The sequence below is a fragment of the Dermacentor andersoni genome, chromosome 5 (assembly GCF_023375885.2).
Source record: "Dermacentor andersoni chromosome 5, qqDerAnde1_hic_scaffold, whole genome shotgun sequence".
NCBI lineage: Eukaryota > Metazoa > Arthropoda > Arachnida > Ixodida > Ixodidae > Dermacentor > Dermacentor andersoni.
In genome coordinates, this window is record NC_092818.1 from 160,701,055 (window position 1) to 160,845,233 (window position 144,179).

The 144,179-nt window shown below is 44.9% G+C and overlaps 5 protein-coding genes and 1 long non-coding RNA gene across 6 annotated transcripts in view; 3 read left to right on the forward strand and 3 right to left on the reverse strand.

Annotated features, from left to right (window-relative positions):
• Positions 1–7,497: 7,497 nt before the first annotated feature.
• LOC126532162 (cytochrome P450 3A21-like) lies at positions 7,498–44,658 on the reverse strand. Its single transcript, XM_072288379.1, has 25 exons — positions 44,264–44,658; positions 41,548–41,644; positions 39,246–39,298; positions 38,699–38,795; positions 38,071–38,187; positions 36,819–36,907; positions 35,242–35,387; positions 34,241–34,356; positions 34,018–34,162; positions 33,086–33,246; positions 32,241–32,332; positions 31,809–31,952; positions 30,714–30,876; positions 29,333–29,406; positions 20,700–20,796; positions 19,831–19,947; positions 18,699–18,787; positions 17,882–18,027; positions 16,845–16,957; positions 16,625–16,766; positions 14,881–15,041; positions 13,777–13,868; positions 12,486–12,629; positions 9,825–9,987; positions 7,498–8,444 (listed from the first exon to the last, which is right to left on the reverse strand). Exons 1-25 carry the CDS (start codon positions 44,332–44,334, stop codon positions 8,367–8,369), a joined length of 2,907 nt encoding a protein of 968 aa, XP_072144480.1. The 5' UTR covers positions 44,335–44,658; the 3' UTR covers positions 7,498–8,366.
• A 4,625-nt stretch (positions 44,659–49,283) lies between these two features.
• On the reverse strand, positions 49,284–79,725 carry LOC140218621 (uncharacterized). The gene is made up of 3 exons (XR_011894828.1): positions 79,540–79,725; positions 76,905–77,037; positions 49,284–49,544 (listed from the first exon to the last, which is right to left on the reverse strand). It is a non-coding gene; the product is annotated as an uncharacterized lncRNA (long non-coding RNA).
• LOC129385125 (uncharacterized) lies at positions 62,461–65,857 on the forward strand. Its single transcript, XM_055071215.2, has 5 exons — positions 62,461–62,877; positions 62,941–63,049; positions 63,263–63,380; positions 63,744–64,150; positions 64,546–65,857. Exons 1-5 carry the CDS (start codon positions 62,612–62,614, stop codon positions 64,792–64,794), a joined length of 1,149 nt encoding a protein of 382 aa, XP_054927190.1. The 5' UTR covers positions 62,461–62,611; the 3' UTR covers positions 64,795–65,857.
• LOC129385124 (putative nuclease HARBI1) lies at positions 65,853–68,795 on the reverse strand. Its single transcript, XM_055071214.1, has 3 exons — positions 68,023–68,795; positions 67,791–67,932; positions 65,853–67,278 (listed from the first exon to the last, which is right to left on the reverse strand). The coding sequence occupies exons 1-3, from the start codon at positions 68,566–68,568 to the stop codon at positions 66,779–66,781; spliced, it is 1,188 nt and encodes a 395-aa protein (XP_054927189.1). The 5' UTR covers positions 68,569–68,795; the 3' UTR covers positions 65,853–66,778.
• A 2,033-nt stretch (positions 79,726–81,758) lies between the features above and the next one.
• LOC126531503 (apoptosis-inducing factor 1, mitochondrial-like) lies at positions 81,759–84,687 on the forward strand. Its single transcript, XM_050179044.2, has one exon. The coding sequence runs from the start codon at positions 82,013–82,015 to the stop codon at positions 83,849–83,851; it is 1,839 nt and encodes a 612-aa protein (XP_050035001.1). The 5' UTR covers positions 81,759–82,012; the 3' UTR covers positions 83,852–84,687.
• Positions 84,688–99,440: 14,753 nt separating this feature from the next.
• The window catches only part of Rab27 (RAS oncogene family member Rab27), a 140,023-nt gene continuing 95,284 nt past the window's right edge, over positions 99,441–144,179 (forward strand). Inside the window, exon 1 of the mRNA XM_050179054.3 lies at positions 99,441–99,623. The gene's annotated coding sequence lies outside the window, so the exon portion shown is untranslated. The remainder of the gene's footprint in view (positions 99,624–144,179) is intronic.

The window sequence follows — 144,179 nt, forward strand, 5'->3', positions numbered from 1 at the left end:
GCGGCGGTCAGCCACTCGGCAGAAGGGATAGGTGGGAGTTGGGAGTGATGAGGGCAAGGGTGGTATTTTCGGATGGCATTGCCATGCGCGACGGTCATTTGAGGGATCGCCCCTCGTTTGTGCGAAGGCACGAGCAAGAGCGGGCGCGACAGAGAAAATCTGGGTGCTCTTACTTCTTGAATATATGACCCTGCCTAGTCACTACGGAGGAGGTTTCTTAGCGCTTGTTGCATGCGTTCGTCCCTAGTTGTGCCGGCATTGCGGAGTGGGGTCGAGTTTGTTTACGCTCGCACGCTGGCTGCCGGCGAGGTGAAATAGGTGAAGCAGCGGGAACTGGCGCCCCATTTGGCGACCGCTGTGTCGGACAGACTTTTTCGCACCTGCGGCGCTCGTGCTAAGTCAGTCGTGCCGTATCATAGATTTCTCGAGCCTTGCGGCGATGTACCTTGAAAATAACATTACAGATGTTTCCGTGGGAGCAGTAGGGACCGTAGTAGAGGCTGGGTCGCACATATTGAAAATCTAGAAGTCAGAGCGCCTTAGCAACCGCGGCTGAACGCAAGTGGCTGAAAGGCCGCCGGTGACGCTCGACTCCCCTGCAACCGCTATGAGAATACGTCGCGCTACCTTAACGCCTCTTACGCTAACCTAGCTTAGCCCAACGTTAAGCTAACCAAACGTGGTCGAGACGAAAAGACAATAATCCTCACGGTGTAACAGCTGTGAGAATATGCCGCGCCACCCTAACGCATTTTACGCTGACATAACCTAACCTAACGTAACGTTAACCTAACCTAACGTGGCTGAGACACAAAGACAAAACTCACACGCCGTAACCGCTGTGAGAATACGCCACGCAACTCTAACGCGTTTTACGCTAACCTAACCTGACCTAAGGTAACCTAAGCCTAAGCTAACGTGGGCGAAATGCAAAACCAATAATCCTCATGGCATGATATCAGGCAGTGGCCTTCAATCGTGGTTGCTAAAGCGCTGTGCGATAATTTCACTCAAAGACACCCACTCAAAAACGCTCCTGAAAATGCGCGGACAGCAGCATACTAAAAGCCTGCCAAGAGCGAAGATACTGCACCAGGAGAGCAGGCCGGGCCTCTACTGCTCGGCAGGAAAAATCAGGGATGTTATTTTCAAGGTACACCGCCGTAAGGCACGAGAAAGCTATAGTGATCCGGCACGATTGACTTGGCACGAGCTCCGCAGGTGCGAGACTGTCTGTCCGACACAGCAGTCGCCAAATGGGGCGTCAGTACCCGCTGCTTCACCTGTTTAACCGCGCTGGCAGCCAGCGTCCGAGCGTAAACAAACTCGACTCCACTCCGCAATGCCGGTACACCTAGGGATAAACGCATACAACACGCGCTAAGAAACCCCCGTCCGTGGTGCCTATAGGCCGTCATATATTCAAGGAGCAAAAGCCCCCAGATTTCCTCTCTCGCGCCCGCTCTTACTCGCGCCTGTGCACAAACGTCGGGTGATCCCTTAAATGACCGTTTTGTCGTGTGGAACGATCTCCATGATTGCAGTGCGCTCATCGGCGGCTATGCATGCGGTCGCCGGCTCTTCGCGCAGTGACCTATAGAGGACTGTAGCACTTAGCTTCGAACTGGTGTGTCTGCGTGGTCAGTCAGAGACCGTTAAATTGAGAAAGTCGGCGTGTGTGCAGTGTGAGGCACGTAGTGGTACACAGATACCCACAGACTAAATTATTAGGTCAAGAACGGCCCGTTCCTAATAATTACAAACAAGAGACACTGCTAATTCAATACGGTCTAGCCAAATCGCTATAAGAAACAGCAGCTCGAAGGGTCTGCACGTGAGACATTTTTTTCCTGCCAAGCTCAATTCATATTCGGAGTGAGTAGCGCGTTTGATCGTTACAAGAAGTTACGGGGTTTTACGTGCCGAAACCACGATCTCATTGTGAGACACGCTGTAGTGGGGGACTACGGTCGGTAGTCCCTTCACGTGTTCCTAAATGTGAGCACACGGGCGTTCTTGCATTTCGCTCTCATCGAAATGTAAGAACCCCGTATGTAAAAATACTCAAAGATATCTATAGCGACTCCACAGGCACCGTAGTCATCCATAAAGAAAGCAACAAAATCTCAATAAATAAGGGCGTCAGGCAGGGAGATACGATCTCTGCACTGCTATTCACAGCGTGTTTACAGGAGGTATTCAGAGACCTGGATTGGGAAGAATTGGGGATAAGTGTTAATGGAGAATACCTTAGTAACTTGCGATTTGCTGATGATATTGCCTTGCTTAGTAACTCAGGGGACCAATTGCAAGGCATGCTCACTGACCTGGAGAGGAAAAGCAGAAGGGTGGGTCTAAAAATTAATCTGCAGAAAACTAAAGTAATGTTTAACAGTCTCGGAAGAGAACAGCAGTTTACGATAGGTAGCGAGGCACTGGAAGTGGTAAAGGCAATACATCTACTTAGGGCAGGTAGTGACCGCGGATCGGGATCATGAGACTGAAATAATCAGAAGAATAAGAATGGGCTGGGTGCATTGGGCAGACATTCTCAGATCATGAACAGCAGGTTGCCATTATCCCTCAAGAGAAAAGTGTCTAACAGATGTGTCTTACCAGTACTCACGTACGAGGCAGACACCTGGAGGCTTACGAAACGGGTTCTACTTAAATGAGGACGACCCAACGAGCTATGGAATGAAGAATGATGGGTGTAACGTTAAGGAATAAGAAATTAGCCGATTGGGTGAGGGAACAAACGCAAGTTAATGACATCTTAGTTGAAATCAAGAAAAATTAATGGGCATGGGCAGGACAGGTAATGAGGAGGGAAGATAACCGATGGTCATTAAGGGTTACGGACTGGATTCCAAGGAAAGGGAAGCGTAGCAGGGGGCGGCAGGAAGTTAGGTGGGCGGATGAGATTAAGAAGTTTGCAGGGACGGCATGGCCACAATTAGAACATGACCGAGGTAGTTGGAGAAGTATGGGAGAGGCCTTTGCCCTGCAGTGGGCGTAACCAGGCTGATGATGATGATGAAATGCGGCCGCCGTGGCTGGGATTTGATCCCGCGCGACCTTGTGCTCTGCAGCGCAACAGCAATGCCACTAAGCAACCACTGCGGGTCACGTTTGATCGTTTTATAGTCGCATATTTGGCCCTACCAACGCTGTATCGCCTTTTGTGAGTGTCAGAAGAGCGCTTTTAAACAATCCCCTGAAGTAAAAGATCCAGAAGAGTCGCGATGATTGCCTTTTCTAGTGCTTTGACGCCAGCAATAACGTTACGTAAATCATGCGCTTGCATGTGCACATCTTTTGATTACGCCATAGCTCAAATTAATCATATGCTCAATAAACACGCCCTCAAGAAAAGTCATTTTCAATGCGAGGCTTCCAAACATTCCCCATGTCCACGCAAGACTGCGTGATCGACAATTCCGCCTGTATTTTGGGGTGCGAAATACAGCAGTATATTGATTAAACGGCATACAAAATGCACCATTATCAGCGGGCAATTTCGTTTTATCTTTCGATTTTCTGGCAGAGATTGAAAGAGAAGACAAAAAAAAACGAAAAAATAAACCACGACTATCTTACGCTGAGATGTAGTTACGTGTGCGGACAATGTCATCGTCAGCGCGAAAAAGGGTGCGTCGTTCGGTTACTTTGCGTGACACGAGCCACGACGCAATCATCGTTGCAGAACGAGCTCGGCTCGCTCGCCTGTGTTTGCTCTTCCGGCAACGGGACGCACACGCGTTCCCCTCGACCTTCTCCTTACACGCAGGAAAAGTGGGTCCCAGACAAGAGACGGATCTCTGCTTGGAGGATATTTGACCTCGTGGTACGGGGTCTGTCATACTGTCCAAGGGACCTGCGGATGGCGGCGAAAATACGCGGCTAAGCCGCACTTCCTGAGCTTTATCTTCGTGGCCCTCACCTCGAAAGAGTCGTGCGTTGGAGGACACAGGGACCACAATTGAAAAGAATTTCGCAGAAATGGAAGTCAGATTCCGGTGTTTTGCGTGCCAGAACCACGACCTGATTATGAGACGCAGCGTGCGTAGTGGGGGACTCCGGATTGATTTTGTCCACCCAGGCTTAACGTGCACCTAATTGTAAGTACTCGAGCGTTTTCATCCTCTTTTTGTATTTTTCTTCCATAAAACGCATTCGCTACGGCAGGGATTGTACACGCCACCCCGAGTTCGCGGTCTAAAGCGACTCGTAAGAATACACGCTTCTCAATCGCGCTAACAAACATCTTATTTAGAGAGTGCGTGCGATCCGCTGAAAACAGTTCTCACGTATAAAAACATCTTTGGATTAGACCCAAAGGCCAGAATTTGCAAAGCTTTTCCCAAAGTCTGTCATCTAACTGCACATCTCCAGGCCCGCATGGGGCCGTAGCGTGCCACCTCTGGTGAGCACCTGACTAGGAGCCCCATTGATCCTGGTCAAATATTAAAACTTTCCCCTGAGAATCTCCTGAATTTTAGGCACGCTGCCGGCCGACTATGAATTATTTATTTCCTTCCTCTAGGCAACCTTTGCTGCTGGAAATAAGCGAACAATCACTGAGTGGCAGCAACGATGAAGAAGCAAAGTTGTGCGCGATGCCCGCTGCGTGCGCAAAACAAAACAAAAAGGAACAAACAAACAAGCAAAAAGAAACGTGCGACTACAATGCAAATGCGAGCGACGGCGAATTCAGGTCTTTGAAAACGCTGTCTTTTCTTCCTCTTTTTTTTTTTTTTTTTTTCTTTTGCGACTGCCTCAGTTTTACCTATGTTCGCCTTCGGTGACGTCAGTTTCGCTACATATGTGCCACATAAACGCTTCTGTACGATAGTTACTAAAGGAGTGTGAGGAGTAATCTGGGATGTGGGACGCAATTTTCATGGCAGATTTTGGCAAGAAACACGTGGGAAAGTTAGCCTAATTACAATCCTGAAAAGAAATGAATGCTTAGCATGAAGCCAGTCACAAGAAGAAACTGCTAGCATAAGAGCAGCCAACAGGCACATGAGATATGGGGTGTTCGAAGAGAAGCAGAAGGTATCTTTAAGACAACCTTGTGCCAACCTTTTTTTCTTGGGCGCAGCGTGGAAATAAATATCAACTGGTACACAGCTCATACAGTAAGAAGACCTGATTAGCCATTTCGTGTACTTCCAGCGCCTTAAATAAATGGGGGAAAATACTTAAAAGCGCTGGAAATGCATGAAATGTCGGTGTTCAATTTAGCCCAGTTGCCCGCTTTAAGCCTTAAGTAGACTTATTTATTTAATTACCTTAATCATCAAACTCGATTCGAGTGCGATAGTCATATAAGTCAGTGGGCGGCGCACATCAGCATAAAAGAGTAAAAAAATGGAATGTTCAACTGCGTTGAGCTGCGCAGAATGATATCCCGGAATAGAACATGTATGAGAAGTCTATTCCCATACATTGCTTTTTAATTCCCTTCATCCTATTTCAAAGTTCTGTTTCTATCCCCTCCTTCCTAAAGATTAGACATGCATGTCCTTTCGATGGCAATTGGTAGCCTGCTTCCCTCCTTATTTCCCTCTATGTGCATTGTATACATGTTGTCAAACCGAATAGTAACAGCACCTCTTGACATCAACTTAAAGGAGTTGAAAATATTCACAGATGACACCTGACATGGCAGTGCTGGCACTTGGGTAAAACTAAAAAAAAGAACAAAGAAAGGAAACAGTTCCTCATTTTTGTTTTGGTTCGACCTATTGTTTTTGTTTTTGTTTATTGCAGTCACATGTGGAGGATACTTGAAGTATATGGCTGCAAAGACCCGCATCGGCCTTCGCCGCACTTCAGTGAGCCATGACTTTGGCACCAAGCGTGCAGCACTCCTGCAGTAGCGCTGGTTCGTGCGGTTGCGTTAGTCACGTCAGTCACGTCAGTCACGTCCCATAGCGCTGGTCCGTGGCTGTAGCAAGCGAGGAGTGCTACCGGACCGGCACGTAGTCGGGTCATCAGAAATAGCTTACCACAGTTATACAACGAATATGGTCTGCAAGCAAAAAACAAATTAGGGTCTATAAAAAACACAACGTTTCGGTGTCAACTGTGCACCTTCTTCGGGGATAAAACGACGGATCATGCCGGGGTGCAGTTTTGCAGATGTTGATAATAGGTGGCAGAGAGTTTTAGGTAGACTGGTTCTGAAGGTTCCTAGCCGAAGCCTTCTAGTCCTTAAAATAAAGTTTACCTATAGCGCTGCACTCCGGTAATCCATCCATCATTTAATCCGAGCAAGGAGCTCACCCCCGAAACGTCAGATTCGGTTAGCGTCCCATTTTTGGTTGGACACGTTAATCACTCTATTCTTTGAATAAATTATGAGTACAAATTTACTCCTTACATTTTCTTGTTGGGTAATTTGTTCGCTCTGAAATTATAATAAATTATTCTGAAAAGCGTTTACCTCTTCAGCCCCAGACTGACAACTATGACAAAATCTTTAGAGCTAGCAGCTCACTACGGTTGTACGGCTGGGTATCTTCGTGTCCACATTCATACCCACTACGCGTGCTGCCTGATCACTCCAAATAAATATATTTCAGATGTGAAAGCATCCACATATAAAGCCAAGACTCACTCTAAAGAAAAGCCGTTCGTGAAGGGGCTTGAATGGGAAAAAAGCAAGCACCAAGTAGCACACCAGCGAGCAGCACGTGTATATGTCTCATACAGGTGTCACCCGGCGTACCTTTGATCGCGATCAACCAGAACCGGATCGAATTTCTCGGTCGTGATTGGCTGCTTTGCACAATCTGCGCGAGAGAACCAATTGCAGTCGTGAATTTCGATTCAGATCGGGCTTGGTAATCGCAATCAAAAGTGGAGCGGTATTACTCTCGGTCAAAAAAAGAGTTTGTCGCAAAACGCCACGAATTAAGAATATCCTCAAAAGGCGGAGCAGAAGCACACATACAGCTATCCGACTGTGTAGCTGCGCTTCACAGTGAAACCAGTTTTGTGAGCAGCCTTTTCATTCGCAGTGCGTTCTCATTTCTTGTACAGAGAGAAAAAGAGGAAGACTGGAAAGGTAGACAGGTTTACCCTTGAAAAAAAAAAAATTCCGGTTTTCTACCCTGCACAGGGGAATCGGGAAGTGTGATTTAAAGATATAGGGAGGGTGAAATATAAGTAGGGGAACAAGAAACTGCCGTCAGAAATTCTAAAGCGGCACAAGGCACATATAGCTCATTGGCGCGTAGACCGCAGAAAGCAAACACGCTCCACCTGCCTTTAGCGCATACGTCAGTTCTGACCACTGTCCTAATACTGGCCAGCTGTCCAGTGTCTTCGGCGTAGTCAGTCATGAAATCAAGGTCAAAGGCTGGATCAAAACTGGCAGCTTGTACCCTGGCCACAAGACTGACAACTTATAAGATGCTTGTGCGCCCACTATTAGAGTATGTGTGCAACGCTTGGGACACGTATCGCAAAGAATCGGTGTCAAAATGCAGAGAAAGTGCAGACACGCCGTCTGGGCTTTATTTTCTCACAGTATAGGCGGCAAGACGCAGTAACACCGCTCTATGAGAAAGTAAACCTTCCTCTACATGGTGTTCGGAAGAAAGAAAAATGACACCAGCTTTTCTATTCTATCAATAATAACCTAGTCCTAGTCAGCACATAAATCGTAAGTTATGTACATTTTACGTTATATGTACATAAATTGGACAAAGTCCAGAATAGTGCGTAATAAACACAATAGACCCGTTAAGGAAGGCCATTTTTCTAAAGATTGTTACAAATATTCCTTTTTTTTTTCTTTCGACAGCCCGTGATTGGGATTGTCTTCCAACACCCGTTGTAAACGCGAGAACTTTCGAACAGTTTTTGTTCTTCTTTCTGAATATTTGCAACCGTAGGATGCATGATTACATTGCTTCATCTTTTCATTCTTTCTCTTTTATTTCTTCTTATTTTGTTGACTTTGTATTGTATATTTACCGATCGTTATTTTCCCACCCCTCCCTTGGTCCTGATATGGAGTGACAGTATTTGTAAATAAATAAATCAACCAGAAAACGAGGTCGAGACCGATATCGAACTCAATCCCGGAGGTGAAGTCAAAAGCAACGTATGTAGAGGTGCCGTCAAAGAAAGGACTGCATTGTCGTGATTTTAAATCGGTGCTTTTTTTTTCTCTTATTTTCGCACTAGATGCAGTCGTACAGCTCCCCATTCTTGGTTATATTCCATGGCTTAAACATCATGTTGAAAGTCGCGCTAATTGCACATTGCGCGGAGGATCAGCGCTGCATGACGACATCGAGTTGATGTCATGTCCGGTGATGTGAGCGCATTCATGGCGGTCGATCGAGCTAGGGAAGTTTCCTTATGCCCAAAATTATTTCTTTCGCAGTCAAGAGGCCAAAACCGTTCTTGAATTCCAAGGGAACCTGAAAGGAAAGTTACATAGTATCACCGAAGGCGGCGTTTAGGCCGAATCTAGACAACGTTAACTTGTCTCGAAACAACAACTCATGAGGGAGTTTCCCTAAATTATTCGGTCGCTTTTCTTTTTCTCTTCAAAATTTCGCACACATGTTATTTTATTATTGCCATGACGTCGTTGCCAAGGCAGCGCCCTCATCGACACAAACGAGGCCCAAGAGAAATACATCAATTTTCGCAAAATTGTTAATAAAGGCACATCTTGACTTCCAAAAAAAAAAAAACAAGAAAACGTCAGGCATATAGGACCGCAATTGATACAGATGCAGGTATTCGTTTGTTCGTCGACACTGCGCTACAACTTAGCGACACATCAATGAGGCCTGCCAGAGAAATATCGCCGGACAAAGGTGCACCATCGGAAGCGCGGAAGCGGCGCGTGCGTGTGAGCAAGTGCATTATTACACACATCTCTGGGAAATAAACCACGGTCGTAATGAAAATTCGCACAGCGCAATTCGCTTTCAGGGCGTACGTGGGATCCAGTGACAACGTTAAAGTCTTATCCATAGTTATATACCTGCAAGATTATACGAGTAAGTCTAACTCATTTGTTTATCTGTACTAAACCAGAAGCGTACATGTGGAAAGCGAGCGAATTCGACGAAGAAATTCGGTACTTTTGTTTCTGAGCGATGTTACATAAATCCTTTTACAGTCCACAAGTTCCTTCTGAGTACACAGGGCCTCTCAGGATGTATCTGATTGTGTGTTTATAAATTCACGCGCACAAAGTGCTAACGACAACTTGGATTGTCGAGAAACGCATCAAACGCATGAAAAGACCATGCTGTGCAGTTCGTCATGTATGTTTTGTTTTTTTCTGAAAGAAGAATAAAGTGTGCTTGTGTGGGGGGAGGAGAAGGGGAGCGCGTAGTTCCCAACTCCAAATAAATTAGTATTTCACTTATGCGAATGACTACACGATTTGGATGACACTCCTCATTCGTGACTCCTGACTTTATGCACGGAAAGGGGGGGGGGGGGGGGGGGGGGCAGCGCTCCTACTGAGCTAAATCGCCAGCTTTATGGTTGCATGTGGGGTACATAAACAGAATATAGCTTGACTAACGAAATCGGCTTTGTGCAAGGCTCCAGACCCAAATGCCTGCTCTGTGTGCCAACGGTGACTATAGCCTTCAATATCCAAATGATTCTTCACTTAGGAGGCCTGAATTCGCGATTCCTTCAGTCGCTTGAGGCACCACAGTCCAAATCAAAAAACTCCTTCCCAGAATACCCACATTCACCCAAAAAAAGAAAGAAGAAAGAAACAGCTCCACGAAAAGCACATCACCACAAAGAATACATGTTCTCATACTCACTCTGGTTTTATCGGTTCGAATCACCTGGATATTGCGAATGGTGTGAAGCACAGAAAGCTTCACAACTTGGAGGGCAAAGCGCAACGCCAAGCAATTGCGCGGTCCACCACCGAATGGAAGGTACGTGTATGGTTTAATTGAAGCGACGTTCTCGTCGTCGAACCTGAAAGACATAAATCACGCGTATGAAGCGCTCACTCGGGAATGTAAGCCACACAAGGTAAGTGCAACTCCTGACAAAATTCAGCCGTGGATAAATATAACGCCAGTAGAAATGAAAATAAATCACAAGGCAAACGCGGGGAGGCTAGCCAGGCTGATCCCGACTGGCTACCCTGCCATGGGTAAATCTGACTGAGAGATGAGGAAAAAGGAATGGAAGAAAATGCTCACAGCACGCGCGCACGCGCACAGACTGAAGCGTTCATTATTCAGCGTTCATTCTTCAAATATGAACCAACTAGCTCTCATCAAGATCTTACTAATTATTCAGCCATTCACGTGCAGTCACATAGGCTGGTGCCTCATTGAAGCCGCGCTTTTGTGGCTTTGTAGATCGCACACGCACGAGGTCATGCATATGTTTCCAAGACTTGCCTTCTCTAAAGGACACGGCGTCTAATTTCCTTAAAGTGGTCCGAAGAAGAAGTCTTTGAATTGTGTAATCATGGGCAATCACACAACAGGTGATGTAGTTTCGTCTGTGCCACACGTGTAACAACTGGTACTGTCCAATCGCATAGAGATTTAATCTGCTCTCTGTTACAATATTCCGCGTTCTTGTACTTGTTGCCAAAGTGATGGCGTTTACCCACTATTGTGTATTGGCCGATAAACAGGCAGCTTTAAGTACTTTCTTGGCGAATCTTGGTGGTCCGACGCAGCCAGCAGACTTCGAGTGCTTGCACGGGAGATCACGCTCTCTCTATGGTGCACACCAAGCAGCCAGACCAACCGGAGCAATCGTCAACACGACCTGCCCTCCTTGATGCATCTTTGTATGCCAACTGGACTCCGCGGAAGTGAGGCCACCCTGCTTTATCGCTTATGGCTAGGGGTGGCCTTCACGAAATCTTACTCATCTCGTATTGGAATGGCCGACAACGCTCTCTGCAATGCCTGTCTTTGCGAGGAGACGCTGGAACACATTCTGTGCGACTGTCCTGAATATAATGTTCAGCGAAAGTCCCTGGCATCCGTTCTAGCGCACCTTGACACTAGACCATTGTCCCTCGACACGATTTTCACATGCCGCCGACAGAATACATCGCAGGTGAAGGCGACGAAGGGTCTACTTCGGTTTATGAAGGAGACGGGCTTGGACAAGCGGCTGTGACAGTAATGTCACGTACCGCGCAAGAGTGACAGACTGTAACCAACGATGTGTGTGCCGTGTTATGTGCTCTCTATCTCTTCTCCCCGTCTTTCATCCCCCCACCCATCCCGCTCCCATGTGTAGGGTAGCAAACCGGTTAAGCTAAACTGGTTAACCTCCCTGCCTTCCTTCTCCACTTTTTCCTTCCTTCCTTGGTGAATCTCATTTTAGCAAAATTATAGCTTAGAATATTAAACTATTGGTGTGAATGGTTGCAAGTAAGACAATAAGAAATTGCCGACAGGAAAGGAAGTCTAATTGTGTAATTAAATAATCAAAGAATTGTAATAAAGCAAATAACAGAAACGCTTTAATAAATTAACCACGGTAATGGTTCTGGGTCACACCTAAAGTTCTAAATTGCAACACAAGCGATCCTGTGGGCCCAGTAAAGATGCCCAAGAGGTTAGAATGACTGACGAACTCATAGGAAGCCTAAACTATAGAAATTTAATTTTTAAACAACTTCGTCTTGAAAGTGACGGGCAGAATAGAAAGAAAAAAATACTTCTCAGGCTTTAATTCGACGCTTTCTCCTTTTTCTCCATGTTCCATCAGCATGTAACAATATGCTCAAACGATGTGCCACATTGATCGCCCACGGGTGTCCCGCAGTGGTGACGAAAAACGCTGTCTACAGGGCATCGTGCGAAACGGATGATTTTCCGACCTTACTCACTAAGCGCCGAATTCTCAATTCCCGGAAGCCTACGAATAAAAAATTGTGAATTATACTCTGGTGTTTTACGTGCCAAAACCAATATATCTCATTATGAGGCACGCCGGAGTGTGAGACTGCGAATTAATTTTAACCATCTCGCGTTTTTTCATGTGCACCTAATTATACGTAGCCGGGTTTTCCTGCGCTTCGCCCACACCTAAATGCGACCGCCATGGCCGGGATCTAACCTCCGACTTGAGCAACGCAACGCCATATCCAACGGTTTCAAACCGCAGTCGAACGTTCTCTTTCAATCAGCATCAAAATCAAAGACCATTGAAGTCAGCATATCTAATTGGCTTATTTGTGCAAACTCGCGGAAGGGAACCAATGGGGCTCGCGTATTTCAGTGTTATTTTATTTCGACGGTCATTGAAAGCGATCTTGTGACTGCGGTATAACATACAGAACAGCTAAAGTGCACAGAACATCTCTGTACGACACAGCACGCTTCAAAGTGCTTAGTAGAAATTTGGTTCGATATTGAAACAAGCAGCTCGAGTAGAATCAACATTCTGTTTTCTGCGCACTTACAGGGAATTAGTCGGGATACTTTATAATGTACCTTTCCGGCTTGAACGCCCATGGGTCAGGAAAGTACTGCGGGTCGTGGTGCATGGCGTAAACAGGAATTGTGATTAGATCACCTTGCTTCAGTTTCACGCCTTTGTCTCCAAGCGCGTAGTCACAGCAAGGCACTCGCTCAAGTCTGAAAAATAAATGAAGCAGTAATATTCGTGATATGCCCTGTTTTCTTATACGTATAACGGCTATCTTTTTTCTTCATAATTTTCAAGAAAAATAAGAACTCACGATAACAATGCGTCATTGACGGGCGCGTTGTGACCAATTTATGTTTGGTACGCTACTGCAAACACATTACTTGAAAATAATCTATTCGACCTATCACCTAAAAAACACAGGTAAATGCATTGTTAGCTGCAGTTGCCTAGATTTACGCATTTTCATACCTGCATAAAGAATTCCATTAATCTTCAATACAGTTATCATTCCCTTCGAACATCGCTCTGTAGTGGGCTCAGACACTTAGCTAGTTCTCGCTTTCGAATCCAGTGTTTCAGCCCTTTCGCTCATAGTTATATCAGGTAATATAATTTTACAAGCGGACATATAGTTAGAACATCCTTATTATGCGAGTATCGCAGCAATACATGTCTGTTGCACCGTCAAAAACACATCAAAATGACCGCTGAACCAAAGCCAGGAAACCAAAGACTATAATAATGTTAGTGTGAAGACAGGACAAGTTCGAACGTTGGCATACTTTCTCTATACTCACTTTTTTCAAGACCGCCACTACGATTATTTTTCTGATAAGGTTAGCAGTTCACGTGTGTTTGTTCACTTCCCTTACAATTTTTCTCTTGAGACAACTGGTTTCTGATAGGAACATTTTCAACGTTCTTTTGTGGGCATCTAAAAAGGAGCTTGCTGTACTACCCACACAGTGACGGATTTACCTTATCGAGACAAATTAGTTTTCTTGCGGCTTATCCAATTCGAATGGCATTGTTGTTTCTGAAATAAGCATTCCTGAAGTTGAAACAATTGCAAAAGATGAAATGATACCAATGTCCAATTTTTTTTTTTTTTTTGCTCCAGAACAACTTGCCACGTCAAAAAAATGTATGACAAGGTGCCCACACATGGCAATAAAGGCGTCAGCTAAGTAAATGGTGAGAATTGGCCTCCAACAAAACTATTGCAGGCGAACTGAGAAGCTGATGAACAAAAACAACATTGCTGCAAATATATCTTTTCTTCTCTCGTAAATCCATTTGGACGCTTTTTAAAGCAACATCATTTTTTCGTTATGCAATGGAAAGTAACGTAACCTTGAAACTGGTGGGTACATCCGAAGAGACTCTGAGATAACACAGTGCAGATACTTTAGCTTCGTGATAGCTTCCAGGTCAGGATGATCACCCTAGAAAGAAAAATAGATGTGAAATGCGTTCCACATTATTCGTGTTAGTCTTAACTCCAAACACAACTTTCGTGCATTTGTGCCTGTGACGCAGCCACAAATAAATGCTCAAGTGGCTTAGAAAGTAAAGAAAGGTGATACGCGAATAAAACCAGCTGCCAGTTGGTGGGAGTTACGTATTCCAAAGTAAAAAAAAAAGAAAGCATGCTAAAGAAAAAGCTAAATTCAACCCAGTGACACTTTCGTGTTATACCGCAACTTATACTATTTTCGTCTGTTAAACCGTTACTAGACCAAAAACAACGCATATAGGCATAGTTCAGTGCTCCTGACAACTTTTCCATGGTGCTTTTTTTAGGACTATCAAATTTTACATATCACCTGCGGAAGATAGTACAGCACTAGTTTTTGAACTTAGCTACTGGAAGATATGGACATTAACTTGCACGAGAAATCAAAAAAACATAATCGACTAAGGAAATTTCGTAATTAGTTTTATCTAATCAGTTTACGGAATATATGGATATTTACGAACTGGTGCCGACGAGTTCGCAAGGCATATGCACTTAGAATGAATTCTCTGTATGACACCAGGTTCGGGATATCAATTTCCAAAGTGGGCGATGACGCTCCAGTAATTTGTTGTGCTTCAGTCTGTAAAACCGTGTTTTGTTAAAAAACGAACTACCGCGCATTATTACCGCAACGTTGACGACTCATATCTCGAAACAGGTGCCATCCCCATAATTTGTTCCAACTGGGCAGGCCTTGCTAATTGACAGGTTGTAATGCTTAAAGTAACTAGCTAAAAATAATTTGTATTTTTTTTTTCGCCAATTATGCATTTAGAGTTATTGTGCCAGTAATGTCCACCTCTTCGAGAAATCCCGTTCTATAGAATTAGCCTTGTTCTACCTGCCACTTGCAATTCTTTTTTAATTGTCCATAGTAAAAAAAAACATCTGGGATGCTATTTAAAGGCATAGTGAACTAGGGACACATAGCAACGTACATGAGTTGCAAAGCATTCGTTGACTTCCTTCCTCAACTGTGTTTGTACATCTGGATGAATAGCTAGCAAATACAACGTGTAGGCGATCGCTCTTGCAGTAGTTTCTTGGCCAGCAATGAAGAAAAGCAAACACTGGGCCATGGCTTGGTCTTCATTAAGCTCTGCAAGACAAGCCAAAAGTAATAATTATCACATTAGTCTCTTCTGGACTACATGTTAAATCGTGTTTGTTTTTAGCTACGTAAAATAAGTAATTACTCTCGAAACACTTTGAAAGGCTTTGTCTCACTTTTTATGATGTCTGCGAAAAGAACGACGGAAATCGAATTTTGAAGAGTGAACTAAAGTCATAGTATCATATTTTCACCCCTCCAGGACTCTTGGAGCAACGCGAAATGTGTTAAGCTCTGATCATATTCAAAGGTGAAAAGCCGTCTGTAAGACCGCACGTATGCATAAACACAAATAACGTCCCAGATACATGTAATCAACGTGGTAGCGAGTTCACTGCATGTCTTATACTGACGGAACCCATGACGGCGCCCTGCATATCGGTAAATGGAATGCGCATTAGAATGAAAGCTTTTCCACGTGGGCACTAGAGTCCAGTAGCAGATAATGCACCACTGTATTATCAGAGGTGTCACATGAATTTCGGTGACGATAATAGCCGTTCATATAACTGCTGCTCAAGTAATTCTTATTAATAAACCGGAACTTTTGGCAATGACAACAGGAACATGAGGCTTTAAATATCTTGAGTGGAGCTTGCAGTTGAGCTATCTGGTGAACTATTACTTTCAATAAACTTAACGCGGAGCAAACGACTCCACATGAGAACAGACACGGCACAAGCGTTACCAAAATTATATACACTCAAGCTCGCAGTACAAAGCACAGGTCCCTCGGCTTTTGCTGTAAGATTTCTGAGCACTGTTTATGTCGCAGTTAAAATGTCGTGCTTGAGCAGACGCATTACCATGCGATAAAATATAATGAAGCTGAATATTCTTGACACCGTGGTATGCGACTCATCCTCAGTCCGGAAGTTGTTGTGATTCCATACATTTTTGTGAACGCCAAGTCACTTAGCACAGTGAGGTAATTCACAATTCATGCAAATGTAAAAGCCGTAGAGCGTCATGCTAATGCCGTGAAGTGCGACCACGGGCTTTCCAAGCTTGTTTTTCGACCTTGACAAAATAATCAGCTTCACGAACGTGAACCAGGCTTGAGCTATCGTACCTTAGTCTTTTAGGTTGAGCTCGAGAAGGCGAATGATACGCAACGTTACAATGTTGCAGAGAACATACACAAACGAAAAGTTTCTGCATGATGAACTAAATGCAATCTTTACCCCACTTTTTTTTTTTATGGCGACTGAATGCGTGTCTATTGTGGACCGAATAAAGTTGTTTCACTCACTCACTCACTCATGGCGACTGAATGCACAAGAAAAAACGCATTTGCACCCAGTTTATAGAATTGCACAAGCACTTTCTTCAGAGTTTGTGTCCTGATTTAGGTCTCATAATTAAAGAAGGTTAATAAAGAGTGATGAACATTAGTGCGGAGCTCTACACACTAACACCTGTGTTTCCTAGAGACGCTGAATCCCTTCAATCAATCAATAGTCCACCTTAAATTGTGGGAGGAGAAATAACTCTGTTCAATACTACCATTCAAAGTGTCAGCAGCCAGACTTCGCACAAGTGTCTGTTATGCTTGCAAGAAATATCCTTACTTTGAAGAGAGTTTAATGATGTATCTGGCTTCATATCAGAGCCAAGGTTGAACAGCCGCTGGTCTCTCTCAAAGGAAGTATCCTGTGCTTCTTCAGGTTTCTCTTGGGGGTTCAGAAACAAACGAAGAAAGTTCTCATCTTGCTAGGAAAGGAAGGAAGGAGATCACATGTAAGAAACAGGTGCAACTACCTGGTTCTAAGGTTTTCAACGTATTCTTACTGGTTCCTTCTCCGTGTTTTTGATTATATTCTGGCCTATGCTCCTGAAGTAGGCTAATACACTTGGGCTGAGCGGTAGAAGGCCAGTTGCTCTTGCTATGAACGGAAACAGTACTGAAATATGGAAAGGCACACATTAAAGAGCGAGGATGACACGTTTACTTGTTTCTAGGTTAACGCCATTTAGCAAGTACTGTAAGGTCTGAAGAACATTGCACGGTTCGATCCACCTATTAGCGTTTGACGTTCTGCGCCAATTTCGCGACGTTCTAACAAGTAATGTTCGGTGTCACCAAATGCTTGGCAGCAGAGCAAGCCAAGTAACTGCCGACAGCTTTTGCAAGGCTAAGTGCGCCCGCTTCAAGCAACACTCCTCCTCCTCCTCCTCTTACCTACAATTTTAACGCATGTGTTCCAATGAAATGAATGACTCCTGTCCATGAAATGCGCGCTTAAGGAAGAACCACTTTCGATCCAACATACGCTGTGCTTTCGAGCCAGAGAGAGCCTGGGTAGCGGAGTGCACGTTGTCAGCCTCTACGCTGAAGTGTGATTACAGAGGTATCACGCGACAGTTTATACCCTACATGCTTTACTGCACAATTGCCGTTGTTGCTCAGGCTTATTTCACCGAAACACATCAAACACGGAAAAATGTTTTTTTTTTTTTCTTTTTGCAACTGACAATGAAAGCTGAGGAATCAGGTGATCAGTGAAGCGCGGGCCATCGCACTCGCAGGGGCGTTCTTACGCTAGGACGCCTAGTGCGACCTGGAGAGCGAAGCGGCATGGTTAACGAAATTAATGCCGAGGTGTCGCCAGTGACCGAAATAACACACAAAAGAAAAGCTTCGCAAGTCCGCCTGCTGAATGGCATAAGATTTAATTTTCTGCAAATCAAATCATATGTTCTTGTGCCCGCGATCTCAGATGGAACGAACAAGCTTTCCAATCAAGCAAACAGAAACAACGAAGCATAAAGCGCTTTCGGGTGTAGTCACATGACAAAATGAGAAACAAGCACCAGTCCAGACTTACAATGCATCAAGATACGCGGCGTAACGCTCCCTGAAGGAGCCTGCCTCGAGTGCACGACGAAGTCGCTTTTCTTGTCAGACTGAGAGTCTATCCGTTTGGCGAATACGCATCTTGCAACCACGTCCAGGGTGTAGTTCGCAAAGAACCTGAAATGTAAGCATCAGAAGTAAACGGCAGCGGGATAGAACACAAGAAAAGTCAACTCCATATAGGGGTGAAACGCGTAAGCAGATTCAGTGCCCCTTCTTAAGGCGTTATGCTAGGGGTTAAAGCAACGCATAACGTAAAAACAAATACACGAAATGCTGCCCAAGTGCCCGTGATTTTCGAAAGTGCAGCGGCAGCTCTATTCACTTAGTGTGGCGGTTATGTATATATAGAGCTGTTCAAATATAAAATGTCTTCACAAGTAAATGTCACTAAAACAAAAAAAGAACAGAAACCAAGCTCATTTTCTGAGCAAGTAAGCGCCTACAAGCAATAAATGTGTTTTAAAAGAACGGCACGTTGGACAAGTTGGTAATCCATTCTGAAAACTATTGACAACGCGAAACGACACGAACGACACAGAAAAAGTACACAGCGCTTGCCCGTGTATCTTTTCCGTGTCGTTCGTGTCGTTTCGCGCTCTCAATAGTTTTCGGTAAATGTGTATTACTGAAGGAAGCAATAAAATGACTCAAATAATTGTGCAACATAATTGTTATCACGCAACCAAAACACAGTATTTACTTTTCCGCCATCGGCGGTTTCTTGCAAAGAACTGTAAAGGGGCCTCGAAAACAAAAGAGGCGTTCAAGTCAACAAAATCCTCAACTTTTTGATATCGATGTCCTCTTCATTCGACGCCGCTCTCTTCAGGTGATCTGCCGTTACTAACGCACAGTCTTCTATCAAAGAATTCATCTGCATAGGAACATGGTTAAAAAATTTGAGTCGACGATCTGGGAAATAACGCGGCTGCAGGCTCCACACTTTCCAGCATTGCACTTACCCTACGGTCGCGTCGACTGCCGGCAGCGGCATGTCAAAGGACGACAGATTATGTCTCTTTCTCACTTGTGTTTATTTGGGAGTCTAAATGTGGTAACATCATAGCCTAGTCGGGCTTTCCCATGTTGGCCGGGCTTGCGTCACAGAAAAGTGGGCGCAGCCCGAAAACGTTTGATCAATGGCAGAGTGCTATGGCGAAAAAGGTGTCAAATCAGAAATAATTATTTCTCTTTCGTTCTGTCTAATCATGCATAAACAGTGTATACACATCATATCAGATGGGGCGTTTTCGCGGTTTTCGTGACGTCGCGAGAGAGACAGGCGAAGTGGGGGTGGCCCGAAAATTTTTCGACCAATCATGCAGGACTGATTGCAGAATTGGAATAGAAAAGTTTGCAATAGCTTTACGTTATAGCGCCCCTGGTGTGTTCAACGCTTTCTTTTTACAACTCTTAACAAAGATAGCTTCCGCCCAAAACGTAAAGGGAAATGTAATGTCCCAAGCTCCCATGATAAAACTGTCAGCGGGGCAGTTGGTACGCATTCGTTGCTACGAACTGCACCACAGATTCCTTTCTTTGCGTCCCATCTGTTGCGCAGTTCGTGCGAACGTATACACATTTTCCATTTTCCTGAAAGCAGGATTTATAGATTGACATTATGATAGTGTATCCATGCATTCGACTGCTTTTAGATTACCCATGCTGCCCATTTTAGCTCGTTCTGACAGCTATCCGCTGCTTGACCGCAATTTATATGTCCACCTTACATAAAACGGTTTGGTTTAAATAAGTTGCAACTGTACTAAACTGAAATAAGAATAAGGTCAGGTAGGGCTGCAAAATATCCAGCGACTTTCGTTTAGAAACGTACAAGGTAGCTACAGCTCCCTTATCTCGGCGAATTTTCAATTTACATTTGAGAACCTGTAGACGACATTTCAACAAATATGTGACCTTTTTCACGTTTCCAGCGGAGAATGCGTGCGCCACTGGCATGCGAATATCCCTCCATCGTTCAAAGGGCACCATGCTCATCATGTTGTCCAGCACGGGGTGGTTGAACTTTACGGTCTGCAAAAGGGAAATTCCAGTTAGGAAGCAGGCAATAAACTTGAACTAAATAGCTAAAGTGTTCTAAACTAATGAAGTTCTAAGAAAGGGCCAGAGAAAAACATCGAACGAACTATTCTATGAGATGTCGCCAAAGCCTAGTTGCGCGAGAGAGCTGGTTGGCCCAGCGGATAACCACGATTTCTGGTCGAGTGATCCTGCGCGATTATTCATATGTATACGGTGGTGCCGGCTAAGCACTGCGAGAGCTTTCGGAAGACTATCGCTTCCTCGTTTAAGGGTCATGATGAGGGTTACACGGAACGTGCTTTTCCAATGAGTTCCCACAGCACTTCCGGAAGAACACGGGCAGCTTTCAGGACCCATACGTAAGTTTACGAGATGTTAGTGTTCCAGAGCTGCAAGATCAGCTACCAAATGGAGGGTGCGAGACCCTGCAGCATGGATCTGTATTAGAGACACCGTCCACTTTCAAGGTTGGCTCAGTGAACTGTAAAAATTTTGGCAACTTGCTAAAAAACATTCGTCTCTGCGTCTTCTGGCACTGCGACCACAACCGCGTTTACAGTAGGGCAAGGATAAACATCGGTGCACTTTTATTTAGCACGTGTAATGGGCCTAATCAACGGCTTTGTTTCTTCCAATGTGGGAGTGTAGTCAATACAGTTGATTGGCTAAAAAAAACAAATCGGCAGACTGACAGGCTGTGGCAGACTGACAGGCTGTGGCAGCCTGACCACGTTTATACGTACCCTTCGGTTGGGAAGCGATGGAAAATCGTTGACTAGGACCTGCTTGACCAGTTCTGCTTCTCCGACAAACAAAACGGCCTTTCCCATTTCGAAGGTACTGCGGATAACAAGAGGTGTGTCAGTAAACATAATAAAAATACGATCGAAAATTGCATCCACTTTGTTAAAAAACAATCGCCGTCGGCTACTCGCGACATGACTGGGTTCACGTTCCTGCTGAGCCTATAGGCTCTCGGGAGCAGTTTTTGCGTCACCCGTATAAATAAGCACACACAGCACCAAACCATGACGTAATCAAAAAATAATAATAATAATTGGCAAGGTTGCACATTTGGAAGTAAACTCACCCAAAAACCCTTCCATATCGTTGGTATCTTTCAGAATCAAGGTGGCACATGGGCTGAAAGTTTAAACAAGCACACTTGTTTACACTTGCAAGCGCATGCTCGCGACAAATCTTTATCATATATATCCTAAGCCTCTGCCAACTGACTCATTTATGGCGGCCGCCTGACTTCTGTGGTATTTAATCGAACACTAATTGCTGCTTTACTGGAACAGAGCTTAAAAACTACAACAGGTGCCCATTTTTCTGGGTGGGCTTTTTCACCTGCTTTGCTGGAATTACTTTCGCTCCCGCTTGACATAAGCATCAAGCAAACCAATTTAAATCGTTTGTATCATTAAAAAATTGTCTTGTACCCTACAGAAATAAACCTATTGCTTTAAAAGATGTCATTCATTCATACTGGAGATAAAAAAATATTACACACGCGACTGGAGCTGCACTCTCGACAAATCGCGTAGAGACCGTCCCCCCCGGTCCATAAAATATGAGTGAGGCATTGTAGTCTGCTCATATACTATATTGCACACGTACGCATCGGGTACTTATACAGGAAGGCCAATTAACGCCCCATCCATTTTGCATGCCATCAGCACGAGTTGTAGAAAACGATACAGCTATACACACATCTTAAATGTAGTGCAAATGCACTAGTGTTCAGGGGTAAATTTCTACGCGCTAAACTCTTTAAGTGCCATATGCTTACCCTGAGAAACAATTTCAAACTGGCGCCAAACGGAAAGGAAAATGGTTCCGACACGACATTCTGGTTTTTCCAGTAGTTTCGATTCCGTGACACGTACCTGTAAAGTTCAAATACGAGATCAAGGCTACTAACGATTACTCGTTAGTTACTCGAGACAGTGGTCGAGCAGGGAACGTCGCTCGAGCCAGCGTTTACACAAGGCACTTGCCTCCATCAGGCCTTGTCTTCATGGCTCTGACAAAGTCTGCTTGCGGAAACGTTGGCTTCAGCGACATTCCTTGTTCTACCTCTGCTGTTCAGTTCGAACGTACATCTTTTTGTGAACTTCTGTATTGTTTAGACTTCATAACCAAATCCACTAAACGTCGACAAAGGGGTGATCAACCTCGCTTCACGTGTTTAGCAAAGCTGCAGGTATGTTTCCAAACATGCATTTTCATTATATGCAGACGTTATATCATTTGCTTTGCAGAGGAGAGAAGTTTGTTGGGAACATTTAAAAATAAGGTATTGCAAATTTCCTCGTCTGTATATGTTCATGCCAACGCGTGTAAACAAATAAGTGCGTGAAGCAATCTATTCAGCACTTCAAGTAAAGAATGTCTCATTACCAAAGTTAGCAAGGGTTTCGCAAAGTTCAGTTGGTACTTGAGTTGCTCCCAAGTACCAAACGTCACACATATAAGAGGTGGCTGTAAAAATGGGCCACTGCTCCCACGTAAATGTGGATGCTTGAATGACCGCTCTTGTACATATATGGTTATCATGGTATATTTAGGAGTGAAATGAACTCTGAAACATTTATCTTTATAGACGCCAGAGCGAACGAAATCAGGAACGGCAAGTGTTACTTGTAACATTGCTTGAGTAGTCTGAGTTTACATGGAAATACTTTTTACAAAATTCTCATGGTAGATTTACTCAACATTTATATATATATATATATATATATATATATATATATATATATATATATATATATATATATATATATATATATATATATATATATATATATATGATGCATACGCGACGACCGTAAATTGAAAGAAATATACCGCGTTAAGTGATTGAGGTTGAATAAAGTCGTTATTTGTAAACTTCCTTTCTGTCCGGCATTTGGGTGAATTATTTGTTATAACAATCAACCTGTCGGCATAAAGTACATGGACACAGAACACGCCTTTGTGTCGCGCGTTCTTAATGGACGTTCACTGCTGTCCTTTGTCAAGTGTTTCTTCATCCTTCTCTGTCCCATGAGTCTTAAAGAATGACCAAGAAGTGTCACCAGCGTGAAACGAAACAGGGCGAACGGCATTCATTCAGTGGCTGATTACTAGGCAGCCGATTGCACAAGTGGCGCCCTTCGCACCGGGTTCTGCACTGCTCCTCCCACTACTTCATTGCTGTTGCTGTACATGCTCATCACTCAAGCGGCTCACTTAGGCTACCTACAATTGTGCCGTTATCCATGTCTGAATGCTTCCCAATGCTATTCGCAAGCGCAATAAAATAAGACTTGCAAGTTCAACTGATGTTGCTACTAAAAAAGGCATCAGCTAACGAATCCAAGAATTAATAGAGGAATAAAGGAATCCCTGTCGGGATCGATGCCGATCTAACGTGTGCCGCGTGACTGGGGTACATAAGACGACATTCATTTCATAATTTGATGACTTGATCATGTCGCACGCATCGCGGTGACGCGTCACTGGCTCGTCTCAATACAGTGAACAAAAGTCCTCTAGCACACTATACATACCTTAACTCCGTTCAGACAATCTGGAATTCTTGAGTTGATGTTCGCGCGACCGTGCACACGCATACTATAGTATTACTTCATTACCGCATGGAAATAGGGGTGAGAGAGGCAAGTATAAAGATTGAACTGGAGTTTACGAGAATCTAGCTTAAGGTTATCTCTACACCACATGAGATTTACCTATGTAGCACCCTCTGTCCGTCAATTCAGGAGGCGCGCACATTCGCCAGCATTCGAAAACGATTAAAATAATGTTGCGCGATCTTTGACCTGCCCATCAGCACGGTACGGCCGGCAGAACGCTCTCAGGCAACGCTTTACTACCTAAATAACCTTCCTCTTGAAGTAGACAACTATTACAAATATCTGACTGTCCCTATCACCCCAAACCCAGGTCACATCGAGTACGCTATTAACAACGTTAACCGTATGCTAGGGTATCTGTGCTGTAACTTTTATAGAGCTCCATCTTATCTAAAAACCCTATTGCCTAGAACTTTAATACAGCCTAAATTAGAATATGCTGCATCCGTGTGGGATTCCAGACATGATCGTCTAATCAGCTTGATCATCACCTTAGAACTTGTTCCAAATAACACTTTTCGTTTTATCTTTTCTAATTATCATAGAACCGCGAGCATCGCCCCGATGAAATTTAATCTTGACCTTCCTTTTCCGTCTTTTCGCCGCCAGATTGCACAGGTTTTATAATCATTCTACTTTGCATGTACAGCTCTCTACAAGACCACATTATGTATCGCATCGTACTGATTACTGTCATAAAATTAGGACTGATATATGTCACACAAAGCATTTCTTTCTTTTCAGTCTTTTTTGCCTCGCATGTCTATAGATTGAGACCACCTTGCTGCTGATATTGTGACTACCAGTGATAACGCGCTTTTTAGTGAAACTTGCACAAACATCGTATAACTAAGAACGTTTTGCATTTTCTGCTTGTTTTTCATGGCACATGTAATATTGTGTAGTAAGAAACTTTTGTATTTCACATTGTTTTTTTCCTTTGTTCTTTTATTACTGCATTTGTTGTTTACTATGTGCCAAATATTGCACCACTCCCCCTCTATAATGCCTCTGGCACTGAGGGTGTGAATAGTAAACCAATACATAAAAATAAACCAAACGCATTGACGTCTTTTACTGTTGTGCCTTCCTTACACGTATAATGTTTAAGTCGCTTAAAACAAAGAGGTGGTCTGCTAAATTCGCACAAATACCTACCGCTATGTTATAAGTGCTCGTATCAATTTTTGCGCAATAGAGGGCATTTATGAAAAAGATGCAGACTTAAGACGGTGCACTATTCTCGGTATATAGCTTCTCCTCTCGAACTCGCGAATAAAGCGTTTATGTGAAAAATACAAACGCTGCTAACAGTGACAGCTGCCTTAATCTCCCCTGAATTAGGTTATGCCGAGCTCATCCCCGGCCGTCTGAGTGCATTCGTAGAGCTCCAACTGTTCTTAACACTTAGGCAAACAAAGGTGTGTACTCACAGGTAAATCAGAACACAAACTGTCCCCGCTAGGACCGCCCATTCCGTCAGTCCGAGGAACAACTCCATACGGCAACCGCTGATATACTTGAGCTTCAACAGTGGGCCTGTAGGCGGGTTGACAAGGCTTCTCGCGGCAGTGGGTGCCTCTTCCTCTCGGTCGAAGGGCACTAACGTCTGCACTCAGCAGCGGTGCATCCACATAGCTTCAGGAGCAACGTTTCTTTATCACTCCGTTGCCGCACACGCTATACAAATCTACTACGTATCCATTCTGCACCACCCACGTCGCAACTGAGTTGTACGGCCAAACTCCTTTCTGAAATGAACGACGCGGGCTGTTGCTATCTACAACGAGCAAAAAAAAAAGAAGAGAGAAGAGAGAGGATGGCAAGGGAGACGACACTCGGCCGGCCTCGTCCTCGTTTCATGGCCGCGAGGCAGCTAGGTTGCGTCGTTTCGATGCCATTATATACGCCGGAGTGACGGCGCATTAACCGACACATATCAAACATTGCGGATCGAGCACTGATACTGTTTCGGACACCGTGACAATCTTGCGGCACCGGAATAATGCGCCAACGCAGCATTAGTGTACTTATATAAGCGGACTTAAATTTTTCGCTGTTTTAGTGACAGGTTTTGTGAGCTGCCTTTAGTGTATTTTTGTCATTCCATATTTTAGTTTGAGCGTGTCTGACCTAATTATGTGGGTTAACACCGAACTTTTAGTGTGTTTTCTTCAACTTTGTTCCCGTTGCATTCTATTATAGGCAGTTCCATTAGAAAAGGAGTGACAAGCCTACTTCAGGGCGCCAACATCTCCTAAGTACCACATAATAGGAAAGGAACTTCTCAGATATATAAATACTGTAGTGCACTAAACTAATGGAGTAATCATGCCCTATGACACCTGTCTAAAAAGGAGATGAAAAAGTTGTAGCGCTACAACGCGATGCGAAAGGCGTGCAGAGAGCGACGCAAAAGCTACATTATTTCAAAGCAAGAAAACAGGTGACTGAAATACGCGTTAGGAACTGCACAAAGCCGACATTGTGCATACATCCTGCATCGATATAAGGCGCAGTTGTAGCCACCTGAGAACTGGCTACTGCCGCTCCATGACGGCCAAGGACATATAGAACCGGTTGTGCGGCCCTCGGCTGCCCTTCCATTAGAAGCAAACAGCGATCTGGCAAAAAAAAAAAAAAAGAAATGATGAGGAGATGGGAGTTCTGCGGGCAGCAAAGATGCCTAATGTAAGTAACGGAAGCGCAGACAGAGAAGAGGGAGAGAGGGCAGAGGAAGAGCAAACGACTGCTAAACACTCGCCCTTGAGCTAGCTGCTCATTGCCCGCACGCGAACACGTTGCTCAAGTGGGCGTGCTTGTTGACGAGCGGCCGTTATGGGCTCACGTCGCTCTCTGGCGTCGAAGTGACCAACACAATTTTTTTTGTCAAGCATCAGCTTCTTTCGAACGCAAAATCCAACGTCGCACATGGTAGCATCGGTATGTTGTCAGGTAGATCATAAGCTGGCGCTTACACGAACCTGACAAGATCGGGTCGAGTTGGCGTGTCGGGCCGAAAAGCGGTCGCTGATACCATGTAAGCGTTCGCAGGTTGGGCCGAGCTATCATCGATGCTAGTTCCGCCAACCCGCCTGTAAAGGATAGGTTGACAAGATGCACGTAAACGTGGTCACGTCGGGCTGGGTCAGGTCGAACTTCTGATTCGACTCGTTCTCGTTTATTTCTTATAAACGAAACAATGAAAGCCGCTGCCGCAGAGTTTCCCGAAAGGTTCATATCTTCAGAGGCTAATACCGCACTCTCACGACATGAAACATTTATGTGTATGCAAACGAAGAACGCGGAGTAGCGGTGATAAAGAAAGGTGCATGCACCACATACGATTCCATGTTTTCGAAAGCACCACCCTCTCCCCCCCCTCCATCGCCCAGAGAAAGAAAAAGAAAGAGAAGCACGGAGAAATATGTGTCGACTTCATTCACGGAAGTTCAGTTTAGCCAAGCATGATCAATGCTGTAACATAATCTAGCAAAGGATAAAACTACGTGGCAGAGAAATACGCTCGGGGATATTGTAATCCTAGACTGTTACAGCGTCCTAGCAGTACATATCAGGTGTAGGGCTATAACGCATCTATATGAGCAAAGTAGAAGAAATGTATTTCTGCTCATTAAGTTGATTGCGGTAAAATGTGAGCATTATGAGGATCACTGGTTTCTCGGGCTACGACTACTTCATATAATGTGATGTAGACAGTGAGGGCGCCTTTTTCAACCTACTGTTTGTGAATGCTTTTAGTTTCCTGATACGATAACACATTATGAAATAGTTTTATTGTACTCGACCGCTCACTGACTATATACTTGTTGCGGTTCGAGAGCTTCTCATGCTTTAATTATATTTCAAATAAGAGTGCACTTGAAGTGAATTGAAATTAGTGCATAAAATTCGGACAATACGAGTCGTTATAATTGTATACGCATTTTGTGCATTGGATGTTTGTTTCTCAAGGCGCATATTCGACACGTTACCCGGTTACCTTCCCATCATCTTGTCTCTTTACCAGCAGAAAGACCACAGGCGAGTTTCAGTATGGTATAACTGCTCGCAATTGCCTTCAAACTACGTAGATGCCGGCAGCAAGACCGTCCTCGCCTTTATGGCGTCTGCGCCGAGCTGAAGTGCAGCGCACTATACCGAGAGCCACGAAGAAAACTAAGATGGTCATCGGTTGCCCTCAAATAGGTCATAGTGCCACTATCATATAAGGTTCACAATGGCTGCCTACATGTTTGCACAGATGGCTCAGTCACGACTACGAGTTCGGCTGCCGCGGTGGAGGTTTCCGACAAGATGTGTGAAAATACAGCTCAGAACGTCTCACCTAACATCAACAACACCTGTTGAACTGGTAGCCCTCCATGCAGTTCTTTATATCATTATTGAGTAGCCACCCCATCCGTGGTTAATCTTAATTCTGTTATTCCAAAGCAGCCCTCCAGGTTTTACCCTAGCTCTACGTCACGGATCACATGAGCAGCTCGTCGTCGACATCCGTCAAGTCCACCATCGAGCAATTGACAAAGAACAACAGATAATATTTCGGTGTTTGCCTAGTCACTGCGGCATCCATGTAAATGATCAAGCGGACGCATCTGCTCGATCTGTCGCTCTATTTAACAGGCGCGAAAACGGCGCACATATAGATCGACACATGCAAAGCACTTAGACTGTGTCGTCATTGTCGCGCCTATTACGTAGATATACAATACCAACATGCCCAAATTTCCATCCCAATGTCCGATCTTCCCATAAAGGCGTTAGCTGTTTCCATTGAGATGCACACAGCAAAAAAAAAATGTTCGCGTGCTGGCACGTCACTTAACATTGGACCAGTGGACTTATCCGAATCTACAAGCACACGTCTTCATACTTTGGACCCTAAGTTACAACTTCGTATTCTGTCCGACCTCCCACGACGTGGTTCCAACCTTTTAGCCCGTCTATGGCTTGGAGTAGCATGTTCAAAAGCATATTCTTTTCGCATTCCGATTGTCAATAGCCCATTTTTTGAATTTTGCGGCAGCAGTGAAGCGTTCGCGTACCTTCTCGGCGAGTGGCCTAGCTTCAACCAGCAAGGAGCGACACTCTCACAGCACTGTCAGCAAGCGCCCACTCACAGAAAATAAAAATTCTTGAACACTGACTGACCCACCCGGACGGCAGCGCGAGTCGCTTACGCTGCTGTGTTTCCTAGAAACATCGGGTTGTGCGACAAATTGTGGCTGTACACTGTGGGATGCTTTATTTCTCAGTGGGACATGTACATACACTGCGTATGACTGTGTGACAGCGCCCACACATACAGTTCTGCATTGTTGATTTCTTTCCTTCGCTTGCTTCCTTTTCTCTGTTCTTTCTTTCTTACATGCCCCCATTCCCCTTCCCCAGTAGAGTAGCAAACCAATGATATCCGCGGGTTAACGTCTTTCATTTTCCACTGATTTTACTCGCTCTCTCTCTTGCGTGTAGGCCTTTACACGATCAGACAGCTCGCTGATACATCTGAATGCTTTATTTTCACAACGACGGAATGGAGTATGCACGGTCGCACGTTTCACAAGAGAGTGCGATAACATAAAGCACCATAAATGTAAGGGAAAACACATTATTCGCAAGCAGTCGAACCATCTACAGCGATGCTCTTTTGATTGCCCTTGTTTCCACTGAGATGAAGACGAGACGAACAAAACACCAGCCTGTCTCGCTACACACGTTTCCTGATTCCCAGCGTGACATCCTCAGCCGTCAGAGGCCTGAACCCATTTTGGAACACCAGAGGAACCTGAAAACAAGAACAGTCTTTCATTTAAAACAAAATCATTGCTTCTGATTACTAAACTGCAACCTTTGTAAAAGGCAAATATATCTAAGTCCTCGTCAATACCTATGCTTATGGAGCACGCTCACAATAATTGTGAAGCCATGTCTCATAATCGCAACATAATAATTACGGGGGTGATAGCGAAATGTGATGACAAAACAGCTGAAAAACTACAATACATTAGGGGGTTATTAAAATATCAGCTCAAATGCGACATGGAAGAGAGAATAAAACTGAACAAGCACTTATTTGAAACGTTGTTACTTTCTAAAATTATGGCTCGAATTACGCTCAGCAGACAATAATAAAACAAGTATGGGTACTTTTCAGATTAATATAGACCAGATTATTACGAAACCTATAGCAGAGCACCTATATACATTGTAAATAAACTGCATCTTAGAGTAGATTTTACTCATTGTGCTGTTAAGCAATAAGAAATTCGATCACGCAGTGTTATATCATAAGTCTACTTAACAATGCTCTAAAAAAATACTTTTCTTTAGTCTTACTATTATGAGACAGGATGCAGTACAAAAAAGAAGAAAAAGAAGCTTCTTTCAAAACTGCTCAGATTTTCACTTTTCACGCCAACTCATATTTAGAGCTGAAAGACACACAAGAAAACAAAATAAGGAAAGCTTCATGCTTCATGCTAGCCGGAATTACGATGCGTTAAAGATAAATCCCGTTGAGAGAGAGAGATAGCTCTGTTAAGAAAACTGGAGTGGTTTCTTTGGTGGTACATCTATAACGTGCAGGATATTCCAGATGGATGTGATGATAAATGAAGAGATAAAATCACGTTGAAGAAATTCCGGCATATGTGGCCGTTAGTGCGGCCGTTAGGGTCGTATATACGGACAGCATCACCGACTGATTTCTCTGACAGAACGTGACAGAGTTGGGTGTCACCGAATCACGCGGCGCATATTGGCGCCGTAGATGGAGTTTTCGACACGCGATTAGTTGCAACTGGCAAACCTCATGCATTCTTGGCTTGCACAATAAGTCGGCGATTTGGTCTACCGTGTATGAACCCACCTACATGCAAGCTGCATACATGTAAGGTGCTCAAGTTGTTGTTATGCTTGCGTGAGGCATATCAACAAAAAAAAGCAGCATATAAATATCGGGAATGTTTCACAGTGTTTCACTATGTCGTGCTGGCGGTCCAGAATTCTCAACGAAAGACAATAATGAAATTTTACGGCGCTGTTATTCCAGCAGGTAGTTTCTAATTAAAGAAACAAAGAGGTGGCGCTTACTTTGGTCTTTTCAGTCCGCACCACTTGCACATTGCGAATTGTGTGAAAGATGGACAGCTTCATCGCATGCAGGGTGAAGCTTATGCCAATACAATTTCGTGGTCCAGCACCGAAGGGCAAGTAAGTGTACGGCTGGATCGAACCCACGTTCTCGTCGTTGAACCTGCAACAACACCCACATAGAAGCTCTATGCGACGACTGGCCGTGCATGATTATGACTGTTAAATATTTCAACTGTTAAAAATCAAGTGCAGGAAGCGAAAATTTGTTTCTTTCTTAATTATTCCGAGCGACGTTTATTGCAGCGTGCAGCCTTCGACTAAGAACAACACACAAAAGAAGTGAGACCACCTAACGCTGTGTGCTCCCCTCCAATTGCGCACTCTTTTGCTCATAGTCTTTGACTGAAAAATGCAATAGTCATGCGTATTAAGTTATATGCGCGTACAGCTTTATGTGCTCAGCTCACGGCAAAAATAAAGCAACTTTTACCAGAACCAGACACAAGATTTACCTCCAAAAAAGGTACCGTCATCGGGAAATAGCGTTACAAGTAATGATTCTGACCAGCGTGTAGCGTAGACGACCGTCACACCGTCATGACGTCACGAAAGACTGATGCCAGATAGTCTAGGCACATACTCATATTCAGAAGTCTGCTTCTTGTAACGCATCCTTCACTTCAGAGAGCACGAATTGATGCTTTATCCCCCCACTCCCTGTCCCTCTTTACAGCCAAAGCCTCTTCTCTCATTAAAATATCTCCCGAATCAATGAGGAAGGCTTTCTTCACCTTCAAGCATTAACCGACGTACAACAGTTACTACGAGATCAACGTACTTCTTCGCAGCGGTGGCGATACACACAACCGGAACCCACAGCTGCGGCTGGAGATATCAGCACCGTGCCTGGCCCTCTACAGGCAAGACATGAGACTATGGCTGAGAGCAGAAACACAAAAAAGTTTCGCAGTGCAGACGGAAGAAACATTTACAACAGCTTGTGCTCCTTCGTGACCTCTGCTCACCAAATGGCACAATCACACGAGTGGTAAGTTTAGAGGCGACTCTGAATATGCAAAAGTGTCTCTTAACCTTTCTGGGTCAAAGGTGAATGGCTCGGGAAAGTACTGCGGGTCGTGCTGCATGGCATAGACGGGAACTGCGACGATGTCACTTTTTGTCACCTTCACTCCGGTGTCTCCGATAATGTAGTCTTCACAAGGCGATCGCTCCAGTCTGAAATGAAGAAGAAACCATATCGGAGTCTGCTCGTCAATGACAGTGCTTTGAGTCGCCACCGAACCCTTTTTCTTTGTTTGCTCCTTTGTTTGTTTCTTTTTGTATTTAAGGAATGTGGGCATATAGTATAACATATCTAAATAGTGATACAGATACTATCTTCATTTTTCTTTCGTTCTGAAAAGAGGCGTGATCTCAACTATGCATGATCACTTCTAGTAAGACTTCCTCAGAATAGATTGAGTCAAGCAGATATCAGAGTTAAATAATAGACAGCGATATTACCGCGATACCGGCGGGTGCAAGCGCAGAGTCTCCGAGACAACGCAGTGAAGATACTTCAGCTTCGTGATCGCATCCAGGCTAGGGCGATCCCCCTGGGAAGCAGTAATACAGGGCACATATTTGAAAAAACACACTAAAAGCAACAGGTTTGTATGCATTCCTGAAGCACAAATATTTTTTTTATCATGATTCCTGTGAGTGCGACGAACGTCTGTCTAGATGATAAGGGTTGGTCACAGGCGTCATTCCCGATTTCTGGACGTAATGGTTTACGATCCAAACCTGCGACGTGCTATCATAGTTACCAAGTGTCGCTTCACTATAACCCGCTGTTGCGGGGTTCTTACATTACTGTTACGTTTTATAACGCATTATTTATGTTGTAAACGTACTACATAGTATCACATTACTATTTATGCTTGCGGGCAAACGTCCCGGGTGGCCCGTACATAATCGGTCTGTTACACCCTCCAGTCTTAATGGTTTTTGTTTGATTGTCACGCACAGTTGTAGACATTAATGTACGTTTTAAATGCAGATTTTCTGCAGAACTGGCTTAATGAGTGCGTTCATTCTATAAGAAAAACACGCCTGTGTGTGTGTTTTCTTTTCTACGTCTTCGTGTTTTTTGCGCTACAAGAAAAACTTCAAAACGTAGAAAGTCGTGTCAAGGCCATCCTTGAATAATATAGAGAGCATAAACCTCAATATGTCGTGCTATTTAACCGATTATCACTTGCAGTAACGTTTTGACCACAACATTTTGAGTATACAATGCTTTCTGGCACACACATCTAACCACGCTTACGGCAATAACGAAATCAATGTCAAACTGCTTCACATACATGGACCATACAACATTCATCGACTTCTTTCCTCAGCCTATCTTGTACTTCCGGATGAATGGCCAGCAGGTAAAGGGCACAGGCTATTGCGGTCGAAGCCTTCTGTTGACCGGCCAGAAAGAACAGTATACATTGCGCCATGGCTTCGTCTTCCGTTAACTCTGCAAGAACAAGGTAGCCTTTTATACATACGTGCATCCAATATACACAGTTGGTGCCAAGGTTTCGCTACTCATAGAACACTGCAAGCTTGCATACACATTTATCTAGCGAGCATTTTCTTGTGATATTGTTTTGAAACATCCCTACGAAGATCAAGTAAGGGTACAATATTTGAATCTTTGGTTAACACTGTAAAGACGTCTTTCGTGACCTAACATTATAGCGCAAAAACACAAAAGAAAGAAAGAAAGAAAGAAAGAAAGAAAGAAAGAAAGAAAGAAAGAAAGAAAGAAAGAAAGAAAGAAAGAAAGAAAGAAAGAAAGAAAAAAAAACGAAGCGCCAAGGAAACAGTGCTTATAATATCTGTGCTTACCATGAGAAATGTACGCATACGGAACAAGTAGTACCACCTAAATCTATAATCGTCATATACACGTGAACTCTTGACCAAACATCGCATTTCTCACTATGACTAAGCTTTAACGGGTCTTTCATCCTCTGTAAGTGATTTTCTCATGAATTATTTTATGAATTATAGTTACCCTAGCTAAGTGTAGACAAGGGTTTCAATGAATTATTGTTACCATACCTAACCGTAATTAAGAGTTAACAAATATTTCAACAATCAGCACATAAATTTTCACTGCCATTTGCGGAGATTGCCCCTTGCGGAGTAAATGTGAACGAATAACTTTGACAGACTATTGTCATTAGAAATGCAAGTCAGCAGAATAAGGTGCAGCTAAACAAATAATAAGAAATTCCCATACTTATTTCCAAGGATGATGGAGCATCTGCCTTGATATCAGAACTGATGTCGAACAGCCGATGATCCCTTTCAAAAGCTTTTTCTTGATCCGCGTGAAGGTGTCCTGTCTTTCCGTCAATCAGCAATTGCAGAAAGTTTTCATGGTCCTGAACATAGAATACACAAGAATAGACAAAATGAAGATAATCAATTCCAGTTAAAGATGCGCGTTAAAGCGTTCTCACCATTTTGGCGTCTCTATTGGCTTTCATTGTGTTCTGGCAAAGATTTCTGAAGAAAGCGATAACGTCTGGCTTCATTGGCCCGATGCGAAACCTTTTTGCCATGGCTGGAAAAACAACTGGATAACAAGAAGAGAAAAATTTTGGTTAATTCACCTGTAGAATAAATTTGCCTAAGCATGATTCTGGTATGTACATTCTGTAGAACAACTATCGAACTGGTTATACTTTCTCCGTCAGGACTGCCTAGGGCGTTATAATACTGTGCTGTGCACAACAGGAAGCGCAATGTCATAGTGATCCTTAGATTCAAGATACGGTAGTCAAGAGTCTGCGGTTGTAGATTCGTGTACCTTCCCTGGAACAATATAACGTCCACGCCACTCACGGATCAAGTTGGGGGGGGGGGGGTAGGTGGGGGGGGAGGCACTTGGAGCAGTTTGAACTTTTACTGATAAGTGCGCTTCAAAATTTAATCCTACTGTGCGCTGTAGCACAATACTCTGTTTTTCGCTAAACACAAAAATTCTTGATTGATATCTACACAAAAGGCTACAACGTTAAAAATATCTGAGAACTGTGAAAGGCAACAACTTTAGAAAATAAAATTACTTTTCTGAACGCGGCGATAACTCAAGCCAAGAGAAAATGGAGATGTGCGCGACCAACAGTGTGTGCGTGTGCGTGTGCGTGTGCGTGTGTGTGTGTGTGTGTGTGTGTGTGTGTGTGTGTGTGTGTGTGTGTGTGTGTGTGTGTGTGTGTGTGTGTGTGTGTGTGTGTGTGTGTGAAGACAAAAACTAGGTGTGTGTGCGTTCCGGATACCCTCCCTGCATTTCTGCAGGGCCTGTTGGAGGAAGGGAGAGCGGCGATGGAGGTTTCAGTTCCGGGCCGTCAGCACGTCGGACAGTATCGGTGCCGAATAAGTCATTAAAGCAGCTGTTCGCTGTATGGCACAGAATTCTTATTTTTTTTTTTTTTGAAAAAAAGGCCAAGTACCGACTCACTCATCACAAACAAGCGTGGGGTGAAGCGTTGAGAAAGGACTTGCTTTGACTGCGTGACAAACTCGTTTGTTGGGTCCGTATGAGAATCCAGCTTCATGCCGAAGGCGCACTTCGCGATCAGATCCAACGCGTAGTCCCAGAAGAGCCTGCATTTGATATGTCAAAATTAAATATAATATTGAGTAACTTGAGAAAATGGACTAAGGAAGCCGCGCATGCATGGCATCTAACTCTGTGCAACACTTTGATTAACCCTCTTTTAATATATAGTAGAGTACATTTGCAGCTCTAGTGAAGATGCACTCACGGCACACCCAGTAAGCGAATGCAACCATCTCACACAAAAAAAAACTGATATTTCACTGCAGATATCACATTAGCTAATTTCAGAAAATTCTTCAGTGTAGTCATTAGGAATTCCGTATTTACTCTTTTCGTGAAACATTTACTCGGGCTTAACGCAGATGCCCCAAAGAAGAGTAAAGGCAGAACGCAGCTCTGGCTCCTATATCGAACCGATTGAGCGAAGCGTGACGGTGCACCCTCTTGGCTCAATCACGCGGACGCAGAAGCTTCATGCTGCCGCGCATTAGCCATCGATACCCGGACAGCACGGCGGCGGCGGTGGCGGCGCCAAAGCGCCTAGAGCGTCCATATAACTGCTGTCGCAGTAAAACCAGGTAATTTAAGAGAATAGAGACTTTTAGAATAGGGGCCCCAATAGTTTGGGGCCCCAAAGAGCTTTGCGGGTGTTAGCGTTGGGGCACGTAGGAGTGAAGAGATTTAGAATAGGGTTTTACGTTTGCGGAAAGCGTCTTGCGCTGACAGCGCCACTACGGCGTCAAAGAAAATCTATTAGAAATAATTAAGTAAAATATACCATTTTATGATGGGAATAACAATATTAACTTTCGTGTATTCGCATTTAACTACAATTTAAAGGTTATTCTGTAAGCAGCAAACAATTAGTTGCGCTTAGTTTTGAGCAAACCAACTTTACTAGCCTTCACCAGCCAAGCTTAGCCGTGTTAGGCCTACGAGCCATAAAAACCACAATCGAATTCAAAATCAGCGGCGTCTAATGAGCCAATCTTCATAACACACGCTAGTTGAGAGAAAGCGATAACCGCAGTCACTTCTCCTAGCTTGCGAACTTCACGCGTTACCGCTAATCGAACCCAGTTTGGTGCTAGGTTAGAGCCGTCGCTTCGATGGGTGCAGCCATGTTTGCCGACACAAAACTTTTGGGGCCGCTATTTGGGCTCCCGCTAAATCGGTGAAATAGCGTTCCCAACGCAAAACCCAAAGACAGTTTGCGTCTTGCGCATGCGCAGTGGCTTCGACGCTATTTCTTTGGGGCCCCAAAACGTTTGGGGCCCCTATTCTAAAACTCTCTAATAAATAATCGTCGGAAAGAAACGTCTAAACACGATTTTCTCTCGGTTATAAGCCGACAGCATGTTAGGAAGAAATGACTTGTCGATTCAGAATCGTTACAGTTAGGGCATCAGACCACAGAAGACGGCAGCACACCGCCATGGTTCGTTCGCAAATAGCAGGATAGCAGGGACCCTTACTGTTTCACATCGATGTCATCTTCTTTAGACGCTGCTTTCTTAAGGTGCTCCGTTGTCGTTAAAGCGCAGTCCTCAATCATATCATTCATCTGTATGTATTGAAGGGCAAAAATGGAACAAAATAAAGACCTAGACGTTTACCACGCCTGCTTGAAACTTATACACATATATGTTACTTAAACGTAAATAAGATTGGGCAGAGGTGATTGCATCGCATTTGAAAACCCCGAAATAATCACCCTAAGGAGTTTCTGACGGTTTCCTTCCTGTATTTTTTTTTTCACATAGAACAAGCCAAATACGCTGACAACGTTTATTTTCGTAATGTCAGAGCTTTGTCATCAGCACCGTAGTTACGGAAAAGGGAAATTCTATAAGCTTCCCTGTTCTCCAATGACAATCAGCAGTTTCATACACATAAGCGACGCAAATAGAGCTCCGAAAAAAATCTACCCGGCTAAACGGAAAAATCTTTTTTCCCAGCAACCACTGCGTCGATTATGATAAGGCTTGTCGCATTCAAAATAAGTTAAAATCTGGTAATGGTGGCAAACACATTTGCAATTTACTTCATACATATTTTTTTTAACTTTTGAAAGTTTCAAAATTTCATAACACTCATCTCCAGTTTACAAATCTGTAACTTAACAATAAAAAACTATATCGCAGTTCTGTAAACTGCACATGATAACACATCCAGCGCGAACGAAATCGGTACAATTACGTCTGTCTGACATATACCACTATTTTGTGAGGCAATCTATTGCAAACATCTCGTGAATGTTGTAAGAATCTCACGAAAGCTGCGAGTTCATACATCCCATTTGTCTGCTTGAGATGCTCTAACAGATAGAGCTTACAGAACTGCGGTATCTGTGCAGCTGTAAACGCCGTCCGTCTTTCTTTATATGTAAATCTCTCTCTCTCTCTCTCTCTCTCTCTATATATATATATATATATATATATATATATATATATATATATAAAGTAGTGATTTGTGCTTATTCTTGTGAAACAAATTTCGAAATTCTAAATCAACATACCGTTCCTTAGAGTTGGTACATTAAACTTTTTCTCTCAAATTCAATACATTTCATTCAAATCGATCCAGCGGTCGTCTAAAAAAAACTTCTTTTGCGTTTATTTTCTTGTGTTTGAATAGAGAAACGGAGTTGGCCTCTAGCTAAAGCTTCATCTTAAGAACATCCGCCTAAATTGCGAACATTAAAGTGCAAAAATCGAAATATCTCACTTTTCGCAGCACTTTAGTAGAGAACGCCGGCGCCGAACCCAAGCGAACTTTTCGCCACACATCCACTGGGGCCATGCTCATCATATTGTCCAGGAGCGGTTCATTGATACTCAGCGTCTGTAACAAGACATAATTGAAAGAGGCAGGGCAAAAGCTCAGAAAATAGACATTCACTAAATAACTGTAAGTACGACCGTATACGATTCTCGCTATCTTAGCTGTACTTCTTTTCTTTATTATAGTTCGCGCGAGACGTGCGTGCTGCAATAATTGGACGCGCCAGTAAAAGCAATTCAGCAGAAAAATAGACTCGTGAAAATAACTTCGCTGCGTTTACTCTCGCGTCGATTGCAACGTAATCATTCGACAAAATAGGCGGCCGAAGCACGAAGTGAACGAGCGTCACCGTTTCTGTGAGTGTAGTTGAGTGCAGTTGAGTACACAGATATGTCAAGGCTGCTAAAGAAATGCGTGAAGTTGAAGCAATATGAAAACATTACCTCGGATCTGAAACCCTGCATGATACTTTAAACTCGATCGAGGCACGTCGTGCAGCCCAGATTTTGAAGATGAGTTTGAATCTTTTGTATAGCAAACATTCGCGCAAGCATTCTCGATGTTTACGTACCCTTCGGTTAGGCAGGGACGAGAAGTCGTCGACTAGCACCTGCTTCACCAGCTTTGGGTCCGCTACGAACAGGATGGGCTTCCCCATTTCGAAAGCACTGGGCATTATGAAATAATTTGCGAAGAAAAAGCATTGCCGTCAGTGTACGCATCACTGAAATTAGAACATGCATTGCAACTTATCGCCTCCTATTATTTAGATTTTTTTTTATCTATTCGTTCGGGTTACGCCATGATACTTCATATTTTGCTATTAACTTCAACCGCTTACGCGTGACACTGCAACCCCTTACGGCACCGTGAAATTCGGAGTAATTTCGTTCATGGCAAGAGAGAATGTATAATAATACAACATCTTCTTGGGCAAGTTGGTGCGATTTGGAAACCCATGATTTCAGGGCGCTAAAAAGACACACGCAAGGGAGAGACACAGATACACTGGCGCACTGTGTGTCTGTGTGTCTCTCCCTTTAGAATATATAAGCTTTTCGCGCCATATTCTGTCTTATGTAAAGGCAACCATCATGCGAAACAGAAAACACACTTACCCAAAAAGGTTTCCGTACTTTTTGTACCTAGCAAGGTCGAGCTCGTGCACTGGCTGCAAAATAAGGGAAATTTAGAGCGCAAATGCACTGGTGCAGTCCAGCTCGGCACTCTTCCCTAACTCAATAAATACATGAACGTGTCAAGGGAAATAACAGAGGACTTGCGAAAATCCTATCTACGCATTCTTTTTAATATCCTATCTGAAAGCACATTCACCGTGCACTTATTCACGGCCTCATGGTTACTGCAGGCAAAGCACAACTATCAAGCGTTGCAACGGAACCTTGTCGTGTCACATTGCACTAACATCTCTATTCTCTCTGTCCGATCGTTTCATCATAAAGTAATGTCCCTATGCTTTGGCAGCGGGCTCGCATAATTGCTATGACGGCCTCTTTCATGCTGAGATTCAATTGTGAATGGGCTGTGCGAACATGAAGGTGCATATATTCCCATCCTACTGCCTATCCTCATCGGCAATCATCATACCCCTCTTTTTCTACCCTCCTCTGCCCTTTGAGCAAAGCATAGCAAGCTGCAGGTCTCTCTCTCTCTCTCTCTCTCTCTCTCTCTGTGTGTGTGTGTGTGTGTGTGTGTGTGTGTGTGTGTGTGTGTGTGTGTGTGTGTGTGTGTGTGTGTGTGTGTGTGTGTGTGTGTGTGTGTGTGTGTGTGTGTGTGTGTGTGTGTGTGTGTGTGTGTGTGTGTGTGTGTGTGTGTGTGTGTGTGTGTGTGTGTGTGTGTGTGTGTGTGTGTGTGTGTGTGTGTGTGTGTGTGTGTGTGTGTGTGTGTGTGTGTGTGTGTGTGTGTGTGTGTGTGTGTGTGTGTGTGTGTGTGTGTGTGTGTGTGTGTGTGTGTGTGTGTGTGTGTGTGTGTGTGTGTGTGTGTGTGTGTGTGTGTGTGTGTGTGTGTGTGTGTGTGTGTGTGTGTGTGTGTGTGTGTGTGTGTGTGTGTGTGTGTGTGTGTGTGTGTGTGTGTGTGTGTGTGTGTGTGTGTGTGTGTGTGTGTGTGTGTGTGTGTGTGTGTGTGTGTGTGTGTGTGTGTGTGTGTGTGTGTGTGTGTGTGTGTGTGTGTGTGTGTGTGTGTGTGTGTGTGTGTGTGTGTGTGTGTGTGTGTGTGTGTGTGTGTGTGTGTGTGTGTGTGTGTGTGTGTGTGTGTGTGTGTGTGTGTGTGTGTGTGTGTGTGTGTGTGTGTGTGTGTGTGTGTGTGTGTGTGTGTGTGTGTGTGTGTGTGTGTGTGTGTGTGTGTGTGTGTGTGTGTGTGTGTGTGTGTGTGTGTGTGTGTGTGTGTGTGTGTGTGTGTGTGTGTGTGTGTGTGTGTGTGTGTGTGTGTGTGTGTGTGTGTGTGTGTGTGTGTGTGTGTGTGTGTGTGTGTGTGTGTGTGTGTGTGTGTGTGTGTGTGTGTGTGTGTGTGTGTGTGTGTGTGTGTGTGTGTGTGTGTGTGTGTGTGTGTGTGTGTGTGTGTGTGTGTGTGTGTGTGTGTGTGTGTGTGTGTGTGTGTGTGTGTGTGTGTGTGTGTGTGTGTGTGTGTGTGTGTGTGTGTGTGTGTGTGTGTGTGTGTGTGTGTGTGTGTGTGTGTGTGTGTGTGTGTGTGTGTGTGTGTGTGTGTGTGTGTGTGTGTGTGTGTGTGTGTGTGTGTGTGTGTGTGTGTGTGTGTGTGTGTGTGTGTGTGTGTGTGTGTGTGTGTGTGTGTGTGTGTGTGTGTGTGTGTGTGTGTGTGTGTGTGTGTGTGTGTGTGTGTGTGTGTGTGTGTGTGTGTGTGTGTGTGTGTGTGTGTGTGTGTGTGTGTGTGTGTGTGTGTGTGTGTGTGTGTGTGTGTGTGTGTGTGTGTGTGTGTGTGTGTGTGTGTGTGTGTGTGTGTGTGTGTGTGTGTGTGTGTGTGTGTGTGTGATCTTAAACAGACTGTTCTGTAGGTCCGTTATGCACGCATATTAGGAAGGAGCACACTTACGAAAAATGCATGTTTAAATAAACATGCATTTCTCGTATGTGTGTTAATTTTTTTCTAAACTACATACGGCGTTACTAAACTACATGCTACGTGCACGTCAAACCCCCGCTGGTCAAAATTAATCCGGAGTCCCTCAGTACGGTGTGCCTCATAAATCGTGGTTTTGGCACGTTAAATCCCGTAATGTTATCTTATTTTTATTAATTGGGTGCATACCGTACCTACAGTACACGTTGTTTGAAATTATATACATAAATAAATGCTTCTGCCTGGTATGCTCACAGGATCTGTTATAATTGGGTCCGTTATGTTGCTACATTTATATTTTTTTCATACCCTTAGGTCTTTACTCACGTTCGTAAAAAGCTTTAACGTGGCACCGAATATGAGCGAGAATGGCTCCGATGGCACGTTTTGGTTCTTCCAGTAGTTCCGATTCCGTGTAACATATCTGCAACGATTGAATTGACAATAAGAAGAGTGAACAAAAAATTGTCAGGAGTGCTCGCACATGATTTTTCTATGTGACCAACAAATAGAGGTTTGCCGCGTAGGGAAAGAAAACGAAATCGCTTTTGCCAATGGACGCTGAGTAAACGTGCGGGGGGAAAAAAGGCGAGCAAATCTTCCGCGTCAAGCATTGAAGGCTATTATTATTATTATTATTATTATTATTATTATTATTATTATTATTATTATTATTATTATTATTATTATTATTATTATTATTGATGTTAATGACCAAGTCACGGCATTCACGAATATTATTCACGATGGCATGAAGAACTTCATATCACTAAAAGGTGCTAAACGCTCTAAATATCACCGCTGGTTTTCTTTTGAACTGAAAACAACTTTGAAGCTAAAAGACCGTGCTCACAGAAAGGCACGGCGTACAAACCGGGAACACTGGCATATAGATTTTAAATTGTACAGGGCACTCTCTAAACGTCTTCACAAGCGTGATAATTTCATCTATACTGCACATGTGAAGCTAGTACTTCTAAAAATTCAAAGTTTTTTGGAGACACGTTCGTGAACAGTCATCCAACAATAAGAAACAAGTCGCCACTAAGTTTCCCCTTCGCCCTACACTTCCGGTCTGTATACATTGAAGGGTACAGTGAGGGACCTCAGTAAAGGAATTTATGTAGTTTGTCATGATTGCCTTATTACAAAGCTCACACAAACGGACATACCTTCTTCCATCACTGTCCTGGTATCAAATTACCGAAGCCATAGATCGTGCTTCGTTGGCATTAACGGACAGAGTTCTTTCGGCTGTGAGGTCACTATCGGAGTTCCACAAGGATCTGTTCTTGGCCCTCTCCTATTCCTACTGTTCCTTAATGACATTGCGTCAGCAGTTCAACACCCTTCATTCTATCTATACGCTAACGACTTAAAGCTATTTAAGACTGTCAACAGTGTTCGCGACTACATTAACCTCCAAAAAAGGCCTTTTCTCACTCTCGAACTGGTTGCTCTTAAATGCTTCCAAAAACCATAGTATTAATTTATACGCGAAAAACGCACGATGTGCAATTTCCTCACACCCATTGGGACGCCCCACTGCCCAGGGTCGATGAAAGGAAGGATCGTGGTGAGTACTACGACATTCGACAAGGCGTTATAAAGTTCTCCTTACACGCTAAATGTATGAAAGAACGTGCCTTTCGCGCTCTTTGTATTGTTTGACGCATATATCGCATGACTTAAACTCCCCTGTTGACTTTCTGAAATTGTATTCTACTGTGTGCCTTCCACTATATTAGAGTATGCCTGTGTAGTTTGGGACGGAACGCGCAAATCTAATTCTGGCATAATTGAACGCGTCCAAAATAAATTTATATCTGTTTTCAAGCACCGCTGTTGCCGTTCTGGCGGCGACAGTACGGCCCACTCAATTATACCTCAACTCACACCTCCAATATCAAGACGTACTAAATCAGACTTTTTGCACCTCTATAAGGTGGTTACTGGCATTATACATTGCCCAAAGCTTCTTAATCATGTATACGTGACAACATTCCGCATTTTCTGCCCTCCCTTGTTGCATGAAAGACTGTCCCATGACTAGACTCCAAAAAACATGTCATATATCTTCTGCCTGTATTAATTGACATACTTCAGAGCTTATCTCCTGTGTTCTATCTAGTTGTAGATAATCGCGTTGTATGATTAACTCCCTTTTACGCCCGCCTCCTCGTTTTCTGTTTCCCTTTTTGTTTCTTAATCTCACATTGTTCTACCTACCCCATTTCTCTTCTCTGTACTTCTTGTCTCACGTATTTTAAGTGCACCGCTACGAAGGCTCCGTAGCTGTTCTTGGGCACTATAAGAAACATATCGATTCATTGACTGAGTCATTGATTATTATTATTATTATTATTATTATTATTATTATTATTATTATTATTATTATTATTATTATTATTATTATTATTATTGCAGTAGGTTAAGTAATAAGTGTTATTCAGTCAACTTCAGCATGCAGAAATCACACCTTACATTATCAGTCAGGAAAACTCGAGATAAGGAATAGATGCAGTCTCCATAAGACGTTGCTTTCCAAAGCGAGATCCCCCTTACTTACTGTATTTTGTCAATGACATGCCCCGATGGAAGCAACGCGTCATATACCACTTGAAAGAATGATACTGCACAATGTTACCACCCACGCAAGCAAAACACCTATATATAAGAAAGTTGATATATAAAGAAAGTTGATTCACTCACTCCCAGCTTAAACATCGCAGCCCAGAAGCGAAAAACTAACGCGGGGTATCTTAGCACCGGCCTGTGCTCAACAAAAAAAAAATACACTTACGCCAGAATGGTTCGTAAGAGAAAATTATGGCCGGTACTTGCACTGGATATTTCATTAACGAAGGCGGCTGGCCTATGGCAAAGAGTATTTACGAACTAGAAGCTTTGTCAATACAGGCCCTGAAGCGGCAGCAGCCACGAAACACCACGCAAATTCAATATTATGAAGCTTATAAACTTCTGTCTGTGTGCTCTAAAGGTTCCTCATTCAACAAGTATCAAAGCGTACACGGGTACTCACAGGTAAAGCAGAACAGTGGTCGTCGCCGCCAGGATAACCCATTCCGGCGACAAAGCATTCAGCAGGACCATGCCTGACCCAGAAATGGTTGACACTCCGTGGCGGCAGCTGTCGTGACAGTGGGCGCGGCCCGCCGCGCGGTTTCTCTCGGCAAAGGAGGAGGCGCGTCACAGCGGAGACCTCGGCAACGGCGAGTTTCGATCGCTCTAAATATAGCTGTTTCAGCGCTCAACGACTAACGTCGCAAATTCACGCGCCGATTTGGCCGACGCCTTTTGACAAAACGGAATCGCGGAATGCCAAATCAGTCGCGACCTATAGCTTGCACGTGAGCTGATGTTTACAAACACTCCTCGCCGGGACTGGAGGCGCAGGCCGAGCGAGCGAGCGGAGACGTTTCTACGCGAGCGCGAGAAAGAGGGTGAGAGAGAAAAAAAAAGCGTCGGAAACCCTCGTCCTCAGTTCACGGGCACTCCGGCGCTCGTGCTGCGCCACGCTATTTATAGATATATATACAGAAGCAGACGGAGCAGACGTATGTCGTCCGGCGCATTATGCATAGCTGGCGACTTTATATCCTTCCTTGAATGAATGAAAAACCTCTTATTTAAAAAAGGGATGGCTTTTCAACCTTGCAAAGTGTCCGTGGTTCAGGGAAGGCATCAGATTGCGGCGATCGGTGCCCGAAGTTTGAACATTCATTCTGAATAGTTGTAGCCGACAATTTCACAAATGCGTGGGCACTTGCACGTTTTCAGTGGTGAAGGCCCGCGCCCACCGAGATACGCAACTTCATTCACCGTTCAAAGCGTGCCGTGTTCATCATGTTGTTCAACAAGGGATCTTTGCAGGTTAGAGTCTGACGAATGTGAAATTCCAGTCTCTGAGGTGTTTTAAGGATGACAGAGAGAAAAAGAGAGTTGCCTATTCCGAGACATGTCGGAAAGCCAACGTGTACGAGAGAGACATGTCGAAAATTTTAGCCCATAAGCGTACAAAGACATAAGAAACAGAACACAGCACGAGCGCTGGGTTGTGTTCTCTTCCCTGCGCCTTTGTCTGTTTATGCGCTAAATTTTTCAGCATGAAATTGACAAACTTGCTCAGTTCACTCTCATTACGTAAGAGAGATGTATGGTTGGTCCACTGGTCGTCCGCGATCCCTCAAGACGATAAATTCCAGTAATCCGAAGAAAAACTGATATACTTGACGCTTTACGGTGGACAAGTAGGCGTCTCGTTCATGCTTCCAATCGCCTCTGGGCATCTCTTCCCTTGGGACGAAGGCCACCAACGTCTGCACTAAGCAGCACGGTCTCCTACTGTCTCAAGACGAATGTCTGTTATCGCTCTTTATCACACACCTGTCTCCATTCTGCGCCATGAACTTCTCAGTTTATCTGTACGGGTAACTTCTTCCTGCAATGAACGGTGCGGGCTGATAACCTCTCTAGCGAACAGTAATCTACGGAATAGATAAGACTGAAACACAAATGACTCTCAGTGGGTGTGACCCTCGTTCCAAGGCAGCGCGTTTGAGTTCTACCGGCTGTTCTTTCTTTTTTAGATTATACAGAATTTTTTAAATTGTGGCAGATAACATAATTTTAATCGTTGAATTCGATTACGCGAAGAGGGAAAAGGAAAGTTTCGCTTCAAAACCATGAAGTAATCATGCAATGCAAAACCTGTCTAAAAGGTGAAGCACGATGCGACGAGAAAATCCTGCTGTCAGAGGGACACCATGGCTACATTATTTAGAAGCAAGAAGACGGGAAACTGGAACAGACGTCGAAAAGTGTAATGTGCCCCGCAGACGGTGGACTTTATGGGGACATTGAGTCTCAATATATTGTGCACGGTGCACCACCTGCGAACTGGCAACTGCCACTCCACGACGGTCAAGGACGGACAGCACCTGTTGCGCAGTGCTCGACGCCCGTCCATAAGAAGCCGAGAGCAAGGAGAATAGCAAAGCAGAGACAAAAAAGGAAAAAAAGGCAGGCGGTTGGAAGCGATGACAAACCAGCTCGATGAATGTAGGCATGAAAGAAAGAGCCTCAGAAATGGCGGGGAATTTGCTCTTAGAAACACTACGGTCGTGGAGTCAGGCAGCTAGCCTCTGCAAGCTGGATGAATGGATGCATGTTATGAGCGTGCCCTTTGGAACGGGGTGGTGGGTTGCACCACCAAACTCTTGCTATTATACTGCCTAATGTCCTACCTAGGTTAAACAATAAAAAAAGAAAAAAATAAACACTGAACTCCCACAACCAAATTTTCTGATCCCCTATTGCGAACTGTGCTTTTGTACGTCTCTGTTTTTTGTCGTTTCCTACTTTTATTCCACCAATCCTCCAATCGCATCTAACTAATCCCTCGTGCGGAAAGCTAACCTTCTCTGGCAGCGCCCCCTCATTTCCGTCGCGGTTGACCCTCGCGTTGACTCTCGGGAAGTTGGCCCTTCATGGTTGCCGGAGCTTTTACGGCATTGTTTCGTCCGTGGCAGCTATTAGTGATGCGCTCTTGCGGATCGGCTCTCACCGGTCGCTCTTCTCCGCCCTATACTGTCCCCAATACTCCGCGAGCAAGGCCTTTGCCTATCACGTAGCGAAGGCCTTTTTCCCTTGAGTCCTTATTCCTTTATACTTTTTCACACTGGCTTTCAATATTGTCAGGCAACGCTCACTTCTAGTCCTCTTCCTTCTTCCAAGAACGTAACTTAAGCGAGTAGAAAAGGGAGAGAGAGCATACGTTGCGCAACTGAACGTGTTGCTTGACGAGCGATCATTAGTACTATGATGTTCTGTGGAGTTCCAAGCGACGACAACGATTCTTTGTTTGTTTCGTTAAACAACACTTTTTCTCACATGGAGAGCACATCGCCGCGGTTGATCACACGGCAGTGTTTGGGCGATGGTTCGAGATAGTTACATCGATCATAGCACCACCACCGAGCTGTCCCCGAGGGATCACATCTTCCGTGACTCAGGCCGAAATCTGATGTCACGGGACAGTGATGTGTGTGCAAACATAGGCGTCGAATTCACCTCGTGCACAACCGTTGAGTGACACCTCAACGTTACTGGCTGCGCTCTTCCACACGCGAGCGTTGACAGACTGCTGTTGATAACAGCAGTTTTCCCTCGGGTGCTGAGTCGGGCCAACATGTCATCCCGCGTGTCGTTAGAACACTGGCCAACGAGTTCGAGTGCTCCGCGAAACATTGCCTTCGCTATAAGCAGCGCTGCCCATCTTTATTATACAAACATACATTAAGGAAGTAGTTCTCGCATCCGCTGTTTAATAAACTGAAAGTGGAGGCGCACGTAGAAAAGCAAAAACAAACATTTAATTTCGATGTTTCGATCGGGGTCCTGGTCTTCATCAAGAGTGCGATAGCAAGCATCCAGAGCTCCCTTTGTACATTTTCTCTGTAAGGGTGAAGCGTATTTAAAGAAAAAGAGAGAGAAACGTGGGGCGTACATTCACGAGATAGATAGATAGATAGATAGATAGATAGATAGATAGATAGATAGATAGATAGATAGATAGATAGATAGATAGATAGATAGATAGATAGATAGATAGATAGATAGATAGATAGATAGATAGATAGATAGATAGATAGATAGATAGATAGATAGATAGATAGATAGATAGATAGATAGATAGATAGATAGATAGATAGATAGATAGATAGATAGATAGATAGATAGATAGATAGATAGATAGATAGATAGATAGATAGATAGATAGATAGATAGATAGATAGATAGATAGATAGATAGATAGATAGATAGATAGATAGATAGATAGATAGATAGATAGATAGATAGATAGATAGATAGATAGATAGATAGATAGATAGATAGATAGATAGATAGATAGATAGATAGATAGATAGATAGATAGATAGATAGATAGATAGATAGATAGATAGATAGATAGATAGATAGATAGATAGATAGATAGATAGATAGATAGATAGATAGATAGATAGATAGATAGATAGATAGATAGATAGATAGATAGATAGATAGATAGATAGATAGATAGATAGATAGATAGATAGATAGATAGATAGATAGATAGATAGATAGATAGATAGATAGATAGATAGATAGATAGATAGATAGATAGATAGATAGATAGATAGATAGATAGATAGATAGATAGATAGATAGATAGATAGATAGATTAGATAGATAGATTAGATAGATAGATAGATAGATAGATAGATAGATAGATAGATAGATAGATAGATAGATAGATAGATAGATAGATAGATAGATAGATAGATAGATAGATAGATAGATAGATAGATAGATAGATAGATAGATAGATAGATAGATAGATAGATAGATAGATATTATGGTTTTCTTAATATTAGCACTGGGAGGCAAGCGAAGACCACCTGCGCAAATAAGCTAATAAGCTATGTGGCCCGGGGGACACAAAGTGATATCATAATCATCGCTGTCAGCAGCCAAATTGAGTAAAATTGAATAAACTTTTATTGACTGCAGTAAGTGTGTAAGTTTGTATTCAAAAGTTAGAGGCAGTCGTGTTTATATATATATATATATATATATATATATATATATATATATTCGCTCTTTGAAGAGGCAGGACATGTGTCGAGAGTGAGCCCCTGCACACTGCTTTGCAATGTGGTGAATGCGGTTTAAATCACAGATCCGAGACCTCAAAGAGGTGCGACGTAATGCTAACGCATTTCTATCGCATTTATCGCTAAATCGTTACTGAATTTTTAATCTTTTTTCCCCTAGTCGGCCAGTACGTTCAGAGGCAAGTTCGTCACATTAGACCAACAACTGACCATATAGTCAATGTGGCACAATATTTTTTTTTCGCTTTAACGATGTCCAAATTTTGAACACACTTGAAATCACTTGAACTGTGCGTAGTGCGGACAAGATGGGTCGCTACAATTACATACAAGTTTTGTATAGCAGTGATGTTTGTGTGCTTACGTTATAATCATAAAGCTTCCTGAGACGTTTGTATACTTTATTTTTACAATCACAGAATAGTGTGTGCAAGATGCGACATTTCAAAGGACAAACCGATCATTTAAAGCGCCAGCAACGAGACCATTGGCGTCAGCGCTCTTTTCATATGAACCGGTTCCCCTTGCACTGAGGTGAAGGCGAGACTAAGAAATCTCCAGGCTGTCTCACCATACACGTTTCCTGATTCCAATCGTGACATCCTTAACAGTGATAAGGTTAAACAAATTTTGGAACTCCAAGGTAACCTGAAAACAAAAACAGCGTTTCATTTTGTAGAATAAGAAGGACGTTGCCTTGGATACCTAAACCATAACCGCTGTACAATATGAATATATCTGTGCCATCATCAATTTATATTCCTGCGGCGCGCCGGGAACAATAAATGGGAAGGCACTACCCATAATCAGAAATATGTATTCTCGGAGCGCAATTCGTACATAAATGTAATGGAAATTTGTAATCTCGTAGTCATAAAGTAAACGTAATGCAAGGAGAATGACAAAGTACAATACTTTACGAGCGATTAAACATTAGTCCAAATACGGCATGCAAAAGAGAACACAGCCGAACAAACGTCAATTCCTAATGCCTTGTTTATTTCTACAGTGTGACACGTGCTCGACCGACACGAATGAGAAAAAAAAAGGCATGGGTACTTCAGTGAATAATAGACTACCAATATTTGCGAAAACTATATGTGCATGGGCGAACTGTAAATTAGGCCTCTTAAAGTGAATTTTACTCATAACGCCACCTAAAAGATGTTCAGAATACGGCAAATCAGTTTTGCGGATGCCCGCAAGGTGGAGGAAAGTTTATGAAAGCGGAAAATTGACATGAACCCGTCTTGTAGCATGAAGTTACAAAAGGAAACCCATACGGATTTCTCGGAAAGCTTGGCAGTTTGAGAAAATTCGTCCAGGTCCGGAATGGGCGAATGTCAATTTGTTCCTTTCATAAAGAGTTGAGAAGTTCGACCATCACTATATACCCGTTGCTGTCATTAGCACTAGATGGTTTTAATATTTTGAACCTTAAGAGAGCAGCACAGGACGAAAAGAAAGAAAGGAAAACGTGCCGCTCAAGAATGCTCAGGCATGTGACTCTCAATGACATTCCATACCGCGAAACGGAAGAGCATACATTGCACAAATAAAGACATGAAAACAGTTTCACTTTAGCATTTTGGGCCTCAAAGAAGATTCACTGCACGTAAAGCATGCTAAAATATTTGGCATATGCGGCCGTTACTGCGGCAGTTGGGGTCCGACGGAGAGGATCACCGATTGATTTCGCGAGCCGAACGACATCTGTTTCAGCGTCAACGATTCACGCAGCGCATAGAAGCCGCGAAGATACAATTCTCGACACGGGATTCCATTACGGCTGGTCAACGTCCCATTCGGTCCCCAAAACAAATCGGCGATTCAGACCACCGTATGAATCCTACCAAACATAAGTTGCATAGAGGTAACGTACGCAGGTGAATCATCTAACGCTTGCGAGAGGCACCTCAACAGAAAACAACCTACGAGGATCGGCCATGTGCAACCCTGTTTCACTGCGCATATGGTGCTCCAGCTAAATTTAGCCACGATTTTCAACGAAAAGAAAAGGCACTGAAACATATTGGTGCAAGATACGATTTTAAGGCATAAGGTATTTTATCGCCAGACCTCTGACGACAGAACACCGCAGGCTCTATAATTGCATCCTGCACCGTGTTCTAAATGCGCAAGCATTTCTATGCTTACCCAACGAGAATCCTGTTCGTACGTCCCGTGAGACGAATGCAAGGGCTCATACGCCCCTAAAGAATGGCTCATAACCCCGCAAGCAAGCAAAAAATGCAATGGCTCATACCCACATAACGCAGAGGCTACAACCTCTCAGCATAGTGAAGTGAACAGTGCATACATTCATTGAAATTATCCACACAACACACAGAACAGCATACGTTTCAATAAAGAACAAGCTCAAAACAAGCATTCGAACCATCGATAGAACATTGCATACCCCCCTCAGTAATTGTAGTGGTGCTTTTGCAATAGCTTCTCTGGACATACAGGTTGATAAAGACGTATGAGAGTTTATGAGGGTCGGATCATGTTCGATAAGGTTGATAACGACCTATAAGGGTTGATAAGGATTTATACTTGTCGTATCAAGTTCCATAACATTGATCATGGCACCAGGCTTCGTGGAGATGAGCAAGTGGTCCAATACTTACGCATACATAGACAACTACCAAAGGATTTTTTCTGTTGTGCTCTCTAACAGGATGTACCCTTACAGTCTTGTGCTATGGGACCCCCCCCTCTTTTATACTCACATATCCACGCATGTATTGGGACACACTGTTTGAATAAAGGAAAAAAAGTCACGTTAACGAGAGTGTGCCCTATTGGGGTGGGGAACTTGTCACACGTGCATTTGCATATGTGTGGAAATACGAATATGTCCCGTGATAACATTTCGTTACATATGTTCGCTGTTTTAAATATTCTTTTTTTTTTTCGTAAAACAGCTTGGCCAGTGTTAGCTGGGACACGCGGTACACTGTGTCGGCAGTCAGAATTAGGAACAATAGACAATAATGCGCTTTCACAACTCTAAAAAAATTATGGGGTTTTACGGGCCAAAACCACTTTCTGATTATGAGGCACGCCGTGGGGGACTCCGGAAACTTGGACCAGCAGAAAACATAATTCTGTTGCGCGGAAACTCAAACACAAACCCTTTTTCCAGAGTTTCTACCATTCAAAGAGTGGCGCGGCCCGCTCGGTTCCTTGTAACAGCGCCATCCAGATGGCACTCGCCTCCGCACATCCTCTCCGCTCATCCATCAGGGAGCCAAATAGAAAAGAGGAAATTTAAAATGTCAAGAGTATCTTTGGCTATCAGGTACAATGCGTGGGAAGAAAACTTGGCAGGGCGTTACGTATTTGTGGACCAGGAATAATTGCACAGAGAAGAATAAAGAGTTAGTGGAATGCATTAGCTCTGATATTAATGGTTTCGGGAATGGTGCTGAAATTGTCCTATTAGGTGAAATGAATGTCCACATACAGGATTTAGATGGCTATACCGACAACAACGGGAAGTCAATGCTAGACCTTTGTGAGCAACATAACCTCGTAATCGCGAATACAAGGCCTAAGTGTGAAGGGCAGATCACGTGGAAAATGGGAAACCGGCAATCAACCATTGATTACTGTCTGATGACAGAAGGAATTCCTGATAAGTTTAGAGAAACGGTCATTGATGAGGAATGGTATAGCAGCATAGGGAGTGACCATAAACGCATCATTTTGAAAATGGGATATGTAGTTGAAGAAAAGAGCAGGGAGTGCAAAGTGGCCAGTCCAAATTCGAACGCTGAACAAATAACACATATAGACACTAGAGTCGAAGAAGAACTTGGCAAATGGCCAAATAACGAGTGGGAATGTAGCGAGCTTCTAAGTGTAATAACGACAGAAATACGGAAAGAGAAACAACATATTCGTTGGAAAGGAAAAAAGAAACCGAAAAGCTGGTGGAACAGGGAAATACGAGAAGCGATCGCCGAACGACAGAAAGCATCCCGAGAGCACAGGCAGGCAAAGAAGGCGCAGTTGCCGCAGGATGAAGTAGCCAGTAAATGGAAAATATACTTGGAGACAAAGCCTATGGTTCAAATAGTGGTGCAAACAAAAATAAAAGGTGAAAGTGAATGTTGGTTGTCAGAAATACGTGAGAAAAAGAAGGCCGCACCTAGAATATTTTGGAACCACATAAAATTATTTGGCAGGAAGTCAACAACAATACAACATATCCTAGACGAAGATGAAAACAGACTGGAAGGAGAAGCGGCAATAAGTTACATCCGAAAAGTAACAACCGAATCTTTTCAAGGCAATTACGAGGTTGTAATTGAAGAAAAAATTAGCATGAAAGAGACCCAGGTGGAAAAGGAGCTGGTGCTGACAAATTTCAACTGGAAGAAAGCCGAAGAGAAAATTCCAAAGCGCACAGCCACAGGGCTAGACGAGGTTCCCGTTAGGCTGATTAATGAACTAGGACCGAAAAGTAAGGAAGCTTTGGTCAAAGCAGTGGAACAGCTTTAAATGATAGACGAATACCAGACGGTTGGCGACAAAGTAGAATGAAGTTAATTTATAAAGGTAAGGGGGAGAAAGATAGAATTCGCTCGTATAGACCGTTGACCATTACATGGGTAATATACAGGCTAGCAATGCAGGCAATTAAATTAAAGCTGCAAGCATGGGTAGAGAATAAGGGCATTTTGGGAGAACTTCAGAATGACTTCAGGATAGGTAGGCGTTTAGATGATAACTTATTTGTTCTTACTCAGTGTATTGAAATATCAATAGTAGAAAGCATACCGTCATATGTGGGTTTTTTAGACATTACAGGAGCCTATGACAACGTAGAACGCAACATTTTGTGGGATATTCTGGAAGGGGAAGGCTTAGGTGACATTTGTCTACGGCTTTTGAGAGAGATTTACCTAGGAAATACCGTTTGCGTTGAATGAATGGGAAGGGATGAGGAGCGAGGAGAAAGATCATATCAACAAGGTTCTGAGGCAGGGGTGCCCTTTATCCCCACTGCTGTTTATGATGTGCATGGTAAGGATGGAGAGGGCGCTAGAAGGAAGTAATATCGGGTTTAATATCTCATTCAAACAGGCGGGTACAGTAGTAGAGCAGCAGCTTCCAGGTTTATTTTATGCGGACGACATAGTGTTGCTAGCTAACAAGCAAAGTGATTTGCAACGTTTGGCTAATATCTGTGGACATGAAGGCAACAATTTAGGTTTGAAATTTAGTGTTAGAAAATCAAGTGTTATGGTACTCAATGAAAACAGTGAACAGCCAGTGGCGATACAGGGCCAGGAAATACCTCGGGTAACAGAATATACCTTGATATATAGATAAACGAAGGCAACAATAGATAGATGGAATCACAGGAAAAAACAATAACAGGGAAGGGGAAGAGAAATACAGCCATAATGAAGCACAGAGCGCTATGGGGATATAATAGGTACGAGGTGCTCCGAGGTATGTGGAAAGGTGTAATGGTTCCAGGACTTACTTTTGGAAATGCGGTTCTTTGCTTCTGCAATCAGGACTCAATGGGACCATAGGTCAGTGGGACGCCTCGCATTGGGCGCTCACGGGAAGACTACAAATGAAGCTGTGCAGGGTGATATGGGCTGGACTAGTTTTGAAGTGAGGGAAGCTCGCAGTAAAATTGAGTATGAAGAACGGCTGAGGATGTTAAAAGAAAATAAATGGGCTGGGAGGGTGTTCAGGTATCTGTACAGGAAAAACATTGATTCACAGTGGAGGAAAAGAACTAGGAATCTTACCAGCAAGTATGTGGCCTGTAGGGTGGGCAACACAGCAACAAAGAACGTCAAGCGGAAAGTCAGAGAGGCTGAAATAATCTCATGGGTGGCGGCAATGGAAAAGAAACAACCTGCCATGAGTAACTACTTAAGAGGAAAAAACGAAATCAGGAAAAAAACAATTTATGATAACTCGAAGGGAAGCTCATTACTTTTCGATGCGATATCGGGATGCCTTAGAACACGCACCTATAAAGCGAGATTTAAGAAGAAAGAAGAAGCATGTGCTTGCTGCGGTAAAGCTAGGGAAACTATGAAGCATGTTTTATTAGAATGTGAAGACGTCTGCCCAGCGGTCTATTTAGGCACCACTGGCCTCCTTGAAGCCCTTTGGTTCAGCGAGAATAGTGGAAAAGTAAACATGTCCGCAATAGGGATTAGTAAGAGGCGAATGGAGGATTGGTCGAAAAAGGGTAGGGAAACGACAAAAAAACGGAGACGGACAAAAGCACAGTTCGCAATAGGGGATCAGAAAATTTGGTTGTGGGAGTTCATAGTGTATTTTTTTTAACCTAGGACATTGGGCAGTATAATAGCAAGAGCTTGGTGGCGTAACCCACCACCCCGTTCCAAAGGGGACGCTCATAACATCCATCCATTCATCCATCCGCAAGAGCGCTGCTATTGCTGGGAAGCGCGACTAGTCAGGGATCTTTGAATGCTGTCGCGTTCCACTCTTAAAACGAAGCTTAAGCGTCCTCCAAATTTTTGTACTTACGAAACCAGCTCGAGTCACAAATAGCGATTAAGGCATTGCCTTTTGTGTTATCGTAGATATATTCCATTCTAATTTCTTTCTTCCGATTCTTGTAAATCTCCATGGTCTTTTTGGTTCAATTCTTGGCATCCAATTCACTGTCTCTGCTTGCCGCACTTTACTTTTGATGACTGCTGGTTGTCTGTTTACGCTTTCAATATCTAGTGACCATACTTGCAATTACCTTGTACTTTGTTGCCAACTTTTTCGACCTCTTTCGCCATTTTGCAATCACAGTGACGTCTGTCGACCGGCGCCATGCGAGTATGTAGGATCGCAGTGGTGGGTGCCCGCCAAACGAGTTGCTGGCGACGAGCGGCAAGTTTTCGCGTCTTCCAGAGAGGTCTCAACAAGTTTTTGCGATCCGGAAACTTCTTAGCGTGTCGTTACTAAGCTTTGAGCTTCGATATAGCCGCAGTTGTGGGTGTAGGAATGGTAGGTGTAACGTTAAGGGATAAGAAGAGTGCAGATTGGGTGAGGGAACAAACGCGAGTTAATGTCATCTTAGTTGAAATCAAGAAAAATAAATGGGCATGGGTAGAGCATGTAATGAGGAGGGAAGATAATCGATGGTCATTAAGGGTTACGGACTGGATTCCAAGAGAAGGGAAGCGTAGCAGGGGGCGGCAGAAAGTTATAGGTGGACAGATGAGATTAAGAAATTCGTAGGGACAACATGGCCACAATTAGCACATGACCGGGGTAGTTGGAGAAGCATGGGAGAGGCCATTGCCCTGCAGTGGGTGTAGCCACGCTGATGATGATGATGATGATAGCCGCACTATCGAACGGCGACGGGCCTAGAGGCGATGCCACATGTCTGCCCGCGATCGAAATAGGAGCCGAGTCAGAACATTGTCGAGACGTAACAAACGTGCAACATGTTACTGTTGTATGTCTAGCCTTGAACACTATTAAGAGCTAGCTTTAGCTCAGGACCTCCTATCTAAATACGTGGGAAAAGAGAAATCGATTTTCTCGGCAACCAGTGCACTTAATTTGATGAGGTTTCTTGCATTTAAGAGCAAGATTTAACATCTAGCGATTGTTGCGAGTTTCCGATTTAGGTCGTCAATGTATTGATACAAATTGGCAAAAATGGTACATTATCAAGAAACAAAGCTATCAAGTTTACAACTCTGTAACCCAGCAATGAAAACGATATCACAATTCTGTAACAACAAATAGTACATCTAAAGCGGACAAAGTTCTAAAAGCACTGAAATAAAGCACTAATATGTGAGCAAAAATTTTGCAAAACCCTCGTAAATAATGTAACTAATTCACATATTATATAAATTAGCACATCAAATTTGTCCGCTTTGGATGCTCTAACGGATGCAGTTTACAGGCCTGCGATATCTGTTTTTGATGCAGAGTTACGGGTTTGTAAACTTCGTGCTTCTACATTTTTTTTTTTTTTCAGCCAAAGTCCATTTTAACACATTTAGGCTCTAAATCGAAATTCCGCTTACAATAGTCACTAGAATTCAACTTTCTCTCTCAAATGCAACGAATTTCATTAAAATCGGCCCAGTGCATGGTTATCCCAGAAAAGCGTTTCTGCGTTTTACATGTACTTCAATAGGCGGCATCGGAGTTGGGCCCGAGCTAAAGCTTCCCCTTAAGATATCACTCAGGTGACAACAATCATAGGTGTTTCCGTGTTCTACGCGGCATGCCTCACCAGCGTACATCCCAATATCTCAATTAGCGAAGCTCTGAGGAAGCACGTTTTGCTAGCTTTCGAGCTCCTAAAATTTTCGCGATGCGAATTGCTAAGCATGGTTTACCTAGTATTCGGACATCAAGCATTAAAAGATAAAGAACAGCTCCAACCGAAGGGCTGCTAACGTGAATAAAGCGACTGGCAGTGGCCGCGAATATGCCACGATCAATCAGACGCACGCTGTGCGTTGAAAGAACATGCGCATTCTTAGATCTCGAGTGGGGCTTGTGCAAGGGCCCCTCGCCGATGCGAGGGAGCTGCAAAACGAACAACCGCCCTCTGCAATAGAAACTTTATTTTCTGACGCAATACAGCGCGCAATGTGCGGCGTCGGCTAGATAGCACGGGAAAGCCCCTGTGAAACAGAGGCGGACGGCACACGGTAGGCATGGCTTTTGTCGCAGAACGAAAAAGTTACTGTGACGTTTCACTTCGTGAACGCGGGTGGCGCCGAAGCGTATGGGTGCTAAAGCGTACACGACGCTATCGGCCCTCGGTGCGCCTGAACGCCCACACTGTCCGCATCGCAGATCGCATTGAAGACAGGGCTCGCGCGGCCGCGCCATACGCAGCAGCCGCCGGAGTAGAACGCCCCCTTGTAAACATTCGCTTACTAACTAAGCATGAACACTTTACACTCGATGACTGCGGACCAGTGGCGTAGCAAGGTCGTCTGGCACCCGGGGCCCATAGGTCTTCTGTCACCCCCCCCCCCCCTGATGTAGTCGAGGTAGGCGAGGATATCGACAATGTCCGGGTTTCAGCACAAGTACAGCCACCTTGGATACCGCGCACGTTCCACGGGTCCCCCTCTCCTTCGCTTTCTTTCCCAGAGATCGCGAATGCAGCAAATATACACGCTGTTTTTCCTGTGCCAAATAACACAGGGTGCTGCACGGAAGTCCATGTGCACATCTTCTGTCAGACTGTAAGGCTTGGCAGCCAATACAAATGCGGCATCGTGGAAAATATGGCTCACGTCAAAAGTAACAAAAAATCTTTATAATAAAGTTTTAATTACCAATTTTAGCGGCAATATTGCATTTGCAAAATTGAAGTCCGACATTCATATCTTGCCCAACAACAACTTCACAAAAATCGTCGTAGGTACTATGGCATGCAGTATTTTGTCTGTGGGCAGCCCTGAAATAAAACGAAAATTAAATTGTTTGTCAGTGACGCTGATCTCCCCACCCTATTAGAAAACGCTACCTGCCTCCCCGCTGCGCGGGCGCCAATGCTATGACAATTACGAGTTCTCTTCATTCTGATCAATAAAGCTTTGTTTTCATTTGCTGCTATACGGACAAACGTGATTATCCGAGCTGCGGTACCACCGCAAGGTTGGGGACAGAATAGACCACGCTTCGCGTCGATTCTTGGCGTCACCATAAAAAAAGAAAGAAAAGGCCGCGATGAAGCCCGTACCAGCGAAAGCTTGCACTACTGTTGGTCTGCACTCGCAATGGAGAGGATTAAGGGATCAACGTCACTGGTACACTATTTCATATTTCTTTCGCTGCTGCCATATACTGGGCGCCGCCCGCAGTGCCAAAGTACTGTAGGTTGTAGCACCCAAAACGATTTTGTTTAAGAAGTTTTTGTCGAGTCAATAATATGACTTTGAGTCCTCAATTCTCGAATTGAAGTGCTTCCTCTATAGGTGCTAATTACGGGATTATTAAGGATATGGTTATTACTTATCTGCCATATTTTTCGCGCTACCGAGTTCCTAGTAATCACAAGAAGACATAACTTCATAGAATCTCAATCACGAAATATCCTTACAAAATTCAACTTTATTTTGGATAAAATTCTGTGCAGCTGATACGGACACTGTACTTGTAACATGAAGTCACACAACAACAACAGTTTTCTGAAACTTTCGAGGGTAAGAAGGAAAACATGAAACATAACGGCAGGTTTCGCAGTGGCTTCTCGGAGCCAGCGGGAGAGGGGAAGTAAAAGCGAGCCGGACATCGCGGCGGGCCCGCGACAACAGCCTGTCAAGTCATACGCCGCCAAACTCTTCGGCCGAACCGAGTCTGAAGACGATCCAGAGAATCCCATTCGCGACTTTTGACGGCCCCACTTATGCAACGTCGCCCAGAACGAACGCTTCGCCGTAAACACGAGCGCCGGGCACGCTGGTTTAACGCCCTCTTGCCGCTGTCTCTGTTCGTCTTCGCTGCGCGTTCTGAACGGAAGAGGGACCCAAGAGCCCCAACGCCTTACAACGCCTCACTGTATGTTTAGCGACTCCTGCTCCCAGCATGAACGCACAGCACGAGCGCACCCCACATGAAAGGTTCCGCTAAGGCGAGTAGTTTAGCGACCATTTCTCGAATTAAATTTTTTAGCCCGCACATTCTTGCAATTATTTCGTGGGGTGTTGATAGAGCTGCAGCCGACAATTCTGCGGTGCAACGCATCGGGTGCATGAGCTCGGGCTACTGGATTCCGGAGCATTCTTTGCAATTTGCGCCCAGTCAAGCCGGCGGAAGGAGGGGTGTCTTCAGGCGCATATGACACCCCCCACTGGTCCCTTGCACCCGGGGCCCCCGGCCCCCCGGCCCCCCCTGTTGCTACGCCACTGCTGCGGACACTCGCTGTCAAAACGCTGGCGCGAAAAAAAAAGTGCGGCAGCAGCAGAGAGCTAAGTAGCGTTTCAACGCAAACCGAGTGATGAGAACACTGCATACTCAAAGCACGGCCGCTCAATGGAACGCACTTTCCATTTGAGCGGCCGTGCTCAAAGCTACGAGCCGTCGGCCCACCTAGACTGTGCCCACGAAGCAGATCCCTTTCAAGATAAAGTCCGTGCGACCGCGCGGGGCCTAAGTCCTATAACATACAACGCCCCGCCATGTTAAACAGGCTTGACCCGGTGTCATGCACGCGACGGAATACGGCGCGCTTCCTCCCTTGCGCACGTGAGATTGAGCCGCCATCGTCGGCTCATCGTCGCACGCTTTCACTCGCACACTTGGCGTACGGCGCGCGAGGACGATGTTATCCCGGTACGTCTGTATTGCAAACAATAAACGTAGCAACTACCAGAGGAGGTCAACCAGGCGCGCCTCTGCGTACCTTCGTCCTCCGCGACGCTTCGTCATGGAATAAAAGAACCAGCTCCGTCGCTTCGCCTCGTTTGTTCCTCCCGCCTTCGCTGCACGTTGCCTGCACTTTCCTCTAGGTGGCGTTACTTCGCCGCGCGCTCGCACTTTTTCGAATTTTCCCCGGCGCGCGATTTTCTTCACCACCAAGCCATGACCAAGCGCGAGCGCCTTCGTTCGCTTGCTTCCTGGCTTCAGTCGGACACCGCCGATATGAAGAACTGGACAGTTGCGCGTAAAAAGTTCGGAAAGTGTTACACAGCAGAGTGTGGGTGTAGGCCAGTTGGTGATTCATGATTTTGAGAAGCTTAAACCGCAAGCAAAACACGAGACTCGAAGGGACAACATGTGTTATATTCTTGCAACACAAGAAGGCGAAAGTCTGCTGAACATTTGGTAATAAATAAGGCATACAATCGGGGTTATACTTCTTCGCAAGACATATTGACAATAAAAGATAAGAAAAATAGAAAAAGTAAAACATAAGAGAAATAAGAAGGGGAACCGAGGGGCCCGATTTTTATTGGTCATATCATAAGCCAACAAACAGACACCAAGGGTGCATTAAGATATACAATCGGGGATAGACTTCTTGCAAGACATAACGAACCGCAATGGGAAGTACACGTGTGGCACTAAGGCGACCTCCTCACAAAAGCGCAGCGGCACTAGAGTGTACACTCTAGCGGCATGCGCTTCTTCCGCAGTGGTGTACTTGCGCGGCCGTCCCCGCGAGCCGCAGGAGCGTGCACGCTCCTCCGTTGCTCGCCGCGGGCCGACAACCGCCGCCGCTCCGACTATGACACCGCGCGCCCGCTTTTCTGCACAACACCTCTGGCAAAACAGCAATCACTAAACTTAAAATTCGACGGACACTTAAGATTGCTTACGTGTGGGAATGCGAAAGCATTATACCGTTTGTAGACTTCGGAACGTCATCAACGTGCTCGTTTTATACACTCATGACGTGGCGCCACCTCCGCAGCGTCACGTGCGCAACTCGGTGACGCACGGGCTAGACATCGAGATGGGTGCAACGTGACGTGTGCATTCAGGCGTGCACTAGGCACACCTTTAGTAAGCCAGAAGTGTGGAGCAACCGTGACTTTGATTCTGCGTATTGGACACGGACGCAAGATGTCGAGCTCCGTCGGAGCGGTATCCGCGGGTCGCGGGAATACGCTTTTTGCTGCTTCTGAAAACTATCAAGTTACCCTGCCGAACCTGCCAACCAGGAAGAATTGTGGTAAACACAGTGTTTATGCATGCTGACATTTCTGCTAGACCCTACAGGGTGGAAGACTTCAGAGATAGGTTGACTCATCTTGGTCTTCTCGCTGACACCCATTTAGACACGTACCAGATGAATGACATCTGGGGTGCGATTTTGTAGAAATGACTTTTTTCATGCCAATGCCTTCTCGCGTGACGTCACCGATTTTGGAAATTGTGTGTACGTAGGCACGACGTTTTCTTGGATCGTCCAATCAGAAGCTCCCTTCATTGGCCGGATGTTTCTTTCGTATTCTCTTCTCTTTTTCCGGGACTGTATAGCAAATTTGTTTTGTAAAACGGCACTTAATAAAAGCGGACTTCCATGCTGCGTAAAGCAAATTCATTTTGTTACAGTACAACGCAAAAGCTGCCGCAGTCCAAAGAAATGCAAACGCAAGTGCTCTATTTTTGAAGTCGTAGCCACATAGTAGTCGGATGTGCATCCAATCCATGCCGTTGAGCGCAAGCAAAATGGCAGCCTTTGTTTACCTGTGAACAGCTGACAGCCCCTAGCGTGTCTGTCTGAACAGCTGACAGCCCCTTGCGTGCCCGTAATTGCGGCCCCGCCCCCGTCAGATACTGATTGAGGTGAGTAATTATTGCTCGTGTAGTGCTTGCATTGTCGTGTGGTTTTCGCTGCATGTCTGACGTGTGATAATTTCTTCTTTAGGAAGAGCCAAGAAGAATTATCCGTAGCCCCCGAGGTGAAACTTTGCAACATAGTGGATCGAGAACTGTCAAGGCATTTTCCATAGGGCACCGCCATGACATAACGATAGCTTCCTTAAAGTTATCGCTGCATCGGTAATACTTCCTGCACTGATACGCTCCGAGAAAGAAGCTGCTACAACATTAAATGTGAGTAGTGACTTCACCTTTTTTTACATTAGTGGTATAAAAAGGCAGAAATAAGTCGTAGTGAGCACTTTATGCAGGCGCTTAGCTTAGACAGAATGTTTGCCTCTAAATTTCTTACTGTGCTGCGGGCCGGCTGAAATTCCCAATTTGACAAAGAGAAAATGGCAGCAAAAGGGCCGCGGGTGTCCAAAGAGCAGGCGGCTATTCTCGTGCAGTTCATCGAGCAGCACCCATACCTGGCGAGAGCTTCTACAGAGTTCTCGCCACGTATGACTGCTGCTCGAAAAAACGAACTGTGGGAGGAGGTGGCGGCGGTGCTTAACGCACAGGGGCCAGCCGTAAAGGCCACCAGCCGTTGGCGGAACCATTGGGCCAAGATGGCCCATAAAGCGAAAAAAGAAGCGGCCAGGGCCGCGAGCGAGAAGAGGTGAGCTTCTAATGATGCTGACAGTAACGTAGTTCCACGTTGTCGTTGTTGCCGTGTTTGCAGGGCTACTGGAGGTGGCAAAGTGGGTGGCGTGGACGGCCGCGTCCTCGACGTCCTTATGAGGACAGGAGGGGTCCTTGTTTCCCCCCCTGAGTACTTCCCCGATAGCGAGGTGCGTACATTGGATTTAAAAAAGTGTTGTTTGTGTGACCTGCTGTGACCTCACAAATTTTCAGCATTACATTGGAACACAATATTGCAAAATTTTTAAGCCCTTTTTTTTGTGCAAGTGACAATATAGGTTATGTACTCTGAGCAGCAACTTGTGTACATGATGCGCATTGCACACACTGCTCGCAATGTCTGAACACTACTCTGATTGCAGGACGAGGCAAGTTCAGAGGAAGCTGCAGGGCCCAGCGGTTCCCGCAGAAATCTACCAGCGACAACTGCTTTCGTGGTGTCGGGCCCTGCAGCTGTTGCTGGGCCAAGTGGCCTTACACGTAAGGCAGTGACCTAGCTTTTGTAGTAGCATTGTTGTTTGCAGTTGCTGTATGATCTTGCTATGAAGTAAAGTACGTCACTCTGCTGTTATTACCTTTGTGTCCAACATCCAGCTCTCATTCATGAAGGAGAAATGCAAGACTACAAATGACTTGATGTTGTAATAGAGATTCCTTGTGCTTCTTATGGGTTACTGCTACCAGCAACTTTCTGTGGCATCTTTTGCTCTAACTACCTGTTTTGTGTATCATTATTGTAGCTATGCAGCTATAATGACATTTCAAAGTGACTGGTTAGGACAATCAATCTGTGTAGGTCGGATAACAGTGAATGAGCAGTCTTTGCTTTTGCCTTGCATGAAGAGCCACCGGCTACGCCCCAGGTGCTGCGGCCTACGCCCCAGGTGCTGCAGCCTACCCCCCAGGTGCTGCGGCCTACCACCCAGGTGCCGCGGCCTACCACCCAGGTGCCGCAGCCAACCCCGCAGGTGCCGCAGCCAACCCCGCAGGTGCCGCAGCCAACCCCGCAGGTGCCGCAGCCAACCCCGCAGGTGCCGCAGCCAACCCCGCAGGTGCCACAGCCTACCCCCCAGGTGCCGCAGCCTACCCCTCGAGAGCCACGGGCACCCCGTAGACAGCCCAGGCAGCAGGAACTTGATGGTGCTGTGATGACGGCTACTGCCGCATACGTTCGCCAGAGCCAGTTGGAGGAAGCCAGAGTTCAAGAGGACACTCGCTTCCGCCAACAACTGCTGGAACAAAACCGGCAGGTATGTGCAAGGCCACAGATGTATATTTTTCTGCGTATGAAATTGATGAGCATATGACCTCTCTAAAAATTATATTAATCAGTGAACAAGCATAATGTATACGTGTAGTCCTGTGGTGATATCTTGTACACATTCGCGTGATATAACATGTGTAAATATCTACGCAATTATGTGGCAAAAAGAAAAAAGTGGCGTTGAATTCAAGGAAGCAGGTATAGCAATGTAACACTTCTTAATGGAATGCGACGGCACAAGTTTGATGGGCCAGAAAGATATTTCCAGTGTTTGAATATACAATGACAAGACAATAGCCTGCAAATGGGGATGAATGCAACACACAAAGGCCCTGTTACTGAGCTTCTGTAATTAAACTAATTACACATCTTTGCTAACAGCACCACGAGGCCCACCTGCAGAGCCTGCGGCAGCACCACGAGGCCCACATGGAGAGCCTGCGGCACCTCGGGGAGGAGGTGGCGGCAATGCGGGAAGTGGAGTCTCAGCGCCTCGAAGTGCAGCGGCAACGCCTCGAAGTGGCGCGTCGGTCGCACGAGACCAACGAGCGCCTGCTTCAGCTGCTGCTGGCTGCACTGGGGCATGGTGGCAGCCAAGCCCCTCCCCCCTCTCAGGCCCCACATAATTAAAGGTAGCATAGGCAAGGAATTTGTAACTTATCTTAAAATTTGCTGATGTATTAATGATATGAAGGGCAAATATTGCTAGTTTGCAAATAAATAATTGCTGAAGTCACCCTTTAATGCAACCATAAGTAGCATAGCCGTTGCAGCATGAATTTTTTCTTCAAGGTTTACTTCAGCCATAAGAGCGTGCACACCATCAGGCTCACCTGCAAAAGTGCCTGTAGGCCTGGTGTGTGTGGGCATTCCGACTGTGGCACTGCAATTTTGAGGTGCCTAGTTATTGTCATGTCAATTTAAGCACGACGCCACACTGCAAGTGTTCTACAATTTAATCCTTGTCATCGAATGGTGAAATTTTCAGGCCTTACTATAATGTCGAAAGCAACCTGTCAATATACACAGTAAAAAAGAAAAAAGTTATGAAAATTCCTTGCCTATGCTCCTTCTTTTCATTTGTAATGTTTATTTTTTGTTTGTTGCATATGCATATTTGTTTGTGTCACTACGTACTGAGCTGGAATGTCTCTTTTCTTGCACATCTGTCTCATTATCAAACAATTTGTTGTCATTCAGTAATCTTTCAGGTTGTGATACATTGTATTTTAGCCCTTGTGGTGCAATTTGTGTGTAATATTTATGCAGTTTGTCTTACTGAATATCATAATATGGTGCTATGGCTCTTTCACTTTGAGCACCACAACAGCATGTTCCTTTCACATGTAGTGATGTACCTATACATTTCGCTGTGATAAATATTCGGTTGGCATGTGATTTAAGCACCTGCTCATTTCTGTTGCTGGTGCAGTTTAAGCCAGTTGTTATTACTGTGTACTTGTGCAGTGTACAACAGTTTTCTTAAACGATGCATGCCGTTACCTGTGATATATTATGATGCAAGAACAATGTGATCCGATATTTATTCCAACATGTCTGTGATATGTTGCATAATGTCTCTACTACTGAGTACTCATGATTCTCACACTTCTTCAATGTAGAGACTGTCGCATGTGATGTGTACATAAACAAGTGTATGTTGAAGGCTGAAATACAGAAAGGTGCAGTTTTCCTCTAGTGCTTTTATTTACACATCGCAACCACATTTCTAGTGCTAGCTTGCACTGTACAAATATTACTGTTTAACATTGCTGAGTTCTGCTATATACAAGTGAGGTCACTTTGTTGAAATCTGTCAACTGCTCGTGCGTGCACACACTTCGCGGGAGCCACAGCGTTTGACATGTCGGATGACCAGTTGGACGGCATTTTCGTCACTCGAAAGGAACTTTGCCGTTGTTGCGAGACAAAATGGTGGAGGACCTAGAAGCTGCGCGTGCAACAGCACGTTCCATGGAGCGGAAGGTGTGACGTGCACTGTACATCTTGGCTTCTGTGAGCTTCTCTGTGCTAGTAGAAAGTGAGGAGACAGGCGCTTATGTCCATCAATGCGTAAGGGGATACGAGTAAGAATCAGGCTACATGCATCTAGATGACGACAGCAGCAACAAGCAAATTGTGGCAGACACTTTGAATATGCACTTATTTTTAGCTTGCTTTCAATCTCATGTGTCACCTCTAACGATACTGTTTTACTTACTATAAGTGCAGGCTTTACATAACCCTTCACTACACAACTTTTATGTACCCACCGTGGTTGCTCAGTGGCTATGGTGTTAGGCTGCTGAGCACGAGGGATTGAATCCCGGCCGCATTTCGAAAACACCCGTGTACTTAGATTTAGGTGCACGTCAAAGAACCCCAGGTGGTCGAAATTTCCGGAGCCCTCCACTACGGCGTGCCTCATAATCGGAAAGTGGTTTTGGCACGTAAAACCCCATAATTTAATTTTTTTAACAACTTTTACATTTCTCAACAAATCATGAATGCTTTGCATTACGCAGACATCAACTACAACTTAGCACGGGAAATGTATCTGCAATTTCACAGCATGAAATGCACAATGCAATTACTTAAAACTGTGTGCATGCACCTAACGATGCTGACGCTGCTGTTGACGTCGCAGCTGCCGCCGCACGCTCCTCAAATAACGCATGTGCTGCGCACGGGTTGTGCCAAACATGCCAATGACATTGTCGCGAACAGCCCGCCCTCTCAAGTAGTGCATTCTAGAGCCCGTGTTACGGGGCAGACTGTGTGGCGTGGGGTCGCCGTTATTGTCAAGCTCACTACTACTACTGCTGCTGCTGCTGTCGTCATCACTGTCATCGCCTGACTCGTCGCCTTCAGAAAGGCGAAGGTTGTGCAACACAGCACATGCCGCGACAATGTTGGCTGCACGTTCCGGCTCGTAGAGGAGGGTGCGATATCGCTGAAGACAGCGGAAACGGCTCTTTAAGAGCCCAATGCACCTCTCCACTACGGAACGCATGGCGGCATGTGCTGTGTTGTACTGCCCCTCGGCTGTGTGCACTGGAGGATGGCCAGGAACCGGGGTCAGGAGCCACGGCTCCAAGGGGTAGCCACTGTCACCTGCACAAAGATGGAAATAGTACATTGAGTACTCCGCTGACGAGAGGCAAGTTGTCAACTGAGGAAAGCTACAGCATCATTCAACAAAGGTAGACTTCAGGGTTGCAAGTCCCAAGTAAAAGCATGAGTTGAGCATGTCCATACCCGTCACAAACTCTTAACCAATTTACAAGTGTACGCGGTGCCTGCCACAAACAAGAAATCAACACTTGTTGGTGCTATCAATGACAGTAGTAGCAGTAATGTGTGTTCATTTCTTCTGCTTCTGGCAGTCACTGGGTGCAGAAAGCACTAATACGTGTTGCTTTCGTCAGCTCCTCGCAGACACATAATGTGCTTGTAACTTAACACTTCGAACATTGCCAATGGTGGCAGTCAATGTCTTAATTTTCTTTTTTTACTCCGGAATTACTGATGTTCTTGTGGTTTGGTTAAAAGTTTGGGTTGGAGCGGACACGGCGTTCTGCGCTGCTGAAGCGTGACTGCGCCAAAAAAAAATGTTTTTTTCTCACCGAGGAGGTATTCCCCGGCATTCACGATGCGCCCCGCTTGGAACCGCCGGCGCAACCATGTCGTCCGCCAGACAAAAGCGTCGTGGTCCGACCCCGGTCGCATAGGGTCCAAGGCCAAGATTTTCATGTCCGCGTCGCAGATCTGAGGTAAAACGTAAACCAGAGAAAGTGCCCGTTGGCAAGAGCAACGTAACTTTCAAAAAGGATCGCAGAAAACGTGAGTTTTACTTACGAACATGCAGTTGAGGGCGTAGTATCCCTTGCGGCACATGAACACAGCCTTGCGCTCACCCTTGGGTGCGATGATGGCTATGAGGCTGCCGTCTACGCATCCGATGACGCCGGGGATAACGCCGCGCCGAAGGAAACCCTCCTTCACGGCTGCCTTTTCCTCGGCTGTCTTTGGAAAATGGACCCACTTGTTGCGGGCCCCTGCGTTCACGACAGCCTCTGCCACACGTCGCACGCACTCGCTCACCGTCGACTGCGACACACGGATCGTCTCCTCGCTCCCAACGGACGCTTGGAAGCTCCCGGTAGCAAAGAAGCGCAGCGCACACAACACTTTCCGCTCCACCGACAGTCCCGTCGCTCGCTCAGCTTCTAGTTCCCCCGCCAGTTCCTCGCACAACAACCGCACCGTTCCCTTCGAGAGGCGAAAACGCCGTCGAAAATGGTCATCCGGCATGTCAAACGCGTCGTCTGGCTCTCCCTGTTCACGCCGGCGACGGCGAAGAGCCACGGCCATAGCGATCAGAGGGGCGGCCATTTTTTTCATGCCTTCGGAAACGACCCTGCCTCAGGCCGTTCCAAAAATCCGTGCCTTTTGCTCCGCATAATGAGTGCCTCAACGTCACGATGACGATTACAGTTTTTGCGGGTTCCTGACGTCGCGTGATTGACAGACAAAATGGGCGCGGCCCGGTCATTTTCGACCAATGGCTGCTCAGTGATGGCGGCAAAAGGCATGGAAAAAGTAATAGAATTGCTACAAAATCGCACCCCTGGACTATCACCCTCAAGGACACCGCTGCTATGGAGAAGCTACTGGAGAAGCGAAGGACGTGAAGGTGAAAGACTGCAAGTGCCTGATAGTCGACCCTATAATGATTGAGGCATTCGCTTCAAGATTCACTGTCTGCTCCACGGAGTTACTGACAAGGATGTGCGTGCCATGCTCTTGCCATACAGGAAGGTGGTCAAAGTGTCAAGGGAAAAGTTCCGTGCACAAGGCGTTATCGATAAAGGCTGCCCGACTCGTACGGTTACCTTAAAGGGCCCCTCGCATCACCAGGCCCCATAGCAAATGTTGGTCATACGTTGCAAGTTGTTACATGTCCTCTAGGGAATTTTCTGCCGCAAAAATGTTTAAAATCGGCTCATTAATAGCCAAGATATAAATATTTCAGTGCCGTGAACCCATCATTTCAGCAGGCGGGCTCCACTGCCAAGCAACATGCTCTCTCCACTCGCCCCGTCTGACCTCTGCAAGCAAAATTCCTTCCCAGAGTTCTCCCATACCGGCCCTCGAGGATCTCGTGATGCATACGTCACAGGCCCCGCCTTAATTTTTTTCCTCCTCGCTTATTTTTTTTTTTTTCCCGCTACGCACTTCCGCTGACAGCGTCGTGCGCGAACTGTTGTCTCATTCACGCAGCGCACGATTTTGCGCGCTGTGCACAAGGGCACATGATTAGCGGTATAATTCTGTGCTACATGATTACTGAGGCAGAACAAGCGGACTGCAGAGCATGATCATGCGCTTCAACGCGGTAGAAAATGGCAGTTTCGGTACCTGCGCATGTGACTGCACGACCGTGGGAACAAGCAGACAAAGTGGAAGTACATCTCTCTTGCTTCTGTGCGAAGTAAAACAAAAAACATGCAGACATTCCATTTGTGTGTTTTATTATTTCTCTAAACTTCAGTTCGTCAATTGAAGCGACAGATCACACCAATAACAGATAGCGCCTTGAATAATTCTTGAAGTCACGTGTCACCACAAGCGACATCGCACTGCGGACCCGAGTACATAGGCGCAGGGACGCGAGTACGTCATCTTCCGGTTTGGAGCGCAGCGGCCGTGAGGAGAAGAGAAAACGGCGTTTGGATTGAAATTTCAGACCTTTCCGCAGCACATAGCGATGTAGTTCTTTGCAAACACGATGGTTGGTGTACATTGTATGCTCTGCACTTGTCAGCTCAAAATGGCCAGACCTGTTGAGGGGCCCTTTAAAGTTGGGGCCAGGTGTCAAAATCGATGACATACTGCACCAAATCAAGGCGGCCAGTGAACCTGCGCTGATTGTTGTACCAGGCAGGGCCCCACTTTGCATCTGCTGCAAATCCAGCGGGCATATCCACAGGGAGTGCCAGGTACCACGCTGTACACTCTGTCAATGGCACGGCCATGAGGATTTCCGATGTGCAAGAAGTTACACAAGCACCGCAGGATCTTTTAGGGATGATGATACGTCACAGCACCTCGAGGAGAAACCTGATGCCAACAAAAGAGCGGGGGGAGGAGGAGGTGAAACTTCATGCGTCAAGGCACCTCCTGGGTCAACCACAGTAGACGGTGCAGACAATAGTAAACCTTCCAAAGAAGAGCGGCCACTGCTTGCCCAAGCTTCGAATGTGAAAGCTGAGGGTAATAATAACACCAAGGTCACTACTAATGATGCTGACGTGGTCAGGTCCGCATGTATGGACATCTCAGAAGCATCAAGCACTGCTGTGACAGCAAAGTGGGCTGATGAGGACAGCGGCGAACACCTACGGCAAAGGACAACCAACAACCAAGATGGCTATCGTTCGGCAGTCCACACTGTGACCTGACCGAACTTGGCCACCGCTAAAAGTGTGGCGCAGCGCCACCTCCAGAGCCGACGTAGCATAAAATCTGCCATGGTGTGACGCCCTGGCATGCGACTTCTTGCTGAGGCAACCACTATGCTTTCCAGCCTTTCTTCATAATCACTATGGCTTCCATTCCTAAATTGCTACGCCTCGCGACAATTAACGTCCAAGGGCTTGTGTCTAAAAGAAAACAGAGTCAGGTGTACTTATTGGTGACCGAGTTTGACCTCGACATTGTGTCGATACAGGAGGCTAAAGTTGATGGTGAAGCAGAGACTGGGAACATGGTTCAACATTTTACGTTGTCTTATGACACTGTGGTTAGTCATGCTGTAGGGGCGTCAGCGGGTTGTTGCCTTCTTCTGCACCAGAACTTGGGCTTATCCATACAAACGACAATAAGCTGTGATTCAGGGAAGCTGATCATCTGCGATTTTCTTTTTGCCGCTAAGGAGTGGCGTATCAGTTGCGTCTATGCTCCTAACAATGCAGAAGAGAGGCGCACCTTTTTCGAGTACGTTCGGCAATACTGTGACTGCCAGAAATTAGTGATACTCGACGGTGACTTGTGTGCTTTCTACAGTAGATAAAACTAGCAGACAATATTTTAATGACAGAAGTACTAGTACTCTTAGAGAAATAGGGAATGATTTCGGTGTGGAGGACGTAGGGCAATGCTTAGAACGTACGTGAACCATGTAATTTACTCATTTCCAAGGATAGAGTCACGCCCAATTGGACAGAATGTATGTCTCGTTGGATATTATACCTTTGTGTTAAGAGTATCATGTTATGCCAGTCTGTTTTAGTGATCACTGCTTAGTGTATGTTATGTGAGGAAGCTGAGGAGAATCAAGGATTAATTTTAATTGGCAGTTATGGAAACTGAATTGTAAGCTGCTGAATGGCGATGTTTTTGTGAAAGAAGTACATGACTACTTTATTTGAGAAACTGAATGAAAACAGCAAAATTTCTTGGGGAGGAAGGTGGGAAATGTTAAAGAATCAGGTCAAAAGAAAAGCACTGGAATGTTCAAGTGCACTAGCTAGAGAAGCACGAGCTCAAGCAAAAACACTTCGCATGAACTTTCAGCTCCAAATTAACCAAGAATCGCTCAGACCGTGAGAATTTAGGGATGATATACGAGTGGTGAAGCGCAAGCTGGAGCTTATCGATACTGAATGACAATGTGGTGCCTTAGTACGCACAACAGCTGAAAGGCTGATAAGCGGAGAATCACCGACGAAAAGGGCATTGGGGCGGAAAAGTGGCACACACAAAGGGAGCAAATAGAAACTGAATGTGCAGGTGTGATCACTAAAGATACTCAAGAAATTCTCAGAACATTTTTAGAGTATTATTGTGCATTGTTCGCTCGCAGCACAGTTGACATCAACCGTTTCAAGTGCAAGTTTGTTTCCTTGGTGACACAGTTCGATGATGTGATGAGAGAAGCTCTGGAGCAGCCTATCACAACTGAAGAGGTAAATTGTGCAACAAAAAACGTGAAATTGCCAGGCCCAGGCAGCCTTGCTGTGGTGCTCTATGAAACGTTTAAGAGCACACTCTCTCCAATTCTGATGCATATTGATCATGAAGCTTGCGAGCTTAAGTCGCTACCCCAATCCTTCGGTATGGTGCTTACAATTCTTATCCCTAAATTTTTATTTTATTTTATTTATGCATACTGCAACCCTAAGAGGGTTATTGCAGGAGTGGGTACAAAATCAAGGGTGCCACACACACAGCAAAAGGGGGTACACAAATCAAAGGTACAAGGCACACAGCAAAGCACTAGTGTAAGAAATATGTTGAAAAAGAAAAAAACATGGTCTCAATACATACGTATACATATGCATATAAACATAGCGTATATAATACATGGTCCTAGGAATTATGAGCATCGACCAGTGATTGCCTTAACAAACTTATCAAGTGTAAATTTGTGTATGTTAGGGGAAACAGGTTCCATGATTCAATGGATCGCGAAAAAAAAAACTATATTTGAATTTGTCAGTACGAGCGTACAGGGGTGTTATATTTAGAGGGTGAAAATTCCATGTGTTAGACGCTTTAGCAAACTTAATGTATTCCAAGGATGAGCAATATTCAGAGTTAACAGTGGTGTAGAACAGTTTAACACTTTCTGCATTACACCACTCTACTAGCGAAGAGAGGTTCAAGGAGGGAAGGTTAGGAGAGGGGGAGAAGTTTTTGTTGTAATGCCAGTATATAAATCGGATAGCTTCTTTTTTGGACGGATTCGAGGTTTTTATGTCGGATTTCAGGTATGAATTCCAAATGGCACACCCATAATCCAGGATTGGCCACACTATGGTTTTATGTGAGCAATTTTGCTTCTTTTCGGGCTGAGCACAGAGAATGCTTTAGGTAACCTAGACGTTGCTAGAGTTTTAAAACAGGTTGCTTCAATATGTTTGGACGAGGATAAGTCATGTGTGAATATATTGCCAAGGTACTTATATTGAGAAACATTTTCCCAAGGAATACCATTGAAACAATAAGGAAGACGGAATTGTGTGGTACGTGTCAAGAAGGACATAGACACAGTTTTGAGAAAATTGATGTTCATCTGCCACTTGTTACACCAAATACAAAAGTTGGAAAGTTCTTTATTCAGAATGGCGTGATCTTCATGAGTGGTAATTGTGTGATAGATAACACAGTCATCGGCATAAAGACAGATTTTAGTTGGTAGCACGTTCTTATATAGGTAGGTCATTTATATACAGGAGGAAAAGAAGCGGGCCTAAAATTGAACCCCGTGGAGCACCAGAGGTAATGACCAGCGTAGGTGATATTGCAGAATCGAAACAAACATATTGCAACCTATCTGTGAGAAAACTAGAGATCCAGGTAACTAGGCAAGGATTATTTAAAATACTATTTAGTTTATGCAAAAGCTTGGAATGTACAAGTGTATCAAAGGCTTTGGAAAAGTCTACGAATATGACGTCGATTTGAAGGCCTAGGTCAAGTGCATGGCAGATGTCATGAGCAAATTCAGATGTTTGTGTAATGGTGCTAAGGCCACTGCGAAATTCATGCTGGAAGACTGTTAAAATATTGTTTGCCTCAACACACGCAATAATATGTTCATAGACGACACATTCTAAAGGTTTTCTGCAACTAGAGGTGAAGGAAATTGGTCTGTAGCTGGATAGGTCTTGTTTACTCCCAGACTTGTGCAAAGGAATAACTTTCGCAACTTTCCATGCTGATGGAATGGTACTTGTTTGCAAGGATTTATGAAATACCACTGTAATAAACCTGCTGGACCAGAAAGCATACCGTATGAGAAAGGAATTATGAATGTTATCAGAACTCCAACCTTTATTAGAATCTAAGTTTAAAGCTAAGTTTAAGACACCTGACATAGATACACTTAAGTTATTAATAGCGAGCTGTGATTCTGAACTGAAAGGAGGAATTTCAAAGTTGTCTGCAGATAAGACTGACTGAAAGTACAAGTTGAAAGCAGCTACAATAACATAAGGATCATTAGTGGAAACATTGTTTATTATGAAGGATTGAGATGTTGTTTTACCAGGCAAAATCACACTCCAAAATTTTTCAGGATTTGATTTTAGCTAACTAGGTAAGCTGATGGCGTAGAAGAAATCTCTGGTTGCTTTAGTTTTTAGTCGAAGTTCATCCTTAATAATCTGAAACAGTGGAGTTACAAGAGTACCACCAGTGAGTCTTTGTCGCCTAAGTCTAGCAAAGCAGCGAGAAATGTGAAGCATCTCTCTGGTCATCCACGGCAGGTCGTTTCTTTTCGTGGTTTTGAGTGGAACAAAGCGGCTGACGCATGTACATACGGCAGCATTGAAAAGTTCAACCAAACTATTTACATCGTCATAGATACTGCGGCGCTCAAAATCCGCATAGGAATCAGAAAGAAATTTACTGATTGACTGGTCATCAGCTTGTGCGAAGTCATAAAAAGTGCGAAGAACAAATTTAGCTTTAGGAACAGAAACATTAATAAGAACTAGTATCGCTTTGAGGTCAGCAATTCCATCCTCAACGTCACACGTATATCTATATTCAACAAGATTTCTGCTAAGAAATACAAGGTCTAGAATAGAGTGGCCTCTGGTATTCTTGGTGACAATTTGTTTTAGGTTACGTGAGAGGGCAATATTTATTAATTCTTTACCAATTGAAGAATCGTAGCCAGTGATAGACCAAGATTGCCACGAAATGCATGGTGCATTAAAATCGCCCAGCAGAACATGACATGCACAGTTGATGAAGAAGTGCTTCTAAAAAGTACAGTTGCCTAGAGACACTTTACACCACACAGATTCTACTTCATTAGGACCACAGAGAATCGAAGAGGTAAGATCGAACCTCAAGAATCTGATGCCAAATCTGATATACCGAAAAATTGATGATACCTAATGATAATCCGATGATACCTCCAAATCTGATAATACAGCAAAATTACAAAATGTAACTGCCCACCAGCCCATAAGCTTGACAAACAGTGATTATAAAAGCTTTATGAATGTGTTAGGTATAGCTAACACATTCATAAAGATTTTATAATAAAAAGCTACAAACTGTAATCTCAGAAATTGCAGGGTCACAACAGACATGTAGCATTAAAGGGCACTCCATTATTACAAACACTCATGTACCACATTTAACCTTGGAATGTTGTGATTATACGGGCGCTGGAGTAGCTATGCTACAGATAGATTTTGAGAAGGCATTTCATAGGGTTCCCCATGATGCTCTTTGTGTCTATTAGACCATATCAGTGTAGGCCACGTTATTAGAGAGAGCATCGCGATGGCGTACAGATTGTGCATGACACAGTTAATAGTGAATAAAGTGGTTAGTGAGTGCATCCCAGTGCAACGATCACTGCATCAGGGGTGCCCAATATCAGCATTACTGTTTTGTTTGTATGTTTAATCTTTTTGTCTATGTGGTATTGCAAGTGAGCACATACGTGGTTTTAAATTGCAACCGGTAGAAGTGCAGTTGCTGGCCTATGCAGATGACATTGCCACTTTCTGTGCAGATTATGACAGTATTCTGCATGACAGTATTCTGCAAAAGTTGTCTTTCAAGCGGAAGCTCCGTGAACTGAGGATAGTCTCTGGGGTCTTGGCACGGCTACTAGCTATCTATGCCAGACACTTTTGCGAACTTAAGTTTCATGACCAGTCCGGTTAAGTATTTGAAAGTGCCCTTAGAAAATTATCAGGATAGCAAACCTTACTGGCAGAACAAAATTTGCGACTTACGCGAGAAAACCAGTAACTAGAATGGCTGGAATCTGTCAGTCTTTGCAAGAGCAACAGTATGCAACTTATTCTTTATAAGTTGTGGTATGTGATGCAAGTGTTACACTATTCAAGAATGAATGTCCCAAAACTCGACCGAATATTTGCAGTGTTTGTTTGGGGCTCCTCGTGGGAGCAATCAAGCAGAACTAATTCGTTTAGGCGAGTCCATGATGGTAGGTTGTCGTTGGGACATTTGTATCTATGCCAAATAGTTCATCGGTTTATGTTCTTGAGAGATGTAAAAGATCCATTCCTTCGAACAGCGTGCCAGACACGATTGGGTAATGCCCTACCAAATCGTGTGGTCTCAATGGATCATGTGCATGGTTGCATTTGGGGTTATTTAAAAGAGGTCGTTATGTCCACCCATTTCTTTGTGTGTGCATTTTAAGTGATGTGAGTCGAAAAAACTTACATAGAGATCTGTGTGATGTGGTGTTACCTGTGCCGCTATACAGATATTTCTACAGTGCCACAAGAGGAAAGGATGTGTTTAAGCGTGTAAAAAAGATGATAGTACCAACAGGTGTTAAAAGCTTTTTCTTTCGTTTACGCGTCGAAACACTGACTGTCAAGACATGGATGGCAGAAAGGGGACTTTTTGTGCCGTGAGGAGTACAGTGCCAAATATGTAAGCAGGACAAAACAATTGACCATGTGTTTTTAGAATGTTGGGACGCTGTATTCCTGTGGGATATTTTACAGAGGACCCTTAAGAAAGACTTCCCACTGTGCCCTCCAGGAATCCGATTTTTGACTACCGATAAGGAAGATGATGCAATCCTTATGATGTAATCATGTTCATTGTACTTCACAGTGTGTGGAGATGTCGTATGACTGTCTGAAATGCAGACGTTGACGCCAGGGCAGCACGCCAACATTTCAAAGAAAGCATTCACAAACATGTTAAAGAACAAAAGTCACAAATACCTGTGCCAGACTGGTTGCCTCATGTAGAATTGCTTTTGAATATGAAATTTATTTAGAACTACATTCTTCAAGACAGAAGGACGTTTTTAGCATTTGACTAATTTCATGTATTTCTGTTCTGTGATCCTTGTAACTGGTAATAAAGAGAAAAGAAAAGAAAGCAACCATGGCTTCAGGGAAGCATGCTCATCTCGCACCCCAGAGGCCCGGGTTCAATATACCCACCTAGGCGACGTACCAAATTTTCTTTTCGAAGTCACTAATTTACTTTGTTTACAGTATCTCCCCGAGAAATGTGACATCAATCCAAGCATACTCTGAAGTGTTTTGACTCTTTGTGGCAGCGGCCATTTTTCGTCATGGCGCAGTTTTGCCAAAGGCACTGCCAACATAGACACCCTAGGCTTTCGCCTTAAAAGAACAGACCTTCGTTTTTTGCATTGGTAGGTACTGTTTTGGTTGGTTGCGAAGCATGATAATCTTTAAACGCAATTGAGCAGAATAACTTTAATGGGTGTGCACAAAGAAATAGTTGACATCGTTCATCATGTGTACCTAGTTTGTCGTCGTGCACTCACAAGACGACAAGGACGAGCGCTGAACTTCCAACAACATGATTGTTAATGGTTTATGAATATATATATGCTGTCCGAGCCAGGGGTTACCACCTGAGCATGCGTAAGTATGCCAGCTCTTTGTCTGAACGCGTGATGGAGGCCATGCTGGCACATCCCTCCCCAAGTCTATAAATCCGTCCAGATTCTGCAATTTCTCATGTCACATGTGTTTTACTCTTCTTGATTACAGAAGTGTTTTCAAGGTCGGTAGAACAGTTTTTGCAAGTCAGATAATGACGTGCCAGAAAACCTTCGAAATTCTTTCCTCCAGGCATAATTTTTTTTTTCTGGGAGCATGCATCTTTTATTAAGGGAGCACGCAAACAACGTAAAAAGTACAAAGAGAAAGGTAAGCACCTAGACTGGTAGAATGAGAATGGTTATGTCTGTGGCAACCAAAAACAGTGTTCTCAAACACCTCACACATCCTGCCCATATTAAGAAGCACAAAACATAGCACTTGACCTTTAAGAACTCTAGAAAGAAAAATTATTTTAGCTGTAATAGTAAATTACCTTTATACAATACCAAAAGAGCCACCCCTAACATAAGAAGAGCCTTGATAAACCAGAGAAGACACAATAACAAAGGACACATGGCAATGCCACCTTGAAGTTATCGCATCAGCTCACCATGATGTCATACATTTTGATAAGCCTGCCCAGGCTTAGATCTAACTTCTTACTAGTAAAGATTGACTGTATTCTGTGCTAAAAAAGTCAAAGAATGAACTTCGCAAGTTTCAAGAACCTTTACTGAGCCACAACAGCCTAAATGAGAAAAATAATTTGAAATGGGTGACGCCGCACAACTAAGATTTCAGTGTAAAATTTACAAACGCAGAACTCTGACTTTTATTTTTACTTTTAATAAACAACCTAATACCATGAAATTAAAAATACCATGAAAGCTTTGAAAGAATACTTCTTAGATTCAACAGATTTAGTGTTTCTCTCTAGTGCCCCTTTAATGCATCTATGCCTCTTGCAAAGACGTGATCGATCGTACCTCCCAATTGAGACCTTTAGAATTGTCTTTTATGGTCACACTGAACTATATGAACACCATTTGTCATGTTTGTATCACAGCCACTATAATGTTTTTCCATTCTGAACTCATAGGTGGAAATGCCAAACTCTTCCAGGCTAATGTGACAACTGTTCCTAATACTTTTCCTCTCCATGCCTCAGCTGTGTGAGGGACCCTGCACTACGTCTAGACGTACTTGGCAAGACACTGACACCAAAGCTGGAGAAAGAGGCAAAGAAGCTAGGCACACATGCTACATTTGAAAAATCAAGATTGGCCCACGTTACAAACCACATTAAATCTCTGGCAAGGCCAAACATTGTGCTCTGGTGTCAGGATTGGCCCACCAAGTCCCCACTCAATACACAGCCTCCAAGGTGAGCTCACTTGTGACTGTACCATCTCGTCAATTTCTTATACTCCAGGATCAGTTAAGTTCACTCAGTGATACACACAACATTCTCATTATGTTCATCAAAGCCCTATGCATGCATTCCAATCCTGTTCTCGTACCAGGGCATTAACCACAAAAGTCCACTTAGCATATTCCACTTTAAGAGAGCTCCCAAAGACATATTTCCAATGCAGCTGTTGAAGGCATTTAATCCACTTTGCATACACAGTTTTGGCTCAGCTAGTCATATTTTGCATGGCCATTTGTGTTGCTGCACGAAGCATGGCCTTTCATTGCAGACCAGCCTGCAGCACGAGCTTTGAAGCTGAACCATTCTAGCCATAGACGGTCCACTGCAAATGTAGACGTCAATTCTTGAGGTAATGTGGGGCCGGGCTTTCACACTGTTACAGCAAACAAACAATGGCAAATCTCTAAAGCTAGGGGACATTTAGCATTGCCAGTACAGCTTTAGCAAGATGGAATTCAATAACCTTCTGGCCAAAAATGGGTTGGCTGTAGTACAGTGACAAAGCCCAGGTCCAGAAGCTGCACCTGGGCTTTGGAGATGCTGTAGTGAAGAGCTATTTCTCACCTAGGTTTCCTTTTTTTTCCAGTTAAATTTGAATCCATACACATTTCTGCACACCGCCTTAATAGAATACTGCAGTCGTTGCTAGATTAAAGACCGGAACCTAGTGCTCATAGAGTTTTTTACAAATATTACTAGGGGGAACTCTGGCGCTAGTATCTACGGGAGCTGCAATGGGAGCGGTTGTACCAGCATGGGAATTATGGGAAGCACATGGATTTGCCTAAACTTCGTTCTTTTGGCTTCAAACAGCTTTGTGACTTTGTAAACTCGTCATTTTCAAGAGTGTATTGCGTAATCAATAAATAAATAAAGATCATTAAAATTGTCCGACGACAGGATTGAACATGGGAACTCTAGCACAGAAGCCTGCTGATATTGAAACTACACTGTAATTGAAACCATTAAGCCACTGACGCATGTATCGACAAGCGAATGAAACGCCCTTATGAATTTATCGCGGGCATGCCAGTGTCATGAGACGCTTGGCGCATTTCGATTTGGCCGCCTGGACAAGCTCAATCGTCGCAAATAATAGCAATTGTGCGTGTTCCCCGCGTCTTCTGCACTTAGAAGAGCATAGAGTGCGCTGAAATTTGCGGCAATAAGAGCGTAATATGCACAATCAAAAAAACATCTGAATCCACAAGCACGAAGATCAGACAAATCCATGGCCTTCCCATAATTCTCATGGTGGTACAACGACTGCAGCGCCAGAGTTCCCTCTAGTAATTTTTGTAGGAAACTCTATGCTAGTGCTGAGTCGAGAAATTCCATAGCTGCCGACCGAAGCACTGTGGCACATTATTTCAGAATGCATGAAAAAAATAAGTAGGTAATTGAGCTAGTCAGGGAAGGGAGAAGCAAGATTTTTTTATGGGTGTGGAAAGGCGGATTGGTTGAGTAACCACTTCGCAAACAATTGATTTTTGTTTTTGTGCATGGTCTGTGGATTACTCTTCACTATAGTAGGATAAAACTTAAAAAAGAAACTGCAGTTGACAACCAAGTCACACGGACCGCACGGGATTGTTACTCCGCCAGCCAATCACAGAAGCAAACAAAATCGTCGTCATGCGACCATTTCAAAATGGCGTCGTACTTGATACCTCCGTAGCGTCTGCTGTTCTTGAAGTTTTTTCATTGGAGGAAGCGATGACGTGTGCAATAGACACGGACAAAGTGCATGAAGTCTGAGCTTTCCACCCCTCAAAAGTAGACGGCACAGTTCATTTCACTGCTGACCCCGTTTTACTCACGAAACGTCACTGCCAACTGAAGTGAAACTTGACAATAAATAGTTGCAGCGAAGCATGAGTTTTATTTCAGTTCAATAAAAAATTAAGCTTTCACCGTTCCACTATGATAGACGAGTGAAAACGTACAAAATTAAGCGCTTATAAACAGCTGGCGAACCCTCAAATGAACGTCTCGTCTAAACCTCGGAGCGTTCGCCAGCGCCACACTACGGGCCACACATCATGGTCTTGACGTGGTTGTGGTGTCTTCCACGCCTCATTGGGTAGCGTCCTCTGAAACTCAAGCAATGCGGATTATGCTGTTGTTTGTTGAATGCGGTAGAAGCACGGAGGAAGGAAACTAAGGAGAGGCCCTACCCCCTCCGCGCGCTAGGAGAAAAGTGTGGCGGAAATGACGTATAGGTTCTCATTTCTTTTGCTGCTTTTTTATTTTTTTTGCTGCATGGCCACGCCTTTTGGGCCACAATGGCGGCGTTGTTCTGATTTTTTGAGCGCGCACACGTGTTGCTCTGGTAGGTTTCGTGCCGTGGCAAAGGCGCTGTGTGGGCGGGTTTGCGTTAGTCACCGTGTCTTGTTGCGCTGTGTTACCTGCACCGTGCTCTGCCGGATGTTGCGCGAGCGCGCGCGCTCCGCGTGCGAAACCACGCGCAGCGCGGCGTGGTTTCGCGAAAGATGTAAACAAGAGAGGAGGGTGGCACAAAAGGCGGAGCATCGCCATGAGCAACACCAACTTCCGGCTTCACTTTTGCTTCACAAAGAGTGACGTCAGGGCCTCTCCTTAGTTTCCTTCCTCCGTGGGTAGAAGCAATTTTGTTAACTGAAAACACGTCATAAATATTGGTTTTAGACACCGCCTATACGGCAAAGTCGCTTCCGCCGCATGCAGCCAGAAACAGCGTGGCCTTTGAGACCTGTATTTTTTAACCAGATTGGGGGGACGTCGTCGCTGGGGCGTGGATTTGGACACCATCTATTAGATGTTCGGTTTTATAGACAACGCGAATGATTTTTTCGTTAAGCTCGAGCGTATAATTGCTATATATGAGAGCTCTTAGCATTAACGAGCATAAGTAAAACAGTAGGGGTATGCCAAGGCCAGCCTGAAATTTAAACTCAGTCAAGCAACGCTACCGGTCTTTGAAATACAAGATGGCGGCAACAGTGGGAGCGTGAGTGTGTGAAGCACGCCTTCGGTGTTTTCAGTGTGTCTTACGAAAATGTTGTCGAGGCAGTTCATTTCTGATCCCCGAAAGTATTCGCACATTCTACGCGCACTCGCCGGTGCGCGCACAGCTAGGAACAGCTGTTTGAAACAGCCAGGTTGCCGGCGCTATGGTGGCGGGTCGCACGGCGATGGCAAGTCGGTCGTACACAAGCAGATCACAATGGATGATTTACCCGGTTTCATAGGACCTTGGCAGGAGAAGTTCGCGGAGACGCAGCAGAGGTTCAACCGGCGACTATTCGTAGGAATCGCTTTTTTTACGAGCACGGCCGTGTACGCCTGGTACTCGGGCGCGCTCGATTATGTCGACGCACCGCCCATGAAAAACCGAGACGACAAGGAGACTGCCGCTACCGCAAAATCGAAATCATTCGGTCTCGGTGGCGCGAAAGTACAACCAGCGTCGTATACGAAGCTACCAGAGTCTGTCCCATATCTCCTCGTCGGTGCCGGCACGGCGTCTTTCTCCGCTTTCCGAGCCATCCGCTCCGCCGACCCAACGGCAAAAGTGCTCGTGATCGGTGAAGAGTCTTACAAGCCGTACATGAGGCCGCCGCTCTCGAAGGAACTATGGTTCTCCGAGGACGCGCACAAGAAGCTTAGCTTCAAGCAGTGGAACGGCCGTGAGCGCAGCATCTTCTTCGAGCATGAGGACTTCTACTGCCGTCCTGACCAGTTGATGGAGCGGGAGACTGGAGGCATCGCGGTCGTAAGCAACTGCCGTGTGGCTCGCATAGACTCGGAGGCCCAGAAGGCGATCCTGGAGGACGGCCGCGAGATCACCTACGGGAAGTGCCTCATCGCCACCGGCGGCCAGCCCAAGAACCTGCCCGTGTTCGAGAAGCCCGAGTTGGCCGGTAAGGTGGTGCTGTACCGCACCGTGGACGACTTCAAGGCGTTGGACGAGGCGTCACGCCGCGACAAGTCGGTGGTGATCGTTGGCGGAGGCTTCCTGGGCAGTGAACTTGCCTGTGCTCTTGGTAGGCGCGGCGTCAAGACGGGTCTCACCGTTTACCAGGTGTTCTCCGAGAAAGGCTGCATGGGCCGCCTGCTCCCAGAGTACCTGTCTCGGTGGACGACAGAGAAGGTGCGTGCCGAAGGTGTCCAGGTGATTAGTAGCACGCGCGTTACCGACGCCCGACTAGGCCCACGCGGTCAAATACTGTTAAAGCTTAGTTCCGGCCAAGAGATCACCGCCGACCATGTTGTGGTGGCCGCCGGTTTGGAGCCCAGCACTGAGCTGGCAAAGGCGTCGGGCCTCGAGGTCGATGACCGGATCGGAGGATTCAAGGCCAACGCCGAGCTCGAGGCGCGCTCGAACCTATGGGTTGCGGGTGACGCCCTTTCTTTCTACGACACCAAGCTGGGCCGGCGACGCATCGAGCACCACGACCATGCTGTGGTGACGGGCCGGCTCGCTGGAGAGAACATGACGGGCGCGCGCAAACCGTACAAGCACCAATCCATGTTCTGGTCGGACTTGGGACCCGACGTGGGCTACGAGGCAATTGGCATCGTCGAGTCACACCTGCAGACGGTCGGCGTGTTTGCGCGCGCTACAGAGCAGCAGACCGAAGAAACAGTGGAAGCAGCGCCAGTCGCGAGTTCCATGAGCGCCAAGCGCGACGACTTGCCTCGGGCGCCTGGCGAGGGTGACGATTATGAGAAGGGAGTCGTGTTCTACCTCCGAGACGATGGCGTTGTCGTGGGCATCGTCCTGTGGAATATCTTCAACAGGATGGCAGTGGCGCGCAAGATCATAAATGAGCACAGAGCGTACGAGGACTTTAGTGACCTCGCGAAATTGTTTGACATTTACAGTGAGGATTGAAACCTTGCTGTACTGTCTGGAAACTCCGGCGTAGTGCCTAGACTGCATACCAGCATGGTGTTCGTGCGTGCAGGTTTATTATCTAGATTGTTGTATTCGTTTTCTTTCGTGCAAAAAGTTGTGCAGTGTAGAAATGATGCGCACTGTAGCTACGTTGATATTTTGTTGTTTATAGCCTATCGTTTTGTCAATTTAATATTTTGAATGCATTGTACTACCATTGTTGCCATGCTAGATTAGTACTCATGGGCAAGCTGAAGGAGGATTATGTGTGAAACTTAATTTTGTTGCTTAGTTGTGTACCAATACTATGCAGGCAACATTCCGCACTCTTGAAACATCTACTATGGTTTTAGTTTTGTGACCTTTGACCTGCCTGAATGTTAGAAAAATGTGCCACAGTCGTACACTTACCATTGCATCACATGTACTTAGCCCGGTGAGAGGCAGAGGGCATATGGTCATTGCTAGTCCAAGCCATGATCAGCGAATTGAGGGAACAGAACATTTGCACAGCTTATCAGTTTCATTACTTCGACTAAGTCGCATTTCGTTATAGTGTTCTTTTATTTGAAAATTTGCCGTGCACACAGACCTGCTTGTATAAATGTGCATTGCTGTACAGTTAAGTTTCAAGGCCAATACACTGTAGACGTGTTGTGAAAAGTAAATTAACTACTAAAGAAGCTCACCCTCAGCAAATGACCTCAGACCATTCAGGAACAGTCTACATAATGCCACTTTCTGAATGTATATTTTGATGAAATAGTGTATATGACAACAATGTATATTGTGTTCATCCATCTTTAAATACAACAGCATCATAGATGGGTCTCGCACAGTTTGTAAGTATCCGCCTGACAAGAAATATTGGTTGATCTCAAAGGCAGTGCAGTTAACACAGTGTCTAAAACCGCAAGCTGTCACCAGGGAACAATACAAGAAACCGGTGAGTAACCAACATTTCAGAGAGTGACCTTAGCACAAGAGAAGCATGCGTGCTATTGTGGCCTAATGGTTAGAGCATTGGGCTGTTGTGCTGGAAAACAGATTCAAACCCACTATCGGTCACACATTTCTTCATAGCATTATAGGCAAGCTTTACCCACTTTGTAAGTATTTAACAGAAAACTGAAGGTCTGTTAAGCATACACAAGCATGTCACAGTGTGACTTAAACAGAGTGCAAAGTCACCTCAGACACATGCATACAGCTGTTGACATGTTATGATCATCACATTCTAGCTACCAGGATATTTATATTTTGCTTAAAATGCTCAAAAAAAGATTTTGCACCTACTGCTGCACCGTTCTATTTCAAATTTTGCTACGAGACTGCATTTTGGAGTCTACGTCGTTCAGTGTAACACTTGGCACAGTTAATTGCCTGGTTCTTAAGAAAAAAATGCAACATTTCCTTCGTTTATGGGGATGCAAGCTGCTGCCGTGATGGCGCAAGCATACCTTTATGTTGCCACCTGCTGGCAACTGTGGGAAGCAGCCAGCCAGTGAGGGTTGCTGCATGTTGTCTTCTTCGTGGTAACACGTGGCAACCCTCCTTGAGCAGCTGCTTTCTGCAGCTGTTGGCCGGCTATTGCGGCAGCAGTTTGCATCCCCACAAGCACAGGCCATTTTCTATTTTTCTTGAAAACCACACAATTAACTGTGCCAAGTGTTACACTCAATGATGTAGATACCAAAATGCTATCTTTTTGCAAGTTTCGAGTGAGAACAGTACGATGGTAAGCACAAAAGCTTTTTTCGATGTATTGAGTTAAATATCTGCACACCTGTATGCTATTGCACACTTAATTGTCGCCTTTTTTTTTTGTGTCGCTACTACTTTGATGTCAGCACTGTAGGTGTTCTGAAGATCGCACGATCTAATTATCTGGCGGCTGGTGTAGAGCAAAGCTTAGAGGAAGACAAAAGGAGGACGCTAAATCAGATTATTTAGTGTGTTAGTGGTGAGAAGTTCTGGCCATTGCATACAGCATGTTGGCCTATGGGTAAGTGCAATTAATTCATACAGCTATAATGATGTTAGTATTGCCAGAGTGTCTTTCTTTCTTGTCACGAAGCTTGCAGGGAAAGCTCGGTATGCCATCTAAAGCAGCTGCAAGGCCGCAATATGGTGCAGCGTAGTTTAGAGGGCATTTAGCCATTGGCAATGACATGGTGCACCTATGGTGAGGCTAATACTATTGACAGAGTCCTTTGATAGTGCCTTTTGTTCAGGCCACAAGGATTCTATAGGAAAGTTTTGTACGCCGCTCAAAGTAGATGTGATGTGGTGCGTCATCATTAAGAGGGCACATAGCCGTCAGGGAGAGGAGGCTACTTTGCATATATATTCCAGCAAGACAGGTAACTTTTCTTGTTGTAGTGTTGCAGGAGAGCAAGAGGGGTACAATAATGCAAATAACAGGAGCTTCATCATTCTTTATATTAATGATTGCTAGAAGCACAATAAAGGCATAAAGGATTCATTAATTTAGTTAACTATAGCACCAGTGTTTTGTTGGGTAATACTTCACTGTCCGCAACAACTCTCTGTTAAAAGACAACTGCAACAAAATGTTTGACCACATAAAAAGCCTAGTTTAAGATTGTGTAGATGTAGAGAAACCTCCATGCAAAATTTGATATTTAGAGTACAAGCGGAAGCGTCGCAAGAAGCTAGTAAAAATGGCAGTTCTGGATACCGAAACTGAAAGAAACGCCACCATTATCGCTCGCATGAGTGATGCATATGCTTTCTATTGATTGCGCTTCAAAATGTGCAGTCTGAATTGGCTATTATGCGTTGGTCAAGCTGGTGCAGGACAAAGGCAGTGCGCGCTACGTAGCACGGCTAAACTGGAGTACACAAGCATGAGCGGGTACTCCAGCCCAGCCGTGCACATAGCAGATGTTGCATGCAGCTGCATAGCGTAGATACTGTGGGGTGCTGCGATAAGCCCTCACATTGTCAAGGTGGTTGGACAACTGCAGGCTCTGATTGGTCCCTGTAAGAAAAGTTGTTTATGGGCTTTGGTACAGGTAAACAGTTTGAGGTGCAGGACATCATGATAGGAGGTCCTGAGCTTTGTGGAAATAAACTTTTATTGCACTAGATTTTTTTATACTATCATATACAGTTCGTAGCATTTATATGGGCCTACAAAGGATGATGAACCAAAACTGTTTATTTGGGTAGACCTTTGCACCTAAAAACTGTGCTACTCAATTCTATTGTGAATAAACAGCCCTAGCCCTATCAAAGAACTGACCGAAACAACTTGCCATTGGCCCTTGTTTATAGCGCCTCATCGGGTATACAAGATCTTCAAGCAGTCACTGTGAAAATTCTGGAACTTATATGACTACACATAATCTAAGAAAGACCTGTCTTTGTGCGGGTGCATCTTGTGCTAACACAGAAGTATCGTAACACTGTTACTGGAAAACAGTGTGGCAGTTGAACGGGCATGGAAAGTTTGGAAAGGATGGGCTATGCATTGGGCTGTTAATTTCATCTCAGTTTGAGTGCTGCATTGCTTTCCCATACCAAGGACTCTACACCAGTGAGAGGAACTGTTGGGGTGTGCAAATACTAGTAACATTTGAGACCGAATTGAACTTGAGTCGAATAGTACTGGAGGAAAATGAAGTTGAATATCGTTGTACAAAAAAGCATTTATTTAACAGTAATATGGCTGCATGGCAAACCATGCCATTCAAAAATTATTATTTATAAGGGTAGATAAGAGGTGCGGGCATTACAACAGCCAAGGTGGTGCAAAAGTACTGCACTTTTTCTTTGCTGTGTTACCTTAGTCTGACAAGACGCTTTGGTCTTCTTCAGTCTCACAGGTATACCACCGGGCCAAAATCATAGACACAATCACAGAATTACAGGTCAGGATGCAGCATCAGGGGCTGTGATATATAGCTTGAGTCAGCAGATGTTAACTATCGGTATCGCTCTCTATGTGGACAGACGGCAACATGTATTTGACCAGGGCAACCTCTTAGGGGATGTTGGTGTGCTGACACAAAATGCAGTGGGAGCTGTTGTAACATGATAGGAACTTTGTGTAGAGACCCACTGTTTGTTCATGCCATTGGGCAAACTTTCAAGAAAAAAAAAACTGTTTGATACTGTGATTATTACAGCACAAGGGAACTGGGTGAGTATTAGGTATCCCTGTGACAGCAGTTATGTGATGCTCATGACAATATCATCATTATCGTCAGCCTATGATAACGGTGGTGATTGTGATGCGATGACAGCTATTGTATAGTGCATTTAGTATAATTGCAATTTTTTCTCATTAATGTAAAGCAGTGTGCACATCCTAGAAATCGCAACGTTAGTAAGTTAGTAATTGCAAAAAAAAAAAACAATTCTTATGATGAGTACTCTGCAGGGCATAGGCAGTCATGTATTATCTAATGACGTTTAGAAAGGCAGCCTGGTGGGCCAGTTAGTGTTTGCGTATATTATCCTCAAGACTGGAATGTGCATCTGGGGCAATAGAAGAGCAAAGAAAGCTGACATTTTTTTTTCTAGCTAAAATACCTCTATTAAATCAGGTTTCAAAGACTCGGGTTTAATCCTAAGAAAACACAAAGTGAGCATTCATAAAAAGTACTAAGAGATACCTAGTGCCAAGTGTTATGTTTTTTTGCAAAACTTTAGTGCAATAACCACACCCTAGCTGCAGAAGGCGCACTTCCAGAGAAAAGTAGCATTCTCCTCCAGGCAACATCTTGTGAAAATATGTCTGGTATGGCCACAATAATAGTTGTCACATTTTTTCCTGAAATGTAATGTTTAATCGTGGACAGTTGATGATTTGAATCCATTTGAAAAAGGTTCAAATTTGCAAATAGCAACAATTTGATCCAGTCAAACAAGATTATATTCAATTTGTTATTTCAAACGTTTTAATATTTGCGCACTCTTACTCAATTTATCCATATTGTTGACCATGACACTATCATGAACACATTGCAACATCCACTAGAAAGCAGTATCTAAGTAGAATTTTTCGCAAATCGTGGTAAATATTGCTTCATAGGCATAGTTCCTTGCTGAAGACTCCACTGATATATATTCGGGCAAGTTTTCTTTTTTTTTTTTTTTTTTTTTGTCGAGTGCAGAAAAATAAGACTGCATTTCATGGTGGGTCTAGCAGTGGCCTCTTTAGATGTATCAGTTAAACATGCAATGTTGCATTTGACAAACTCTACGAATCTGCATTCCTACCTATGGCTCACGAATAATATGCACATCTGAAACTGCCAATTTTCATCCCTCTACAAGCTTAAAGGGCCCCTCACCAGTCCCCATAGCAAATTTTGGCTATACGCTGGAAGTTGTTACGTGTCCTCTAGGGAGCGTTCTGGCAAAAATTTTTTTTCAAATCTGCTCATTAATAGCCGAGATAGAAATATTTCAGTGCCGCGAACCCATGATTTAAGCAGGCGAGCTTCGCTGCCAAGCAAGACGCTCTCTCCACTCGCCCCGTCTAGCCTACGCAAGCGAAATTCCTTCCCTGCGTTTTCCCATACCGGACCTTTTTTTCTTTTTTTTTTTTTTCGGCGCACTTTCGCCAACGGCGTCGCGCGCAAGCTGTTGTCTCGATCGTTTGCGCAGCGCTCGATTTTGCGCGCTGTACGCAAGCAAACATGACTAGCGGTATAATTCACTGCTACACGAATACTGAGGCAGAACAAGCGTATCGCAGAGCGCGATCACGCGCTGGAACACGGTAGAAAATGGCATAGTTTCGGTAGCTGCACACGTGACCGCACGACCGTGGGAACAAGCAGACGAAACGGAAGTACATCTTTCTTGCTTCGGTGCGAAGTAAAACAAGAAAAACACGCAGATATTCCGTTTGTGTGTTTTTATTAATTCTCTGAACGTCAATTCAAGCAACAGATAACAGATGTTGTCTTGAATAATTATTGAAGTCACGTGCCACCACGAGCGACGTCACACTGCGGACACGATTACGTAGGCGCAGGGGCACCATTACGTCACCGTTCGGATTGAAATTTCAGATCTTTCCGCGGCGCGTAGCGATGTAATACTTTGCAGACACGATTGTTATCGCGAAATTTGTACTCTGCGCTTGTCAGCTCAAAATGGCCAGACCTGGTGATGGGCCCTTTAAGAGGAAGCTTTAGCTCATCAGGGGCTCCTCTCTAAATACACAGGAAAGGAGAAATTTTTTTCTGAGCAACCAGTGCACCAAACTTGATGAAGTTTGTTGAAAAAAGTGAGAGTCTAGTGACTGTGGGAAGCGGATCTTTTATTTAAGTTGTCGATGTTTTAATAAAAATTGTTGAAAATCACAAATTTTAAGAGAACGAGACTATCAAGTTAGCATCTATGTGACTGAGAGATGAAACATGATATCACAAATCTGTAATTCAATCTAATAGTACGTCTAAAGCGGACAATATTGATGTAATAAAGGGTGCCTCACCAGGCCATATAGCAAATTTTGGTTAAACACTGAAAGTTGTTACGTGCCCTATAAGGAGAGTTCTGCCGCAACAATTCTTTATATTAGTTCATTACTGGCAGGTATAGAAATATTCGAAGTGCCGTGAACCCATGATTTCATGAGGCGAACTTCACCACCGGCATAGACACTCTCCAATTTGCCCCGTCTAGCGTCTGCAAGGGATATCTCTTCCCTGCGTTCTCCCATACGGAAGCCGAAGGATCGCGTGACGAATACGTCACGGGCCCCGCCTTCTTTTTTCGGCTTTTTGCGGCCTGGCGTACTTTCGGTGACGGTCTCGCGCGCGAGCTGTTGCGTTTGTCTCGCTTCGCGCAGCGCACAACTTCGCGCGCTCTGCACGAGAACACCTGATTAGCCGTGCAAGTCATTGCCACAGTCACGAGCAAGCGGATCAAACTCGGACGCAAGCAGATCAAAGACCACGATCGTGCGCTGAGACCTGGTAGAAAGTGGCAGATAGTTTCGTTTCCTGCGCGCGCGAATGCACGAGATGGGAACAAGAAGCAGACAGAACGTAGGTATGGTCCCACTTGCTACGGCACGGAGCAAAACAACGACTGGTAGACATTCGGTTTGCAGGTTTATTATGTCTCTTAACTTTAAATCGTCTATAATAGCAACAGATCAAATGACTGATGTTGCCTTGAATAATTCTCGAAGTCACGCCTTACTGCGAGTGACGTCACAACACTGCAATTTACCTAACTCCGGCAGTGCGGCGCCTATGAGGAGAAGGGCACCATGTATCTCAATGTCCTCCTTCCCCGCCGCGAGCGGCGGGAGAGGAGGTCATCGAGACACCGTAGAAGGGTACACGACGTTTGGTTCGAAATTCCAAATCCTCTCGCGGCACACAGCGGCGTAAGAATTTGCTAATTTGTTCGTTTTGATTGTTCTAACGTATGCATGTTACAGAACAGCGATATCTGTGCCTAGTTACGGATTTGTAAACTTCATGCTTATATATCAGGGCCGTAGCCAGACGGGGGGCTTATGGGGCTTCAGCCCCTCCCGCCCCGCCCCAAAATTTTTTCGCGCCGTTATGCGCCGCCGGCCAAAACAACCTCCGGCGCCGGAAATCATGCTCGATTTTGTCTAGAATGTCCTTTTCATGCTCGGAAAGACATTTTAGCGCGAACATTGTGAAATCGCGTCACCTTTAAGAGTGGAACGCGATAACATTCAAACATTCCTGACTGCTTCTCACGCTTCCCGGCAACTGCAGCTTATGTAACCGTTATGTTTACCGAGAAACGATGGCGGCTGTTGGGGTCTCGGTGCTGACGCCCGTTATTGCAAATGGGTCGCAAGCCCCAAGGGTAGCGTTGGCCTGGCGGCCTGGGGCACAGGAAGCATCCGAAGGTCCCGGCAAAGCAAGAGAAGACTGGTAACAGAACAACTTGTTTATTCTAACATAGCAAAAGAGCGGCCGGTCAGGTCGACCGAAGTGGAGAGACGGGAGAGCACGTAACTCAACAGAAGAAATCGGAGCCTCTCTCCTGGCGTCCGGGGGCAGCTGCTCTTATACTCTCGGCGTCGCGGGCCAGAAGGAAGGTCACGGGATGAGCCCACGCGACGGCGGAGCATGAGCCCACGCGACGGCGCGCACGGTCGAGCCGAGAGACATGTTGAGCCGAGTGTAGTGACGCATCGCCAACCCGCCGACGGACAGACCTCCTGGCACCTCACTTGGGGAGCTCCGCTCCCCGGCTGCCGCGCTTTGACAAGCGTGGGCACACACACACACACGCACGCACGAAGACACGTGGCACTGAAACACGCCTGGACACGCTTGGCGGGGAGGCGTTGCGGCGGCGTCGAACGAGCCAAAATGTCCGCCGCTTTGAACGAAGCCCCGGCGTCCGTTGCATCCGCGCCGGCATTACCGCGCGTTGTAGGCGAAACGTAACACGGCGAACGCTGTGCACGAAGGCGAGCTTTCTGGTGGAATCGCGGCCTCTTGCGTGCGCCGATCCTGGAGATGGCGCACAGTCGCGCGCCAGAATATTTATATAATTTTCAGGTTTATGTTATTCTTTCGCACTTTTAATATTTCAGTGTGAGAAGATTTAACATAAAAGGCATGCGCTGTCGGCGTTTTCATTCGTGGCATTTGTTTGTGGGCTGTCATTATCAAAATTCCGAGGAATATTTTCTTTTTTTTAATCTAAGACAAGGTATGATCAACTTTAGTGATACAATGGTGTATCAATATAACCCGCACATACCGCATGTAATACAACGAGGCGTGGTATACACATATACCTAAATATATACGGCAATTTTTTCGCTCACGGTACGCCAATGCCGGACGGCGACACCAGATTTTCTGTGACAAAGGGCCCTTAATGCTATCACGTTAATACGTCAGTGTGTCTTTCTCGTAGTATGGTGAGGCTGAAGAGGGGTGTCTTCTTCAGCCTCACCATGCAACGTTAATATATATATATATATATATATATATAAACGAGAAGAAAGTTGGTTAACTGAAGGGCCCGATTTTTATTAGTCATGTCATAAGAAGCCAACAAACATTGACACCAAGGACAACATAGGGGAAATTACTTGTGCTTAATAAATGAAAACGATGAAACGATAAATTAATGGAAATGAAAGCGGGTGAAAAAACAACTTGCCGCAGATGGGGAAGGATTCGCGAAGGCTGTGGGACTATATATATATATATATATATATATATATATATATATATATACAAATTGCGAATTACTATTGCATTAAGAGAAAGAGCATGAAAATGCGTATGTCGGTTAATTGTGTAATTACGAGCCACATATCTATGTGAATACGAACTATATAGTAACGAATATGTACGAATATATAAGAACAATAAACTATATACGAACATAAGAAGCATTCCTCCTAAGGCAGAGGCTCTGCAAAACCTAGTTAATACGACAGAATCAGATTTGTTTACAATCACGGAAACATGGCTTAACCTTGCTATAACTGACTCTGAAATACTACAACTTTTTCCGGATTTCGATATATTCCTACGTGACCGCACTAACAAACGTGGTGGTGGCGTATTAATAGGCAGTCATAAAAGTATTCGGTGTACCGAAATTAAGACACCCTCGTCTTTGGAAATTATATTTGTTCTCTGTAACGCTTCGTATCCCCCCACGACAATTGGTATTTGTTATCGCCCTCCTGGTACTGACCCTCTTTTTATATCCGAATACCAATACTCTTCACGCTCTAACTGGATTTTATCGATATCTTCCGATACTGCTGTTCGGCGACTTTAATTTTCCGGCAATATCCTGGACCACTTTAGCATGGGTAGCTTCCAAAAACAGTACCGAGGGCGATTTAATCAATTCATGCCTAACATTTGGACTAACGTAACTCATCAATGAATCTGCACGCTACGGCAATAGTTCTAATATCCTAGATCTTTTTCTTGCCTCTGAAACCAACAGGGTATCAAATTTTTTTTTTTTTTTTTTTTTTTTTTTGCCAGGGCTCAGTGACCATTCAGTAATCCATGTATCCTACTCCTGTCAACTGTCGCATCCCACAAAGATAACTAAAACAATAACATTGTACGATAAGGGTAATTATTCTGCAATAATCTCTGAGCTCGAAGAACTTGCTACTTTTCTTCTAACTGACTTTTCAAAGCGTTCAGTCGAGACTAACTAGTTACTCTTTAAGAACAAAATACTAGACTTGTTTACTAAGCATGTGCCCAACATTATCGTAACCGAAAAGAAGTCATCCCCATGATTCAACGTCACATTGAAGCAGCTGAACAATAAAAAAAAGGCTTTTTCGTTACGGAAAACGCTCTAATGACGCAGGTGCGTGGAGCAGACACCATGCCATAGAAAAAGAATTTGAAAGGCTCGCAAACAGAGAAAAACATTTCCTTTTTTTTCACAGACATTGTCCGCTATGTTGCAAAACAACCAGAAAAAATTCTGGAACATCATTAACCCTAATAACGCCCAACCATTAGCACTGTGCGACGAACAAAACCATCCAATTCCCGATCATGAGGCCGCCGAACAGCTTAACCACTTTTTTACTTCCATGTTTACCGCGGAACCTGCCGACAACTTACCTCCATTTCCTTATCGTCACATTTTGTCCGAACGGCATTGCAAAACTAATCGACTCGTTGAAACTCACATCTTCATGTGGTGTGGACGGTATCAACGCGTAAATGCTCAAAAACACAAAATCGAGTACTAGTGCGACACTATGCCATATTTTCCAGTAGTCACAATCAACAGGTAGTGGTACCGGTAGACTGGAACGTGGGAAAGATTGTTCCAGTACCCAAAAAAGGTCCTCCATCTTTGTGCAGCAGTTGTCGCCCTATTTCACTTACTAGCATTTGTTCTAAGCTAATGGAATATGTGATCTACTCAAACATTGTCAGTTTCTTAGACTGCGATAATGTCTTTAATTCTAGTCAGCGCGGCTTTCGCGCTGGACTCTCATGTGATACCCAGTTAGCTTTATTTTATAACGATATTAGTTCCAGCCTTGACTTAAACATAGCCGTCGATGCCCTCTTCTTAGATTTTAAAAAAGCATTCGACAAAGTTCCGCATCAATGGCTGCTCCTAAAGTTTTCTCGACTAAACATTAACACACCTGCATACAATTGGATTCGCAGTTTTCCCGCCAATCGACAACAATTTGTCTATGCTAACACCCACTCATCAAACCGATCCCCCGTAATCTCTGGTGTGCCACAAGGTACAGTACTTGGACCCCTACTTTTTCTCATTTATATTAATGACCTTCCAGCTAGTATCTCTTCTACCATTCGTCTATTCCCAGATGACTACGTCGTATATCGTTCCATTAGAAACAGCGCAGATATTAATACTCTTCAAAACGACCTCAACCTTATTGAGCCCTGGTGTAACACATGGTTAATGACCTTAAATATAAAGAAAACTTCATTAATATCTTTCCACCGCAGGCCGCATTACCAGCCAGCACAATATATCGTTTCCGGCTCCGCAATAACATCCACTGAATCATAAATATTTTGGCGTAACATTTTCAAGCAATTTCTCCTGGCCAACCCACGTAACAAACATGGCTAACTCTGCGAATCGCGCCTTGGGCTTTCTTCCTAGGCGCTTAAGACTCGCTCCACCAACAGTGAAACTAATAGCTTATCTTTCATTAATTCGCCCAAAGTTAGAATACGCATGCGCTGTTTGGGACCCTCATCAATCCAACCTATCCAATATTCTCGAATCAGTCCAAAATCGTGCAGCTCGTTTTATTTACTCTGTTTATTCTTGCCATTCCAGCGTTTCCGAGCTTAAGGCTCGTGGTCACTTTACCAACCTTGAATTTCGACGTCACATATGTAGACTATGCCTTTATCACAAATTTTATAATGCTCTCTTCGAAGTTCCAGCTATCTTGCCAGTTCATCGCTTGTCCAGCCGCACAAACCATCCCAGAGCGGTTTACCCTCCCCCAGCGCAAACTACCACTCATCTGCGCTCCTTTTTTGTGACGACCGCATGGGACTGGAACCATCTACCTGCAATTGCCGTGCACCACTCCGATCCACAATTCAAGGCGGCACTGGAATCACACTTCCACTGTAATTAAAACCCATCCCTCATGTAATCCCCCGACTGGGGTCTTTGAGGTATAATAAATGAAATTAAATAAATGAAACGAATCACACATGGTGAACCATGGTGGACCAAAAATTATTTGAATATATTCCCTGAAATTATACACTATCTCAAAAGGATGCAGTGACAAAAGGCAATAAGGGTATGACAGAAATTCCTGAACCCGCACAGCAGCAGTAGTACAGCGCATATAAAAATAGACATTTTCTATAATTTTAATAATCCAACGAAAAAAAATGTGTATAAGTCTGCAGCATAAATTTATCGCTAGTTAAGGTAATAGTATTGCCAAGTTATACACAACAAAGTACAGTCAACATAAAATAGATCTTACAATATTAAAAAAAAGAAGAAAACGTCAGCAGATGTTTGCAACCTTGCAGAATTACAAACCGATTTCCAGTGAAGCTGTTTCTTTCGAGCAGTTGAAATAAGAGTTTAAGTTTTCTGTAATTACACTCGAAAGAGTTGCCCGTATATGATGGTCCCGTTTGAAACCCTGCCCAGATGCAGCACTTTCAAGCACTTATCATTGGGAAACTTTAAAAGCCAGTAATGTATCAACGTGAATTTTACTTCGCCAAACCATTAACCATACCCTCCCCCGTCTCCCCTTCTCTTTGTATGCTAGATTATATCTCGGTTTCCTGCCCACTTCTCTCAAAACAGCGAGATAAATTCTGCTTAGTTCGTTAAAAACGTTGATAAAGCTCCGGATCGCTTGCATGCTTAATATACCGCAAATGTAATTTGCCTCCTTGTTTTTTATTTAGCCTACGCATTACCCATAACGCGCCCCTTATTTTCACTATATGTACCCAGGTGTCTTTATTAGTTCACCGAGGACCTCGGATAAACCAACTACGAACGTCTTATGACGCATGAAAATAGGGAATAGAAACAGGATCCAGTAATTATTTGCAACGCTTCTAACTAGACCAGGAACCTAAAGCTTTTGTCAGACATCGCAGTTACTATGACCACCCCTGCCCATTTCAACAAATTATGAACATGTTGTAACCTACAGCTATGAGGGGTGATCAAAAAGTTTTGCAACTCGCGTATCAGGAAATCTGCCAGACCTCGAAAAAAAGAAATACTTTTCAACATAATCTTTCCTCACACTAATGCACTTCTCCAATTTTCTCGGAAGGCTTTTGATACATTGCAAAAAAAAAAAAAAAATCTTTCTTCCTGGTTGCCAAGCCACTTTTCTCGGCAGTTTGAAGCGAGTTCGAATCATCAAACCTGATTCCCTTGAAGTGTTTCTTCAAATTCGGAAAGAAATTAAATTCACTCGCGGCGAGGTCGGGACTTTAGGGTGGGTGGTCCAGCTCTTCGAAACCACACTCTCGAATGGCAGCCTGGGAAACACGAGACCTGTGAACTGGGGCGTTTTCGTTGACAAGAGGAGGACAGCTCTCGTCACTAATTCTCGGTGTTCTTCCACGATGGCTTTACGCAGTTTTCGATTAACGTTGGCCTGGTATTCGCCTGTAACTGTCCTACTGTTTTCAAGATAATGAGCAGGATCCCCTTCGCGTTCCAACAAGTGTCGCCATCGCTTTCCTCCCTGCACTGTAAAATGATTTACACCCTTAAAAGTGAAAAAGGGTGTAAATGTGTGTATAACTCACACAACTCACACCCTTAGGGTGTGATTTATACAACCGATACCCTAAGGGTGTGACTTATAAACATATTTACGCTCTTTTGACTATACGCTGCCTATACGTGATAGCGCTGCCTATACGTGATATGCGATAAAGAAAAGCATTACTTCCATGACTAATTCATTCAAAAAGAAAATTTGGCCTAAGTTGTTTTTTGTTGGATTTTCTGGCCTTCGGCCAAGGCGCACATTTTGAAGAATGTGTTTGTGTGTGTGGGAGGGGGGGGATGGCACACTTTGCCCCTACACTTATGACAGTGATAAGCGTGTTTACTCGGGGGTCAGGGGGTGGGGGCATTTGCCCCTCCCCCCCTCCTACCTTTCGTTAAACACGCCTATGACCAGCAGCATATATCAGCAGATCTACTGACAGCCTACTGCTCGACTTTCACAATAATCCTCCAATGATTCGAGCAATTTCTTTTTTCATGCAGTTAAGCTGTCCTATAAAGCAAACTTAAATGTTTATGAAATGTGTTCATGAAAAGTGTCCGTCTTACAGCCTTTGCCGAAAGAACGCAAGACAAGAAAGCCGTTAGGTGATGTTGGGTTCCTGTCACTTTTAGGACGCCAGCTCTATGTATTAAGAACAAGGGCTCTACTCTCGACAGCTCTCGAACGCAGAGACGCAACAACAGCTCCGCTAAATACCTGTGCTCGCGGACAACTTTCTGTGACAATGAAGGAAAGCTACGGGCGCGTGGCTGCTGCACATGTGTTACGGCGCCAAGTAGTCCGCGAGCGTTTGACCAGCGTTTTTTACCAGTACTCGCGTACGGGGCAGAAACCTGGAGGCTTACGAAAAGGGTTCTACTTAAATTGAGGACGACGCAACGAGCTATGGAAAGAAGAATGATAGGTGTAACGTTAAGGGATAAGGAAAGAGCAGATTGGGTGAGGGAACAAACGCGAGTTAAGGATATCTTAGTTGAAATCAAGAAAAAGAAATGGGGCATGGGCAGGACACGTAATGAGGAGGGAAGATAACCGATGGTCATTAAGAGTTACGGAATGGATTCCAAGGGAAGGAAAGCGTAGCAGAGGGCGGCAGAAAGTTAGGTGGGCGGATGAGATTAAGAAGTTTGCAGGGACAACATGGCCACAATTAGTACATGACCGGGGTAGTTGGAGAAGTATGGGAGAGGCCTTTGCTCTGCAGTGGGCATAACCAGGCTGCTGCTGCTGATGATGATGATGATGTTTGACAGTGCTCTTGGTTGTTCGGAACAGACACTGAATCGACGCAGCTTCACGAGCGATGGTTGCGCGTTTGGTTAGACGCGGAAGGGAAACGCCGCAAAATAAGTAAACTTTTACATTCAGGGGTGTGTTCTATCTTATGTAACTGGCGCTAATAAGGTTATTATGTTTTCTCTTTCCCAGCTTAAACTATAACGTGGATGAAAACACGGGACTCTTTTCAGAAGCGCTCTCACTTGTGCGCGCTTTGCCTCCGTAGCTTTCCCTTCATTGCCACAGAAAGTTGTCCGCGAGTATAGTTTGCAGAATGCGTTGGTCACCGTGGTGTGTCCTGTAAAAAAAAAAGTGCGCGCAATGTGTTGCACATCGAGTAGTGTCGTTTAGCCATCCTGCTACGGAAACATCTCTCATACCTAATCTCACACACCGCCAAATCGAGTATGAATACAAACTTCGCGCCTTCGGGGCGGTGTCGCATCACTAAGGCTCCGACCTCTCCGCAGATGGCGCCACGCTCGCTCACGAAGGGCTTCAGCCGCGGTCGTTGCGGCGGGCTGATAGCGCGCGCGGCGCTGGCGTCGTCGTCACTACCGGTGTCTCTAGCGGCGACCGGTTCGGTAGCGGTTGGTGGCGGTGACAGGCTCGGACCCGATCTGCGCGCCCAACTCTCGGAGCACCTGCGGATCCAGCTATAGCGTGGAACAGCAGCAGCAGCACCAGCCTTACCAAGCACCCTAGGTGAGAGGCCCCCACCGTCAGCGGGGCGTGGGCCCAGCTTGAAATCCGGGCGCGTGGCCGGAAACGGCGCCGCGTCTGCTGCCAGGTTTTGAGCAGACGAAAGAGAGTCCTAGCGCCACCGATGCCGCGTAGGCACGGAGCTGTTCGCTTCCTGTGATGTAGATATATATTTTTTTTTTCGTTCTTCCGTCTTCCAGAATGTTCGTGCCTTGTGGGGACGTGCGACCGCGCGCACTCAAGCTGTGTACTTATAACGGTCGTACGAGGCGCCCAGTGTTGGAAATTAGCGCACGAGAGCGCGCACTTTGCGGGTAATATGCGAGCGAGAGCGCCTTTTCGCGCAGCATACACTACAAGGGAGAGGAAGAAAGAGAGAGAGGGAGATAGAAAAATGAAATTGCAAGCAAGAGCGGTAAGCTCTCCGTGCGGTGCGCATTCTACCCAACAGGTGACTCCTCCGAAAGACCAGCTGTGGTTTGTGGAGCAGTGAGACGGGAAAGAAGCTTCGTTCAAAGAAAACGAAAACATAAACTTGAAAGGGGAACAAATAGTGCGTCGTCGCGCGCGATATTGTAGCGGTTATACGTAACCTACAAGCGTGCGCTTTTTATTTCCTTTTCTTTTCATTTTATTTTTTCTTCTATGCATAGCGAGCGTGTGTTCTTATAATGAAATGGAAGGCTGAGCTGCTGCCATAGCTCGTCAGGAGCTGGCGGACGCCTTGTTAAGCTCGACAATGCAACCCTCCGTGCGAATGCGTGTTACTTGTTTGGAGTTGCATATTACGCGCGGGCAGCGCTGTCGGGATGATTTTGCCCTTACGCCACAGCCGCAGTAAATAGCGGCCGATGTCTCTTTTTGGCTTTACAGTTTGCTACGTATATTTCGCCTTGCCGAAGGACTTTTAGCCATATCATTTTTTTTTTCTGTCAGATTTCCTACAACGTTGGTCAGGAGACTACGATTAGACACGTAGCATGCATCTCGATTCAGTCGAATAGACGCCCTGTGCTATACGCAGTGAAACGGATGTATTGCTTTCCGCAGCGCGCTTTATTCCTCCGTTGACTGGACTTGCTGGTGTGCTGCTTTTCAATATTTTGTCGCCCTCTAGTCAAACGATCCTGCATGGTGGATATCCTCTCAAAGCGACGTACGCCTTGCCTATTTTCTGTCTTAAACGTCGCTGCCAAGTACTACCGATGATTGCATCATGAATTTTCAACAAGATCGACGCTGTATACCCACGCTTGCATATTCAAGGCGTTCACTTTGCATGGAGTATTGCGGCGCGTATGGTTGAGACGTAATCGTTTTGTTCAAAGTCGGCGCTTGCTCGCATACGTCAACAAACAGAACAATACGGGTGGCGCTGAAACTAAGGCAACTCTCCCGTCGCTGTTTATCAGATATCAAAAATATCTGGGGATGCAGTAACAGCAAAAAATTGTTGTCCACTGTTCCGGTAAGTTAAACCGGATAATTTGAACTATATCAATGACTGAGCCTGCAAGTTAGCGCGGTAATCTATTTCTGTTTTCCTCTGTCTATTCCCCCTTTCCCTTACCCCCAGTGTACCTCCCTGCCTTTCTTCTATTTTCTTTCTTTCTTTCTTTCTTTCTTTCTTTCTTTCTTTCTTTCTTTCTTTCTTTCTCAAGCGTCCTGACAATACGAACAATTATTTCGCTTCCCTAGTTATAAAACACACTTAGAAAATCATAATGACAGATTTAAAGATATATATAATTCGAAGAAGTATGCAAATCCGAGCAACTCATGCATCCAGGACAACGAAACTGTGCAAGGGAGTTCTCGCATGCCTTCGTAAGTTCCATGGTAAGGTCTGATCTCCCACTGCCCGAAACCTACCCAAGACTTTTGAAATGCTTTGCTATATCCGGCGCAAATGTTTCGCTATACCCGAGCCTCTTCGAACGCTTCGGTGTATCCGAGCTCAGTACTTTTATACTATACGCTGTATCCGATGCATTATTCTGTACGCCGCACCGGCTCCGCTCTCTCAGTGCGCCCTGCCTCCTCGATACCGACCACGCTGCCACACATGCATGGCCACCACCCCTTATAAAACTAACTTTTTCGATTCTATATATTTTCTGGTGAGTGCATATATAGACTTTCCATAGAAAAGCTATAGAATTCCACTTCGCGCTTTTGTAAGAAGCCGCACAGAAAGCTGTTGTAGAACTCCCCTACGCAGTTACTGAAGTACTAAAGCGCCAAACAGACGACACAAGGGACACGGACGAGCGCTTTCTTGTGTCTCTTCTTGTGTCGTCTGTTTGGCGCTTTAGTACTTCAGTAACATGCACCAACTAGCCCAACAAAGAGGTTCTGCTGGAAAATTCCCTATACAGCTTCGATGGGAAAAAATAATGCTAATAATAAAATAAACAAATCATCCGAGTGCCGCTTATCGTTCATGTTCCCACGCTTTCTGTTACCAGAAGGATATCTCTAATCATTCGCCCCTGCCGATGTGCCAGCGCACTTACGCTCACGCATCGTTCGCACGGCAACGAGTGGCATAATGGTTTCCGGGAACCTAAATTGGTTGTCAGTGGTAACCGGTGAGTTTCGAGCGATGCAACCTGTAGATCGTCCCCTGAAGCTTGCGCGGCCACTTTCAGGTGTAGGTCAATTTGGCTCGACGCTCCGGCGGTTAATCGGGAAAAGCGACGACACAGGACAGGAACTGTACAAACATCCCAAGTCGTTGCAGGATAACTTGCACGAAACACTTGCGCTAGCGATAGCTGCAGTAACCTCAATGGTCGTACATGAAAGCAGTTAGCATCCTGGACTAACGGTCGCTTTTACACAGTGAAAACACAATATTTGTCGAATTTCTCTAATTCTTCGAAATCGAATATCACGGATTTCTCGATTTCACGATCGAAGCTCGATTTCCCCGACTACGAGGTGCAGGGTTTCATGTGCTACGTATTTACGAACGCGGTTTCACGAAATTGATTCGACCGTCGAAATCGGTTTTACGAAAGATCTCCGCGAAAACAGGCAAGTGAAAACAGGCAAGTTACACACAGGCACGTGCACACACAAAGAAAGGTCGCATATATGAGCAAAAGAGCAGCAGCGTCGCGCCATTTCTCTTTCTTTCTTTCTTTCTTTCTTTCTTTCTTTCTTTCTTCTTTCTTTCTTTTTTCTTTCTTTCTTTCTTTCTTTCTTTCTTTCTTTCTTTCCGCGTCCATCAGCTCTTCGCTTGAATTTCTTTCGTGGCTCCGCATTTTGCGTGCTCGTATCCAGAAGCCTGTACATTCAGCTCAGAGAAACTCACTGTTGGTAGTTTTATAGACCATAGGTCCCAGCGAAACATTAGGTTCGATGAATGTGTAAGCACACCTTACATAGGTGCGGATGGCAGCGCGGCCGCGGCAGGAATTTCGGTCCGTAGTGTTGTCGTGAAAATATCTGCCAGGGCAGCAGCCGAGGACGACGATATATATAGATGTTCCAGCAGATCGACTTTATGTAATTCCTGAAGTGGGAGTAAATATCTAAAGCATTTATTCTTAATATGTCGTCGTTTGTCAATTCGAATAAGGAAAGGGCCCTGCTAATTTCCTCACACTCCCTCGCACCTCCGGTACTAGTTGATTATATATTTTCGCCACGCTTTAGTGCGACTTGTTATGTCGGGGTTGTCAAAGACTTTGGAGATTTGCAATACAAAGTGGTTTGTGCTAGAGTTGCGGTGTGGAGCCCTCCATTCCATTCCCACTCCATTCCGGAGAGTGGAGATCCCCGTAATTCCACTTGTTATTTAACTCCTCAGATCACTCTCACTCCTCGAGCGGCTAAGCTGGTCCATACTATTTCTCCAATTCCACTAAATGAAACGATTCATCTATATTTTCTTACTACTTGCGCTTGCGTGCCTAGTGAGAAGTGTTTGATCAATACAACAAGTAATGTTGCGTTTTTCACTCGAGAACACACACGCTTTGCGGCGATTATCTCTTCAGGGCATTGTTGCCTGTAATCTAATTATTAACAATTAAAATAAAGAAAACTACAAAATAGTATTAAACCGTGTCCCTCGTTGTGAGTGAGCACACGTATGTGAGGAATAAGCAGGCAAGCAAAATTAAGATGGTGGTCTTCGAGCATAATGCTGCTGTTGCAGTAAACGAGCCTGTAGAGCCAAAGGAATCGCTGAAGTCTGGTGCACATTTACTGGCATATTAACAGGCACCATTTTCCAGATCATCTCTCTGCCCGCCTGGTATCGCTCCTTCTGGGTACTCGGTAGTGTGCGAAAAAACGTGGCAATACTTCCAAATCAGCGTGTACTCGCGTGCGGTGCAACAGTTTTCAGGGTGACCGTTTTTTTTCCTGCATCCCATTGTCGTAGGTCAAGCATGCTCTTGCTGAATGGAATAATTCTTGGAAACTTAACCAATATTCTTAAGGAGTGGCACTAAAACCAAAGGAGTTAACGAACTTAACTCCTTCACAGAAAATTAAGAAGTTAGCTCTAACTAAAGGTTGCTGTCTTTGAATGCTCTTGAACATTGCAAAGAAGAAATGTTTCCGGGTCATCATAAGTATATAAAGTGTGTAGAAAGCCATGCCGCTAAGTCATTAAATATCATATTATCATATGTCTACCTATAGAATAGATGTTGAAAGAGTCGCATTGAGTAAAAAATTCGAATATAATAAAGTGGTCAAGTCTAGTTTACTATAATTGACACATTAACCGATTTTGTAGTCTCGCCTAATATCAGCATTAGCGCACCGAGACTGTGGGTCTATTCTATTTGAACTACATTCCGGAATCTGGGGCTCCCATTCCATTCTCATTCCATCTGACAGAATGCTGCTATATAATTTCATTCCATTTCGGGCGTTTGAAAATGTGGAATGTTACCAGAATCATTCCAACTCCGGCGTTGCCCCTCCGCAACCCTGGTTTGCACTATACGTCTGTCTGTAAGCGTCGACGTTGTATTTGAGACGCTTATTTTATTTCAGAGGCAAAATAATACCGATCTGCATCGGTGACTCACGAGAGAGCAAATTGGCCAGCCACCCCTTGCAGAGGCAGGCGTTTTCGTGTTAACGGGGATTAGAAGAATCAGTTTTATGCGAACGTCCCGAATGAAATACAATGAGACGTTGAAAGCGGAGGGGGGTTGTCTATTCACCTACTGTCTTGGAATCTCCTGCTGATAATAACAATGGCTATATATATATATATATATATATATATATATATAACAACGAGAAGAAAGGAAACCGAGAGGTCCGATTTTATTTTATTAGTCATATCACACCATATTGCTGGCAGTTCAGAAAATACTACCTCACTGACAACTCCGAACGAGCAAAACAACAAATGGCCCTTCCTTATTCATCTTTAGATTCACGAGATACACAAAAATTCTGGCTCGCCTGTTTGGGCACTATTCCAGTTGGCCCAGCTGCACTTATTTGAAAAATATGGAGACCATCTTAAAGTATTTACGGACGCATCGGTAAGCAGCGACGCTCAAGGCGCCCCCCCCCCCCCTCCCCTGCAGCAGCTTTCTTCTGCCCTTCTACTGACATAAGAAGGGTGTTTCGAATATCTGATCCATCCTCATCATCAACTGCGGAGCTGGCAGCGATTGATAGTGCTTGGTAGTACGCACAGGAAGAAATAAGCACATATAGAAGGTCGTCATCCTTACAGACTCCCTTGCTCCCCTTAGCAGGCTGTTGAGAAAGGAGGCCAATAGGCCAATTCTACCTGTATAAATTAAGTCCGCCGACAAAATTACTTCTCGTGGGGTGTCCCTCATTGCCCAGTGGATACCTTCGCACGTGAGTACTGCTGGAAATGAAGAGGCTGATCGCCTCGCTTCAACTTGTGCTCACAACGGGAGTGACTGTCCAGAAATTTCTTGCATGATTGACAACGGCATGTGTGTTAATCCGGCGATACCTCCTAAAGCAGCGCCCCGATCACCGTGTTGCAAACGGCTCGTTCCCTCCCTGTATTCGTGGTCATGGCTTGCGTCGTAGTGCTAGAGCACGGTTAGTGCAAATAAGAGTTGGCTTTGTGTTGGTGCGCGAACGCTTGTATCGGCAAGGACGTGTTGACAGTCCGTCGTGTACATCCTGTGGCTCCTGTGAGACACTTGTGCACACTGGAGTTTCCCGCATTCGTCACAAAACGCGCAGTGCTAATTAAATAATATGGACTGATTGGACTCAAGTGTACGACCCTTGACGACTGCCTTTTTCCGATAGGGAGTGCTGCTCAACGGGGCCAGACCCATAGAGCCTTGCTAAGTTTCATGCAGAAAACTGATTTGGCCTCCCGTTTATAGACATTTTTTTTTTCGTGTTCCTACTTTCTTTTGTCCGTGTCTCCGTCATTTGTTTATTTCCTATTTTCTTTCCTATTTCTTTGTTTGCTATCTTCTTCTCCTCCTCTTCTCTTTTAATTCCCTCCTCCCGAAACAGTAGGCAGGCATTGTGCCCCTCTCGGTGGCTGTTGTCAGTTTGCTCCCTCGCTATTTCTTTTGTGTGCTTGTATGTTTATTATGTAGTATGTTAATAATAATAATGACAATAATAATAATAATAATAATAATAATAATAATAATAATAATAATAATAATAATAATAATAATAATAATAATAATAATCAGATTGTTGGCTCCTTATGATTCGACTATATATATATATATATATATATATATATATATATATATATATATATATATATATATATATATATGTATATATATATATATATATATATATATATATATATATATTAAAAATAACAATTAGCACCTACATATCAAATATCTGTTCCAAGCAGACGCTAGATTGCAACTTTTTTGCTTTTAAATGCAGCAAACATAATAAAACGACATGGTTTCATCGATGATGTCGAGCAAGGCGATTGCACCGCTCACATGTATTTATCGAGGAGCTTAACTTGAACTGATCGCGCACAGTCTGCAGGGCGTTTTCCAACCCAGCGTTTGTGCTGTTGACCAGGAAGTCGCAGGGTTTGACACCCGGTTGACAACGTCCAGCACCGCTCGCGGGTTGGAGGGATGCACGACAAGCATGCCCGCCAGGCAGGATTCTGTCTAGAGAGGTTTCGAAAAGTTGCCTCGCAGGTGCTGTCGCCAACAGCTGTAAGAGTAATGGTTATTTGCTGCGGCTCACAATTTCGCAAGCTGTCCTGGTCACGACAGGGACACCGCGTTGTGTGCGCTGTTGTCACGAGTTGAATCTCTGGAATTAATTTCGATCGATTCAACCAGAGTAGCTTCATAAACACCCCAGGTCTCGCTTGGCGTCGCGAACATTCCACGTTCCTACATAAGTACCTCGCACTACAAGGTTCCGTTGAGGTAATATAAGCATCCCCACTTCAAACCACACATATATACATAACTGAGAGATAGAATTCTAAGCTCCGCCTTAGCAGAAGGGGACGATTGAAAAGTCGGTGTCACATACACAAGAGAAATTCAAATGTGCCGTGGATCCAAGGAGTCGGTGGTTTTAGTATAACGGTAAGAGTTAAAGAGGGCAGGCGTATGGATGTTCACCGTCACAGCACCCACAAGTCAACAGTGGAGCAGTTATCTACTGGCGAGGACACCCGAACTGTCCCAAGGGCTCGTGAGCCAGTAGCACTCAGTGTTGTTATGTGGTCACTCTCTATCAAGATGTTGCCGATCCCATTGCTGCTTAACATTGGGGGCCTAACAGGAAAACCCTATAACAGAAGATGCATTTTCGAACAATAACAGACATTAAACGTTCAGCAATTCAGCAAACTGGGTTAGTTGGCGCACGTGCATGCTTGTCATGCGCTGTGTCTTACACAGAAAAACAACGTAATTAAAGTACGACACAAGCGCGAAGATATACGAAAGTGCTTTCGTGCCATCGCGTTTGTGTCGTACCTAAATTATTTTGTTTTTGCGTGTAAAACGAAGCGCAAGACAAGTATGACACACTGAACGAAAACATACGGCGCTATGAAGTGGAATTATTACTGTCGATAAGCGACGCTGGTACTTTTCACGGCGTTTCACTAAGATAATCGTAATATAATGCCAAGATATTCACCCAGCAGGAACTGTATAGGGAACGTTCACTTTCCAGAAGTGCTGGGATTCAAAGTGGACGGAAGCATTAATTAGTAAGCGGTCTAGATATGCATGAGGCGTTTAGAGTATTGGGGTGGAAAATTTTTAGAGCCGGGATCTTTACAGGCACAGGTAACTGCAACAATATAAATATCGAGATTTTTTAACTAAGAGAGGAGAGATCAGGAAGATGTATGCAAAATGCTAGACTGCAACAGATCTAGTAAAACTCGATTGAGCTCAGGCAGGCTTGGTGACTATTTGCGCCGCCCCGTTTCGAAGGGGATGCCAATAAACACCGTCATCACTATCAGCGTGTACTGTGGCGCTGCGCCCATGAAACCGGGTCCTTACAGACGACGGTACCGTGCTTTTATTTTTTACGTAAATTTGAAGGAATAATACGGGCTCTATGTTTGTCGAGTTGGCCAGCTAGCGTTGATTAACGCGCGGGCGACGCAAAGGACCGTTTTTATTCGTGACGCCTGGAACACAGCCCTGTCGTTCTTTGTGCCCGTAGGGTGCACCAGGATGTCTGTTCGACTTCCGCTCTTTCGCACGTCGTAGAGGCCAGTCATCAGCGGAAGGGATACATACATATATATATAAAGGAAGGTACCACTGTAAACACCACGACCTACCGCAATAGAAACGGCTGTTTTAACAGCGCAGTTAGAAAATGAGCTTGTCAACGCGATCCAGCTAGAGAGCAGCGATGCCCACGGCAGTGAGACAGGAAAGGGTTTATAATGCGCTCTCTTCACAAAATCGACGCGATTATTTGGTCGCGTTATAGCTGCTTTTTTTCTTCTTTTTTTATATAGAAAGCGAGAGGCAGGAAGTGGCTTATAAATAACGACGTTTCACACCGCTATCGCCTAGCTGTTTGAGGACTTGGGTCTATATTCACAATAAATATCTTATTCTCGAATTGTTCGTAAGGGCAAATGGCTGCCAATCCTAATGCTGGTCATGCTATTACACTGTAATATACTTTACACCCTTAAAAGCGAGAAAGGGGGGTAAATGTATCTAAACCTCACACCCTTAGGGTGTGATTTGGATAACTGACATCCTCAAGTGTGAGTTATACACAAATTTACACCCCTTTTCCCATTTAAAAGGATGTAAATTATTCTACAGTGTAGCGAAGGCGGTCGGCCAGTGGCAGAGAACATTCGAACGGAGAGCTTGACGAATTTGAATACCGGAACGAATCTACGCGGTGATTTGTCATCAACGCTGTGTTTCTAACCGCCTTAGGATCGAGGTTTCTTCCGTTTTCGCAAGTGTCATGCCGTTGTCACGCGATCATTATCAACGGTGACTGAACTGTAACGACATTAGGCCTGTACGGGTGCTTCTGTATCAATATCGAACGGCTAGCTGGGTGCGAAAAACTCGAATTAATTTTATTTATTTATAACGTCATCCAGAATAAACAAACATTTTCTTTTACAGAGAGTGACGCCAAGTAATTTCGTTAGAGACGCATTTTATTTACCTTATAATTTTTTAATTATTTCCATATGGAGTTTTACGTGCAAAAACCACTTTCTGATTATGAGGCACGCCGTAGTGGAGGACTCCAGAAATTTCGACCACCTGGGGTTCTTTAACGTGCACCTAAACCTAAGTACACGGGTGTTTTCGCATTTCGCCCCCATCAAAATGCAGCCGCCGTGGCCTGGATTCGATCCCGCGACCTCGTGCTCAGCAGCCCAACACCATAGCCACTGAGCAACCACGCAGGGTTTTAATTATTTCTTTACAGGCGATCTAAGTACGCATGCATGCTTTCCTTTTTATGTACTGTTGAAGGAATAATAAGAGCTCTATGTGTGGCGAGTTGGTCAGTTAGCATTGATTAATGTCAAACAGCACAACCGGTATGGCGTCCAGGCGGAGAGACAGATACACGAAGGCGCTTGAAGCTTTTTGATTTTTTTCTGTCCCGGTGTTTATTCACTCACTCGCTCACTCACTCACTCACTCACTCGCTCACTCACTCACTCACTCACTCACTCACTCACTCACTCACTCACTCACTCACTCACTCACTCACTCACTCACTCACTCACTCACTCACTCACTCACTCACTCACTCACTCACTCACTCACTCACTAAAATACTCAAGTACACTCGGCTAACTTCACGCAGTGCGTACACTTGCAATTTACGACAACGTCCACGTGAGAGACTCCATAGAGAACCTAGCGGTATCCTGTCTCTGATAGCACGCTTCGTCCGCTCGCCAAAAGACAGGCAGTCTCATTGCCGAGAGCAAACCTCGGGGTGACCACAACAGTATAGGCTGCGCGTTCCCGTGTGACAGAAGCCAAGGGAACGCGCTGTCGCTAACCATGCGGTGAGGTGGTGTTGGGCACGACGCGTGTAGACCGAGCAACAAGTTTGCAATTCCGCCTTTTTGCCCTCCGGTCCGACAACACACAGACCGCAATAACGTCGACAGCTCGGTTTAGAGCAATGCTGTCCAATTTTTATGCGGGCGTTGGAAACTCAGCGTCGACGCTAGGCAGTTTCAGCTGACAGCGTTGTGTGCTTCGTCCTTCTGACATAACTGACGTATCCGCCAAATAAGCAAGCTCGGCATACGAATATTTCAGCTGAGAAGCGCCTGCGGCACACACCTCTTCAAGCGCTACGACATACAAGATATAAATAAATAAATAACTAGATAAATAAATAAATAAATAAATAAATAAATAAATAAATAAAAAAATAAAAAAATAACTAAGTAAGAGAACGAGGCGGTCAAATCCTGTACATCCAAGGCCTTCTGTAGTCCCTCGTGTCCCCCTCCATCCCAAACAAACTTGTACGTGCACATTTCGCCTCTCAGTGCTGTGCGGTGCCCGCGTGTAGGCAAACACTGTGAAAAAAAAAAAGAAATAGAGAGAAAGCAAGAAAGGATAAGCGGTTCTTCCTCGAGAGCGGCGCAGGGATCGAGCCAACAGCTGGACCATCTCCCAGCCAACGCTCTCTGCGCGCAACCTCCTCCATACACACTCCCCCTCTCCTTTCCGCTTATTCGCCTCCTGACCGGCCCTGCTATTGCGCTCCATTATCATTATCTCTCGGGCCTATCGAGGGACCGGTGCTCGTGCAGCTGTGTGTATCCGAGCCCGCGCCAAGCCCGCTGTCGAGCACGCTCGGACGCCGGCGCAACTTGGACGAAGCCAACCGAAAGTGGAGGAGAGGAACAGAGCGAGAGAAAATCGCGCGTCGGCCGCGCTATGCCCTTCGCCCATCGGAGAACCGCAGCGCGTGCTGAGGGAAAAGGTGAACCGTTGGTCCCACCGGCCGAATGCAGTATCATCGGCGCACGTGGGAAGAATGGGGTACGTCTTTTTTTCGGTATCACTGAAGTGAAACGCCGGCTCATCAGTTCCTCGGTTAAGTCTCGCGCCGGGAGATGGAGGAACGGTAGTTTTCGAGCGCGCTGTCTGTGCGCTTGAAATGGGCGAAGCGTCTCGTATGATCGCTACCACTATCTGCTTCTAACGACTGGCCACAGCTTCTACGGTTGGGCCATGCTTACAATTCATCTTTCGCTACAGCCTTTTCCAGCAGCCTAACCGCAACCAGCGCCCCGTTTTTATAACTGTAACGCTGAGCTGAACCCTTCGTTGCACAAATCTAAGCATCAAGACAGAAAGAAAACAAAATTAACAAGAAAAAAGGACTGTACGAAATGAGGCCCTGTTCCGCGTCTGTCTTTGAGGACTGTTAATGATTTTTCGATTCGCTGGAGCTGGTTTAACGGTCGACGCTTCGCGATGAAACTCATTGAAAGCGGAGTGCGAAATGAAGAGAATACCGGTCATTCATCTTCTTTTCGACCAGTGTGCGAATCACTTGGGTAGCGAGCGAAGACTGATTATTGTCAAACAGAGTAAGAAGGGTATTAGGGAAACTGCTCGCTGCGGGGGAGCGCAACTCAGACGGAAAGATGAACAATCGATGTCCCAGGATACTGAGTAAACAAAGCACCCAGCATGACCTAATTGAGTAAGCTTGAAGAAAAGAGCGCTACGAAGACGCGGAATAAAAGAGGAACATGTACGACGGACAAGGCGCTACTTCCAACTAAATGTATTTTTTTTTGAAGAAACAGGATTTTTAAATAGATACAACCTAGAAAGGCCCATCGTGACATCACGACCTCTCTATCTCATTAGAAAAGCTATCTCTTTTTCGGTAAGCGTCACTGAAGGGCAGCTAATGCACGTGCCCTCGGCCTTTGCAATGTAGAAAGCTTCTAATATCTCCCGTTCTAGACTATCTCTAGACCGTGCCAGAAACCTGGTGTCAGAAACAAATTGCCGTCCGTATCTTCATCTATCTATCTATCTATCTATCTATCTATCTATCTATCTATCTATCTATCTATCTATCTATCTATCTATCTATCTATCTATCTATCTATCTATCTATCTATCTATCTATCTATCTATCTATCTATCTATCTATCTATCTATCTATCTATCTATCTATCTATCTATCTATCTATCTATCTATCTATCTATCTATCTATCTATCTATCTATCTATCTATCTATCTATCTATCTATCTATCTATCTATCTATCTATCTATCTATCTATCTATCTATCTATCTATCTATCTATCTATCTATCTATCTATCTATCTATCTATCTATCTATCTATCTATCTATCTTTCTTTCTTTCTTTCTTTTATCATGACTGCAGACAAAACAGTGCCCATTCCTCTCCCCAATGACACTCACTGTTATCGCTGCCAATCTTCCCTACGGCTTCCATGCACTGGCTTCACCTCGCTGATACCCTTAGTGCGGCAAAGCAAGCAGCTTGCAGCGTTGTTCCCGTTGTTGCGTACTTACTTCCCTCATACCTGAAGCGTTGTTTAGCGAACAAGGTATCACGTAGCGCTACCTTCGTTCATGTTTCAGCTGATCTCTTACGTGCTCGCAGTATGTGCGCGAGTTGCCGTTGTTGTTTCCTCAGCGGGTTAATCTTGAAGAATCGCCGGTTACTTCTATTTTTTTTCCGCGCTTTTTATCTCTGAATTGGGTTTGGAAGCGCATTCCGAATGCTCTTCGGCTGCGCCGTCGGTTCTCCAGTGCGCGGGAAACGGCGGCTGTGTGTCTCTACCTCGCGTCCTGCAAAGCTCGTCAGAGTTCGCCGTTGGCTAATATCGATCGAAATGATGTCTCACGTGGAGCTCAACCGAAAAGCTTCTAGCCTTAGGACTGCACAACACCTTCGACGAATTGAAAGAGGCGCAACTAGTCTCCCAACAACGCAGACTACAGCAGACCCCATCTGGCAGGGAGCTCCTGAAGAAACTAGGCTGCGCCGATCAACTTCAAGAGATACAGAGGACCGAAACAATTCCGGATGAGTATCGCAACACACTAAAAGTAGCACCCATACCCCGGAACATGGATCCCAACCTACACAAAGCACGCAGAGAAGCGAGGGCTGAATACCTACAAAAGACCCTAGCACCCCAAGAAACGACGGTATATGTGGACGCAGCCACATACGCCAGAGCAGCGGGTCAGAGCAACAGCAACGCGGTAGCAACGGTGATCGATTCGAACCTACGCGAGATCACCAGCGCATCACTACAAGGCTGTACGATAGTCGAGGCTGAAGAAGCGGCCGTCGCTCTAGCGGCAGCGGAGGGCTATCGGTCTAAATGGTCTCTAACAATCCTTACAGACTCGCAAACAGCGTGCCGCAACTACCTACGCGGCAGAATAGGGCACGGAGCACTCCGCATACTCCGCTCCGGAGACCACATAACAGAACGACAAACAAAAGAAGAACCAATTAGGCATACGATAGTATGGACGCCGGGACACACGGGAGTGGCAGGGAACCAAGAGGCGGACAGGATAGCTCGAGGGTACACTTATTACCGAGCATCCAACGTAGGCGACCTCGAGGAAACCGAACCTGTACCCCAAGACTATTCGGCAATAATAAATTACTACAAGGGCTGCAGAAAGCGGTATCCACCACCGCACAACTCCCTTAGCAGAGAGGACTCTGTCGCGTGGAGGCAGCTACAAACGGGCTCGTACCCGAACCTACACGTACTCAGCAAAATTTATCCCACACTATACAATGACAAATGCCCCTGGTGCCACGAAACACCCACGCTGTACCACATAACGTGGGCATGCCAGAAGGTAGACATGGTACCCGTTATACCAAACCCGAGTGCGGAGCAATGGGAGGGAGTGCTCTCCAGCGATCGCCAGGTCGACCAAGAAGGTCTGATTCGGCGAGCACAACTGGCAGCAGCATCCAGCGGAGCCCTGGACTAAGGGCAACCGACCGTTGTGCTAAAAGATGGACGATTCCATCTGAAGACCGCAGAAGACCAGCAAATCTAGAGCTGATAAAGTTTTTCACTCACTCACTCGAGGGTCCTTGGTGGCGGATGCTGTGCGCTCGTCTTCTGCATGTTTATAGAAACTTGAGACAATAGAGCCGCTGAGGAGGGAGACCCGAGCTGTGCTACTTGAACTAAGCTCTTCACTTTGGACGAGTTTATATCTGTAGAGAAGAAAGCAAATATGTCATAGCAAGGATCATGGTAAAGAATGAAAGCTTAATAAATAGAGAATATCCTACGCACATAAAAACAAGAACAGGTGATGTGCCTAAGACAGCCAAGAATGCGTATAAAGGGCATTGGAATTTTAGTCGTCGCTTCAACGGGCTTCGTATTTCCGCATCTGTAACCCAATAGACTGTGTGAGCCGAGGCTGATCGCATCGTTACCCACTCAGTCACATACGACCCCATTTCGCAGGCGCCTGGGTGCCTAGAGCAAAGCAACGACGTATTTAGCACGTGTCCTGTTGTATTTATTCCTTTCGAAACGGGGCAGCCTGCGCCTATTCAGAAGAAAATTCAGTTTTGTCCGGCATATTAATGCACCTTTGACGCGTACACGTCACTTTGACGCGGTGAGTTTCTGCGGTTTTGTGACGTCGCGTGACGGGCAGGTGGAGTTGGTGCAGTCCAAAAACTTTTGACAAATAGCCGAGGGCTAATGGCGAAAAGGTGTCGAATCAGAAATAACTATGTTTCTTTTGCTAGGTCAAATCATGCACAATCAGTCTGTACATGTCATATCAGATGGGGAGCTATCGCAGTTTGCGTGACGTCGCGTGACAGACAGGTGCAGTCCGTGGGGGCGGCACCAAAAAAAGTTTTTACCAATCGCGGAGGGCTGATTGCAGAATTGGAATGGAGAAGTTTGGAATAGTTTTACGTTATAGCACCCCTGCTTCATTTCCAGCTTAAGACAAGCTCAAGGATCGACGCTGGTGACAATTACAATGAATATACGCGTCGAGGCTTTTCAAACTGGATTCTTTATTATCACCTGGAATGTTCGCTTCGAGTAAAATTCCTTTTTTAAAATATATCTTAAGTTGAGAGAATGGCGTATAGCGCCCGATACGAGGTACACTACGAGGTTTAAAATGTAAGTAACACCGTGCAACGCAGTCTTTCCGGCGGCTGCTCGCGCCCGCCGCCGATGTGGTTCATCAAGCTGCAGCATTCTGCCGCTGGACACGAGGTCGCATGTTCGAATTTCGGCGTCGGCGGATGCATTGCTGTCGAGGGCGAAGTGGGACAAACACCAGTTTGCTTTGATGTGGCATATATACGCGCCAAAGAGCGCCAGGCGGTGAAAAGTTAATCTGGAGCCCTTAATTGCGGCGCCTTTCGTAAGCCACCTGTGTGTTTAAGGCGTAACATTTCATCATTTATTTCCCAACCTGTTCGATTATGTACGGCGAAGATGTTCACTCTTAGATCGGCCAAGAGCCCGAGCCGTCTTAAGCGTTTCAACATCCTCCCGTCGCTTTTTTGTTCGTATGATGACGAGAGCTTATAGCTCGCCCCTTATGATGACGTCGCGGGAAGCGCGCGGAACTTGCGTAAAGTTTGAAGAAAAACACTGCGCCATAAGCGGGTGAGGCTAGCGGCATATTGCTACCGGTCATGTTTCGCAAGACGGAGTACTCCTGTCCTGCTCTGAGCAAGCTGTTGAGTTATGCAAACCAATTTGAATAAAAAATTATGCAAATTTTAACTGTCCAATAAAAAGACGCGGGCGTTGTTTGAAAAGTTGCACGTGCTCGGAAAAAACGCACCCGATGCAGCTTCTTTTACATCGAGCTACCTTTCTTTCCTCCGAGGCTCAGGACTAAGTTCGCGAAAAAGACGTAGAATGCCGTCAGTACCCGCACGGCCTTGCGTGACTGAAACGGAGCGCTCTCAAGCATGTTTTCGACGAACGAAGCCAGCGTGTTTCAATCGATTTCAATCTGCTTTCAACGCCAGCCTGTCGGCTCATCAGTTGAAAGCGCGCGCGCGCGTTCCATCACTGAAACAAAGTTGCTGACGCGGACTTGCCTGGCCAACGCTAAATGCGGTGACCTGGCACTTCTTTTCAATAAGCTCGTGGGCTTCGTACTTTGACTACGTGCGTGAGGCCGCTTGAGTCTATGCGCGGAAATGCACAGTGTCGTAACCTTGTTTTTTGAAGGGGGGGGGGGGGGGGGGAGGGGTGAAGGAGGCTTTCTTGAAATCTCAGAAGAAAACTTGCGCAAAGACGTATAGCTTGTTGTGAGGAAGAACGCCGGTTGTTTATGGAGAAGGAAAGAACAAAGGTGGTGAAATTTCCACGTTGTGAAGATAAACGCAGCATGTATCAAAGCGCCGAGTGTGGGCATATTATGCAAATGTTTGACGGTTGGTACGTTATCGAGGCTATATGTGTAAGAAGAATATGCTACAAGTGTAAGTTACGTGTGATGGCGATTAAGAAGCGCTTCAAGCTTAATTATTTTAAAGCTTTCTCCTACTTCTTCTTATATATATATATATCATTGTTAATATGATGTTCAGCGTCGAGATTGGCTGCAACTTGCTCTTACGACCAATTCTATCGTAAAAGCTTTTTGTGAACATGGTTCCAGATGTTTTGTGAAATGGTTAGATATGGGTGGTGTTCACATCTCACAAACTTGGCGGAGGCTGTTTCGGAGAAACGAAAACGAATCTCGAAGGCTGTCCGTTTGCCGTACACCGCGTGCCGCATGCAATTGCTGACGTCATTGACGCCACATTTTGCAGATTGTCTATCGAGCATGAGCAACGAAAAGTGAAGCAGCGTGGAGACCCGAATGGCTGTCGCGCAACTTGTAGAATTGTACGGCATTCTGCGTCTAGTTCTTTCTTTGGCCTTCACTCTCGCGTTCGCAATACCCCTCGCTGGTAACGTATACCACCGCAGAGTCTGTGTAGTTTGACAAGCACTCGCTACTTAACGACCTGCCATTTCACAGGTATGAAGGAATTACGACATTTCCAACACCTTGCACCAAACGACCGACTGAAGCAAACGAATTCAGTCGAGCAGCTGACTATTGATTACTTAAAAAATAGGTTCTAGCTGTATCACAGCACCGGCGTTTGAGTCCTATTAGAATAGCCAAAAGCGTCATTACTCAAGCGGTATACGCGAGTTGAGTTTTCTGGTTCATCATGCTTCTTTACTGAAAGCAAACGCCTCGCTTCGCTGGACCAAACCTGAGCTGCTCGATCGGCGCTGTCTCTTGCTCGGGCGAAGCGAGGCGCAAAGGTTTCCGCGTCTCTCACCCCTTTATCAATTAGTACACGATGGGAGATCGATTCTTCGTTAAGTAACATTGATCGCAGAATAAACGCAAGATGAAGGAGGGAAGGAGGGGGAGTGGAGCGTGCGCGCGTGCGTACAAGCGTGCACGCACATTGCACATTGTTATAATGCTTTTTCCGAGCGCGCTCCAATTTTACTTTGTACGTCCGTCTCGCCTGTGTAGTTTCACAATACTCCGGCGTCCAATGGAGAAGCGTTTTCGTATGTATATATTTACTTTTCCGCGTAACGCCTCCACGTCGCTGCCTTCATGTGTGCGCTTTGAAAGAGCCCGGATTCTTTCAGCAAATACTATACATAGACCGCGGTTTCACTTGGGATGTCTTTGTAGCTATTATGCGGAAATTCCAATGACAATAGCTAAAGTGAACATGCAGAAATTGGTATTAAGGTTTCACACATCCTGACATAACGAACAACGCTAACGAGCGCAGAGGATATGGTGTCGTACAAACAGGATAGATGCTTTGTGTTTGGTGCTACCACGGTTTTACTGGGCCACGAAGCCGTTCTGCTGCTTTCTTTTGTTTTCTTTTTTTCAATAGGCGGTTTGGTGAAGTTATACGGTGGGTAGCGGGGTCGCGGATAATTGTTTCTACGTAATGTATGAACAACAGTTAGCCAGTGTAACGCGGTGAGGAGAAGGGTAGGAAGGCTAACGAGCGAAATGAGAGAGGAGGCAAGTGCGTACGCGGAGGTGGCGAACGTGGTATAATAGCTGTTGTGCGACGCACGCTTCCGCTAGCTAGCCAGAGCATTGGAAAAGAACTGGGCACGCCGTTCACATTGGACGATCAAGACGAGCAAGTGCAGCTGGAGCCGTTCTCAACTCTTACAGTCGCGCCTCTCCGGGAATCGCTGTAGCGCAAAGTGTCGGTACGAACACACAGTGTGTCGGTAGAGAAGGGACCCCGTATGAATGACGGCGCGGGAGATTAACGGATAGCCTACTGCGCAGAAGAATAATAATATGGAGAGAGAGAGAGAGAGAGAGCTTAATGAAAGGTCATGATGTCAGCCCTGCACTAATGAAATTACACGAAGAGGACGAGAAAAATAACTTAAATATGAGATTAGGTTCAACGAAAAAATAAAATATAACAATTTGCTGGTACGCGACTTTCCCTTTAAGAATGGTTGGGCCCTTCCCTAAAAAAATATATATGACATTAAATCGCATTTCAGCAAAAATTCATCAAGAAGACAACAAGACTCAACAGAAATTCAACATAACTTCTATAACAGCTTATGTAAGTGTTACAGAATTCCTCGGCCGGAAGGCAGGGAAACATATAGTCAGAAACAGCGAACGACGCGGAGGGAAGGTAGTTAATACTTCACGTATTTACAGAAAAGCACGCTGTCACTGTCACGCGTTGCGCCTCGCAGTACGTCACTGCACAAACCACCCGGCAGTGTCGTGGTCTCCTTTAAGACTTAAGGCCCGACACTACGTGCACTTCACGAACATGCGCACTTCGCTGTAATTTGTTCCACACCGCGCGGCGGCAAGAGCGATATAGGAAAAAAAAAAAGCTGCGCGCCTACGCCCGGGGTACACGTGGTGTGCTATAGCCACAGTGTTGCAGCTGCGCCAGGGGTTGTTTTGAACGCTACATATAGGAGCAGCGGTTTTATTTAGCGCCAAGATGAAGAGCATGCGCATCAACAATTTTAATTAAGATACAGTTGTCCTTATCAGCGGTAGTTTAGTCGCGCGGCACCACGGCGAAGATTTCACATTCATTTTATCTCGAGGCCGTTTACTGCGCCGCGGAGGGCGGTGTCCGACTGTTATATACACGATGCAGGGAAAACGCTTCAGGGCTGTACATATGCACACTTGCTGCTTTCGACGCACACACAAGCGGCGCCCGCGCTGTTTGTACAGCCGGTTTACCCGCACTGCTATGCGCACTTTCTTTCTTTTCTTTTGTATTTTGTTTTATTTCCTTGTCTTGCCACGCCTATTTCCCATTAGCTGCAGCACCGCTTCAATAACACGTCGCAGTTGCCAAATCGCGAACGAAAAAAAAAAAGTGGTAAAGTAAGGGAACCTCGAAAACTGAGTAAACGAAGAAATGAAAAACGCGGCGCTGAATACGGGTCGAAGCAAATGAGGAATGAGCGTAACGCCATGTACTCATTTCGAGCCGTCTTTAGCAATGTATTTCTTCTTTTCATTGTGCTTAGTTTCCTGCGCCTTTATTATTATTATTATTATTATTACTACTGTTATTATTATTATTATTATTATTATTATTATTATTATTATTATTATTATTATTATTATTATTATTATTATTATTATTATTATTATTATTACACTCCCTTTTTATTTTTATTAATGCCATTCATCCTGTTATTCGGAAGTCTTCTTTCCTTCTATATGCCGATGACATCGAAATCCTTAAGAAAATTCACGCTGTTGATAGCTGTCGCACCCTGCAACCTGCTTTTTTTTTCTAAATGGTGCAATGATAATAGCCTCTCGCTGAATGCAGCTAAGACCAAAATCTTCACTTTCGCACTAAAAACAGCAAGCATTTCTTTTTTCTTATTCTGTAGATTCTGTACCGTTGTGTAAGGTATGTGAAATGAATGATCCTGGTGTACTTTTTAATGCATCCTTACACTTTTCTGGTCACGCTAAACGCGTTGCTATGCGGGGTATGCGCTCTCTTGGCTCTGTTTGTAGACTGTCGGGGTAATTCAAGTTTCTTATAGTGTTCCACAAGTTGTAAACAACTATCGGAACTGAAGAACAACAGCAGATTGGGCGAGTTGGTGTTTTTCCATAATGTTTAAAAACAGCGCTAAAGACGTACGCCGGACAACAGAATAGAGGATAGGACACATACGGCGCTTGTGTGTGTCTCATCCTCTATTCTCTTGTCCAGTGGACGTGTTTATAGTGCTGTTTTTAAACAACTATCTGTCTTCCTCAGTTTTAATATGCGTCGGTCGTCTGAAACGGCTTTTCCAGACCCAACAGTGACATTATAAATCGGGTCCAGAAAAAGTTTCTAAGCATGTATCACCACCGCTTTGCAAACATTGGACCTTGTTATAACACTGTTGGATTATTGTCGTTGCCCTTACTTCGTTCCAGACGTAATCGCGCTTACGTCATGTTTCTCTTCAAATTCCTTCCCGGTATCCTCACCTGTCCCGAACTCTTCAGTTCTTTCATTCTTCGTATTGCGCACGAGATCACCAGAGAACATAGAGAGAGAGAGAGAGAGAGAGAGAGAGAGAGCTCTTTATTGAGAATGCTGAGTGTTTAGCCAATGTATTTTAGCCTACATGCTACTCTGCAGGGAATGGGACGAGGGAGAAGAAAGGCCCTAGAAGAAGGTGGGCAGAAGAAAAAAGGAAAATAAAATATAAAATATGCAGGTCGTGTGACGTTATCAGTAGTAAGGTAAGTGTCCGATGCGACGCATGTAGACGGCCAATGCAAAATAAAATAAAATCACACTCTTGATGAGACGACGTGCGTGCGTCGTAGTTTAGAGAGCCCCTGCCTATCATAAACAACACACAGCCTTCCACAGAATACAGTGTCCTTATAACGTGTATTTTCATGATCTTGATATTTTTCATAACTCGCTGTCATCGTTCCTTTCCGAGCTTTGCCTTGTTGTGTCATAGTTCCATGCATTGTTAAACTGCCCTTCTCCTCCTCTTCCTTTTGTGCTTACATTGCGCTTTGTTGTATCTACTCTCTTCTTTTCACAACTGTTCATTTTATTCATTGCTTTTTTAAATTATATTCCATTGTAGCGGTCTTGTTCTTGGATTTTAATGTATGCGTTCGCCAGCACTCAGGCCTTAGGTTGTTCCTGGGCACGTAAAACAAAAATTATTATTATTATTATTATTATTATTATTATTATTATTATTATTATTATTATTATTATTATTATTATTGACTCAGACATTAAGGTTGTTTCTGGCAGGTTAATTAAACAATTGATTGAGTGACTGATTTACCTCTTTCCCTTCATTCCTTATATTTTCTTAGTTTAGGATTGACAGGTATTTGCTGCGTTTCAGGCGGCCGTACGCCTCAGAGACCGCATTGTTCGTTAAATCGATCCATGTTCGCCGGTATACGGGTGCGTAGTGCGGTCTTTCTATTTTTTTTTTTTTCCTTTTCAAGGCGGTCCTCTTCTCAAGAAATCTGGAATATTGGACCGTTCTAGCTCTTTCGAATTCGCAGAACGTGAAGTAGCATTTCGCGGGACGAGAGAGAGAGAGAGAGAGAGATGTCCTAGAGTGGACCGGAATTCCCTGCAGGAACGCGCCTTTGGAAGACCGTACGAGTTTTGCTGCAGAAGCACTAGAGAATTACGTATGCGCTTAACAAATACGTACGACAAATTACTGCTGTCACGCTCCTTCCTGGCACGGATTTTGAATGAAGGAAAGCATAGAGATGTGTATCTTTTAATTCCCGATCGGTACTGATATTGAGCGAAACCGTGCGAGTCTTACTTCGTTAATAATGAATAATCTGCCGCTTCCACTGCTCCGAACCGTGGTCTAAACTGCCAAGCTTTTTGACGTTCATTGCTTTGTGCGATGTCCTGGCTCTCTATGTTGCTGAACTACATACTGTTCCTGAAAAAAAGAATCTGGGTAACGCGGACTGCACGGGAATGACCTTGCTGACGCAACAGCAAGAATGACCCTGCTTGACGGCATACTTAATTGACACCGCCCATTATCAAAGTCAGACTACAATTCTTTTCTTGCCAAAAATGCCTGAACCAGCAAGACATTGGACACAGCAAGGAAATTGCATTGAACATATTCGCAAGTGAAATCCCCGTAGGAAAGTTCGGGCGTAGCGTGACATCCAATGTAATCATGCAAATCTCCTGCACAGGCTAAGATTAGGTGTAGCCTTTGCGCAACAATATTGGCATCACGTCCGGCGCGAGGATTCGACAGACTGCGATTTGCGTAAACGTAGTGCAGCTCACGCTTGTGGTTCGTTCTGAATATGACTATGAACGGCAGGCACCGACCTCTTAGCTGGCGCCAATTAACAGCAGGCCGTTGAGTGAAAAAGTGTTAGCGTGCCCTCTGCGGGACATCATATCAACGAAGCGAGCCATCAGGGCTCTCTAGGAATTGTTCATTCAAACAGGCTTAGTTTCAAGACTGTGAACAATTATATGTAATAGCGTCGGTCTATCCTCATCGTCACTCCTCATAACCTATTTTTCTCCCTTTCCCGCTGAGCAGAGTAGCTTGCTAGAGGACTACCATCCCAGGCCGGCCTCCTTGCGTTTCCTCTAATAGTCTCTCTCTCTCTCTTTCTCTCTCTCATCAAGTTGATGCTCTTTTCTACTTTCACCCTCTCGAGACATAGCCAGCACTGTACGGCTGCTCCGCGTGGAGCTACCAGAGCACTCGTATGATGGCCGACGCTCGGCTTTCCAGCGCATTATGTCGTGCTAGCCCGTACGGAAAATTGGGCGCCTTTTAGACAACATTTGGCGGCACAGCGTTTCATAAGTGAAAGCACAAAAAGCAGCGCGCGGAGTGATATGCCGACGTGGCCTGCAGCAGTTTTCCCGTACGCCTGCACGTTCATTCACTTATTTGCCTCGGCACCGCGGTATTGCGAACGAAGGGAGGCAGCAGCTAAATGAATTGCCTCTCGCTAAACGACCCTGTCGGTGCAGAGGGCGATAAGCGCACGCTTCTGTAGATATCGCGGTCGTTGGACGTATAAGCGGCACGTATATAGCATAGCTCAGTATACACGCAAAACAACAGCCGAAAAGAGAATCCCTCCATCTCTCCCTCAGAACTTGTCGATTTCGGTAACTCGTCTGGCAGAACCACGCACGCGCGTTTATGCATGGAAGTGGTGGCTGAGAACAAACCCGTAATTTCGCTCCGATCGCGAAAAGCGGCAAAAAAATTATAAAATTGTAAAAAAAAAAAGAGGATCGTTATACAGGTGGTCGTTGCGCCGAGCGCGTTCCCGTTGTTGATGCGTACGTACGCAGCCTCTGCCTCCCCACAAACCAGGCCCCGCCCATACACGTGTGTTTGCCACGGCGCGGCAACGAGCATCCCTGGATAGCGCAATTTGTTCCGGGAGTGCGCCGACCACCCCTCAACCTACGCGCTTGTTTCGCGCTAATAGTCGCACCATGGATCGACCGCGCCCCCTCCGCTCAGCTATGTGTATGCATCCGCGTGGTGCGCTCTCTCGAATGAGTCGCACGCCGCAGCGACGGCTTCTTCTGCTGCTGCTGCATAGAGAAACACACAGGTAGAGTCCAAACTCGCGTAGGGCCCTGTGGCCTAGCTACTGCACTGCCGTCAGCGCCCCGAGCGGCTGGTCAGACCACTAATTTTGCCTTCCGAGATTATAGACGCATGGTTTAGCTCTGTTTTGGTTTCGGTTTCGACAACGATGCTTTCGATTCTGGTTTACCTTTGGCTGCAAAAATGTTGAACTATGTCGTCTCTAGTGGAGTGCAAGACCTTTAACATTTCATTTTTCAGCGGGCCGTACATACAGACGTAGTAAACTCACGGATCGCAACATTTTCACTAGAAAAGCCGCCAAGCTTCTCGAAGAAACCGCAAGGCTGAGTCAGCTCATGCAGGCTGGAAAAATAATGCCATCAGAGCTCTCTTTATTGCAATTCTTTTGCCGTTTCTGAGCCGCTTTTCTCAGTCGCACGCAATTGGAAGCAGTGGTCCCATACAAAAAGTATTTTTTTCTTGTTCGCATAGGGAATCAGACAGAAAAAATACTGCATCACACATTTGAGAAAGACATAAACAGACATTTGATTGTTTGATTGATTGATTGATTGATTGATTGATTGATTGATTGATTGATTGATTGATTGATTGATTGATTGATTGATTGATTGATTGATTGATTGATTGAAAACATCTTTATTTACATAAACAGACACGAACTACCAGAATGTTTTAGCAATGACACGCAACGCGTCAAGTAAAAGTGGCACTTGCAAACCGGGCCAGGCGCATGCTGCGTGCATTTGCAGTGACGTAAACATCCTTCTCAAAACGATCCCAAATACGCATTACACTGCTCGAGCAGCGCCAAATGAAACGTGCGCGTGATGGTACGGGTGAAGCACAGGTAACAAATTTAGTGCTTTAAACCGGTCTTGCGAGTGACCCTTGGGAAAAATTACGCGTTGGAAGTAATGCACATGCCCTTGTGGAAAAGATGAGTGCAGAAACAAACGAGTGCCTGTACGATAAACGAGCGCCATGGCTCAGTTTCTATGCTACAGGTGCAAGATACGTTCACCCAGCATAACAAGCGTCATGCTAACAGCGTTCTCAACGCAAAAAACAGCAAAAATGTATCTGCAGAGAAAAGGAAACACCTTTTGCCGCACGATCGAGGCGACGGGTGGAAAAGCGCGGTGGGGTGGGCGTATACCCAGCGGAACATGACCGGCGCAGCATCAACGTGTCTATGGAAACCGGATGCGTGGACGTAACCCCGTAGACGTAACCCCGTAGACGTGTGGCTGTCTACCTTTGGGCTGAAGTGGAAGCGCACATCGCAACGCCACCTGGCGGGTGGTCAGACCTTTGCTCGGTCGCGAAACGGTCGAGTGTGTGCGCTCTCTACGTAGGTATGTTTCTCTATGGCTGTTGTGCGCTGGGGCTCACGTGGCAACCGCTCCTGCGCATAGAGATTCATACAATATATATTTAAAAAAAACTATGTGCTCCTGCGCACAGGCACGGTGCAGCAGGTGCGCGCGCTTCGTACAAAGCACTGCGCGTCGGAGCACAAAAGCACACGTGTTGTGTTTGGTGTCCCCGCCAGTGACACGGAAGTGGTGTAGACGAAAATTGTGCATTTCATTAGGAGGCAGGGAGTTTGCTGAATGTTTTGGGGAATGTTTGCTGTGTTGGGGCAAGGTTGGCGAACGAAGGGATGAGTTGCGTCACTGCGCGGCGGCAAGCTGCGGATGCATGCGCGTCTGTGCGTGCAACGATAGAGAAACGCCGCTTTGTTTCAGCGAATGCGGCGTTCGTATGCCCACTCGACAGGTTATTGAGGACCTGGGATGGCTTTGAGTATGCATGAATGCTAGGCACCTGTTTCCCCTTTCACGAAGACGGCTCTCAGTAGCGCTGTGCTGTTTTAGCACAAAAGCTGCCTTCCCGTAGGCAGCGTTAGGGAATTAGCAGAGCCTGGGACCACTAGGTTACCCTTGCTCGGTGAAGTGTTTCACATCTGCTGACCCTGCCTTTCGGTTGCACAAAAAATGATTAAGTAAATTGAGTGAGTGAGTGAGTGAGTGAGTGAGTGAGTGAGTGAGTGAGTGAGTGAGTGAGTGAGTGAGTGAGTGAGTGAGTGAGTGAGTGAGTGAGTGAGTGAGTGAGTGAGTGAGTGAGTGAGTGAGTGAGCAAAGATACATATGAGTCGATCGGTGAGTGAGGGAGTCGATGTGTGAGCAAGTAAGCGAGCGAGCGAATCAATAAATCATGAAGGTGAACGTAGAATGTATGTGCGATTTCGCCGCGCGTTCGTTGCGCATTGCAGTCCCCCGCTCCGAGCAACAGCGCGCGTGAGAAAAGATAACAAAATTGGTGGCTGCTGTATTCGAGTACTTTTCGCGCTTCCGTTGCTATTTTGTAACGCAAGCTTGCACAGCTGCCTGTAGTTTACCTGTTCTATAATGCTGTGAACTTGATATATACGAGTATATATCGGTGAACAGATATATACGACTGCGCCTCATTTTTAGGCTGGGCTCCCGTGTTCCTTTACTTTACACTTTTTTACTTCCGCCATCTTAAACATTTAACCTTTTAAAGCAAACCACTCTTTCCATACCATCCTATGGTTTTGGATCGGTCGGTCGGGTCGGCCGCTGATCAAGTTCTCGCCGAGTAAATTCAATCTCGCTCTTAAAGAAAGAAGGAAGAAAAGCAGCGCTTTTGGTGGCGAGATTCGAACCTCAGTCCACCAGCGCAGTAGCCTGAGGCTCAAACCATTATGCACAAACGACTTTTTTTTTTCTTCTTTATTGTCGGTTTCGGCAAGACGACGTATATTTCTTTCGTGCCAACACCAACCATAGCTCTTTGAGGTGGTCCGAATGTGTTGATTTTGATGATGATGATGATGACTTCCATACTATGGTACATGTCCACAACGGGGGATTGTGCAGGAAGAGAGATATGTGCATTATGTAGGAAAGCTGAGAGGTCGGCCTGAATCGAAGTTATGACCTGCTACTCAGCCTCGCGGGGAATGGAGGTGGGACTTGTTTACGCGCGTTGATTATGCATGGTTTCCATATTATGGCACATAACCACAACGGTGTATGCGTCATAATACGGCCAAGACGCAAGCGGTACATATCGTGCCACTAACTAGCTCTTGTAGATGATCGCCGCTTGTTATGATTACGATCATGATTTTCTATACTATAGCACATACCCACATACAGCGATCGGCCAAGACGTGACCCGGTATATATTAAATAAATAAGAAGGAATGAAGAAATACAAGCCAGTGTAAAATGCCTCACATTGCGCACAGGATGGATGCGGGGGAGCACATGTATTTACGCGACTTTCATTTACACCAAGGACAGAGGAATGAAATTGGCAAACATGTAGCATTTCATTAACCGCTTCACATAGATTCGCGTTAAACAGATCTGAAAGAAAGCGGTTAGGAACGTACTCTTCGCCACGATATTATGCAGTCAGCGTTCTCCCTTAGCACATCTTCCTGGGCGAAACTTGCGCTGCGAGTCCCGAAAGTGGAATTTGTTCTCTAGAGAAGCGCCCCCTCGGGGCGAAGCGAGAATTCTCACCGCACGTCTGTGGGACATACGTACGCTCCGGAAAACGGTCGAGAGGAAGCGCACACACAAGTTTTGCGACACTCCGAGCTAGAGAGGGCCTTGTTATGCGTGTCGCCGAGTGCGTAATATAAGCGCATGCACAGCCCTGAATGCCGCTCGGTCGGTATATGGTCGCATTCACCGCGCCACTCTCGTTGCTTTCCTTCCAACGAGCCTCTCGACAGAGCGCGTTCTAACACCGTGAGCGCTCGACAAATGTCCGCTTTACCTGGCCGGATAAGAAAAACCCGCCTTGAATTACTTGGCGTGTTCTTTTTTTTTATGCTTTGCTATCTGTCTGCTCACTCCGCAATTCCAGAACCCTTCCCAAGCGAAATGGGAGAAGCATGTGCAAGCCGTGCCACGCGCTCAATATTGGCGCAGCGTGTCGTGTTCAAGGAACACTCGTCTCTCTTGTGTGCGTGTGCGTGTGCGTGCGCGCGCGCTGCAAGCGTGCTTACACGTGTGCGTCTGTGTGCGTATGTCCGGTTATGAGTGTGGGCTTGCGATACATAGTATATGTTGTTGTGTGCTTCTGTTTGCCTTTCTGTGCATTCACATCGGGAGCCAGTTCCCTGCGTGTCCCGAGCTGTCACTTCATTGAGAGGAAGATTCGCTGCTGTTTGCGGCACAAACAACTTCATTTTTCTCTGTCTTTGCCAGCCTTCTCTTTCTCCAACCTCGCATCTTTTACGAGTTTGATTTAAATTTCGCTATTTTCTTCTTATTATACCTCGAGATGTCCCTCCTCCCTTTCCTTCTGCATCGTCACTGCACCATTTTCGCTTAAATTTTCGCTTTTCAACGCACACACACACACGCACACGCACGCACGCACACACACACACACACACACACACACACACACACACACACACACACACACACACACACACACACACACACACACACACACACACACACACACACACACACACACACACACACACACACACACACACACACACACACACACGCACGCACGCACGCACGCACGCACCCACGCACGCATGCTCATTTAAGAAAGTGTCACTCGACATGCCCATGTAAACACATCCAAAGGAAGAAGACAGAAGAGGAATAAGTGTAGCTGCCGAGGTTAATCTGTTATAAGAGCTTAACCGGTCTTTTGCTCTCCGTCCTTGCTGAATTCCTGGCGATAATTCTGGCCATACGAAAATTGGGTTCACAGATATCTAATGTAATGGTGGTTACAGACGCGCTTTCGGTCTGTACACATTTAACTTCCACTAATCGGTCACACCTGTTGAGTATATTTTCGACTATTGTCCCAGACAATTTGTCTGAAATCCGCTTTGTTTGGGTTCCCGGACATAGTGGAATCATTTTAAATGAATCAGCTGACTCGCCCGCATCGTGATCACTACGGTCTTAAAGGCTCTTCCTGATTTTTCTTTTGTGCCAGAAGCTAGATTCAAACGCCGTTTATTGTTGACTTGTAATGAATCATCCATGCTTTCCACAGATGATATTCAACATGTAAAATTTCAGTGGAACAGCAGCAAATGCCTTTCACGCCAATACAAGGTGACGTTAGCAAGTTTCCGCTGTTTAGTTCGCCGCCCAAATGTTTACCTTCATAGATCTGGTTGATACAGATCTATGAAGCGAATAGCGAATTGCGAAGATCGTAGCGAATTTTGCAATTTCGTTACGACCGACCAATCCCAGAGCGAGTGACTCTTAGCTTCACTAGCCACCCAGTCGAAGAATATCTGGGGCCAGCCAAACGCTGCTACAACTGCCAGAGATTTGGTCGCTTAGCGAAAAACTGCCGAGGAACAAGGCGCTCCAAAATATGTGCAGAAGACCACCATCACAAAGACAGCAAGTCTATAAGACAACTTAAGTGCGCGAATTGCAACAGGCCCCACACTGCATCATTTTCTGGATGCCCGCAGAACAAAGCGACCTCTCTTCAATACCAACACGACATTATCTATGGTCGCACACAACGGCACGGTGCACCGGAACCAAACATGAATGCAATGAACCCAGCGCAACCATCTCTACCACAAGCACCTAAGCATCAGGACACTTCTATGCAATATGCAAAAGTCGCAAGGGGATCACAACACCGAAGGCAAAGTTTTGGGACATCACAAGCCAACGCCAAACTCGACGAGAAGCTCAGGAGCGATCTCGTCAGAAGAGCAAGCACATGGCTAACATGCGACAGAATACGAGCACACCGCAATCAGCAAGTGTAACGAAACAGATGAACTCCTCTGCGTCTGTTGCTGAAGCTGTCATATCAATGTTGTTTTGTGCTTTAAAAAGCCATACTTGCCGCGATTCAACAGGCTAATAACCTCCCGGAGGTCAAGGCCGTATTGTGGATGGAACAAGTGATATTGCAAAACACTACATCAATCACTGCACAGGCGGGGCAGGAATAAATGGTATCAAAATGTCGCCATATTCCAGTGAACATGAGTAGTCTTCGCTCTAAGTGTGCGGATTTTAGAAAACTGGTGGCTCAGTTCCGCTTTCCAGTGTTATGTATTACAGAGGCCGGTGTAGACAACGCTTTTAGACTGTAGCTAAATACGTCGTTTATACGTCCTCTCGATCTTCAAAACTAAGCAGAGCGATGATTTGAGTTCGAACAGACCTGCCGTCAGCGTTATTAAGTGCCGCAGCGTCAGACATCCCCGAATACGTAGCATGTGAAGTTCGGTTTGGCCAAGTAATCATCATCATCATCATCATCATAATCCTGGCTACGCCCACTGCAGGGCAAAGGCCTCTCCCATACTTCTCCAACTACCCCGGTCATGTGCCAATCGTGGCACATGATATCATTCTTAATATCATTCGCCCACCTAACTTTCTACGGCCCCCTGCTACGCTTCCCTTCTTTTGAAATTCAGTCCATAACCCTTAATGACCATCGGTTATCTTCCCTCCTCATTACATGCCCTGCCCATGCCCATTTCTTTTTCTTGATTTCAACTGAGATGTCATTAACTCGCGTTTGTTCCCTCTCCCAATCTGCTCTTTTCTTAACTCTTAACATTACACCCATCATTCTTCTTTCCATAGCTCGTTGCGTCGTCCTCAATTTAAGTAGAACCCTTTTCGTAAGCCTCCAGGTTTCTGCATCGTACGTGAGTACTGGTAAGACACAGCTGTTATACACTTTTCTCTTGAGGGATAATGGCAACTTGCTGTTCAGGATCTGAGAATGCCTGCCAAACGCCCCCCAGCCCATTTTTATTCTTCTGATTATCTCAGTCTCATGATCCGGATCCGCGGCCACTACCTGCCCTAAGTAGATGTATTCCCTTACCACTTCCTGTGCCTCGCCACCTATAGTAAACTGCTGTTCTCTTCCGAGACTGTTAAACATTACTTTAGTTTTCTGTAGATTAATTTCAGACCCGCCCTTCTGCTTTGCCTCTCCAGGTCGGTGAGCATTTATTGCAATTGGTCCCCTGAGTTACTAAGCAAGGCAATATCATCAGCGAATCGCAAGTTACTAAGATATTCTCCATTAACTCTTATCCCCAATTCTTCCCAATCCAGGTCTCTGAATACCTCCTGTAAACACGCTGTGAATAGCATTGGAGAGATCGTATCTCCCTGCCTGACGCCCTTCTTTATTGGGATTTTGTTGCTTTATTGGATTATGTTGATTTTGTTTGAGAAGCAATATCACTATAGTCAGTGTTATCTACAACCCTATACAAATATTTCACTTTCCGCCTTTCTACCTTTTCTACCTTTCTCCCTCCTACCCTCTCTCTCGTTTAATCCCATCTCCACCACTCTGCTGGCGCTGAGCCATGCTCCCGCATGGATTGCAGAAAATAGTGCTAGCCTTTCCTCCTTCCCCACAAGAAGCACTTCTCTCTTTCTCTCTCTCTCTCACTTTCCGCATTGACAGGCCTCTTTCAGCAATACAGAAAAAATGTAATATCTTGCGAGGATTTCAATGCGTACGATGTCATGTGGGGAAGCGTCTACTGTGACCGTTGTGGAAATGACCTGAAAAGGCAATTCAGAAGAGTGGTCTGTGTTTATTGAATGACGACTCAGTGACGTTCCTAAGGGGTTTTAATTATCCAGCTGCCTGGACCTATCGCTCTGCTCAAACGATATCGCATGCGGAGCAACATGGAGAACAGACATTGAGATAAGGGGTAGCGATCATTTTCCTATTCTAATACAGCTTTCCAGACTACGATTTGCGACTTGTCGGCGCTCTGCAAAGATAGCAAATTGGCAGGAATTTCGATGCTACTATACAAGTCAAGCTGATACGGTCAGTCATACAGACAGTCTATTATCGCTTATAGAAGAAAAATTAAACCTTTGCTCAAAGTTTGTTAAGATTCTTTAAGGTTACGCTGGTGTAGACTCTGAATGAGAAAGGCTCCGTGCTATACGCCGCAGAGCTGAAAGAAAATACCGACGCACAGGCCTTATTGGAGATTACCGAGAATATCAAAAAATGTATGATCCTATGTGTCTGCAGCTGGAGCGCCTGGGTACAAAGCGCTGGCAGGAATTCTGCACTTCACTTATTCCCTTACATCTGAATAAAAATTATCAAATGTTTTGTGCTTTTTGAATGGGCCAGTAGCGTACCAACAACCATTCAGAGCTCTAGCTTTAGTCCAGAAAGCACCGGAAACGACCGTTGCGAACGATTTCTGTCAGCTTGTTACACGCCCAACTGCAGCAGTAACAACACGTGAATACAGTAACTCTGTCGAAGAAGTCAAATCATCTATCAACTTATCTATCAATAACCATCATCATGACCTCGATCAACCGTTTTCATTAGAATAATTAAGAAACGCACTTGTATCGTGCCACCAGAGGACAGCGGTTGGACATGACGTGGTCACATATGCTGCACTAAAAAACCTGGGTCCTGTGGCCACACAAACTTCGTTAAAATTACTGAACGATGCGTGGAAATAGGAATGTCTTCCTCCTTCCTGGAAAATTACACGATTGGTTCCAGTACTAAAGCCGGGTAAAACTCCCTTATCGCTAAATTCTTTCCGCCCTGTCAGTCTGACAAGTTGCCTATGTAAATTTATGGAAAAGATGATAGACGCTAGTCTTCAGTGTTGGACAGAATGCACCAACACACTACCCGAAAATATGACGGGCTTCTGCAGCTGCCGGTGTACGATGGATGCTATATTAGATGTTGTTACATACGTGGATCATGAGAGAAGCTGTGGAAGAATCAACATTGCAGTGTTTCTAGACATAAATCGTGCGTTTGACACAGCCAGCCACACTCACCTACTACATGGGTTAATTCAGTTGGGCATAGTTGGCCGAACATTGAGATGGATTGCGGATCCCTTAAAAACAGGAAAATGTTTTTTGAAACTGCTGATGGCAAAAGCACAGAGCATAAAGTGAATCAAGGCGTTGCGCAGGGTAGTGTACTCAGTCTATCTCTATTTAACTGTGTTATGGCTGAATTACCCCATATCCTGCCTGCTACCTTGAATCATTCACTATATGCAGACGACTTGTACATACGGGCGTCTGACTCTAGTACTAAAGCCGTTCAGCAAAAGCTACAAGCTGGCCGAACACTAATTAATGATTTTTTGAAAAGAAGAGGTATGATTATTTCATATGAGAAAACTGCTATACTTCCTTTTACAAGGAAATGTCTCAAAAGATTACAGCTCGTGCTAGACTCTCAGCGGCTGCAACTTGTGCGAACAGAAGTTTTTGGGTATTATCATAGACAGACGGCTATCATAGGCTTCCCATATAAAAGCATTAGAGGAGAAAGTCAACTCCCTAATCAACATTCTCCGTCGATTTGCTGGTGTTAGATGGCGTAGTTCAACCTCTTCCTTATTACGCATTCACTCGGCAATCATTAGACAAAGTATAGCATATTCTGCTCCTGTGCTACATGGAATATCCTGTAATCTAGAGGAAACAATTCAAAGATTGCTGGCCAGAAGTCGTCGCATATGTCTTGGTGTTCCGCGTGCATCTGCCAGAGCTTTGGTAATTGCTGAGTCTCGCCAACCAACTTTTCACCCTCTAAGATTTACGGAAACTTGTCGTCAGTTTTTTCGTTTGGCTATTCTACATGCTAATCATCCACTATGCCAAGACCTAAGGATAGAAACACTGCACGCATACATGAAGAAATACGGCTTGGCATGGCATGGCAAGAACATTATTTTGGTCCAGAGAAACTAGGGCCCGTGGGCAAAAGCCCCCAGGCTAAGTCGGTGGCTCCGCCCACGTAGGCACCGGTAGGCCAAATGCTTTCCCGATGTCGTGAGCTCTCCGGACGGCCAGGAGTTGATCTTGGAGGACTTCGCTGGATATGCGCCGACTCCAGTTCTCCTCACTGTTGAGATCCGAAGCCCTTTGGTTGGGGTACAGCCAGAACATATGATCAAATAGACACGGAGTGTGTCCACAACTTTGACATTCCGCGGGAGAATTCTGGTCAATTTTGTTAAGCACAAAAGGTGTGGGATAAGATTTAGTTTGAATCATTCTTAATGTGACTGCCTGAGCTCGGTTGAGCTTTTGATGGGGGGGAGGGGAGAAAAAAAAATATCCTGCCGTCCCTATAGTGTGAGGTGATCTCATGAAAAGTACTAAGTGGGTCTTTGTAGGAGCCGCAGTCATCCTGGAGCAGTTTCTGATCTGATACGCCGGCATGTGAGATCTCGCACAGCAGAGTGAGCTTGCTCGTTAGGATTGCAGCCATTGGGGCTGACCGAATGGCCCTGATGAGCCGGAAACCAGACTACGGGTGAGCTATCCAGTTGCTCGTAATTATGAGTATTAAGACTGTGTATAAGTAACTTGTGTGCTTCCATTGAGACGAAGCCGGGTGAGTAATTCCTAATAGCTGTACGGGGATAGGAGAAAATCGTGGAGCTTCTCCTCATTGTAATTGCAAGTGCTATGCTTGCTTCTTCGGCGGCATGAATGGAGCTCGTTCTTAGTGACGCCGCGCTTATTAATTTACCGTTTCCATCGACCACGGCAATAGCGTAGCGGTTGCCCGATCCATAACTAGTTGCATCGACAAAAAAGAGCTGAGCTTTGTTGTTGGTGCAGTTTACCCAGAATGTATTTGGCCCTGGTGTCCCTTCTGCCCTTGTTGTGGACAGAATGAATATATCTAGGTATGGGGTCCACAAGTAATTGTGTCTCCACCTCCTTGGGTATATTGAACTTAAAGACGTCTCCTCCTGGAGGCAGTATTCCGACTTTGGGCTAGAATTTTGCACCCTGGCTTAGTGTTGGAAAGACTTGCAATTTGTGACATCGAATGCGCCTCAATGAGCTCATCTGTAGTGTTATGAAGTCCTAACTTGTTGAGGAGTTCGGTACTCGTTCCGTGCAGGAGTCCCAGGGCCCTTTTGAGTGCGGAGCGTATAAGTGTGTTTAGCTTAGCCTTCTCTCCTTTCCCCCACTTCAGGTATGATGCAATGTACGTGACATGACTGATGAAGAATGCCTGATATGCTCTGATGAGATTGTCCTCCTTGAGGCGGTGCAAAAATTTACTGTCTGTTTACGAATACTCTCCTATACTTGCGCAACTCGTCCCCCGTGGCGACTATCAATTCCAGAAATAGTAGCTTCAATTCCTGGAGCAGGTCGCAAGTGTGATATGCCCGTAGTTGCGATAAAGCAATTAACTTTATCACATCTTTACACCAAGTACGTAGTTCGCATTCACGTGTATACCGATGGGTCATGCTGTAAACAAAGCTTTATATCTGCGTTTTGTATACCTGCATACCAAGAGAAAAGAGCTTATAAGCTTTGTCAATTTACAACGTCCACAATGGCAGAACTTTACGCAATACTTTCTGCTTTTGGTTACATATGTCAGCAGTCAGAACCTCTTCGCTGGGTAATTCTGAGTGACTCACAAGCCTCACTGCTGTGATTAAATGAAATCAGCTTAAGAAAAGCAAACAGCACATTGACATGCGAAATACAGAATACATACGCCATAGCGAAAGATCTGCAACACGACATCACTTTCCAGTGGATTCAAAGTCACTGTGAAATCATAGGAAATGTAACAGCTGATCACATGGCACGTGCAGCACATCAAGAGAATGAATTATCACTACTTCCTCTAGCGGCGAGTGATGTGCGATGTCTATTGAACAAACTATGCGGTAGATTTTCCAAGGAAACTTGGTTGATAAATGATGCGCAGAACTCTCAAGTATATCATATAGATCCTGGAATAGAATTCAATATTCCGTTTAAAATTACTCGGTCTGTTGAAACAATAGTTCATAGGCTTCGACTAGGCATTGCCTGTACTAAAAGCTTCCTGTATATAAATAAGAAAAACTAACAGTGCTACATGCTCGTGTGAAGAGGCTGAAGAAGACATAGAACACCTTCTTCTACACTGTAAAAATTATGATGCTCCCCGCAAGGACCGCTCGAAAATACTACATAGCTTAGATAGACGGCCACTATTCTTAGGAAAAATTTTAGGTCAATGCCCAACAGAAAAACTTCAAACCATCACTGCGCGCACCTTAGTACAATTTTTGGAGGAATCAAAAGTATCACAAGAATACTAAGTCATACAATATTGATTGCTCGCATTAACAGGCACCATTAATTACATGTCCATAGTGTCTTCGTGTTCATGTAGCATTTGCATTTGTTGCATGTAGAATGCGGCATTCAAGTTCCCAACCCCTTCTGTATGAACATCTTGGTTTTGTGAACATTTATGCTGTGTGAACTCATGTGTTGCATATGAACATTTCGGTTTTGTGAGTATTTATGCTATGTGAACTCTTCTGTTGCACGAACATTTATTTGTATTGCGGTACTGAGACTTAGTATGTGAATGTTCGTTCATGTGTTTATTAGTCCAGTTTAGTGATTGTTGACAACTTTCCGACGATAACTATCATGTAAGAGAAGTAGGCGGCGCCACACATAGGCACCAACTTTTCTATAAACACATTAAAAATAACGTCCAAAAACACGGGTACATACGTGCACAAGCATATGCAATACACACACATAGAGGTACACATACACCAGAAGTGCACACAAATAGACGCTCGCGTACACCTTCCGCTTTTCCACGTCCCCTCTCCCTTCCCGCCAACACACTTTTGTTTTTTTTCTCGTCCACGTCCGCATATTATGTAATATTTCCAAAGCACCACGAACACTGTGTGACAGGTTGGGCGCGGCAACTTGGCCGCTTTAGTGGCGCACCATCTTTGGCGTCTCTCTTGTTCTCGCGTCTTGGAAGGGAAAGCGTCTTTCTCTCCCTCCCTCTGTCGCCACCGCAAAACTCCTTTTCTCTTCTCGCTACTCGATCCGAAGCGAAAGCAGCCTGTTTGACTTGAGAAGAAGGAACACACTGGGTTCGATAAGAGGTCCACAAAAAGCCCTTCTTCAAAGTTTGGGCAAGGCGCTCCTTTTAGGGTCTCCAGTGCTCACCCTACGCTTTTGGGTGCACTACACTATTCTTGCTCTTTTTTGAGGAATGTGCATGCGCGAGCGCGGGGGTGGAGGGCAGCAGGCTCGTTGCTTTTTAAAGCGAAGCTTTCTTTGCCTCTTCCTTCGACTTTCCCACTGCTGCTGCTGCTGCTGCTGCTGCTGCTGCTGTTGCTGTCCGGCGCGCCACTAATGCCGGCCGCGTCGGGACGTGGTCGAGTGGTGGCCATGTCACTAAAACATAAAAGGCATGCGCTGTCGGTTTTTTGTTTCATGACATTTGTTTGTGAGCTGTCATTCTCAAAATTCCGAGGAATATCTTTGTAAATAATGTAAGACCAGGTATACGTCATGTGGATGGCCTGTGCGGTTGTGGTTCAGAACGAATATTCGCCATGCGACGCCCGCGGCGTCAACACCGGATTGTCTACGACACTGGGCCCTTAGTACATGGCAGGAGTGTGGCTCAAAAGAAATACGACCAGAGAAGCTTGTGTCAAGATTTACGCCGCGTCGCATCTACACAATGCCCTCTGGACGCCTAACTAGGCGTGACCCCTCGAAAATGCCGCGCCGGAGCTGCCACGCTTGTCTCCGTCCCCATCCGCAACAGCAACGACAGTAGAGGGAGGAGGTGGGGATAGTGTTAGCGAGGGAATAGAGAGATAGAGAAAGAAGTAGTAGTTTTGTGAGCTACGACGCTACAACCCAGAATGGCGCCGAAGCGTGCACTTAGTGCCGACGAGACGAAGGCTCGCATAAAGCTTCGAGTGGAGCAAGAACAACAAACACAAGTGGAGCAGGCAAGGTAACATACCACATTCAGCCACGACTGTCGTATGCCGTTGTACATCACCGCCAAATAACGTCAATGAACGCAAACAGCAGACAAAGCTTCGCATACATCGATTCCCACAGTGCCTGGGATCTGCATATATATATATATATATTCTATTCTTTCATTCCGTCTTCATCGCTTTTCTCTATTTACGTACGTGAACATCTTCATCTCGTCCGGCGAAATATGATGTGCCTGCCTTGCATGTTCTCAAGACGCGACTCGCCATCCCCCTTCTGGCGCTTGCTTAAAATAAACAAGGAAGAAAATCCAACACACGCGCCGCGATAAGAGAGTCATTTTATTTAAAAGTCAAACAATCTAGTGAAAGACTAAATGGGCGGAATTGATTCGATTCAGCCGCTCTCTTTTATAACTTGGCGAAAAAAAAAGAAAGGAGGACGTGAACGCCGGAACGGTACTAGAGCTTGCTCGCGATGGCCATACCAAATAGAGCAGCTTCTATCATACCCCCTAGGACGTTTCTTTTTTTTCATCAATTTGAAGGATTGTGAGGTACACGATGGACATCGTTCCTTGTGGTTGTCGGAGTCGTATTTTTTACTCTTTATTCTTCCTATTTAATTACACGAATTTCAAAGAGATGTCGGCGCTTTAATGCTCTTACGGTGTGGCTCGCTACTCCACGGTCCACAGCTACTGCACGGCAAAGATGTGTCAACAGGAGTAATAATTAAGGCTTCGGTAATGTTCTGACAAACACGCGCGAGGATTTTTAAAATGTGAGACATCCAAACATTTCTAATACTTGGCGACTGAAACATCTAGGCTGGAGTTTGAGAAAAAGAGTTCGACGCTGGAGATCTTAGTCTAGCGAAATGCCTGGCATGCATTTGCAGGTGAAAAGCTAAAAGACGAAATTGAAAAAAAAAAAACAATGAGCTACCTTGTGTGTGTGTTCTTTTATTTTTACTTTCTTTCTCCTTATTTATTACAGGAGTTAAGGTGCGCACTGCACGTGACCTATCTACAACTGTGAAATGCAATACACACTTGCCGATTGTGCGCTTGCGTTCCTAAGTATTAGATCCTGCACGAGGATTTTAAGTTTCACAAGTTAGTTACCGTTCAACAAGGTGAACAGTGTAGATGACGAAACAAGTTATACGAGTGTAGACAGATGTGCTGTTCTGTTCACAGTGCATATACGTTCTGTTTGTATCACTTCTCCGCGCTGCTCGCCATATTTGACTTTGTTCACAGTTTCTGCATTCTGGGCTGGGCACCTTTTGCAGGCAAGTGTACAAATTCACAAAAAAGTAGTACAGCATACAAGTCTTGTGTGACACTCCAAAGATTTAAGGTCATCATGATAGGGAACGTGGGAGCGTCGCAACTAACAGGGTTACCTTGGCGATGAGAATCGGCGATTGCTTCATTCATTCATTCATTCATTCATTCATTCATTCATTCATTCATTCATTCATTCATTCATTCATTCATTCATTCATTCTCATCGTCAAAGAGGATGAGACGAGCACTAAAAGCCGCACCAGCAAGTCCACTCCCTATTAGATGGCTGTTCAGCAGTTGCAAAGTACGAACTCTGCTGTGGATATCCAAATACGTGGAACAGTTATCACAATCAATATGTATGCAAGCGCGTGGTTGCACATCGCATAGACAAAAAGAAAACAGTAAAATAAATTGACATGAGAACAACACAATAATAGAAACACTTAGATTCTTAGATAGTGCCTATTTCATATTGCATGTTTCGAAGGTGTAACACTTGCTCATTTCACGAACTGGGGTTCGAAGCGTGGCGTTTTCGGATGCTACTTGGCCTGTAACGCGAATCACCGCGAGGCCCTTTTCCGCATTAGGTCATTTAATTTCACCAACGAAGGCATTTGTGTCTTCATTTCAGGCATCTGAAGTTGTATCACCAGTTGAGGTTAAACGCCGTGGAAGGCGCGAGCGCTTCCTTTGAAATACCGTGTCTTCGCTCGCATAACCCACGCACGCCTCCAGATACGACTGTTGGGAGCGCGGGATAAAGAGGGCCCGCCTAGGCTGAAGCGCACAATCTATGCACATCAGTGAGGATATGATACACACCAAATCGTTATAACTGAGGCTGCATGTGTCCCACCTCTGGATGTTTAATGCACGTGCACCTACGGGTGTCCCGACGATGGAAAGAAAGCGTGATGGAACTAGACAGACGTGTGTTATTGTGCTCAAGGCTGAGCAGACGACACTCTGACGTGGAGTGACGCGCAGCTTGGGGTCGTCTATACATTGTCACCCTCACACTACAACAAAGAAGCAATGCAATAGTGCGTTTTAATAGCAATAAACGAATTTCTGGAAGACATCGGCATTATTGGCCGTTATTAACGCAGGAAAAAAACAGATTTTGTTCATAGGAGCATTCTTTATTTTCACTGTTAAGGACTATATGTCACAATATTGTGGTTAGCACCATTGCTTGAGTGTTTCTTTGTTATGCGATACCGTTATTCACATTATCGCTGTAAGAGCGTCTTCGTAATCTTGTGTTGTTATTTTGACTTGTATGTGACTCCAAGTCATGTATGGGACTCCTGTAGTGCTCCAAGTCGGCGTCAGAGTTTCATTAAACAGCGGCACCTGCCCAGTCCCGCAGTGACGCATGCCGACGTGAAAGAGGTTCGTTGAAGAGCGGCGCATATGCACACACTGCCACATACTCAGCCACCCAAGTTCCAAGCCACCCAGGACGAAGTTGGTCCTGCGGTCCGCTTTGAACCCTGATCGCTCAGTGCATAGATAGCTAGCCCCAGGAAAGTGCGTCAAGTACCGTAAGACTGCTAACGCATTAAAACAAGCAGATCCAACGCAATATCACAGTCTAACTGTCGCGAAGCTTGTTCGAGTTAGTCGAGGTAGCAGCAGTAGCGGATGACACGAGGACAGCCTCTTTTCTCGCCATCTGTGTCACGAGGACAAAGAGGTGGCATTATTACGGTTTCAGAAGGAGGAGTGTTTATGAAATGTGTATGCACGGAGAAGTATGAGAGCTACGTAAATACATTGAATGCTTCTAGACCCATTGTGTCACGTACCCTTTCTGGGGCGTTGAATAGGAATGGGCGCATACTCAGTTACGTATACTGTGGCCCATGTTGTTTATCGAGCAACCCAAGTTGTTGGCTACTCGGCAAGACAGTGCCTCAAAATTAGCAGAAGAGGCAAAGAAAGCTTCGCTTTAAAATCGAACCACAACACGATGGTGCCCGTGCGATATCGACGTCCCTACATGCTTTCTACTGTCTCCATGTCTATAAGCTATATAGAGAAGTATTAGCCTGCTCTGTTCCAATTCCCACTTCCTGCTTGATCTTCCTTCAGCCTCCTGAACAAGCAGCCTCGCGGCCACTGCATTCGCTCCCGCCCAGCGCTCCCGCCAAACCAGAGCGCGAGTGTGTGAAGCCAGCGTGCGTAACCCAATTACGATATGGCGCCTCGTTTTCTGCCTTCTCCTCTCAGGGAGACTTCCGCAGGAAACAGTCGTGCACTGTTCCTTCCTGCTGCTTGGTTTGCAGCCACTCCCTCCCCCCTCCATTTTCTTTTTCTGTCCTCCACTTCTTTTCCTGCGTCTCCGTGTGCGTGTGTGTGCTGGCCCGAGGCTCTGCCTGCGGCGTTCCGCCAGGGTCTGCACTCTTCTCATCCATCCAGTGTTCCCAGCCACGGTGAGACGAAGCCACGCGGTGTTTAGCCTGCAGTAAGGGAAGCGCTTCTTTCTTTTCGCTCTTTCTCTCTATTGTCCTTTCGGCGCGCTTCGTAATTTGAGTGTCCTGCTCTTTCCTCCCTCGTCGCGTCATGCACCCTGCGCTTAGCGTCTTAGCGGCCTTCCTTTATTATCCGGCTGCCGGTGTCTCCCTCTCGCCTCATATAGCTCGCATCGTCGTTTGGCGCGCCATTCAGTGCGCGTGCGTGCATGGCAGTGCATGGCAGCTCAAGTGCCGAAAACTTGAATATATATGGAAGCTGAGGAACGTGACCTCACTAAGGGCGCCTCGATATTGTTTTTTGTCAGAGCTCAGGACATACGCACGGCTAACATAACCTGGACTGGCGGGATGAGGTGTCTATTTATTTATTTTCAATACTGCTGCTCTCAACCGAGCACTTTGCAGGAGGCCAATAGTAAATGTTAATACAAGAAATAGCAAAGTGCTACAAATAGGCAAATATCCAATTAGCACAAGTATAGTAAGTATAGAAAAAAGGGGTTACCGTAAGAAAAAAACACGAAGGAGTGGTTACAGAAGTATATGTAATGCATTTCTCAATATTGTAAAATGTAAGAAATAGGGGAAGAAATTGTAAAAAAAGATAAGTAGTAAAAATAAAAATAAGCGATAACAACACTTCCCCAAAGAGACAACCAACAATGATTCTGGGGGAGGGGTGGCAAAGTATGTGGTTAGGACAACTCTAGTCGTTTAGGGCCTTCAATTGTACTAGTGAATTACGAAAATGTTTTGGTATTTGTGATGGTTGGATGCAGTTCATTCCATTCACGTGTAGCTAGTGGAAAAAAAGAATGCTTAAAAGATTCATTGTTGTAGGAACATTCGGTTAGTTTATTCTGGTGGTTTTGACGTATAGTTCGAGTTTCGGAAAATGATATGTATTTCGACGCGTCTACTTTAAAGTTGTTATATTGAATCCGAAACAAAAACTTTAAGCGCGCTTCTTTCACTCTCTTTGATAGCGTGTTTAGACAAGATGCAGCTAGAATATAAGTGGATGAGTCACTGCGCCTGTATTTATTATGTATAAATCTTAAAGCATTCATTTGCACACCTTCCAGTGTTGCTAAGTTAGTCATTGTGCGAGGAAACCAAACGACGTTTGCATATCCCTGGATTGGTCTTATGAACGTCTTGTAGGCGAGAAATTTAAGGGGAGTAGGCGACAGCTTTATGCATCTTTTAAGAAAAATAATTGACGTAGTGCTGCCGCCGTAATATTGTCAATGTGCAAGTTACATGTAAGGTCTGCAGTAAGCGTGACACCTAGATGTTTATGTTCAACTTTAGCTTGGGCTGTTCCGTTGATTGCGTAAGCAGAATCTGAGGGTTCATTTTTTACTGGTCACGATGATTACGGCTGATTTTTTTACGTTAATTGACATCTGCCACTGCTCACACCATTCGGATAATATGTTAAGGGATGCACTCAGAGAAAGATGGTCTGCATGATTGTTAATTTCTTGGTAAATTACGCAGTCGTCGGCGAAAAATTTAATGTTAGAATCGATGTTCGTTGCAATATCACTAATAAAGACTAGGAATAATAACGGCCCGAGGACTGATTTTTGTGGTACTCCTGGTGATACAGAAATTGTTTTTGATTTCGCATATTCGAGAAATACAAATTGTTTCGCGTTTAACAAAACAGATCTTTAATCCAACAGGTGATGGGCCCGTTACCTAAAACGCTTTCCACTTTCGGAGTTAACTTGTGGCATAATCTATCAAAAGCTTTCAATAGATCAATATAATCATATCTGTTTGGCCATAGTTATTCAGGTTAAGCTCACGGTCATGTACAACCTGAGTCAATTGGGTAATAGCTGATGAGCCATTTTGGAATCCATGCTGGTTAGGAGAAAAAAATATTGTACTCGTTCAAGGAAAACGGTAATCTCGTTCAAGGAAAACGGTAATCTGTTTAAAAATAATATGTTCTAGAAGCTTGCACGATGTCCTGGTAAGAAATATAGGTCTATGATTTGATACCATACCTTTATCTCCAGATTTCTGTATTGGTAAAGCTTTCGCTATTTTGCAGTCTGGTGATAACTTAGCTGATTGGAAAGATTTCCTGAAAATTAAGCCGAGATATCTGCTGCACCATTCTGCGTACCTTTTTAAGAAAGTCGCTTGGGATGCTATCGGGGCCACAATATTTCTTAGAATCAATATTGAACAGCAGGTTCAAGATACCGGCATCGGTAATGTTTAGGCCATCGATGCTCGTAGTAACGCATGAGTCGATCGAGGGTATGCTCTCATTTTCTACTGTAAATACTGACTGGAAGAAACTGTTAAATGAATCAGCCTTCATTTGATTTTCTTCACAGTCAAAACACAGCCTCTGATTCTAAGTCGCGTGGCAAAACGATGAAAAATCAATTTTTTTATCAGTAGAGCAACGCCACCCCCTCGTGTCAAACGACACTTGCGAATAACGGAGTAATTTAGTGGCGCGATTTCGTGGTCGTAGACGACCTATGTGAGCCATGTTTCAGTAATTGCCACAATATCTCGTTCATATCTAAGGAAAAGATTTTTGAGAGCTTTCATTTTGTTTAAGATACTCCGAGCATTTATATTTAACACACTTATTTCTTTGACCGTGCGTTACGACGAGTGAAAAGCTGACTGCTCGTGTCGTATTTTTTTTTTTTTTAGAGGAGCACTTTGTCATATTTTTTATCGTTCCAAACGAA

Excerpts from the sequence above, each read along its gene's own strand:
- LOC126532162 (XM_072288379.1), bottom strand. The coding sequence starts at position 44,334 with ATGGTCCTGCTGAATGCTTTGTCGCCGGAATGGGTTATCCTGGCGGCG. Across the intron at positions 30,877-31,808 it reads TTCACCTTTGACCCAGAAAG|GTTCAACGACGAGAACGTGG; the intron begins GTTAAGAGACAC and ends GTGTTGTTGCAG. Across the intron at positions 13,869-14,880 it reads ACGAATGCTTTGCAACTCAT|GGTGATCATCCTGACCTGGA; the intron begins GTACGTTGCTAT and ends TTTTCTTTCTAG.
- LOC129385124 (XM_055071214.1), bottom strand. The coding sequence starts at position 68,568 with ATGAAAAAAATGGCCGCCCCTCTGATCGCTATGGCCGTGGCTCTTCGC. Across the intron at positions 67,933-68,022 it reads ACGCCCTCAACTGCATGTTC|ATCTGCGACGCGGACATGAA; the intron begins GTAAGTAAAACT and ends GTTTTACCTCAG. Across the intron at positions 67,279-67,790 it reads TGCCGGGGAATACCTCCTCG|GTGACAGTGGCTACCCCTTG; the intron begins GTGAGAAAAAAA and ends ATCTTTGTGCAG.
- LOC129385125 (XM_055071215.2), top strand. The coding sequence starts at position 62,612 with ATGGCAGCAAAAGGGCCGCGGGTGTCCAAAGAGCAGGCGGCTATTCTC. Across the intron at positions 63,050-63,262 it reads AGTACTTCCCCGATAGCGAG|GACGAGGCAAGTTCAGAGGA; the intron begins GTGCGTACATTG and ends CTCTGATTGCAG. Across the intron at positions 64,151-64,545 it reads TGCTGGAACAAAACCGGCAG|CACCACGAGGCCCACCTGCA; the intron begins GTATGTGCAAGG and ends CTTTGCTAACAG.
- LOC126531503 (XM_050179044.2), top strand. The coding sequence starts at position 82,013 with ATGTTGTCGAGGCAGTTCATTTCTGATCCCCGAAAGTATTCGCACATT.